The sequence below is a fragment of the Oryctolagus cuniculus genome, chromosome 15, assembly GCF_964237555.1.
Source record: "Oryctolagus cuniculus chromosome 15, mOryCun1.1, whole genome shotgun sequence".
NCBI lineage: Eukaryota > Metazoa > Chordata > Mammalia > Lagomorpha > Leporidae > Oryctolagus > Oryctolagus cuniculus.
Window position 1 is genome coordinate 12876699 of NC_091446.1, and position 121896 is coordinate 12998594.

General features: G+C 54.2%; 2 protein-coding genes across 4 annotated transcripts; one reads left to right on the plus strand and one right to left on the minus strand.

Annotated features, from left to right (window-relative positions):
* Nucleotides 1-57277: 57277 nt before the first annotated feature.
* Nucleotides 57278-64135, minus strand: EMX2 (empty spiracles homeobox 2). Of its 2 annotated transcripts, XM_002718681.5 has the most exons (3): nucleotides 62927-64118; nucleotides 60849-61033; nucleotides 57278-58765 (listed from the first exon to the last, which is right to left on the minus strand). In XM_002718681.5, the coding sequence occupies exons 1-3, from the start codon at nucleotides 63333-63335 to the stop codon at nucleotides 58598-58600; spliced, it is 762 nt and encodes a 253-aa protein (XP_002718727.1). In that variant the 5' UTR covers nucleotides 63336-64118; the 3' UTR covers nucleotides 57278-58597. The 2 variants fall into 2 exon arrangements, with proteins under 2 accessions (XP_002718727.1, XP_008268812.1); XM_008270590.4 differs by lacking the exon at nucleotides 60849-61033 and having other exon boundaries at nucleotides 62927-64135.
* Nucleotides 64136-64219: 84 nt separating this feature from the next.
* Nucleotides 64220-119291, plus strand: LOC138845283 (protein GVQW3-like). Of its 2 annotated transcripts, none has more exons than XM_070057139.1 (3): nucleotides 64220-64506; nucleotides 112072-112143; nucleotides 113271-119291. In XM_070057139.1, exon 3 carries the CDS (start codon nucleotides 113425-113427, stop codon nucleotides 113899-113901), a length of 477 nt encoding a protein of 158 aa, XP_069913240.1. In that variant the 5' UTR covers nucleotides 64220-64506; nucleotides 112072-112143; nucleotides 113271-113424; the 3' UTR covers nucleotides 113902-119291. The 2 variants fall into 2 exon arrangements, with proteins under 2 accessions (XP_069913240.1, XP_069913239.1); XM_070057138.1 differs by having other exon boundaries at nucleotides 64221-64506; nucleotides 112067-112143.
* The last annotated feature ends 2605 nt before the right edge of the window (nucleotides 119292-121896 follow it).

Genomic DNA, 121896 nt, shown 5'->3' on the forward strand with positions numbered 1-121896 from the left:
TGCATTAGCAGGAAGCTGGGGTCAGGAGCCAGAGCTGGGGACCGAACCCAGGACCCCAGTGTGTGACACAGGTTCTTCACCAGCACCTTAACCACTACCACAAACACCTGCCCTGGTAATTTTTTAAAATATTCTCTGAACACTCTCATCTCTCACGCCAACTCGAGGCCCTCTGCCTTCGGCTTTCACGTCTTAGTTGGCCCCTTGTTTCACTGGGAGTGGGGCTGGGTTTCACTGGTTCTGGAAGAAGACTACGCTCAGGTTTGCTGTGTGCTGCCTCCCAGGCCCCTGCCGCCACGCCTGGCTCTTGGGCATTGTGACTCTCCAGCGCCCTGCCCTGAGGTCAAGGGCCATGCTTCGTATGCTAGAGACACACTCTACCTCGGGGAAGCCTGTGCCAGTGAGGGGCAGGGCCTCCCATTCCCCGCCAGGACGAGGTCAAGAAAATGGCTCCAGCCGAGTCTGCAGTGAGCCCAGGAGCCTGGAGTCCCCCACACTCCCAAGGAGGACAGCCCGGTGCAGAGCACGGCCCACGCGGTAGAGGGTGGGGAGCACGGAGCTCCATGAGGAACAGGTCTCAGTACCTCCCAGGCTGGCCACTGATCAGCACTGGTCCATTTCTGGTGATCCCTTGGCTGGGAGGGAGGAGAAGTGTGGGAACCAGCGGATGGAAGACTCTGGCCTCCCAGCACACCCCGGTCAGGCCCAGCATGGAGCTGTCCACACGCGGCGTTCAGCAGCTGCAGTGGGAAGCTCACTGAGCCCACCACGAGAGAGCCTGGCATCTTGGATCAGGACCCACAGCCACAACAAAGAGGAGAGAGCAGCCGCTCTCCCCTGATGGTTATTTCTGGCATTTCAGGTCCACTCCGTCCACTCCACTGTCACCATCTCCCCACAGCCCTCCCTTTACTGTGCTCCACGCCCAAGGCTGCCGTGTTCCCGTGGAGTGGTCACCGCGACACGTCAGCCTCCACCCGTTCTCCACCTGCTCCGCGTCCACCCCGCTGGGATTTCAAGGCCCGCCACCAGCTGTGTTTTTGGAGCACAGGCCTCAGGGACTTCCAAGTCCCTTGGGAGAGACCACTGTTCAACTACCGTAGAATATAGATCATTAAAATTGTGTACGTGGTGACAGGTCACCAGGGAGCCAAAAGATGCTACTATAATTTGAATTTGAACTCTGAAATGGATTGTGCAGGATATAGAAGGTGTAAAGAAGACAAGCACAACTCCAGAATTTAATTGGTTGTTGTGGTTTTTTTTTTTTTTTTTAACTTAGGTACTGTCTTTGCATTATGGGGTTTGTTGGTTAGGATGAGAAGTTTCCTTCCCACCTATGGGACCATCAAGGAAAGGGGAAGGCAGTTAGGTGCCTGAGTGTTCTGGATATACGGGGAGCTGGAAAGAAAATCTAAATGAGCCTCACATTGTTTGCTGCTTCCTAATTTTTTTAAGGTTCTGTGTCTTATTTACAGTCTATGGTGCATTCTCTCATTGACCCATTGAGAGAGAAACTTACAAGTTGTGTCCTGACTTCGGGTTACGCCTCTGTGAAAACATCAGAGCAGGAGCCCAAGCCGCAATCAGAGAGCAACGCAACAGCAGGTGGGGCCTCGCCTCTTCTTCGTTCTAGTACTTTCCACCAGGCCTTTTAGAAACAGTTGAGGCTTATTTCAGAACAGCTGGCCTCTTCTTTCCATAGTTTCCACAGGTAGAAGTTTGGTCACAGGAAGAAAGCACCACTCCCAACACTGAAGTCTTTGCCACCATTTTCTCAAGTGTACCTACCACGGCTGCTCACTTTGAAGCAGGGGCCAAAGATAATCCCAAATAATTTTTAATTAAAGATCATCATTTAAAATGTATAATTTTGTAAGTCTAGCAGCGATTAACTACATTAGGGACTTCGATGACACCCGTCACAATTAAGTGTTTTCAGTGTTGAGCCAATTAAGGGTTAACAGGCTGCAAATACCATCCTTGCACATTTTTGCTTAATGAATTCGTAGTGGGAAACTATTCTCATTAGGTTAATTTGTCAACACAACCAAGTTACATCACCAGGACTTTTCTCTGGGCTCACAAATGCAAGTGCCCATGTACTGCACTGTTCGTTTTAGCGTTGGATTGTGGCTACTGGAACAAGAGCGTTTTCCATGAAAGGAAAGACTTTGAGAGAAGCTGTTGAGGTCTTGGACTAGGCCTGTTTATGTCGCTTTATGGCGCTCTCTGGGGCTTTCTGCCTGTATTTCCCTAGTAGGTTGTCATGCCAGAGAGTAAAACACGGATCTGTGTACCTGTCGAGGGAGGGCGCAGCCCCTAAGACGGGCCTGATGGCCGCAGGGAAAACCTCTCTCCTCCCTGAGCGGGCTCGGCTAGGGAGGGCTGTGTTGTTTCTCTCACGAACCTGAGAAAGCACACGGTCTCCCCCCAGACCGTTTCCACTGCCTTCTGAGAAGGTTGGCTATCATGGCGGAGGAGGGGAAAACACGCTGTCTCACTCCAAGGCTGTCTGTGTGCTAATTAGTGGGCTTAGAATTAGTGCAGGAATAATTAGTCAATCTCAATGTCAAGGCTTCTCCAGGAGGAGCGCCATCATTCTCCAGCCGGGTCTTCCGGTTCCGTGTCTTAGTTGTGGGTCTTAGTTGTGTCCGAGGCAAGCGCTCCTGCTGTTTTTAAGAGCAGAGGAGGTGGAAACCTCTGATGTGGTTTGAGCACGAGGAGCCAGGTGGTGGAGCTGTGTTGTGAGCGCAACACCGAAAGACGATTTCAGATGAGGACATGACTCAGGACAGACTGACGTGGAGCGTGGGAACTGTCCACAGTGTTCAAAGCTGACGAAGCGCACAGCAGAGCACCACGGACGTGAGGATAGCGTGCATTTTAAATGATCCTGTGTCCGCGCTGAGCAGGAAAATTCTGGAAGAATATACTCAATTCTGATGATGGGGTTATCTCTCCAGGGCAGGCTCATGGGTCGTTTCTCCTTTTTTCCTTGTCCCCTCTCCCCATTGTCTAATTCTTTACTGTGAGTATTACTTGGTGATCAGAACAAAGCTATTTTTATTAAGAAGGGAGTGAGTCTGCGAATCCCACTGGCCTGGGCGTCAGTGGGGGGGAAGAACCCACAAACCCTAGCTAAAAAGATGCCAAGGACAAAAGGAAAAAAATGTGAATTCACAGTGGTCTGGTTTACTTTTTTAATCCCTAAAAGTTATTTTTGCTAATTACACAAAAAAGACAAGTTTGGGTGGAAGGGGTTTAATCTGGGTTTGGATTTGGTTTTAATTAAAGCAGCAGCCTTCTCAAAACGTCACCAGCACACAACAAACAGGGAACATGGCCCACAGTGGAAAAATTATTTATTTGAATGTTTATCACTTCATTCATTCCACAAGCATGGATGAAACTCTTCCTAGCCCTATGCCAATGAGCTCCTTGCATGGAGCAGGGGCTGGGAACAGGGATCAGACCAGCCTGCCCCGGAGCAGCCCACAGGCTCATCCCTAAGTGTGTGTGGGGTGAGGTCGGGGGGCTTCCCATGTAGGGTATTAGCCAGGGCTAACAAACACAGGACCAGCCTACGCCAGGGAGCAAAGGGAGGCTTTCTGAAGATGGAGCTGTAAGGTGAGCCCTGAACATCCAGACTGGCCCAGGCAACGCATCAGCAAAGGGTCATCGACTGTCCTCAGCTCAGGGTGCAGCCGCTAACAGCTCCAGCTTCCACTGTGCCGTGCTGAGCAGTGGCTGGCGGCCAAGCCACAGGGAATTCACTGTGCCTGCAGATGCAGGGCTGAAATACAGGGACGCCTCAAAATGTTCATGGGAAAATGAAATTAGAAGATATTTAACTTGGTGCAAAAAATATTTTGAAGCTTGTGCATAGTTTTTCAATTAGGCAAATGATGCATATGTGTGATTTTCTACCAGCTTTTTGAAGACCTTTGTATGCATGGCTTTCAAAAATGTTTGCCACCAAAGCAAATACATTTTTTAATTCCATTTTCCACCAACTTTTAAAATATTTTAAAGTTCTATATTTATTTATAAGTCAGAATTACATAGAGAGAGGGAAAGACAGACGGAGGGGGGGGAGAGACGGGGGAAGGGGGGGAGAGAGATCCTCCATCTGCTGGTTCACTATCCAAATGGCCACAAAGGCCAGACCAAAGCCAGGAGCCAAGAGCTTCTTCTTGCTCACCCACATGGGTACAGGGGCCCGAGCACTTGGGCCATCCTCTGCCACTTCCCCAGGTACATCAGCAGGGATCTGGATCAGAAGTGGAGCAGCCGGGACTCGAACCGGGGCCCAGATGGGATGCTGGCTCTGCAGGTGGTGGCTTCACCTGCTGCACCACAGCGCTGGCCCCTCCGTGAACCTTTTGGAGTGCTGTTGTGCAGGACAGAACCTGTGCTCGCTCCAAGACCTGCCCAGGAAATTGCTCCCTTGCCCAAATCCCTGCTCTCAGCTCCTTCGTCCACGTGTATCTCTCCCTCATAACAGCACAATGCAGAAAAACATTTGGGGTATTCTGACTTTCTGGTCTGGATCCTGGGTAAACAGGAGGTCCCTGTATGCATGTATGTGCGTGTGTATGCATGTACATATGTAGTGGGGCTCCGTCCGTCCATCGAGTGCCCCTTGGCTCATTGAAGATGACGCTTGGCCTATTTAGGTCACAGTTTGCAAACGCAGAGGTTGGCAGCTGGCTCTGTGTCCCTGAGTTACACCTGACCGAGAAGCCCACAGTCTCCCTCTGCTCCCAGCGGCGGGCGCTGTCATGGCTGCACCATTTGTCCAGCCTGTCGGCAGCCACCTGTGCTGCTGACCTCATCTGGCCTGACTTAATGCTATCATAAATCTAAAAGTTCCTGATCCCGTTTCACAGATGAGGACCCTGAAAGATAAAGCGGTTGAAGCACCTATGCCGGAAGCAAGATTTGAATCCAAACTCTCCAATGCCAAAAGCACGGTGATGCGGCACAGGCCCCCGTGCCCATCGGCGCCCTGGTCTCCACCTGAGGAGCCCGGGGCCTGCAGGCAGAGCAGCAGTGAGCTGAAGTGCATCCTGTGCCCTGGGAGCAATGCTGTCCCCGGACGCTGGGCTCCGGAAGCTTCGCATACGGGAGCAGTGATCTTAAACCACGGAAACCAGCCATTGGTCAATGAAGACCAGCGCTTTTTGAATGAAGAATGGATAGGGATGGAATGGAATGGAATGCAATGGAATGGAATGGAATGGAATGGAATGGAATGATGGAATGGAGTGGGGTGGGGTGGGATGGGGTGGGGTAGGGTGGGATGGATTGGGATGGGATGGGATAGGGTGGGGTGGGATGGAAATGAACCAGTCAATGCAAGTAGCAAGGGTAAATATCATTTCCGGAATCGTATCTGAGGTTCATGTGTGTGTGTGCAGGGCCGTGGGGAATGGCTGTCAGGTTAGCCTTCCTTCATGCTCCAGCCAGTCCAGAATCGCAGCCGTCTCAGTCCATTTTCTGTTGCTGTACCAAACTGCCTGAGCTCAGGTAACCCAGGAAGAATGGAAGTGTGTTGGGCCCATGGCTCTGGAGGCTGGGAAGAGCCAGAGCATGGCGCCGGCCTCTGACCCGTCATCTTGCATCAGAGCATCTCGTGGTCACAGAGCAAAGGAGCCAGAGAGAGCCGCTCTGTAACAGAGCCACTCCCATAATCCCCCTCTCATCCATTAGCCTACGGGTGGCTTAGTCTACCACATGGCCATCGAATCACCTCCACAGGAACCCCTCTCAAACACCATCACCATGTGACTGGGATTAACTTTCCAGGGTATGCATCTGGGGGACACATTTTAACCATAGTACCAGTGTACCCCACGCACCCAACCCCCACACACTGACACGGGGCCACCTTCCTCCATGCTTCGTTGTGTGTTACAGGGCTGTTATCACCCAGCATGCCACTTAACAGTATCTGTGTGTGTGTGTGCAGGTGCACGGGTGACTGTCCGTTTGGCCACACCCCACTCGCTGTCCACATTCCACTCTTCCCTGCTGGCGCCCTGGGCTTCTGCAGGCTGAGCCCTTCAAAGGTCACCTCCTTGGTTTTCTGCTGGTTCAGCGTGGCCAGGAGGAGATCACAAGGCTGTTTCTCCCCACTCTGTCCTGGGTCAGCAGGGCACCCCCAATAAAGACTGCGCCCAGGACCACCGCCTGCGCATCGGCAGCTCCAGCTCTCACTGGGCTCCTCCCCTTGTCCCTTCAGCCCTGAGGGTAGCAGCAGCATCCCACCACCTTGGGCACATCCACTTCCACTGTTTCCTTAACCCAGCCCTGTGTCTGTGGAGTCTTCTGTTTGAACCATTGAGGGGGGATTGTGTCTTGCTGGTCCTTGGACAAGGCTGATCCAGTGTGTGTGTGTGTGTGTGTGTGTGTGTGTGTGCTTCTATAGGTATGGGTGTGTGGGAACATGCATGTACAAGTATGCACGTGGGTGTGAGTTGCACACATGTGTGTACATGCATGTGTGAGTTGGTGCGCACATTGGATCCCGCTGTAAGACGTGTTTCTCACAGCAGATTGTAACCAAAAGTTTAATGATCGCTGGCCCTGGGGAATTCTAATGCAAAACAGCTTGGGGAATACAGGTCTGGTGGTGGTGGCTTCAGCAGCGGGGGGGAGGGGAGAGGAAATGTGTGGAAAACACAGGCGAGGAGTCGGGGCTACCAGGGCTCAGCCTGGATCTTCTTGGCTCCGACCCACACCCTGCATGGGCTCCAGCAGAACTCGCAATCTGAGAGTCTGTTCTGGAAGCTGATTTGTTTGGATATTCCAAGGCCCACATCTATGAACTGCATACATATTTTTAATCTAAGAAAATATCAAAATGCCATCAACAGCTTGCTTCAAAGGCTGCACAGTCCCTCCTTGGGGAAGATCCTCCTCTGAGGACCAAGTTGCTTTCACATCAGAGCGGCCCCTTGGACTCTGTGCTAAAACCACATCACATGGCGTGCGTCCCCTCTCATTCCCCAGCAATGAGTCATTGTCTTCCCCTGAATATTTTTATACCTAACTCATGATCGGGCTGCTTTGCCAACACTGTGAGCAGAAGCTGTCCACAGCCACCCCTCCGAGAGACGCAGGCCGGGGCAGCGGATCAGTCCTGCAGATTCTCTGGGGGAGTCCCCGAGCACACGCCACACAGCGGGGGGAGCGTCCCCTCCCACTTCGGGAGCTGGGAGCCAAGCGCAAAACCGCATGCATCTCGAGGTGCGTGATCAGAGAGGCGTGCAGCTGGCCTTCTGCGCAGGACTGCCAGCTCCAAGGACGGGGGGCTGCCCATCAAACGACCACGCACACTGCGTTGCAACCAGCATTTTGCCCTTCTTTTGGAAGTTCAAGCTTGCGCTCCTGACACGGGCATACTTGTAGCGCCCCCACCAGCCTGGGGTGGACAGGATCACAATACTCTGTCGTCGGTGCCCAGCCTGGACCCAGAGCGAAGGCACAGGGCATAGTGGGAAGACATGCGTGGGCCTCTGGTGAGCCTGAGTGGCAATCCTGAACCTGCTATTTCTTAGCTGAAGGACACTGGACCATCCCTTACCACTCTGAGAGCCGTGTTCCCATCCATAAAACCAAGGTGATAACACCTGCTGCAAAGAATCACCGTGAGAATTAAATACAGCATCGGGTGAAAAGTCCTTAGCACCTAACAGACAATACATATTGGTTATGAAGCGTTTCTACACAGAAGCTGCTGGAGAGGACCCGTCTGGAACCATATTTCAGTTCCGTCATTTACTGGTCCTGTGACTTGCGGAACTTGCTGGATCTTCCAAGCCTCCATTTTCTCATCTGTAAAATGGGGGAAATTATATCTACATCCACAGCAGCCGTTAGGAATAACTCTCTTTTTTTGACAGGCAGAGTGGACAGTGAGAGAGAGAGACAGAGAGAAAGGTCTTCCTTTTACCGTTGGTTCACCCTCCAATGGCCGCCGCGGCCGGCGCACTGCGCTGATCTGAAGCCAGGAGCCAGGTGCTTCTCCTGGTCTCCCATGGGGTGCAGGGCCCAAGTACTTGGGCCATCCTCCACTGCACTCCCTGGCCACAGCAGAGAGCTGGCCTGGAAGAGGGGCAACCGGGACAGAATCCGGCGCCCCGACCGGGACTAGAACCCGGTGTGCCGGTGCCGCTAGGCGGAGGATTAGCCTAGTGAGCCGCGGTGCCAGCCAGGAATAACTCTTAAGTGAGACAAAAGTGGTCAAAGAAACTGCACAGGAGAATAATGCTCATAATTTGTGTAACTTCTCCGGGAATAGTTTCAAACTCAGAGAAAGCTGCAGAGGTACAATGATTCCCATCTACCCTTCATATACCAGTGTCCGTGAACAAGGACACCTTTCTGCCTCCTCTCTATTCCTCTCTCCTATATGCAAACATGCGCACATACATTAAACTGTTTCCGAAAATTCCGAGAATAAGATGAAGCCGTATTGTCCTTTTTCCACTGCACGTTTCGGAGTATATTTCCTAAAAGCAAGGGCATGCCTCACCACGACTCTCAAAATCAGGAAATCGATACTAATAAAAGTGCGTTACCTAATCGTGCTTGGATTTCACCAACTGTCCCACCAATGTTCTTTTCCTGGCCCGGACGCCAATCCAGGATGCCACGTTCCATGTACTTGTCATCTGTCCTTTGTCCCTTGAATCCAGAACACTCCTCACAGTCCTGACTAGGTTGAAAGGGGAGGAAGGATTCTGTGGTAGAACGCCCCCGACTAGGTGTGTCTGATGTGTTCTCGAGGTCGGATTCAGGTTAGCCGTCTTCAGCACGGACATCGTGGTAGGGGTGTCATGCTTTCCCAGAGTCCCATGTCGGGAGGTAGCCAGTATTGACTGCCTACCCTTGGCAGTGGTAACCGTGACCTCGGCTCATGTGATGTCAGTCACATTTCTCTATAGATGGTCACCATTTCCCCTTGATATGAATACAATCCTATGGCGAGATACTTTGAATCTGTGTTGATATCCTGCTCCTAACACAATTCCAACCAATAACCTCAGCACCCATGGACAATCTTGCCTGGGACAATTATGCCTGGAATGGATTCCAAATGGTAGTTTTCAATTCCATCTTTCTTTCTTCACCTGTTATTTGAAAGCTACTGAGATGCGAAGCTCCCCCTTTTATCTCTTCATTAATTTATGTATACCAAGAGTTTGAAACGGCTGCTTCTTACTGTAGGCCCCCTGAATTCGTGTATTCAGAAAACATGTGAGAGTCCGGACACGCCAGTGTGTTCCCTTTTGCCACAAATAAGCCCTACTGTTAATTACAATGATGACCAAAGCTTAACTCAGCGTGTGCCACGTTTCAGGCTAACGTTCAGCATTTGCTTCATATTATCTCTTTTAATTCTCAACAGTGACCCCATGAGACAAGTCCCATTATTGTACATGAAGAGGCTTTGGAGAAGTTATGGGGCCAGAACCAACAGTGCATCCAAAGGCACCGTCTGTCTTTTGAGTCCTTGCACTTTCTGCGGTTGTTTCTTTTTTTTTTTTTAATTGTTGTTTTCTTTTGTTTTAAGAGTTATTTATTTGCAAGCCACAGAGAGAGAGAGAGGGAGAGACAGAAAGGGAGAAAGAGAGAGAGAGACAGAGAGAGTTTCCATCCTCTGGTTCACTCTCTAAGTGGCCACAATGGCCAGGGCTGGGCCAGACCTGAGGCCTGGAGCCCGGAACTTCATCCGGGTCCCCCACATGCGTGGCAGGGGCTCCAGCACTTGGGCCATCATCTGCGCTTTCCAGGGTGCATCAGTAGGGAAATGGAAAACAGAAGAGCCGGCACTCAGGACCGGTGCTCTGATAGGGGCTGGCTTAGCCCACTGCCCCGCGACGCCGGCCCCTGAGACTTCGCTCTTCAGCACTTCACAGCACCAGAGGGACGGTCTTGTCCAGGCTCAGCTCCCCGACAGGGCAGCAGCCGAGATGCCGCCAGGGCCTCGGTGCGCATGCGCGCGGGAGCAGGCCCCAGATGTGGTTAATGCAGCCTGCAGAGCGGTGCCTGGCACCCTAGAATACCCCGAGGCGAGGGCCTCTGAGACCCCGCCCATCCGCCCCTGTGCTGCCGGGTGGCCTAGGGCTTCACACCGAGGTAACGGGCCTGGCCACACTGCCTGCAGTAAAGCAGTGAGCAGGGCAGCTCCGGTCCCTGTCATGGCCACAGTGGCCCAAGTGCACAGCTCAGAGCCAAGAAGCCGAGAAGAGGAGGAGCTGGGGCGGCCCTCCCCACTGCCGCTCCGTGAGCCCTGGGTCCCTGCCCACCAAGGAGCCCAACACTGTCCACCCCTCCATCCTGCCTCACTTCCTTCCAGCCCTGAGACCAGGGCACAGCGTGGACCCTGTTCCTAGCCCTGTCTGATCAGCTTGATCCCGATTAGGACCAAGTGGCTTTTTGTTCTGTTATGGTAAAATATACATAACATCAACTCTATCGTTTTGACTAATTCGTGAAATATTTATTTATGTATTTGAAAGGCAGAACATCAGAGAGAAGGAGAAAGATGAGAGAGAGAGAATCTTCTACCACTGGTTCACTCCCCAAGTGGCCACATGAGCCAAGTCTGCCCTGGGAGGAGGCAGGAGTTAAGAACTCCATCCGGGTCTCCCACGTGGGTCACAGGGAGCAGGGGCACAAATACGTGGGCCATCTCCAACTGCCTTTCCAGGCACATTAGCAGAGAGCTGGATCAGAAGCCGAGCAGCTGGGTTTCGAACCAGGGCTCTGATGTGAGAGGCCGGGGTCGCAGGCAGCAGCTTCACCCACGGCCCCGACCGGGACTATTTTAAACGTATAGCTCAGTGGCAGGAAGCACACTCAGTGCTGTGCAACCACCCCCACCATCCGCGGCGGAACCTGGCCTTGTCACCTGGCCTCTCACCTCTGTGCACGCGCAGCGATAGCCCAACCCCGCCCCACAGCCCCTGGTGCTCCCGCTCCACCTTCTGTCGCTGTGAATTTGACTCCTCTGGGACCTCACGTTGTTGGGGGGGGGGGGTCACGAAGTGTTCGCCCTTCTGTGGCTGCATATTTCAGTGAGCACAAAGTCGCCCAGGCTTGTACACCCAGGTCGTAGCCTGGGTCAGAATTTCATTCCTTTTTAACTGAATGACACTCGCGTGTGGGTTCATCTGTTTATTAGTCAGCAAACGCTTGGGTTGTTTCGACTTCGGGGCTGTTGTAAAAAACGCTGCTCTCCACGCGAGCGTACAAATCCCTCTTCAAGTGCCTGCTGGCGGGCAACACCCAGAGTTGAATTGCTGGATCGAGGGTAATTCTATGCTTCATTTGAGGAACTGTCATACTGTTTTCCAAGAACTGAGTCACTTTTAACACTCAAGTGCCCGGGAGTGCCCCTCCCCCCCTCCACTGTATTTCAGAACTACCCAGTGGATAATGATAATGAGCGCTGGCTTGGGCCTCCAGGGATTTCGAGAGCCGCAGAAAACACCACACTTCCCTGAAAATCCTCTAACTAAGGATCCCGGCCATCCCACATGGCAGGGGATGGGACGTGGACGCCTAGGAAAATTCCGTGGCCATTTGCGCTGCGTGGGGAAGAGGTCCTTGCCCACGGTGAACGCAGACAGAAGTGGCAGCTCCCCCTCTGCGGGCCTGGAGGGCAGCAGCCCCACCGAAGCCGAGAGCATGCTCTGCCCTTCATCCTAATTACCATCCAGTGTCTCCACGCCCCCTGGGGACTGGCGACTTGTTTGTTCGAGCTGACATATCTATTATTACTCTTTAGGTAGTTAGGAGAATCATTTGCAGCGTTCATTAACAAGTATCACCTTATGGATTACTAAACAGCAGCTCTGCTTCAGCTAATGAGCCCCAATAGTGTAATACTTTACATATTTTATAGCGAGACAATTAAGCCCTGTCTTGCTTTTATAGCAGACCTTAAAATAAATCACCGGCGATACATGGAGGAGACAGAGGTAATGGCACGTGTAGTATGTTTGTGTGCAGAATCGGGAAGCTGGGTTCTTCTCCAGCCAACCCCTCGCGACACACAGAGGAAGAAAGGACAGGTTTTTCAGAGCTTTCTTGCACGATTTTCCAGCCTCTTGATTGCAAAGTACTTCAATAACATGTATGTGGCTCCCAAGCAGAGAGGCAGACAAGAGAAAGACAGCTGGGAGGAAGAGTGGAGCTGGGCCCTGTCTTTGCAAGGAGGGATGGAAGACGGATGGAAAACACCAGTGTGCAGTCAACAGTTTCCTCTGCCGGGTGTTGATATCCACTCCCCTGCTTCAGATAATAAACCCGACAAAGTAGGGATTGGTACCCCCACTGCACAGACGGAGAGATGGAGGCGTGGAGAGGTGGCTGCTTACTCAAGTCCGTGCGACTGTGATAGCTGAACCAGGTCTCCCTGACCCCAAACACGCGGCGCCTTCCAGGTCAAGGTCTCTTCTCACCCATGAGCTTCTCCGAGGCTCTCACTTTCCCAGGAGCGTGGGGTCAGCTCTGTCCAGAAGATGTGCTCTTCTTCTGCATGGTGCTGACGCAGGCCAAAGAGCAGATGGCCCTGCCTTGCCTCTTTAGCAAGACCCCAACTCTACCCACAGTTCTCCTCGCTTTCCACCCCCTTTAGCCATCATAAAGATGTCGATGAGTGACAGTAAGTTCCAGCTGCCAGATAAATAGGGTCACCTCCGCCCCACAACCCTGCGAGAAAGGAGCAGGACAATTCTAGATTCTGTCCTACAACCAGCAAAGGGTAGACTCTGGTGATCAGTGGTTTTACCGTAAGCTACGCCCCAGCCCCCTGAGCCCGTCCGTCTGCTGCTCCACTTCCCCTCCATGCACACTCCAGGGGACAGGTGTGTGTGAGCAGCTGCTCTGGGGTGGGCTGTGGCCACTGACGGGCTTCCAGGAGTCCTCCCGAGCTCAAGACTCACCCAGACCTGGTCTCCCCACCCGTGAGTGACAGTAGGTCCTTGGTTTTTGCCTTTGAAGCGTGCACCTTTAGCCACCGCTGGAGTCTTGTGGCCTTTTCCTGGAGTAGAGATGTGGCCCCCAGGGCTGGTCTTGGTGCCATTTACCCTAATGGTTCTCTAGGGGCTGTGGGCAGCCTTCCACGGCTGGAGGCCACCTGCCACAAGGGAGGATCCTCCCCTGGATGAAGCCGTCGGGGACAGCCTTCCACGGCTGTGTAAAACCTTCCATTTGAGCCGTCAAATGTGTATCTGCTGGGGACTGGTTAAGTGCACAGATCCACACAGTCACATAGGAGCCAATCTAGGCATCTGCCAAACACTGGCATTTTCTGTAGCTGAGAAAAAACAAATTCGGCCACCACTCCGAACACCAGTAAGATACTTAGACAATCTCTTCTAAAGTGAGGGGGGAAAATCCAGAGTCTAATGGATTCCTTTTGTGAAATAAGAATGCATATTCGCATTTGCTTGTATTAATATGTTAAGTCCTGAAGTATAGATATGAAGACGTTACTTCTTCCTGGCCCCTTCCAGGCAGGCAGAGCTCAAAGGCTGGGGAAGAAGCCGATAAACATCTCATCAGACAGACCTCGCAGGCTGAACCCGTAAAGGCATTAGCTTGTATTTAAAAGTCCCAAACTCCCAGGAAGGGGCAAAACAGAACTCAGACCAAATGGGCAATGACCCAGCCACACCCTGCTACCATCCGTCCCAGTGTGGGGTGGCCCACCAGACCCGGTGTGGTATTGGGCATCTCCATTTCTCCCGCCTGCAGTGTGCACAGGAGGGATTCAAGAAAAGACAAATCGGACAGCGAAGGAGAACGCAGGTGTTGGATGTGACATCAACCGCTGCTGCTTCCTACTGGTCCACCGGGAGCCATGGTGGGCACCAGAGGTAACAGTGGTGAGTGAGATAGGCAAGGCTCTTGCTTTTGTCCAGCTTATTCCACGGGTACCTCCAGGCAACCGACATGTAAGCATGTAAACGAATGAACTCAGGAATGACTATGCTGGAGAACCGCAGGCACTGCTGGGTAACCTGAGTTGACACAAGACTCCCAAGAAGGCAGCAGCCATATTGCAATCAGAGGACAGATTGTCCCAGGGAGCGAAGTGAATGAGAGGACGAGGACTGGAACAAACTTAGGAGTGTGAGGAGTGAGGTGGCCTGGCAGAGGTACATGGAGGGGTGGAAGCTGATGAGGTCAGAGACGTTGCCTGTTGGGCCACCTTGGTCAGCCTTGCTGGCCCTGGTATGAAGCCAGCAAAGTTTATTTCCAGGGAATGAGGAAACCACTGGGAGGCTTTATTCAGGAGAGGGGTGCGACCCATCTCACTGTCAAGGGCAGGAGAAGAACCTAAGCACCTGATAAGACACCATTTCAGGTTTGGACTTGGAAGGATGCAGTGGAGATGAATAGAAGGAATCCAACTGAAAACACAATTTTTTAAAGATTTATTTTATTTGAAAGGCAAAGATACAGAGACAGGAGGAAGGAGAGACGGGGGGAGAGAGAGAGAGATCTTCCATCTGCTGGTTCACTCCCCAAATGGCTGTAATGGTCAGGGCTGGCCCAAGCTGAAGCCAGGAGCCAGGAGCTTCATCCAGGTCTCCCACATAGGAACAGGGGCCCAGGGACTTGGACCATCTTCTGCTGCCTTCCCAGGCCATAGCAGGGAGAAGATTGGGAGTAGGGCAGCCAGGACACAAGTCGGCACCCATACAGGATGCCAGCATTGCAGTCAGTGGCTTAACCCACTGCGTCACAGTGCCAGCCCCCAGAACTTACCATTTTACCCAGTGCTTGCTCTTTCCCTCAAGATCCTGCATTCAAGGGGGGTCTTCCAGGAACTTAGGGGCCAATACTGAGTGCCAGCAGACTGGGAGATGTCCAGTGCCATAGACAGTTATACATAGTGAGCCCCAAAGTACCAGTCTCAGGTTTGCCTTTCAGTGGCCTTGTGGACCAAGGCAGGTCCCAGTCTCGGCTCCACTTTGGGGAAGTGGAACTAAGAACATCTAGTCCACCTACTCCCAAGGCTACAAGAAGAGAAGATAGGCGGGAAGGCGTTCACCAGACATCAGGGATTAGTGTCATTAGTCTGCTACAGCCCGTAAGAAGGAAGAGTGGCTGCATAGAGCAAGCATGTGACAAGTCTGGGGCCTTTGGTCCCAGCCTCCTGCTGCTCTCTCAGTCAGTCTACCTCGTCTCTCAGGACCTCTGCCTCGGCACCACGCAGCCGCTCCTTCGCTTGTCCTGCTCTGCCTTGGAAGCCCTGTTCTCCGTGCTGTCCATCCCCGCTTCTCACAGGCCCCACTGCAATTGCACAGTAGACAAAGCTCCCACGATGCCATCTGCCTCCTTGTTCTGCACCTGAAGAGAAAAACTCGTCCCCTACTTCCAGATCTCAAGCCCAACCCACAGCCTAACGTCTGGAATGCAGCAAGATCTCAGGAAGTGTGCACAGGTGAATGACGCCACATTGAGTTTCCAAACTATCTTTTACCTGATGTATGAGTTAGCTCTTGCTGCATAACCAATCACCCCAAAGAGTAGAGCCCTAACACAATAAACATAAACCACTTCTCATGGCTCAGTGCTTGGCCAGCAGCTCTGGTCTGGGTGACACAGCTGGGGACAGGTAGTCTGGGAGGGCCCCGCGTGCCTGGGACTGCTGATTTGTCTGGAGCCCCTCTTCCCAAGGTCTCTCAAGGAGGCCAGCTTGCTATTTTCACAAACTGGCAAATGAGTTCCCAACAGCAAGAGGACACAAGCCCGGATGCATTGAGACAGCATCCACCTTTGTTGTCTGCCGGCACAGGCAAGTTGCACATCCGAGGTCAATCAGGGTTGGTCCGAGAAGGGCCCACGGAGGAGATCCTTAGGGGCCGTTATTGTGACCGCCTGCCCCTTGGCTGGGCCCACAGTCCATAAACTCCTCTGGGAAGCTGAGCATTAGAGAGCACCAAGGGAGCCAGAGAGATCAAGAAGCGACAGACTGGGAGCCGTTGGGTCAGACTGGAATCTTAAGAAAGGAACTAGAAACTTCTATCAGCATGATCCCACTCATACATCAGCTCTCAACTGTACATCAGCCAGGATGTGCATAACAAAGACAAAAAATACCAGAGTCTTACAACGTATACTGTTTTTCCCCTTGCTTGCAGATCTGTGGGTCCCTTGGGTTCGTTTATGGTTTAGGCTTAGCTGGGATTTCTCTCTCCTCCATGTCTCCTGGGGTTTAGACTGAAAGGGAAATGGCTACTCAGAGTACACGCTTCTCATGACAAGGGCGAAGGCATGAAAGAGAGAGCCCAACTGTGCAATCACACTTCTACCCTCTGCTCACACCACATCTGGGAACATCCCGTTAACCAAAGCAAGATAAAAGACCAAGCCAAAGCCAAAGGGCAGGCAGGTTCCTCCTGTGCACCATGAAATCGTGGCAAGGTGGGGAAGTGGAGAAGCAGCCAGTCAGGGTTAGAGTTAGGGTGAGGGTTAGAGTTAGTTAGTGTTAGGGTTTAGGGGTTAAGGTTAGGGTTAGGATTAAGGTTAGGGTTTAGGGGTTAAGCTTAGGGTTAGGGTTAAGAGCTAGGGGCTAGAGGTTAAGGTTAGGATTAAGGTTAGAGTTAGGGCTTAGGGGGTCAGCATTAGGGTGAGGGTTAGAGTTAGGGTTAGCTGACTTTTCCACTCTCTCCAGCCCAGGTCCATCACTTCAAAGCTGGAAGCAAAAGGCAGCCAGCCAGCCTGGCCCTGCCAGGGGTCCAACATCTCCCCTGAAGCTGTGCTCTGCCCAGACCCCACAGTACAAGGAGCCAAAGTGATGCCATGGGGTGCAGTTCTGTCTTCCCATAGAGAAGCAAGACCTGAGGCCGTGGGGCTACACGTGTCAGATGAGACGTATCCCACTTGGCCTGTTTTGACACTTCTCGTCATTTCTAGCATTCAGTGTCACCAGCATCTCATCGTCAGGGCTGAAAGTAGGGCTGTTGGCTGAGCGCCATATCTGACAGAGACTCTTGTCCAAGACATATTTTTATCATTAAACCTCTTGGAACAGTTAAAACAGCAGAACACTTTTGGAGGTGCCTGGGCAAAACTTCCTCAGGAAACACGTTGATTTCAACCACCTGGGCAGAGCAGATGCTCGGATCTTCTTTTTATCTTGCTGAACACCTTTACTGATTTATTACCTTCTCTAACACGTGTAAAGGGAGAGTCCCTGCAAGAGCTCCCAGAGCTTTCCCAGGCCCCCGGAACTGGGGATGTCAGCAAACAGGCTTTTTAGGGTGCACCTGCTAGGTGCTGGGCACTGCATCGGGAGCTTCAGCGATGCAGACAATGGCGCATGCTTGAGGGACAGGGAAGGATTGGGTTCATGTGATGAATTCTACAGGCATTCGAGGGGGCAGTTTCCAGAGCTGTCTGAGCAGAGATGCTGGACCTGACGAATAAGGGAACTAGGACTGCGAAAGATTGGATGACGGGCACAATAAGAATGGAGCAACCAAACTGGAACCCAGTTCTCCTGAATTTGCATTCCAGCTCCCTCCCTCACTGACAACTTCCCCGAAGTGTCTCTCTTAGCCTTGGCCCGAGATTCCACCGACGGAGGTGGATTAGAACAAACTCCACTGTGGCTTTCGAAAGCGAGGTCCCTGGCCACACTTGACCATTCTCAGTCATGTAATCTCCAGCAAGTTCCTCTGTTTGGACTGGACGCTTTATCTGTAAAGGGGGTAAAAATCAGAGTCTAGCAGAATTGAAGCGATCGGGAAGACCACCCAGTCCAGCCAGCCACAGCTTGCTCGATGCCCTTCAGTGGGGGAGACAGCCCATACTTGAATACTTCCGGTGGTGCAGAACTCCCCACTCTCTAGGGAAGCCTTCGGCAGCTTTGGAAAGCTGTGATGAAAAATGCTTTCGTGCAGTGAGCTGGACTTTGCTCCCCTGCAATCTGCCCCCCTCTCCCCGCCCACCAAGCTGAGCAGAACTCCTTGCTTAGGCGGGATCTCCCCCACCGGAAGATCTGTGGGGCCCCAAATCTTCTCTCCTGCCTCTTGGACCTGGTTTCACGCCTCTTCAGCAACTGGATCTCTCTTCACTGGACAAAGTTTCACTCCTTTTTTTAAATTTTTATTTATTTTTACTTATTTAAAAGATGGAGAATCAGAGACAGAGGCAGACAGAGATCTTCTGTTTGCGGATTCACCCCCCAGACACCCACAACAACCGAGGTTGGACCGAGACAAAGCCAGAAGCCAGGAACTCAGCCCCAAGTCTCCTCTCCGGCAGCAGGGACCCACATACTTGAGCTGTCCCCTGCTCCCTTTCAGGGTGCTCATTTCCAGGAAGCTGGAGTGGGAGAGCGCCAGCACTCCAGCCCGGGCACTGTGCTACGGGACGTGGGAGTCCCAGGCAGCATCTTAGCCACCAGGGCAAACATGGAGCCCTCACTTCTTTTCCGAGCTCTTGAAGCCAAAGATGGAAGTCAGAGACAGGGTCTCAGGAGACGGCTGTAGGGAAAGTCCCCTGCCCAGCGCTGGTGTGCGTAGCTTCTTGGGCTAACATCAGAGCAGCACTTCCTCCCATGCCCGTAGCTTGTCCCGGACTTCCTTTCAGCCAACTGAGTCTGTTTCGCACGTGTTGAGAAGCCACACTTCCCTGGTTTCCATTAGGTGCCTGCATCCGGGTTAATCCAAATATGGAATCTTACGAGTGCCTCGCGTATACTCCATCTTCCTCAGTTCAGCTCTCTGCTCCAGTATGTCAAGCGCATTTATGTCTTTTAGGATTTGTTTATTTGTTTATCGATTTGAGACACATGCAAGCGCTCTTGCTTTGAAACTTTAGAGCACGTGGAGACCTAGAAGAGTCGAACCGTCTCATGTATTTATGTATCTATTTTTATTTTCTTCGTGTGGTTCTTCAAATTACACAATCTCATCACACACACACACACACACACACACAAAAGTTGTCAATGGACATTTCACAGGAAAGGAACTGCTGATGTCTCTTCCAATCCAGCTCCCTGCTGTGGCCTGGGAAAGCAGGGAAAATGGCCCAAGTGCTCCTGCACCCGAGTGGGAGACCCGGAAGAAGCTCCTGGCTCCTGGCTTTAGATTGGTCTAGTTCCAGCCATAGTGGCCATCTGGGGAGCAAACCATCTGATGGAAGACCTCTCTATCCATCTCTCCCTCTCTCTATCTGTAACTCTGCCTCTCGAAGAAAATAAATAAATCTTTAAAAAATAGAAAGATTGATACCCTCTAAGAAAAAATATAGTGTAGGAAACAGTAGAATGACAATTAATAATGCTGAAAGTAAAGCAAGCAGATGATAGATAGAGAGATAGATAGACAGTCATGCTAGAAATCTATGTTCAGCAAAAATAACCTTGGGACTAGTGTTGTGGCACAGAGGGTAAATCCACTGCCTACAACACTGGCATCCCATATGGGCATCCATTTGTGTCCCAACTGCTCCACTTCTGATCCAGCTCCCTGTTAATGGCCTGGAAGAAGCAGAATATGGTCCAAATATCTGGACCCCTGCCACCCACATGGGATACTTGGATTAAGCTCCTGGCTCCTGGCTTTGGCATGGCCAGCCCTGGCTATTGTAGCCATCTGGGGAGTAAACTAGCAGATGAAAGATCTCTTTCTCTCTCTAGCTCTGATTTTCAGATAAATAAATAAATATTTAAAAAGAAAGAATGGGGCTGGTGCTGTGGTGCAGTGGGTTAACGCCCTGGCCTGGAGCGCCAGTATCCCATATGGGCGCCATTTCGAGACCCAGCTGCTCCACTTCTGATCCAGCCCTCTGCCATGGCCTGGGAAAGCAGCAGAAGATGACTCAAGTCCTTGGGCCCCTGCACCCACATGGGAGACCTGGAAGAAGCTCCTGGCTCCTGGCTTTGGATTGGCGCAGCTCCAGCCATTGCAGCCAATTGGAGAGTGAACCATTGGATGGAAGACCTCTCTCTCTCTCTCTCTCTCTCTCTCTCTCTGCCTCTCCTCTCTCCAACTCTTTCAAATAAATAAATATATCTTTAAAAAAAAAGAAAGAAGAAAAAAAGGAAGGGATGGAGGGAGGGGAGGGAGAGAGGAGGGAATAGAAGGAAAGAAAGAGAGAGAGAGAGGGAGGGAAGGAGGGAGGGAGGGAAAGAAATTATGTAGGAATTCCTCCTTTAGGCTGGAGAATATGAAAGCAGACTTAATTTCAAATCTACATGATAGAATGACAAGTGCCACACACATATGCTAAACATATGGATTAAAGATAAAATACCCCAGGGCGGGTATTTAGCGCCTGGATGAACCACTTCCTGGGATGACTGCATATCACATCAGAGTGCCTGAGTTTAAGCCCAGGCCCCACTTCTTGAATTTCCAAGACAGAGGAAAGAGGAGACATTAATATAGACCCTACAGGCACTGAAGAGATCATAAGAAAATAAATAAAATAATTTTATATACAACTTCATAGCTATAAACTCATCAACTTACATGGAATGGAAACATTTCTGAAAAGACAAATTAGTAAAATTGATGTATGATAAAGAGAAAACTTGTTCTTGAAATCAATTCTATAGCATTTAAAAAAATTGAATTAATGATAAGAATAAAACCCCCTAGAAAAAAATTATAGACTTAGACAATTTCATTGGTGAAGTCTAACAAACACTTCAGGAAAAATTAACACTAATCTTATCCAAACTCTTTCAGACTATGGAGAAGGCAGGAAAACCTCCTAACTCATTCTATGATGCCAGGCTCATATGATAACAAAGCCCAAGAAAGACGCGACAAGAAGAAAAAGAGACCCATGTCCCTCGTGAACATGGACGCAAATATTCTCAATAAATATTAGGAAGCAAATCCAGCACTATTTGAAAAGGGTAATCAAGTAGGATTGCAGAGTTTGTTGAAAATCAGTGGAATTCACTAGATGAACAGAATAAAGGCTAGAACCATATATTCATCTCGGGGATACAAGGACGGCATTTGATGAAATTCAACACACATTTGTGATTTTAAAAAGAAGAAACAGCCTCTGAGAGAGTTAGGAACAGAAGGGAGCTCCCTCAACCTGCTCAGTGGTGTCCTGAGAACCTGGCTACTAACGCAGTCCTCGTGGTCAGGTGGTTGACTGTTTTCCCCCTGAGGTTAAGAAAAACGCGTGGGTGATCTCTTTCACCACTTGTAGCTGGTGTCTTAGAGAGCCCAACCAGTTCAAGAGCAATCAGAAGGAATGGCTTAGGAATGGATGAACTGAACTGGCCTCTACTTGCAGATAACGTTGTCACATAGACAAGCTTAACAAATCTACAACACCACCATAAAAACTGATAAAGATACAAGATTAATTCACAAAATTGTATTAAAAAATCAATTGTATTAACAAGAACCACTTAGATAATTCCATTTGACAATCAATTTAATTTGTAATAACATCAAAAACAGACTGCTGAAGAATAAGTTTTAAAATATGTATGACTTCTACATTAAAACCTAAACTACATTACCAAAAAAAAAACTTCTCAAGGAAGCTAAATGAATGAACTTACCATGTTCACAATTTGAAAGACTCAGTATTATTGTGATATTGATTCATCCCAAATAAACCTACAGATTTGACGCAATTCCAACAAATTGAAATGTGGATGATTAAAACTTATATGGAAATGCAAAGAATTTGGAATTGCCCAAAGAATTTTGAACACAATGAGCAAAATGGAAAGAGTTGCACTACAATCTTTCTGATTATAAAACCACAATAATTAAGACAGTGTGGTAGTAGAGTGAGAATAGACATATGGAGTCCAGAAATAAACAAATTCATAAAGGTCAACGGTGTCCAACAAAGGCGCCAAGCCAACTCAACAGGGAAAGGAAGTTTTTCCACAAACGATGCTGGCACAAGTGGCTACCAACATAGAGAAAAAAATGAGTCTTGATCCATAGTTCAAAATTATACCCAAAAATTAGCTCAGGATGACTCTTCATGAGCCCAGACATAAAAGTTAAGATTCTGAAGTTTCTGAAGGAAAGATAAGAGAAAAACTTTTATGACCTTGAAGTAGGCTCAGGCTTCTTAGGTGGAACACATGCAGGAAACACTAATCTTCAAAAAACAAATAAAGTGAATTTCACCCAAAATTCAAACTTCTGCTCTCCAAAGGAAGAAAAAGTCATAAGCAATAAACTATAAGAAAAGATTCCCAAAGAATGTGCACCCAGAATATAGGAAGGACTTATCCACCTCAACGAGCGGGAAAATAACCCAATGAGTGAAACAAGGCCACATGACCAGACACCACGTCACAGAAGCAGACATTGCGAGAGCCGACCAGCATATGAGCAGATGCTCAACTTCACAGTCATCGGGACAGGCACAAAGGATAATGAGATTCCACAGCACAACCACCAGAATTATTTAAAATATATTTTATATATATGCAAATGAGAAGATGCAGAAGACACCTGTTTAGGGGGTTCTGCTCCCCTAAAGTACCTACTCCAGGGACTCGAATCCTGTCACCCTGTCAGGAAGTGCTTCCCGAGTCTAGCTACCTGGCCGTGGTGTTTCTCTTCCGACCTCTCTGCCCAGGGCCGTCATCTTGAGCAGCAGCTTTCCCAGTGCAGGCCTGCCTGCTTCCAGAATGTTCTGGCTCCAGTGCCATTAGCTCTCCCCTTTGTCTCTGCAGCTTCTGTGGTGAGTGGCTTCCTGCCCTTGCTCATAGCTGGGTACTTCACTGCACTGACCCCGTCTGGCGTCCGGGCTCCTCCTGTGCTACGGTCGTTCGGTTCCCCCTCTGTCAGCGCCTGCCAGGGCTCCAGTTCTCCTGGCCAGTCCTTGACCATACAGGTGGCTGAGGTCACACCGTGTGTAGGAGCCTTGAGATTCGCAGAACAGTGACAGTCACTGCTTGTTCAGAGCCTCCTGAATGAGGTCCCAGTTAGCAGTGGGGTATTTTTCTCACCACTGGGCAGAACCCTGGATTCCATGTCCCTTCTTATGGAACACATTCAACACCTCTCTGCCCTGCTAATAACACGCAACAGCTCAGGCCTGTGGCTGTTTGTCTAACAACTCCACTCCCAACGCGGTTCAGGCAGAGTTTGCACGCTGTTGGGTTCTCAGCGGAGAATATGGGGATTTGCCAGGCAAAGGTGCCCTCTTCCCCCCATCCAGAATCGGGTGCACAATCTGCAGGGCCCAGTGCAAAATGAAACACAGGGCACCTTATTCAAAGGTCAAAGCAGCAACAGCAGCGGTTTAAAGGAAGCACGGGACCCTGAGCGGGGGGGTAGGTTGTGCGTTCCTCCACCGCCGTCCCCTCTGCCTGGCACCACGGGCTCACAGCTGCTTGAGGGACAGGGGATGTAAGGACGTAACACAGTGCTGAGTGCCACCAAAAAACGGCCACGTGTGGGTTGTGCGTGGTCCCGGGAGGTGACTGTGCCAGGAATAAAAGCATTCTTTGAGCCGCACAGGCAGTTTGCAGGGAGGACGAGAAGGGGGGATGGAGAGAAAGTGACTTAACAAGCAACTTAGCCAGGGCAAGGGACCCTGTTTTCCCAAACGTTCAAACTGTCAACCCTGTGCCCTGCACGGGGTCGCCGCGACTACCCCGGCTTGGCAAGCTCACTCACCTGCCTCCTGTGGTTCAGCCACTGACTTCATATTAGCTACCTGAGATCTAGCCACGCTGACAGAGGGGAGGAGTCCGTTGGTATGGACCAGCAGAACAGCAGATGATCACCAAGGAATGCCAAGTTGATCTACGCAGAGAGAAAGAGATCTGCAAGGCAGACACAGAAGTGACATGTCTACTGGCCACGCAGGTCGTGAAAGAGGCTGGATGCCGAGCGCAGACCCAGCCCAGCGCTGGCCTTCGGCAGTGGAGCCACAGATGTAGCCTGGATCAGGAAAGAAACGTGAGTCTGAACTGCCGCTCTGCCACCTGCTATGTGATCTTGGGATAAAATAGTTCGTGCTTTGGATCCTCAATTGTATTGTCTGTAAAATGGGCTTTCTCCTGATTTCTCTGCGACTCTCCTGCTGGGAATAGGAGACTAGGACATGGCATCCTGTAGGTATGCAGAGGGCCCCTTGCCCAGGTCTCTTCCGTAGGGGTCACATAGTCCCCCCAGCCAAGGCCAACTGTCTCCTGCAGGTCCACTTGGCTCAAGGGAAGGCCCACACACCCAGGCCGCCGGGTTGAGAAGACATGTGCCAAGCCCTCTGAGTGGACCCCCTTGAGTCTCTCTCCCTTGACTTGAAGTGGGAAGGAAATGCCCTCTTCCTGAGGAGGGCGTTTGGCACAGTGGTTAAGACAGAGTGGAGCTGGACTCCTGTATCGGGTATCTGGGTCCGAGTTCTAGCTCTAATTCTAGCTTCTACTGATGCACAGCCTGGGAGGCAGCAGGTAATGGCTCCAGTGCGTGTGTCTGTGCACCAGGTGAGGGACCCAGACTTGCTCCTGGCTCCTGGCTGCAGTCTGGCCCTGCCCTGGCTGCTGCAGCCATTTGGGGAATGAGCCAGCAAATGAAAGCTCTCTCGCTCGCTCTCTCTCTCTCTCTCTCTCCCTCTCTCTCTCCCTCCCTCCCTCTGACTTTCAAATAGATTTTAAAGATTTTTTTTAAAGAATGAGGTTCCTCTTCCCGGTGTGGGGCAGGACGGGGAGAAGGGAGCCGCGGGGTTGTCAAGTGGGAAATCGCACCACATTCCAATCAGCGCCCAAATCCTCCGTCCTGATGGCTGCATGTCGCTCCCCGTCTTCGTGGAGGAACGACACAGGACCCTGCGCTGTTCTTTCGTCTGCTCGGCCCTCCCCGGGTTTGCTGCTGGTTCTTCCCGGGTTGGCTACCATCCCTTCCACCTCCGTGGAAGGGCAGTTCCCCCTGGCCGCATTCCCCACTTCCGCAGGGGAGCGGCACACCGCCGGCCGGCTCTCTGGGGGGCTGCACGGGTTCCCTTAGATGTTCCCCATAGATGTTCCTGGTGCATGCCGTCTCTCTCCTCCTTTATAGTCCTCCTTCGCCAATCCCAACTCGGCTGCCCACACGCCGAGTACGCTGCTCTCCAATCAGGAGCAAGTCCTACAGTTAATTGGTTGAACTGGAGGCAGCTGTGCGGAAGCTGTTTACTTCTCTCCCAGCGCCATATTGTGGGAGAGCAGATGCATAGAATAAGTCTTAATTCGAGTAACTCAGCCTAGTCTGGATTGCTCCCCACAGATCCCCCTTTCTTTTTATTTTTTAGCGTTGATACGTGCCTGTCTTCGGTGTCCCGCGGCACACACTCTGCTCTACTTGCTAGAGTTGCCACAGGCTCTTACAAGTCCTATCAATCAGGCAAACCGAATCCAAGCCTTCTCATTGCCTTATTGTGGGGGAGACTTATTAGTGTTGGTTCGTGCCTATCTTCGGTGACCTGCAGCTCATACTCTGGTCGAGCTGCTTGCTGGCGCTTACCGCCTTAAATCAGGCAGACCGAATCCAAGCCTCCTAATTGTTGCATTGTGGGGAAGCTTTACTGATGTTAATTCGTGCCTGTCTTCGGCGACCTGCGGCGCATAAGCTGCTAGCCGCCCAGGTGCTCATCGTGCTCATCGCCTCACTTAATCAGGCAGGCCGAATCCAAGCTTTCTCATTGCCATGTTGAGGGGAGGCCTTATTTTTCTCTATTTCTCTATCTCCGGGCATTCCTATTTCTCCCATTTTACTTCTATCTTCCAGCATTCCTATTTTTCTCACTTTACTTCTAAACTTGTTTCTCTTATCCCTGCGGCTTTCCGGCACCTCGCCCCGCCGGCGGGTTCCCAGCTCTGCGCCGCTTCAGCCCGCGCGCCTCTCTCATCTGCGCAGCTTCCCGGCTTTGCGTGGCTCGGCTTCGCGCGCTCCGCGGTCTCCACGCTTAACCCTTTCGCGTCTGAACCACGGCCTACGCCAGCGTTCCCTATCTATTCACGCCCCGTGCTCTCTCTGCACGCGGCGGCTTCCGCGAGTAACACAGCGTAGCTTGCGTCTCCACCACTAGCATTCAATCCAAGTTCCCCGGGCTAGCCTGGCGAATTCAACCCAGCGTACGTCTCCGCCCCACGGTTTGGCTTCCCGTCCTTTGCTCCCCGGGCTAATCAGACGGATCCCAATCTGGCTTACGTCTCAGCTTCTGGTTTCAACTTTTCGCCCCCTATTCCCGGGCTAACTTGAGAATCCCAAAGTGGCTTTCGTATCCGCCTCGGCCTGCCCCCCGCGGCTTCAATTTCCCTAATACTTTTCTCTACCCGGTATGTTTCCCCAAGCTTTCCTCCAACAATACTCCTCCCTCATTTCTCCTGGCCTCTCCCCACAGTCCGCGTCCGAGTCTATTTGTTCTAGCGTTCACTTTCACTTTCGACCTTAGAGATTTCTCCCAGCTTCCCCCCGTAGTCCGTATCTGAATCTATGCCTAGGCTTTCCATAGCTTCTTCCGGCACCCTTTTCGTCTGGCTTTTCCCTAGGCTGTTTGCTAGTTTCTCTCTCCGATATTTTCCCAATTCTTCCCGTTTCTTCCCGTTTCTTCCCTCCTAAGTTTGCTATCCGTCCTAGGTTTCCTATCCGAGCTAGGTTTCCTATCCGAGTCACGGCACCATTATGTCGCTCCCCCTCTTCGTGGAGGAACGACACTAAGCCCTGCCTAGGCTTCATATCCGAGTCACGGCACCATTATGTCGCTCCCCGTCTTCGTGGAGGAACGACACAGGACCCTGCGCTGTTCTTTCGTCTGCTCGGCCCTCCCCGGGTTTGCTGCTGGTTCTTCCCGGGTTGGCTACTATCCCTTCCACCTCCGTGGAAGGGCAGTTCCCCCTGGCCGCATTCCCCACTTCCGCAGGGGAGCGGCACACCGCCGGCCGGCTCTCTGGGGGGCTGCACGGGTTCCCTTAGATGTTCCCCATAGATGTTCCTGGTGCATGCCGTCTCTCTCCTCCTTTATAGTCCTCCTCCGCCAATCCCAACTCGGCTGCCCACACGCCGAGTACGCTGCTCTCCAATCAGGAGCAAGTCCTACAGTTAATTGGTTGAACTGGAGGCAGCTGTGCGGAAGCTGTTTACTTCTCTCCCAGCGCCATATTGTGGGAGAGCAGATGCATAGAATAAGTCTTAATTCGAGTAACTCAGCCTAGTCCGGATTGCTCCCCACAGCTGCACTTTCAGTCTTTCCTAGCCTCCTGGTGCGCATCACCTTTGCATCCTATTACGTGGAAATGAGTGTCTAGATGCAGAAACTATGTGGAGTTTTCAGAAAGACTGTTTGTGCATTAAAATGGAGATAAGAACTAACAGAAGTCATGGCGTTCGGTGGACGCATGTTCCGTGGGGGAAAACGCTAACACAGAGTGCTGTGGACCGGCTGCCAGGCAGGGTGGCGAGCAGCGAGCCCTGGGGTTCGGGACCATCTCTGCAGCTGCAGCAGGGAGGAGCCATTGGAGAGGCCAAGAGAGGGATCGGCAAAGTCCCCCGGGACGCTGCTGCTGGCACACGGAGACAGCCGGTGGGAGCCTGGGCCCTCGGACACAGTCTTTCAGACAGAGGGAGAGGCTCCTGGCTGGGTAGACAGGGACCGGGCCCCCGCCACCATCTGGAGACAGGAGACTCCGAGCAGCCGGCTTCCGGGAGTGGTGGTGGTGGTGACGTCGCTGGCTGGGCCTTGTGGGCAGGAATTCTGTGCTGCTGCTGGAACTGATCTGGTCATGAGAAGGCTACGTGTCCTGGGGGGACGCGCCGTGGGTTTCTGTGGCGTCTCGATTGGAGCTGTCATCCAGTTAACCAGTGAAAACGGTCCCTCTCCCAGACCCATCACGCCTATAAAACCCTACTCAGTCTTCCCAACGGCTCCTCCCTCTTCCGGACTGTGCTCGGTGCTGCTGCGAGATTTTCCTCCCACTTCTGCTTTTCTTTAGGGATGCCTTAGAGCTCTTGAGTTTGGTTTTTTGCTTGTTTTTGGTTTTTTTGTCTTTCATTTTTGTTCTCTTTTTTTTTTTAATAAACCACTTCCGCTTTTCACACCCATCTTTGTCCCTGTTCTTCACGAGACACAAACCCGGAGAGCTATAGGAACCCCAGATTCCTGCACACTTCCTTCCACCCGCCCAGTCAACAGATATTCACTGAGCAGCGGCGGGGCGCCAGGTGCTCCCCTGTGTTGGACTGAGCGTGGAGAGCCGTGGTACAGAGCACGCTGTCCTTGACCATGCACCGTTAACCCACTGCATGGGGGACCACATAGCTAAGGGTCAGGGTGAAGGCCGTGAGGACAGAAGCCCGGGGTGCTAGAACAGGACAGAGCCCTCCTGTTGGTGGTATCACTGCGTATTTACAGGTCGGGACTCACAGCACCTCAGAAATGACATGATGGTCTGAGAAAGCATCCTCTGGGCCCAGGACAGCCGCTGCTCCTTATCAAGCCACGAGAAGAGGCTGCCACGGCACCTGCTCCACTCTGCCGCCCCTCCCCCACGCTCACCATGCTTCCCATGGAGCTAAGTGCTCAGCGAACATTCATGGAGCAGGTGAATGGATGGAAGCCTCCAACCTAAGCTGGCAGCTTATTTAACATATTTGACAAATGCACAGCACTGATGAGACACTGTCCTAGTGTTTGCTAAACATGAACTTAATCCTGGGAGCAACCCTTAGGAAGTAAATATTAAGACCAACATTAAGACCAACCTCCAACCACAGGTGGCTTGGACAGTGAATTCCGGCTCCAGGATCGCCGGTTTTAAGCCCACACCAGTGGCACTAGAAATGTTGTCCCCACAGCACCAGCACTCACACAGAAATGCATGTTCTCAGGCCCCAGTAAGCTCTCGTTAGCAAGCCAGCCACCTGATGCCTGCTCTACTTGGAAAGGTCCTGGCCCACACCTGCTGCCTGTCAAACCCACCCAATCACGAGAACGTCTGTGGCCTTGTTAAGACAATGACTTCTGGTGGATTGTAAAGCAGCTAAGTGTGAAATATGTAAGTTGGCCGGCGCCGCAGCTCACTAGGCTAATCCTCTGCCTGCAGCGCCAGCACCCCAGGTTCTAGTCCCGATTGCTCCTCTTCCAGCCCAGCTCTCTGCTGTGGCCCAGGAAGGCAGTGGAGGATGGCCCAAGTGCTTGGGCCTGCATCCACATGGGAGACCAGGAGGAAGCACCTGGCTCCTGGCTTCGGATCGGCGCAGCGTGCTGGCCATAGAGGCCACTTTGGGGGGGGTGAACCAACGGAAAAAGGAAGACCTTTATCTCTCTCTCTCTCTCTCTCTCTCTCTCACTGTATAACTCTGCCTATCAAAAAAAAAAAGAAAAGAAATATAGAAGTCTGAGCGTTCTAGTAAGAAGCAGAGAGGTGACTTTTACAGTCTCCAAGTGGGGCTACAGTCTTAGCCAAGAGAAAAAACTTGGGAAGTTTTCTGTGATCACGTCAACTGGTCTACTGGTCTGATCACATAAAGATCTCAAATTTCTGTTGTTAGGGAGAATAAAACAAGACTCAAAGACAAGTCACTGATGAAGAGAACTTTCTTACAACATATATTAATGTTTTTTTCTTTTTTTCTTTTTTTTTAAATTTTTTGACAGGCAGAGTGGACAGTGAGAGAGAGAGACAGAGAGAAAGGTCTTCCTTTGCTGTTGGTTCACCCTCCAATGGCCGCCACGGCCAGCATGCAGTGGCCGGCGCACAACGCTGATCCGATGGCAGGAGCCAGGTACTTATCCTGGTCTCCCATGGGGTGCAGGGCCCAAGCACTTGGGCCATCCTCCACTGCACTCCCTGGCCACAGCAGAGAGCTGGCCTGGAAGAGGGGCAACCGGGACAGAATCCGGCGCCCCAACCGGGACTAGAACCTAGGGTGCCGGTGCCGCAAGGTGGAGGATTAGCCTAGTGAGCCGCAGCGCCGGCCTATTAATGACCAAAGAGCTCCAACAAATCAAGAGGAAAAACACACGCCACCCAATGGAAAAATGTGTAAAGAATATGCATTGGCAATTCAGAGAACAAAAGTGATCTAACCACAGGAAGAGATTTGCGACTACACTAATAACTGGTGGAATGGAAAGAAAAAGAGAGGGGTGTTATTACCCCCATCAAAATGAATAAAAATAACCGAGTTTTAAATGGGGAAGATACAGAGAAATAGCCAGTCTCACACATGGTTGACAGAAATGTTAAATTGGCAGTCTTCTGGAAGTATACTTGGGTGGAAACTCCATTTTGAAATAATGTATACTTTGACCCAGAAATTCCATTTTTAAAGAAGCTATCCTATAAATACTCTCCTGCACCCCAAGATATATGCATGGTGATGTTAACTGAAGCATTGTTTGAAATGGTGAAGAAAAAATAAGATTTGGCAATTGTTAAAAATATATCGAGGGAGAAATACAGAGAAGGTGCTTCCAAAAGTTCATGGGCAAATAGAATGAAAACATTGTTATTGTGGTGCAGAAGGACTTTGAAATCCATGCATATTTTTTATAACTCCATTTCCTGAGATTTTTGAAGATCTCTCAGATGCAGGGATTTCAAAATACTTTTGCACCAAAATTAATCTTTTAATTCCATTTTATGAACTCTGCGCAGTATCTTCCCACTGACATAGGAAAATATCCAATGTGTACAATGAAGAGAATAAACACAAAACAAAAGACAATGGTGTCTTCGATGCTCCTCCAACCCCAGACCTACTGAGTCAGATGCAAGGAAGGGCAGGCAGAAACTTGGAATCAGTATTTTTTAAAACTGCCCATCAGCAACTCCTAGAAACGTCCATCTGGACTACTCACATTTTAACCCTGCCTGGAAGAAAACAGGGATGAAAGAGTGTGGGGGTAGGGGTGCGGGCCGGGGGTGTGTCTGGCAGATGGCTGCTTTCCTCTCCTGAAAGTTGAGTCAAACCTAACAGCCATCCATCCCTGAGCTGGGAGGACCGGCACAGGTATAAATCTCCCTCCGTCACCAGAGGCCAGCCCCAGCAGGTGCACCTTGTTCACAACTTCCTAATCAGAAAAGCAGATTCCACCTCCTGCAGGAATGTTAATGCCACCTCGGCCAGGTATTTGCAGCTCAGCCTCAGAAGTCCAAGGCTCCGGGCAAAAGTTGGCCTTTATTGCTCCGTGAGATCATCCTGGCCCGAGGATTTCCTGTCGTAAATACTCTTGACATCTTAGCTAAGAAGTTGTTGAGCTGAACACCTTTGGCTGAAATATGACCTCTGCCTGCCTCTCCGTAGTGGCCCGAGCTGTGGCAGTTTTTGGATCTGGGGAAGATGGAGAAAGTTCAGACAGACCAGGGAAGGACTGAGAAAAGCGCCATTTCTCCCCCCAGAAATCCTGGTTTCCAACTACTATTGGAGACCAACAAGGGCACAATGAAAAAGAATAGGTGTAAGTCAGAGAACTTTATAGTTAATATCTCTAAATTAAAATGATAAATCCAGGAGTGGGCATTCGGTGTAGCAGTTAAGACACTTGCTTGGGACTCCTGTATCCCATGTGAGAGTGCCTGGGTTCAAGTCCCAGCTCTGCTCCCAATTCCGGATTCCTGCTAATGTGCACCCTGGGAGACAGCGGGTGATGGCTCAGGTAATTGGGTCCCTGCCGCTCACATCGGAGGCCTGAGATGGAGTACCAGGTTCCTGCCTTCAGCCTGGCCCAGCTGGGCAGCCAGGCTGTTGCAAGCATTTGAGGGTGAACCAATGAATGTATGAGATCACTCTCCCCCCCCCCAACAAAGAAATATATAATCTTAAAAAAAAGGATAACTCTGGGGATATGGCTTTTAAAACTGATGACTTCTAGAATATTCTTGAAGCTCAATCTGCCCAAAACAGAAGAAAATGCACCCTGCTGAGCCTCCAAGGTCGTGGGGTGGGGCCCGGCTGTACCGCCCTTTACCAAGCAGTATGGACTCAAGCAGGTCTTTAAGCCTCCCCCGCCTTGGAATGCGGGTGTGCAGGGAGACAGACGCCACATCTGCTCAGCTGAGCTCATGGGTTGCTGGCAGGATGCTATCAGAACAGGGCTGTGAGCAGGGCTTTGTCTCGTGCTCTCCAAGGGAAGGGTTAGCCTGGCACCTGGGCAGAAGAGGGTCCTGTGTAGGCTCCACACCAAGTACTAGACACAGAGGAAAGAGGTGAGTCGACAAAGCCTTATCCCAGAACGGAAGGTGACAGATGTCCGCCCTGGGAACAGCTGACTTTCGTAATGAAATACAACTTCTCAACCTGTCGGTGTGGGGACGAGAGACGTCACCTGCTGAGCCAGGCCAAATGGACCCAAGGAACCATTTTTCTTCCTGGGGCCTGCAGAAGTCATGATCTGACCCTTAAAAGTGACCCCTAGGCCAGCGCCGCGGCTCACTAAGCTAATCCTCTGCCTTGCGGAGCCGGCACCCCGGGTTCTAGTCCCGGTCGGGGTGCCAGATTCTGTCCCAGTTGCCCCTCTTCCAGGCCAGCTCTCTGCTGTGGCCCAGGAGTGCAGTGGAGGATGGCCCAAGTGCTTGGGTCCTGCACCCCATGGGAGACCAGGAGAAGCACCTGGCTCCTGGCTTCGGATCAGTGCGGTGCGCCGGCCGCGGCGGCCATTGGAGGGTGAACCAACAGTAAAGGAAGACCTTTCTCTCTGTCTCTCTCTCTCACTGTCCACTCTGCCTGTCAAAAATAAAAAAATATTAAAAAGTGACCCCTGAAGATGAAAGAGGTCCCTTGCTGTGGTCTCCCACGGCCAGCTCACAGGGGCTCCCGTACATGCTCGCATCACGTATTTCATTGCCAGTGATGTCATGTTGGTAGCTCAAGTCAGCCAAAGGGGAATATTGGAATATTTCCACCCTGGAAATCGGTAAATGCTACAACTCAAGGCACTTTTTACTTCCTTTAAAATTTTTTATTTATTTTTCATTTTATTTGAAAGGCAGGGAGAGAGAGAAGGACAGAAATCTTCCAGCCAATGGTTCAGTCCCCAGATGCGCACAACATCCAGAGCTGGGCCAGGCAGAAGCCAGAAGCCTGGAACTCCAGCTGGGTCTCCCACGTGAATGGCAAGGACCCAAGTACTTGAGCCATCACCTGCTGCCTCCCAGGGTGCGCACTGGCAGGGAGCTGCATTGGAATCAGAGACCAGACTCGAGCCAGGAGCTCCCATAGGAGATGATGGCATCCCAAGCAGCATCCTCACTGCTGCACCAAACACCTGTCCCTTTCCCTCCCTCTCCCCTCCCCCTCCTTCCCCTTTCTCCCCTCCCTGCCTTCTTTTTTTTAAGATTTATTTATTTACTTGAAAGTCAGAGTTACACAGAGAGAGAAGGAGAGGTACAGAGAGAGAGAGAGAGAGAGATCAGTCTTCCATCTGCTGGTTCACTCCCCAGATGACTACAACAGCCAGAGCTGAGCAGACCTGAAGCCAGGAGCCAGGAGCTTCCTCCACGTCTCCCATGCGGGTACAGGAGCCCAAGGACTTGCACCATCTTCCACTGCTTTCCCAGGCCACAGCAGAGAGCTGGATCAGAAGTGGAGCAGCTGGGACTAGAACCGGCACCCATATAGGATGCCAGCACTGCAGGCAGTGGCTTTACCCACTATGCCACAGCGCCAGTCCCCCTCCCTCCCTTCTTTCCCTCATTTTTTCTATTTTTTTTTCTTTTGTGTGTGTTGCACAGAGCAATTTGTGAACACACAACAGCACATCACCGAGACAGGCTGTAAGTGTTGGGCTGCAGAGCCTACTACAAACGTTGAGAAGAGCAGACAGGAAAGTTCCTCCCTCACTCACGAAAGGAGATAACCATTAAACAAGCCATTCAACACTGGTGCAACCAGGCAGCCTTCCCAGAGGAGCTGGCCTTCCGGGGGAGGCAGCTATGCAATGAGATGATTGCCTTCTCCCTGCCTGGCGTCGGTGCAAACCCACCTGCCCTAACACGCATGCTCCAATATCAGACCCAGTGCCATCACCTCCGGGCAGTCTTCCCTGATACTCCTCATCTGACTCTGCAGAAAACTCCGGTCCTCTCAGTGTTCCTACACGGATAGTAGAGGGCGCTCAGACTCTGGAGTGGCCATGCTCTGCTACAAATCCTGCCTGACCACTGACTAGCCACTTAAGAGGAAAGCAGTGAAGATGCAGTTGAATACTCTATAGTGCCAAGAACTGCTGGGACCGCAGAATCAAGCAGTTCTTTTGAACCGGCAGCTCCCTTCCCGCAGGCCAGTGCTTTGTGTCTCCGACTGGACCGGCATCTCATCAGAACAGCGACCGTGTCTCCTTCAGCCCTCAGGCCTCCGCAGCGCCTGAAAGTGCCCAAAACCCTGGAAATCCACGTGAGTTACCTGGAGTGGAAGGCAGGCAGCTTTCCTTCCCTTCTGCAGCACCTGAATCAGATGCAAGAACTCCCAGGTGGGAACAGGTGCGCGGTCAGCCCTGTAAGGATGAGCGTTTGGTGCAGAGGTTGGCACACAGCTTAGGATGCGCAGGCCCCACGGCAGGGTACTTGGATTTTGTTCCCAGCTCCAGCCCCGACTCCGGATTCCAGCTTCTTGCTAATGCGGATCCTGGGAGGCAGTGCTGGTGGCTCAAGGGGTTGGGTTCTGCCATCCACATGGGAGACCTGGACTGAGCTCCTGGCTCCCGGCTTCGCCCTCTCCCTCAGGTATTGGGGGCATCTGGGGAGTGAACCAGCAATTGGGATCTCTCTCTCTCGCTCGCTCGCTCGCTCTTGCTCTCGCTCTCTCTCATAACTAAATGTTTAAAAACATTTTCAAAAGAACGACAAGTGTCTATGGAACCCTGTGCCACACAGCTCAGGTGTCACATGCTGAACCCTTCTCCAGGACCCGCCCTCTGCTGGAGGGAGCCGCCTTGTCCAAGGTTACACTCCTTCCTGGGGCAAGCAATGCCCAGGGACCAGCCCATGCAGGAACTCAAAGACCCAGCACCCTGGGCCATCTCTGAAGGGGCCTGGCAGCTCCAGGAACCCCCAAGGGACCCACTGAGTCCTCGGCTGCAGTTGCACCCCCACCAGCTTCTGCCGCCACCCAGTCCTGCTCCTCTCACCCTTGCAGGTTCCATCCTAGGAGCCTCGCCTAATAGTCGTCCCGCATGCTGACCTCTAGCTCAGACCCAAGGTCATGTCCAGCCTGTCTGAGCCCTGTCTGGGGTCACACTGCCCAGCCCCTCATCCCTGTCGTTAAGACCAGGCAGTGAGATTTCAGCCCTCTGAGAGTGTGGTTCATCCATAAATAATTGAGCACCGTCCTGGGCGACCTCCATCCCACCTCTGTGCTGGCCAAGGCCCTAGAGGAAGAATTTAGCAAGGGAGCTGCCCCTCCCTCCTGATCCCGCCCCTTTGCATAATCGACACCTCTCTCTGGTCAAGGTCAGAAGCAGAGCTGGAGATGAGAACATACTTACAAGTGTCCTCCCCCAGGAAAGACCGGCAGGTGCAGGTGAAGCGGGGCAGGAAAGGGGAGACCCCCAGCAAGGGCGCAGCTGTCGGCAAAGCAGCTGGGGACAGCCCCACAGGAGCTCCAGGGGGGCAGCTATCCCCTGAGTCTGTCCTGCCTCCAGGCCAGGGAGCTGGGCCCTCGTGCTCCTGCACCAGCCAGTCGGGACCCACCCGGGGGACCTTAGCTCAGGCCCTTTCAGCCCCCTGTCTGGGCCAAGTGGCTGCAGCGCTCAAGGTGGCTTCCTGGGGAGGATTTTAGGCGAGAGTCACAGAAATCGAGCACAGAGAAGCTCTGGGTGGGGACATAAAGGGGCACCCATGGCATCCGGGCGGAACTCCACCAGCACCCACTGCAGCACAGGACCAGGACAGAGAGGTCTGGGGGACACTGTGGCGGCAGGAACAGTGGGCTTGGCCAGAATCCCAGGCCCCCCTGAGCCTCACCCTCGCCGTCTACAGGATCACGACAACCCAGCCAACAGTGACGTTGTACAATTCAGATAGAACGAGATGTCGGGAGTGTTTTGTGAATCGCAGGACGATTCCTGTCCCAAAAGGCGCAGGCTGCTGTCACCAACGTCATGGAGGCCCCGTCCAAACCCCAGCTGAGGATTGCCACCCCTGGTGCTCTCCCTTGTTGATTTCATTCATTCGCTCTTTTACTCACATCTGTGTCTACACTGCACGCTGTTAAGCCTCTAGTTCAAAATAACTGGATAAAATGCGCCTGGGGAACCTGAGGGCTCCAGATGCAGATTCAAGGGTCAGGTTGGCCCCAAACACAGAACTCAGGAGCCCCAGCGACGGCGGCCCCCAGGCCCTGAGCGCTCTGCAGCCAGCTCATCCCATCCTAACCACCGGGACTCCAAGCCAGGAGGAGAGCAGAGGGCTGCTTGTGCAGGGCTGCGTGAGAGGCACTCCACTCCAGAGCCCTGGCCTGAGAAAGACCCTGCCTGGCCTGCGGTCTTGGCCCCTCTCCCGCATGACCCATCCTGTGCCTGGGGACCCCCGCCCTGAGCGGATCCGTGGGGTGGAAATGCAGTGCACCGTCAACCCACGCGGACCGGCTATGCCCGGAACAGCAAAGTTCAGCTGATCCCCAGGGCCAGTGAGAAGGGCTCGGAAACTGCCGACTCGGTTCATTTCATCCATATTTTTCTGGAGCTACTGAACCAGAAGCTCCACAGATACTGAGCGCTGGCCTGGGAGCCGCGCGGTGTGGCCTGGGGCCTCGGCTTTGCTCATGGCTTCTTGGAGAAAGCCACGTCTCTCCCATTCCCTCACCTGCACAGCGGGGCCAGAACACTTCTCCCCCCGTCCTAAAGCATCGTGGGGACCAGGAGGGGAGGAGAGGAGGCTCCTCCGCGAAGCAGGAGCCCGTCTGTGCAGGTGGACGAGGGCTAGAGTGCAGCAGCATCTTCCACTTCGGGGTCACCTGCTCGGTGCCAAACGCTCTCCACGGTCCCCAGGGATGGACAGCATCCCTTTCGCAGGTGGCAGTGCTGAGGCCAGCAGGAGAGTCTCCCCAAGGAGTCCAGGTCTGGAGGAAGCAGCAACGAGTAAACTGGCCTGCATTCATCCCGGACGGGAGTTGGGAGCCACAAGCTGCTGCCCACAGCGAGCAGCCCCCCTCCTGCTGAAGCTCTGTCGCCTGTGGTCTAGCCTCAACCACTTCGCACCAAAAGGCCATACGTGGTGCGTGTGAGCCCTCAGACTGTGCCAGGAGTGGTACTGGTGCTTTATTTATTTATTTATTTGAAAGAGAGCAATTACAGAGGGAGAGAGAGAGAGAGAGAACACGCTTCCATCTCTTTGTTACCTCCCCCAAATGGTGGAAATGTCCAGGGCTGAACCAAGCTGACGCCAGGAGACCAAAGCTCCATCCAGATCTCCCACGTGGTGGCCGGGCCCAAGCACGCGGGCCGTCCTCCACTGCCTTCCCAGGTTCACTAGCAGGGAGCCCAGTAGGACACAGAGCAGCCGGGGCTCCGGGCACAAATTCCATCGCCAGGCAGTGCGGGCGCCACACCAGGGGAGCGACAATGGCTCGCTGGCCTGCTTCCGGTTTTTTAGTTACATTCATCACTGCCATGCGTGACAGTGAAAACCAGACGGAATCCCCGTGATGAGGAGAGAGTCTTGCCAACCCTGTGCAGTGGGACCATGCCCGCAGTGGGCACCCGGGGCCACTGTGGGCGAGGAGCACCTGTCAGCTGCTCAGCACAGCCAGGGCCACGACACCGCCCACACCTGGGTCTGAGAAGGTCATAGAACCAGTGAAGGGCAGAAGCCACTCAAACTCTTCAAAACTCCAACCAGACCACAGTCACGCACACCCTCCTCTGCCACCCAGGAGCCTCTGTCCAGCTCTCGGGCACTCTGCCAGGGCTGCAGATGGTGTGGCATGCCGCCAGTCCAGCACCAAACAGGACACACTGGACTGGAGCTAAGCAGGGACCAGAACCTGAATCTCACCTCCTCCAGGAAGTCTTCTCTGACCACCCCAGCCCTCCCCATCAAAGTCTTCCTGCATTTTAAAGCCAAGCCACCGCTGGCCCTGCTCACTCAATGCGTCACACGTGGCTTGCTCGGAGCCTCACCCAGCCTCTCGGCAGCTCCATGACTGCTCTGAGGACCCCCTGACCCCCAGCTCAGCACTCGCTTCCTCGCAGCCGCTCCCTCAATGTGCGCGGGAAGAATGTGGTTAGTGCATCCCTTGGATCAGCACAGGGTAGCCAGCGTGATCACCCACAACCCCGATGCGTGTGTTGAACGGGGCATGTTACCTGCCTTGACTTCCCTCCCCAAGCACCAGCCCTGCCACACAGCCCGGTCAGTGCCCTGCACACCGTGGAGACAGCAGCTACAGCTCCCACCCATCTGGGCAGCACTAAGCCCCCTGTGCCAGCAAAGGCCAGTCCAGCTGGGGCTCGACGAGGGGCAGCTCCACACAAAACCTCCTAGAGGCCCAGGCAGAATTCCCTTGAGCCTCAATTTGCCTAGCTGTACAATGGGAGAACAAATGAGAAGGCTGATCCTAGCTTGGGCACTGGGTGGGACCCATGCTGGCTTCTCTGTGTTCCTAGTTCATTTCCATCCTGGATGGCAGCTGCCCTCCAAACTGCCAGCCCCGGGAGTGGTGGGCAGGCTGCAGGGCCCTGCAGGGAGGAGGAGGCGGGATCTGCCTTCGGGAAGCCCCAGCCTGGACCTTTTCCTTGATTTTTCCCTTTTTCCCCACACTCGGTCCGAGAGCCACCCGGGTGAGCAGCTTGTCTTCCAAGCCAGGAAGCTGTGCCCCAAGATCAGCCCCATCCACCGCAGACTGGAGTCCAGGCAGCCTGGACACAACACCACACCTACATTGGCGGCTGTGTCCTGCGTCCTCCATGGGCTGGCGGGTCCATCACGAACGCCGCCCTCTGTGCAGACCTGGTCACTGTGTTACCGGAGCTTGGCTAGCAGAGCTCTTCTTGTGTCCTGTGCCTGTGTTTGCTAAATCTGGCGATGCTACTGAAGGGTCCAGGTGCTCCGGGGATGCTGACCACGCCACACCCTGGGCAGCAGCAGCTCTGAGCGCTTGCCTGTGTGTGGGGACGAGCGTGCACTGTGTGCATTCACGGCGGTACCCTGCTGGGGACGTGAGAATAAATCAGCTCCACCCAACTCTAAACAAAACATACAGGGCGGGGGAAGACACCCCAAGGATGGGCTAAGTTAGGCTAAGAGGAGAGCTTTTTCCTGGCCTCTCCTACTGGGCTCTCTCTTCATTACTTAGGAGCCATCCCGCCTGGCTGCCATGGAGCCCCAGGAAGGGTCACTCTGCAAAGGGTTCAAGGTCGATGGATCCAACTCCCTCCCTGCTCAGGTGAGAGAACTGCAGCCCAGAGAGGGCAAGGGGCTTGCCCATGGTCACACAGCCATCAGAGACCGAGCTGGAACTGGCATTTGGGTCTTCAGTCTCAAACTTCGGGACCGTCCCCTGCCTGAGTTGACCCTCTGATCACAGGGCATAGACTGAGGGAAAGCCCGACTGCTGGAAGCCCATGGCAGCTGCTCAGTCTGCACACCCCAGGAATCCATGCGACGGTGCCCGCTGAGCTCCCACTGCATGTGGGGTCCATTCAGTTTACCCCACAGCCCCACGATGTATTTCATTATTGCCCTCGCTTATGGTGAGGACGCCGAGGCTGAGAAATCTGTCCTGATCACACGGTTGGCGGGGTTAGTGGTGCTTGAATGAGATGCTCACTTGGCGCCCAGACAGGAAGCTGGCACCCTGTCTAACTAAACAGGCTCCTAGGAGCCGATCCTTCAGGTGTGTCCAGGGCCAGTGTGGTGGGGGTGTGTTAGGATGGGACATTTCAGCAGCGGGGTCTGAGCCCCACACCCCACGCCAAGGGCAGCTGTATCTCCTGGCCCCTTCTCTTCTTGCCCAGGGCCTTCATTTAAGCTAAGATTCACAAACGCACCTCCCTGTGATTTTCCCAAGACCGATGCTCACGCTGGCGCACTGTTCACTCCCTGGCCGGCTCAGGGCACTGGAGTGGGCACAAAGCCCTGCACACAGGCCCCTCCCTGGGGAAGTACTCCCTGCATGTTAGTGGGTGCTGCTGAAATCCACCGCCGCCCAAGGGGGCAGCCAGGTGTACAGATGACAAGGTCGCTCTCCTCTCCCGCAGCGGCCTCCGCCGAGGGCCAGGGAACAGGCTCTGCATCCTTCTACAGTGCCCTGGGAGCAGGACGAATCTCACCTCCAAGCTCCCCTGGCCAGGTCTACTGGCTTGCACCTGCTCCTTCCAAGCCCCAGGCCTGACTGGCCATGCCCACGCGGGCTTTGTCCTCTCGCCATCATTCCTCGCCTACCTCCTGGCCCTCCTGGTAGCTGGCCCCTTTCTCCTGCCCGACCAGCCATGCAGCATTCTGCTCCCCAAAAGTTCCCATACTGCTGCTGTCTCCCTCCCCGCTGGCACGTGCTGCAGGGTCCCTTCCTGGGACAGCCTGCAGACGAGCGCGCCCTGAGGCCAGACTGCACCTCCACTCAGATCTCTGCTCCCGGGGGGCAGGCGCGGTACTGCTGCTGCATCCCGGATCAGAGTGCCTGGGATCCAGTCCCACCTCCGCTTCCAGTCCCGCTCCCTGCTGACGCACCTGAGAGGCGGCAGATGAGGTGGCCCACAGGAAGTGTAATTAAACTGCATTAATGATCCAAATGAAGTATAAATATATTATAACCTGGAAATAAAACAGTAACAAAATCAATACTGGGGAAACCGCAAAGTACAAATTCTGACCAGGGGAAGGTTGGAAGGCAGAGCTGCTGTGAGCCCCACTCCGGCCTCTGCATCAGCAGCCATGGAGATTGTGGCCTGCGGCTAGAATGTGCTCTGTGCCCAGCGCTGAATTCCACGCGCATTGTCTCCTGTAATCCTCCAGACAGCATCCCCAGAGCTGGGGCATCTCCTGAGCCCTGTTTTATTTTTTATTTTTTAAAAGATTTTATTTATTTATTTATTTATTTGAGAGGCAGAGTTACACAGTGAGAGGGAGAGACAGAGAGAAAGGTCTTCCCTCCACTGGTTCACCCCCACATGGCCACAACAGCCAGAGCTACACAAAGCCAGGAGCCAGGAGCTTCTTCCGGGTCTCCCAAGTGGGTACAGGGGTCCAAGGACTTGGGCCATCTTCTACTGCTTTCTCAGGCCACAGCAGAGAGCAGGATCAGAAGTGGAGCAGCTGGGACTAGAACCGGCACCCATTGGAGGCAGAGTGATCAAGAGAGAGGGTGAAAGAGAGAGAGAGAGAGAGAGAGAGAGAGAGGGTTGAGGAGAGAGAGAGAGAGGTCTTCTATCCACTGGTTTACTCCTCAAATACTTGCAACAGCCAGTGATATGCCAGGCCAAAGCCAGGAGCCAGGAACTCCAGCCAGGCCCTGCACGTGAGTGAACAAAGTGCTTCAGCCCTCGTCTGCAGGCCCTCAGGTGCGTCAGCAGGTGCTCAGAGACAGAGACAACGGAGACAGGCAGCAGTGCCAGGGAAGGAGACACAGGAAGGCAGGCCTCGAGGGAACGGGGAGAAGAGGGCCCTGGCCAGAGCAGGGCAGCCCTGGCCAGAGCAGGGCCGGCTGTGGTGCAGGGCCTGGGGACTGCTGCCCACCCTGTGCTCTCGCAGCTGCGCGGGGAGGGGGCTACTGCTGGAGAGGGAAGTGCTTGGACAGCAGATGGGGTGGGGGGGCAAAGGGTGGGCTCTGGGTGGGGAGGCCCAGCAGCCCCTCCTGCATGTGGAGCGCCTGAGGCAGGTGTGACCAGGAAGGGATGAGGCAGGATTTGCAAGCCCTGTGAGCCCAGGCACTTACGAAGAAGCCTGGCAGGAAAACGCTCCACCCTCACTTGTCTCTCCAGCACACACACACACACACACACACACACATACACACACATACAGCCATGCATGCATTCACAAATATGCATGTACACATGTGCATATACCCACACGTATGCATGTGTGCATGTGTGTGCGTACACGCTTATACATGCATGAACCTGCATATACACACCTATACACTGGCACACATACACACCTATACATGATGGCATAGCTATGCCATCATGCACATATATACATGTTTCATATACACATATGAACATATACGCATGTATGCACATATGCATGTGTGTACACACCTATACACATGTACATGTATGTAGACATGCACACATACACACGTATACATACACTCCTATGCCCATAATACACAAGTATACATACATATGAACACACACCCCTATGTGCTTGTGTCCCTACATATACATACATAACCCATACCCACTAACATAGATACACATAGACAAACATGCCTACGTACACATGTGCATACCCATGCACATCCTTACATACTCCATACAGATATGCACAAGCATCACATACACATGTGCACATACACATAACACATGAGCACAGCCACACACATGACCACAAACACCCACACGTGGCATCGCAGCGTGGGCACACACACCCCTCACACAGCTCCTCGGCCCCTTCCCTGCCTGCAGCCCGGCCTTCACCTGCCTCTCGGAAGCTCTTGGGAGAAACACGACAGAGGGGGAGAGAGGGGCTGGGTGTTGGGGGCAGTGACAGGAATGCCTGCCAGGGAGCAGCAGGACGGGCCACCCCCAGACCCAGGCCGCACTGCCCCGCTCGCCACCCCAGCGAGGTGAGCACACGTCCTTCCGTGCCAGGCACTATCTGCAGCACACACGGGGGCTGCAGAGCTGGCTCCCCAGGGTCCTCCTGGAAAGCCACCAGCCCTCGTCCCCCCAACCAAGGGGACCTGCAAAGCCCTCATAAGTCCCCAGAGCAGCCCGGCCCCACCATGGCCCCAGGCTGTCCATTGCCCCCTGCACCTGCCAGCCCAGGTGAGGAGGGCGCTGTGGCAGAAACCTTCGCCATCCGTGGTTCCCTTGAAATGGAGAAGGCCGTGGAGAGAGTCACTTCCTAGCTCGCAGAAGGAGCTGCTCGGATGATTAGCAGCACATCGGCAACACCCAGGGAGTGCTTTGTGCCAGCGTGGACTAAGGAAACACTAGCAGGCTTGCTGGGCATTCGGTTCCTAAAGAATGCGTATTCTGTTGAGCGCCCTGACACCTCCGGAGCTTTCCCCCAGTGTCTCCTCGGTGAGGCCAAGAGCAGGGAGGCTACAGGAGCAAGCTGGGCCTCCAGCAGGCCCCGGATGGGCATCTTGGCCTGAGACCAGAGCCCAGTACCAGCACCCAGAGGCCCTCGCCATGGCTAAACCGCACTCACTATTGCTTAATTACACCTGCAGGTCAGCTCCTAATCTGCTGAGGGTGCAATCGAGCTGCCTGGGTGTAATTACTTACCGGGACACCACTTACCCATGAGCCACTGTCGCTCCCCCTCTTCGCGGAGGAACGACACAGGACCCTGCCTAGGCTTCATATCCGAGTCACGGCACCATTATGTCGCTCCCCCTCTTCGTGGAGGAACGACACAGGACTCTGCACTGTTCTTTTGTCTGCTCGGCCCTTCCCGGGTTTGCTGCTGGTTCTTCCCGGGTTGGCTACCGACCCTTCCACCTCCGTGGAAGGGCAGTTCCCCCTGTCACTTTCCCCACTTCCGCGGGGAAGCGGCACACCGCCGGCCAGCTCTCTCGGGGGCTGCACAGGTGTTCCTCTTAGATGTTCCTGGTGCATGTTGTCTCTCTCCTCCTTTATAGTCCTCCTCCACCAATCCCAACTCTGCTACCCACACGCCGAGTACGCTGCTCTCCTCCAATCAGGAGCAGGATCAGCTCCTGCAGGTCATCACTCAAGTTGGCGAGAGGCAGCTGCGTAGAAGTTGTTACTCCCTTCTCAGCGCCATATTGTGGGAGAGCAGATGCATAGAATAAGTCTTAATTCCAGTAACAGTCTAGTCCGAGTTGCTCCCCACAAGCCACCACGGGAGGAGACCCAGAGCCTCACTTGGCTCTGCTCAGAGAGGCTGCGGCCCCATGGCTAGGGTCGCCAGGGCCACACACCCCAGCAGCCCAGAGCCGGGGACGGCAGCCTTCGCCCAGCCACTCCCCAAAAGCCACCTTCATGCCAGGAACCTTGGAAAGGGACTGGGAGGATACCCCAGTACCCCAGGCTAACCCCTCCTGACAGGCCCCTGCTCAGAGGGTCTCCCTGGGGAGGAAGCTCTAGGGTGTGAACTTCTCTGCCCCTGTGGTGCCTCAGCTACCTGCTACCTGGGGCCAGCAAGGGAGGTAGTGGCCAACACCACTTGCGCACAGTGGGACTGAGGGCATGGCCACAGGGCACCCAAGGCCCCAGGTAAAGGAGCCAAGCTGCCTTCTGAGACCCCTGGTGACCAGAGTGGCAGGGTCAACTCTGGTCCCCACAGAAGGAGGAGGCGTCCATGTTTCCCCCTCCCAAATACACACACATGTCCATGCACACACGTCCATGCATACATGCACACGCATGCAGACCTTCTCAGGAAAGGGGTCACTGGCCACTTGCCTGCCATCCCCTGTGCGTGCACACGGCTCTGCCCCGTGTGCCTGCTGCTTCCTCCTTCCTTGGGAAGGTCACGCCCACAGGAGGAACTGTTGCTCTCTCCTGAGGTCACCAGAAAGACCTCAAGTCACAGCGGGTAGGTTATTAAAGGTGTGGAAGGTTGGAGTGGACGACACTGGAAGTGGACGTTTAGCCTAGTGGTTACGAGGCCAGCTGAGATGCCCGTGTCCCAGGTCAGCGTGCCCGAATCGCAGTCCCGGCTCCACTCCCAATTCCAGCTGCCTGCTCACGTGCACCCTGGGAGGCAGCAGGCCACGCCTCAAGTGGCTGGTTCCCTGCCACCCAACTGAGAGATCTGGATTGAGCTCCCAGCCCCTGGCTTCGGCCCGGCTCAGCAGCAGCTGTTGTAGGCATTTGAGGAACTCTCTCTCTCTCCCATCCTTCCTCCCTCCCTCTCTCTGCCTCTCAAATAAATAAATAAATAATATAGACATTGGAGTCAGGCAGACATGGGTTCATATCACAAGCAAAGGTAACACCATACCGTGCAAGCCTCAGTATTCACATCTGTAAAATGAGCTTTTTTCTTTTTTCTTTTTATTTTTTTTTTATTTTTTTGACAGGCAGAGTGGACAGTGAGAGAGAGAGACAGAGAGAAAGGTCTTCCTTTGCCATTGGTTCACCCTCCAATGGCCGCCGCGGCCGGCGCACCGTGCTGATCCGAAGGCAGGAGCCAGGTGCTTCTCCTGGTCTCCCATGGGGTGCAGGGCCCAACCACTTGGGCCATCCTCCACTGCACTCCCGGGCCACAGCAGAGAGCTGGCCTGGAAGAGGGGCAACCGGGACAGAATCTGGCGCCCCGACCGGGATTAGAACCCGGTGTGCCAGCGCCGCAAAGTGGAGGATTAGCCTATTGAGCTGCGGCGCAGGCCAAAATGAGCTTTTTTCAATGAAACTTCCTCACGGAGTTACTGTAAGGATGAGATAAAGCATTCAGTGAGAACTTGGGCAATGGGAAGCATGTGAACCTGCCAGTTTCGGGGTGGGTATTGGGGTGCAGGGACGTAAGCTACCACTTGGGATGCCTGCAACTCATAACAGAGTACCTAGGCTTGACTGCTGCCTCCACTTCCAACCCAGCTTCCTGCTAACGCACACCCTGGAAGCAGCAGACGATGGCCAAGTACTTGAGTCTCTGTCACCCATGTAGGAGACCAGAATGGAGTCCCTGCCTCTTGGTGTCAGCCTAGCTATTGGGTAGTGAACCAGTGGATAAAAGATCTCTCTGCTTTGTCTTTCCATCATTCTGCCTTTCAAATAAATAAAAACAGATAAACGTTTTTAAAAACACACTAGTTTGGGGGTTGGCACCGTGGCTTACTTGGTTAATCCTCCCCCTGCGGTGCCGGCATCCCATATGGGAGCTGGATTCTGTCCCAGTTGCTCCTCTTCCAGTCCAGCTCTCTGCTGTGGTCCAGGAAGGCAGTGGAGGATGGCCCAAGTGCTTGGGCCCTGCACCTGCATGGGAGACCAGGAGGAAGCACCTGGCTCCTGGCTTTGGATCGGCGCAGTGCGCTGGCCATGGCGGCCATTTGGAATGAACCAGTGGAAGGAAGACCTTTCTCTCTCTCTCTCTCTCTCACTGCCTAACTCTGCCTGTCAAAAAAAAAAAAAAAAAAAAAAAAAAAAAAAAAAAAACCACTAGTTTGGAGAATGAGAGTGAGCGAATCCTGAAGTCATTCACACCTCAGATGAAATACTGCCTCAGCCCTGTCCAGCCCTGAGACCATGGGCAAGGAGCCCACCTGGCGTATCTCCCTTTGAGCAAAATGAGGACAATCTCACAACATTCTCTGCATGGCACTGGTGTGAGATTCCTTGCGATGCATGAAGCATACCTAGCACACAGGAGTCACTCAAAGATGAAGGTCTTAGAATGTTTCTATTGAGTCATCGTGATTGAGTTCTTTCTTCTACCTTTGAGGTTTCCAAGCAGATATAACAGCCCCCCCCCAAAGACAGCGTATGGATTTGTAGCCTGACTAATTAAGCATGTGCCGCTTTAAGGAATGTTACTGGAAATTTCTGAGGATGTCTTCATAAATGAGGGCCAGAAACGCTACAGCTGATCTTGCCCTCTGCCTGGACCTCTATGAGCTGGACAGGGTGGTAGGCAGAAATGGGCAGCCCCCACGGGCTTCACCAAAGGGACAGCCTCCCTCCTGGGGTCCGGAACTAGCGTGTCTGGGTTACCCAGCTCCACCAAGGACCTCGTGTTTGGGGAGAAATAGAAGCTGAATTTGGAGCAGAGTCCAGAGCCCAGGTTGCCCAGGCAGGAGTCACCGTGTGGGTGTCCACTCACCACTCAGGGCACCACCTCTTGGGCAGGAGAATTAACAGGAATCGTGGCATTACGGTTGTGTCTTTCAAATAATCCTGATAGCCATACCTGCCCATCCCAAACTCGCGGGTGGAGTTTGCTTCAAAATAGGCTGGGATGGGAAGGGATGGTCCCCCATCCCCATACGGGAAGGCTGACCCGAGTTGATGGTGGTGCTAGCTTGCTAGGGCGGTTATAACTAAGCACCCCCACTAGGGTGGTTGAGCTCACAGATCCAGGCACTGGAAACCCAAGTCACGGTGTCAGCAGGTTTGGTCCTTCTGGCGGAAGGATCTCTTGCAGGCTGGGGGTTGTACTTGGCTGTCTTCACGCCGCCTTCCTCTGTGTCCAAGCCCTCTCTTCTGAGAAGACTGCCAGTCCTAATGCTCTGCAGACCCCACATTTGCTTGACGGCCTCCGTAAAGACCCCACCTCCAAACAAGGTCCCATTCTGCAGTACCGGAGTTAGGACTGGGACGTGAATTTGGGGGAGAGCACAACTGAACCCACACCACAGCTACTGCAGTGGGAACCCCATGTGTTCCTCTCTGTGCTCTGCCTTTGTGTAAATTGGGGATGGAGAGGGCAGGGAGGGCGGTGGCGCTTCCGACAACTGTCACATCCCCAGATTAAACTCCATGGACAGAGGTCTTCCTGCTACCTCCGAAGAGACAGGCACTTTCGGCACACAGAGGGCTTCCTGGCACCACAAACGTCCAGGCCCAGGCCACTCAGCCACCAGGAGCACCTTTTGCACGACTCCTTCTTGGGAGGGAAGCCGGGCTGACAAACTTCCATTACGGAGCCACCTTACCCTGCAGGAACAGCGGTACAGCAGCTAGAACCAGCCATGGGAGAGTGCCAGTTCTAGGTAGAAGAGCAGAGACCGCCCAGATCATGGTCCGCCCTGGTAACCCCATCGCAAAGAACACATGGGCACTTAAGAGGTGCAGGGCCAGGTGCTGAAGGAGCAGGAGGTCGTGTTGCTGCATTTGAAACCACCTGCAGGACCCGCTGCTACCAGCCCCTTCTCTGCCCTCCTAGGAAGTCTACGAGCACGAGTTGTACACACACGCCTTCCACACTAATGATGCTCCATGCACAGCTGTTTGGCTTTTAGCAATTAACACATCTTAGAGATTCCTCCATTTTAAGAACGTGAATTATGCCCCATTCTTTTCGGCTGCTGCATACTACCCCACACTAGGGTAAATCACCAATCCCTACTGATGGACACTTAGATGGCTTCAAAGAGAGCAGTGTTATGGTGCAGGAGGTTAAGCTGCTGCTTGCAATGCCACATCCCAGATCAGAGGGATGGTTTGCATCCCAGCTGCCCCACTTCTGATCCAGTTTCTTGCTAATGCACCTGGGAAGGCAGCAGATGATGGTCCAAGTTCACAGGCCCTTGACATGCACCCAAATGCAGTTCTGGGATCCTGGCTTCAGCCTGGCTCAACTTGGGGTGTTGCAGCCATATGGGGACTGAACCAGCAGATGAAAGACCGATATCTCTCTCTCTCTCTCTCTCTCTCTTTCTCTCTCTCCCTCCCTCCTCATCTCATCACTCTGCCTTTCAAATAAGTTAATTAAATAAATCTTTGAAAAAAGTACTTCAAAGATTTTCCTATAGCAAATAATTTTGGGTAATTAATCTTAGATATATGTCACTTCACGAATGAATAAGTACAGGCATACTTCAAAAAGGTCGTGAAACATGGAATTAAAAGCTAAATTTATTTTTGGTGCAAAAAATAAATGAGGGGTCTTCAGAAAGTTCATAAAAATGTGCATAATGAAATCTATGCAGATTTCAAAATTGCTTGTGCCAAAAGAAATTCATCTTTTAATTCCATTTTTCCATGAGGTTTTTGAAGTACCTTCGTGTATGGATGTAATAAATCCCTGTGCGTGAAAGTCGATAAATAAATATTGTGTGAGGAAGGGAGAGAGGCCCGGAGGAGGGGCAGAGCCCAGGGGAAAGGCTCTGCATCCTTCCTGGGCACGGCTGCCTCCCTGGTCCCAGGCAAGCAGGGCACAGACATAGCGCTGGCGTGGGAACTGCCATCAGACACGCAGTTCTGGGGTCATGCTGGGTCCTACCCTTCTAGTGACCCCACCCACCCACCAGACACGGATCCTGTCCCGTTGCTGGGAGGATAGAGCAAGACAGAGAGCTGGTCAGGAGAGAACAGGAGGCCGCCTCCCTCCCCGGCACCCTACTGGCCCACCCTAGAGACAGCAGTTGGCAGGGAGGGTTCCAGGACAGGACCAGCCTCTGGGGGTGCCGTGGGCACCACAGGGATACAAGGGAGAACAGTGGCGCCGCATGGTAGTGTCTGGAGCAGAAGCACCCCAGTGCACGGGCTGATCGACCGCCTAACCCAGGGGCCAGAGGCCAGGGGATGGGGGGCTTCTGAAGTGAGCACTCGGCCTGATGCTAGACTCTGGGCCTGCCTGACCCCTTCCCGGGGTGCAGAATCGCGTGGCCCCCAGGCTGTTCTGGGGATGACAAGAGCTGCTGGTGGACCTGTGTCATCTGCACACCCCCCCCCCCCCCGCCATCCCACAGGTGCTGTCTTTTCTTCCTTCCTGGGCTGGCGAGCGCGGCTGGCCTGGAGCATATTCCAAAGAAAGCTGCCTGGTTGGCTGGGGAAGCTCGGGCTTTGGGGCAACCACTTGTGGGGTGGCCAGGAGCGTGGGCAGAGAAGAGGATCTCTAAAGTGCTCCGGCTTTTCCTAAACCTCAGCCGTGGACGCCCCTCCCCACCCCCGCCCGGAAGCTGCCCTCAACCAAGCAGGGCAAGTGACATGCAAGTGACATCTGAATCAACATGGCATCATTTGCCTAACAAAGCAGCGCCTGCCACTTGAGGTGATCTACAGTATTAGACGGCACTTGTGCTGTTCACCGAAGGGCATACTTGCGTCATTAAGAACTCGGGACAAGGAAGCAGGGAGGCCGGTGGAGCAAACCATTCAGGAGGCAGACCGGCTTGGCCAAAGGGGTCGCAGTGCCAGGGGACACAGAAAAGCCAGATGCCACACACAAAAAAAACCCCATGCACCTTACTAAGCTCCTATAAATGTTCTCAATCATGTGTCTCCCCCCAGGTGGGGGAGGTCTCAACTGTGCCCCCTGCACACACACACACACACACACACACACACATGCACTGGTAAGCTCTCACACTCACATGTATATGCAAATGCTCACCAGCACTCAGGCTCCCAACACTCACATGCGCAGGTGTGCTCTCAGCCCCACTCACAAGGGAACCGCACCTGCAGTCACAGGACCCCCTGAGGGTCACAGGGACATGGTGCAGAACGAAGATAATTCTCCACAACCAAGGCATCTTTGTAACTCTTCAATAAGGAAGGCCCCCAACACCAAGTCAGATCTTGTGGAGTACAGACTGGGCTCTGCGTGAGCAGGCGGGCTGGGGGAGGGGGCCCGGGCAGGAGCACTCCGCTCAACACGGACTCACATCACACACCAAGCCACAGGGAAACCATCCACCCAAAAAGGATACCTTTTCCTAAACTGTACAAATAACATGTCTTCCAGCACCCCCCCCCCGCCATGTACAAACACACACACACACACACACACACACACGTGATCACAGGCTCAAAGTTACCCCCTGCAGGCACAGGTGCAGCCACTGTGTGCAGGCGAAGCTCCTGGCCACACTCAGGCACAGAGCTTTCCTAGGGACCCAGGCAGAATTCCCTCACCCCTGAGCTGCGCTGATGACCACGCCTTCATCCCCTATCCCAAGCCCCACACCCCTCAGCTAGGGCCCCAGAAAGGCCCGGGTGTCAGGATCCCACCCTTGGGCACAGGCACCCCCAACTCACTGCAGGTGCCCCTCTCACCCGACCCGGAACGAGGCCTCTGCCTGGCACTTCCAGCTGAGGGCAGAGGCTGGGCACTGTGGGAACGGCTGGGTGACCATGAAGACACCCCAGATCCTGGCTCTGTAGTGGTTGTGCAGGTGTTTGGGGGCAGAAAGTGCTGGCTCCTACCTCCCAGGTCCTTGCAGACCCGTGGAGTCCAGAGCAAGAGGGGCTCTGTCCAGATCCACGGTTTCTAAATATGCCAGACCCTCGGCCAAGGCCATATCACCCGCTGAAGTGAACTCGTCCTCGTCCAGAAAGCCAGGGGCAGGGCCCAGCGAGCCGCGGAGGCCTCACCTCTATCTCCTAAGCGACTCCTGAAACTTTTCTACCTGCAGAAGCCTCCCCGCGAGGAAGAGGCAGGCGCCCCAAGGCAGGAAGTGGAGGACGAGGAGGCGACCTGCGCCGGTTTCCCGGGGGGCGCTGCCCGGGGGGCGGGGGGGGGGGGGTGGCCAAGCCGGGCAAGCTCAGCGCCGGCTCCTCCGGTTTGGGGGCGAGAGGGGGAGGGGCGTCCACGTTCTCTGGGGAGCAGAGCCCCGCGAGGTGACCCCGTTTCAGAATGAAATTGAGCTGCCATTTTCATCTTCTTCCCAAATGTCAGCAGCGTTAGATCAGATTAGGAACTAATCTCTTGCCAAAATTCATTTCTGAACAAGAGAGGTGGCTGCGGGCGGGCGGGGTGGTTTGTTGTTGGTTTCCGTCTTCCCCGCCCTTTCTCTCCCGGTGGCTGGGGCGGGAGCGGGGCTACAAATCGACGCGGAGGCCCGGAGGGGAGAGGAGGGCGCGGGGAGGGCGCGGGAGGAAATCCGCCGAGGGGGTGGGCGCGCCGCCGCCGCCCGCGCCCAGCGCCCCGCGCTCCGCCGCCGCAGCCCTGAGCTTTCGCGCTGCTTCTGCCCGCGCCTGGGCGGCTCCGGGACCCGGGGGCACGCGCGGGGCGTCCTCTCTGGACTGCAGAAATAGAGGACCGGGGCCAGGGTGGGCAGGGCCTGCCAGACGGACGCTAGCAAGGTCCCCATGCTTGCGCCGCCCGCAGGACTTCGGTCCCTTCGCAAACCCCACCAGGCACCCCCCACCACGCCCCCAGCCTCCCACGCGGTAGTAAATGAAAAATGAAAAGCAATGGCAACCTAGAGAGAAGGAAAAGGGAGAAAAACACGCCCCGGCGATCTGGTCAGTACCTTGTAGGAGGCCTCATTTGACAAGTGACCAGAACACGGCCGCTGGCCTGAATGCATAATTACCCCCAAGTGAAAATTTCCCCATCTAATTTGATATTTGGTTCTTTGCAGAAGCTATAGCCTTCGTAAATAATATACAAAGTAAGAAACCTAATCCCGCCTGCTAGAATGTTTAATTCATCATTATGCGAGCTAATTGGAAGGTGATTATATGGTAATTGCTCATTAGTGGTGTATATTTATCGCTGTACCTTATGTCAAGGCCATGGGAATTCTGTGGAGTCTGTTCTCTCATTTCAAGGATCAGTTTCAGAAGCAGGAGCGAAGCAGGCAAGATCAAGTTCTTCCTGACGTCAGGGTCCAGTTCGAGCTATGGCCACCCCGGCTATATATAGGCCCTGGAGCTGGCTGCGGCCAGGGGCTGGCCTGGGGCTCTGGGAGGTTCGGGCAGCCAGACCTCTCCTTTTTTGCCAAAAGCAACCCCAGGCTCCTCTGGTGGGGGGGAGGCTTTCAGGTGCTCCTGGCCATGGGGGGCTTCGAGGAGGAGGTTCCTCAGGCAGGTGTGTGGAATGGCAGTGAGCGTGGGTAAGGGGGGTGGGGGATGATGTTTGATTTGGAGATTTGGGTGGGAGGTCAGGCTCGGAAGGTGAGGTTTGACTGGGAGAAAGAGGTGGAGTGATGGAGACCCACCCCTCTCCTCTCCTCTGATCTCTCAAGGGTGAGCAACTCCCAACCTCCCCAGTGCAAAAAAAAAAAAAAAAATCCTCCCACCCAGCTAAGTGCGGCGCTGGCTCTACGTGCAGGGTTGGTGCCTGGGGAGGAGAAGCCACGGTCTCTCCGGGGGAGTGGAGCCAGGGCAAATGAGCTCAAGGCCCAAAGAACCGCAGGAAATGAGCCCAACCAAGCCCCAAGATTAGGGCCTGGAATGGGAATTTGGGAGAGACGGGAGGGCAGGTCTAAAATTCCTAGGGCGCGGAGGGAAGACTGGGGCTCCAGCTTCAGGTGGAGGTGGGAGCAGGAAGGAGGCTCTGCGCCTCCCACTGCCCGAGGACCAGGTCCGACGCTGGAGAGCTCTGGGCGTGCGTCCTCGCACGTGGCTGTGAGCTTTGGCGCGCTCTGGCGCCCCCTTGGAGGAGTGCGACGCGCCTGTGCCCGGTGGCGACCCCAGTCCAGGGCGCCCCGACTTGCAGCCCTGGGGCTTTCCCAAGCACCCCCGCCGGGCAGCAGCCGCAGAGGAACAAAAGGCCAATTAGATGCCGGGGCGAGACTGATGAATGGACCTTTCGCTTTCAAGCGTGGCACCGCCTCGGGTTCCCTGGCGCACAGGGTAGCCGCCGAGAGAAGCTGCCTCCCTGAGCAGGGTCACGACTGGGGTCAGAGGGTTCTCAAAACTCCCACTTCCCCTTCGCTACGGGGCTGGTTGGGGCGGGGTGGGGGGGGGAGTGCGGGTAGTTAATCAGCCGGCCGGGCCGCGGGCTCGGGTCCGGGGCTGGGCGACCCCGCAACTCGGCATCCGGGTCCGTTGGTCCCATGCTGTAGGCCCCTGTCCTCTGCCACCCAGCCCGCGGCTGCCCCAAGGAGGCCCCCAAATAAATCAAGCAATGGGTTCTGGAAAGATGAAGGCCTGCCGAGGAAAACGCGCAGTTTCAAATAAAAAAAAGAAAGAAAAGAAAAGAAAAGAAACAGCACTGCCGCTTGCCCAGCTCCGGAGTTGGTGCTGCGCTTGCGGACACGGCGCCACCGCCAGCGTCCTCGCTGGACACAGGTGCGCCTGGATCCCAAGCCACACCAGTGCCGCCCTTGTGCTGGCCGAGACGCGCAGCTCAGGATCCCCTCCAACGCAAGTGAGTCCCAAGTCACCCCCAGCGGCCGCCCCCACCCTGGGTGACGTGCAGCTCCGGCCCAAGTCCCCGCGGCACGCAGATCGCCTGAGCCGCGTTTGCACACCCTCCTGGGCACTCAGCAGCCTCTCGACTTCGCGTTTTCGCGCTAACTCAAAACAATCCGGGTGCCCCAAAGAGCTGGACCTCCTAACACGCAGTCTGTTGAGGTCTCGCCGGCCTCCGACCAAACACACAGCCCCCGAAACACAAACAAATCCTGGCTGAGCCCCACGATTGCACCTCCACAATCCACACAAGCAACTCTCACGGACTGGCACGCTTACTGCATGCACACCCACAGCACAACTTGCAACGGCCCCAACGTGAGCACCCCAGGCCTTCTGCCCCCGGGCCAGGCCTCCGAACCACCACGGTGCCTCCCCAACCGGCCTGCGGGTCCAAGACTTTGTTTGCTGCGACTCGAGGCGGGGACGGGGAGGAGCTGACGTTGCAAAGCCGCGCGCGCAGGCCCGAGCCCCCTTTCTGCCTGGCCCGCTTGACGCGCCTCTCCGGCTGCCACAATCCGCCCCTTGCACAAAAGTGGCCCGGCAGGTTCCCGGGCGCAGCCAACGCGCCCGCTCCTGCTCGGCCAGGAGCAAAGGCGGAGGGAAGTGGCAGCACCGCACACGTAGAGCGAGGGACAGAAGCGGTAAATGGCCCGAGGTCCAAGGCTTCTCCCACCACCGGAGTTGCCGGCGCCTTCGCCGGGGCACAGACTCCCGATAGATACACGCACGCTGAACCAACGCGTGCCCTGGAGGAGAACGTAGCCCCGGCACACTCGCGTTGCGGTCCCATCGACTGTCTCGGGGCAAAGCAAACTGCGAGCCGCGATTGTCTCCAGGGCATCCACTTGGCCTGGGGCGGCGGGGCGGGGTGGGGTGGGGGCACGCACAGAGGAAGCCTGAGGGTGGATGAAACTCGCAACCCGCCTCCCGACTCGGGGTCACGGGCAGGACACACGGCGATGTGCGTACTGGTCGCCGTGTGCTGAGAATAGCGCAGTCCGACCACGGTGTCCATCCAGCCCCGCCCAGGGGCACAGCAGGCCTGGCCCCCGTGGAACACGAGGGGGCAGCCCGCTCCCACACGCCCCCTGCCCAGAGCGAGCACACCTTGCGGAAGGGGCGAAGGCGCGGGGCACACGCGTCCCGCGCCCCGTGCCCCGCGCGCCCCACACCCAGATAGTCATCGTGGGATGGCATCCCGCAAATATTTATATTCCTCTGCGCCATGGCAGCCCGCGTGCACATTAGACGCTCTAATCCTGCCACTTTAAATAGATGAATTAATAAAGCAAACGAGCGGCTAATAAGCTGACCGTCCGGCCTTTTGGAGGCGGGGGAAGGACTCGAAAGTGCGCCAAATTTGTTTGCAGTGGATCAAGGCGAGCCGCCTCTGCTTCACTTTCTTTATCTTAATTCCGACTTGAAAAGATATAATTATCTAGTTTGAACAGAGCTGGTATCAAATCCTTCTTTGGGCCGGGAAGGGGGGCGTTGGAGTGGATTGCGGCTCTCTGAGCCGCTCGGTGCAGCCGGAGATAGCGCGTAATGAAGATGTGGAGGCCCGAGATACAAAGGGCATTAACCTCATTAGCATGAAACCTTTTCTTCTTACCATTGTGGGACCCTTTCAGCCGCCTAATCCCCCCTATTTTCAAAGCTTGGTTTGTAATAAAGCTTTTAGTTTTTTTTTTTTTCTCAAAGCTAATAGTATTCTCTGATGATTTTATTGCTGTTACACTACATAGGACATTTACCAAAAAAAAAAAAATCCACACCACCCCCCCTTTTCTTATGCTTTAAGGAAAAAAATTTAAATAGATGGCTCCTGCAAAAAGAAGGCTTATCAATGAGAATTTTTTTTTTTCTGGAAAGGCCAGTCTGAATTTTAACAGGACTGGGCTCGGTGTGCCAGGCGTTTCGGGTTTTGGAAGGTGAGTGGAAAGGAAAGGTAACTTGGACTTGGTTGAGCGAGGAGGATGGTTGCAAAGTGCTCCAGACAGCTAACGGCCACTGAGGTTTGCACTGGAAATCTCCCGCAGGTGCCCGGGACTGGGCCACACCTGTCTCTGTGGGAGGCAAGCCTGGGTCTCCCCAAGGCCACCCCCTCTTGCCTCGACATCCCCCACAAACCACACACCTTCCCAAAGGAGTCCGGGTGAACATGCACCCACGATGAGCCGGCAGGTTCTGCAGAGGAACAGAGACAGAGACAGAGACAGAGACAGAGGGGGAGACGGGCAGAGACGGGGGAGGAGAGAGAGGGACAGAGAATGAATTCTACATTAGAGGAGAGGAGGGAAAAAAGAAAGAAAAAATTTCCATAGTGCCCTATAGTCCCCACACGTGCACAGAATGTCTAATCTTAACTTTTCAAGGCAGGATGTTAACAAAGCTTGTATTTTTGCCCTGCATTGTAACTCGGCCTTATCACAGTGTAAAGGGTGGGGAGATTGTCCTAAATTATGTCCAGGCAGCCCCCCTGGATCCGTGGATTAAGAGATTAAAGCAGACCACTGGGCAAGGCCTCCTCTTTCCCCTTCATATTCCTGGTATGATAATTGCTTAAACTGATTTGCACTTTCACAAAAGCTTGCAGGACGCTTTGTAGCTGGAACAGAACAGACGAGGTTTCTCTATCAATGGAAATAAAACTGATTAATGCAGCCTATCAGGATAAGAAGCAAATGAAGCATGCAAAAACAACCTCATACCCCCAAAAAGGGGGAAGGAGGGAGGGAAGAAAGCTAAGTTTCCTCCAAGACTGGTTACAACTTCTTCTTTAACATGAAAATTAAGACTTGAAGGTTTCTCAGAATGCTTGCCTTATAAGGCTGCTGAGGTCCACGGGTTCATCCCATCACCTACAGAAGATTGGGGCCAGTGAGAGAGAGAGGAGAGAGAGAGAGAGAGAAGAAGAAGAAGAAAAGAAAGAAGGGAGAGAGGGAGGAGGAGGGAGAGATATGGGGGGGTGTTAGTTGCATTTGGAGGTTTGAAGTCAGAAACAAAGTTTAGAAGTCCCAGGATTCTGATTCTACTTAGCTTTCTGCAATCGTGGGTGAGTACCCCTCAAGGCATAACCATATGTCCAGATTAAAAGGAAGCAGCAGCAGAGGTTAGGAGAAGAAGCAGCAGCATTTGAAATGTGAAGTTCACACGAAACTCCCTCAGCAGGGCACACACCGGGCCAAGGTCTGGTTACAAAATTTTTTTCTCTGCTCCCTTTTATAAAGGACTTAACTTGTCCTAGCTACCTTCCTCCTCCCTCTTCTCTCTCTTTAAAATGCCCAAGAATCCATTCTGGCCCTTTTGGGGGGGGGGCAGCGTTAGGGGTAGGTTGGGTTTTTGAGCCTAGAATGGGAAGAACCACATTCAAATTACAGAATCCTTCCTTAAACGATGCATTTCAATTTCCCGAGACAGCTACTCTGAGGGCATATTGATAAATCTTTATTGACAAAATATTGACGTTGACATACTTCTTGGAAGTATATAGTGTGTTAGAATTCTAACAAATTAACACAAAACACAAAAATATTTACATTCTGGTATAGAAGACATTAAGGAAGCATTTGTCACTCTCTTTAGTAAGTCTATGATCTTGGAATAGAAACTCAGTGCTTGAAAACTTGCCGCGTGTCCGTGGCCACACTACCATCCCTGCTAACTACAGTCCTTCGGTTTTTCCAATAGGTTTAAAGTTTGGAATGGCCATGACGGTGAATGGTTGAACTCTGCCAATTTCTCCAACCACTAAAAGGAGAAGTTTACCTCGGGGTTTTTTAGCCTCAGGATGTTAGGAAAGGGAATGTCCAAGAAACAGAATGAATTCAGATTATTATTTTTTTTTCCAGCACAAGCCCTGACTCTTCTTCGTGGGCACCCTCTCCTGCCACTCCCAGCCCCCTGACCTGCTCCCGGTTTCTCTGTAAGAGGACCACTATCGCTGAGCTACTTCATTTAGCTTTCACAATCACTTGGACATCAGAAGGTATCAAAAAGTGTTTACAGACTGCACATTTCTCGGAAAAAAAATCAAAATAAAAAGCACACAGAACCTGTCTTTAAAAGGAAACAAAATTACAATTCATTTTGTCTTTAGACACCATTCGCCCGACAACTGCTACATGCAATTCAAGTTTTTGAAACAGGTGTAGGATGGGGCTAAATATGGAATTTTGCTTGTTATTACTAATTACTTTGTAAAGATTGGGGAGAAAACACTGCGAAGTGCAAAACAAAAAGTCCTGTGCCTGCTTGGGTTGTTTGTTTGTTTGTTTGCTTTTATCACCATTATTGTCATTTTTTTAAGTGGACTGCGGTAAACGGAATACCTGCCAATCATCTCGTCCTGCTGGTTTGGCGTCTGACTGACAGCTCCCCTTGTCAGAGCGTTCAGCTTTGCCACATTCGGATCTCTCTCGCTCGCTCTCTCTCCCACCCACCCCCATCTCTCTGTTTCTCTCTCACTCACTCACTCACTCACTCAGCTGCCTCTTTAGACGAGGGTCGCATGTTGATGAAGGAGACTCCATCCTCTGCCATCTCAGCACGGCCTCGGATTAGGGACCCTGCGCCCTCGCGGTCCGAAGTCTGCGAAGCGCCCGGGTGCTCGTCCAGATCCCCTGTCCCTTCCCGATGAATGTGTGTGCGGTTTGTTTTTGTCTTGTAGGGTTTTCCGTCTTCCCCTCCTCTCCCTGCCTGCGGTGCTCGGTGTTGTCCATTTCGGTGGGGTGCGGTCTGTGTTTCAGTCGTCTGAGGTCACGTCTATTTCCTCGGGGCTCGCCTGCTTGGTGGCGATCCTCCACCGGTTAATGTGGTGTGTCCCTTTTTTCTTTTGCTGCGAATCTGAGCCTTCTTCCTCCAGTTTCTGCCTTTTGAACTTCGTCCTCCGATTCTGAAACCATACTTTTACCTGTGAGCAGAGGCAGACGGGGCGGTCAGGTCTGTGCCAGCGCTCTGCCCTCGACCCCCAGCCAGACTTGGAGGAGGCCCAGGCCCGTGCCCACCCTCAGAGTGGGCCTCCCTGGATGGCCTGGAAGCAGGGTGACTCCCCTTCTGAGTCTTCCTGGCGAGTCTCACCCAGGGCCCAGGGTGTGCTGAACTTTTGGAAGGCTCTGAACAGGGCACCCACATCCTGCTGAGAGCAGTGGCCTTGAAACACATGGGGCCCCCCCACACAAAAGTAACAAGTAAAGAAAAGTAGAGATGTGTTCCTGACTCTCCCCAGCAAGGGGTGCCAGGCAGACCTCCATCCCCACCGCAGCTTCGCACACGGCCCAATGTGTTTTCTGTTTTCCGGAGATCTGGTGGGCATTGCCTAAACACAGCGCCTCCTCTCCAACGCTGGCCCTCCGTGGTTGTGCAGGGTTTGCCTGAGCTGTGGTCCCCTAATGGGGGGACTCTCACAGGTGAGCAGAAAGCAGCTGAGACTGGAGGAAGCCCGGGCGGTTGGTGGATCAACCCAGTTGCACCTTTCCCGCTAGGAAAAGCAGCTCAAAACTGAAAGCCGCCGGAAGTCTATGAGTTAGAGAAATAAGGGCACCACTGAGAAAGAGAGGGAAAGTGGAGAGAGGGAGGCCTCCTCTCCCTCCTCCCAGGCAGCCCCAGAAAGGGCCAGGGTCACCCTGGGACCAGGTGCTGGGCTTGTGGCCCGGCCGCCCCAGAGCTGACGTCTGGGGACGGTGGGATGGGAGTCAGCTATGTCCAGTGGTCCTCTGGAGAAGCCGGGCAGTGGGTTCCCGTTCAACAACCACACCAAAGAAGACCACGTCCTCGCGTCCCCGTGCTGGGGGCCGGTGGGGAGCACACTTTCCATCCCGTCAGCTCCTCTGGCGCTAGCCGCGCCCCAGCCCAGCCCCAGCCCCCTGGGGCCCCCGAGGTCCGCTCAGCTCGTTCCTTTGAAAGCGCCGGCCGGTCCCGGCTCGCTCTCCCCGAATGCCCCAGTCCCCTAGAGTGCCCCAGGAAAAAGCCGAGCGGGAACAAGGCTGAGTTTAATTTGCTTTGAGTTTGCTAATTGAAGGGGAGGACGGTTCACTTCTCCCCGGCGCTCGCCCAAGGCGCGCGCCGGTGCGCTCGGGGCTTGACACGCACACAAAGACTCCAGGCGGCGTGCGCAGCGAGCCGGACAAAGACCACCGCCCGCCTCGGCGGTCCCGAAGACATCAGTCCGGCCCGCGCCTCGGGCCGGCCCCGCGCAAACTCGCCCGGCCCTCTTCGGGTTCGTCCGGGGCAGGAGGGGAGGGGAGCATGTCTTAAAACAAAGCCTCGACCTTTCTGCGCTTCCCAGAAAAAAAAAAAAAAAAAAGTTACAACTTAATCTGCCCGAAAGCGTTACTGTTTACCGGGAACTCTGACCCCGCCGGCGGCTCCGCGTACAGTAGCGCCTACTGTAGCCCCAGGCCTCCTCCCCGCGCCCGGACAAGCCGCAGCCGGGCCCGCACGGGACGCTGCTGCGCCGCAGGGCCTGTCCCCTCGGGCAGATCCTCTCTGCAGCCTCCTAGCGTCATCGCTCGGATTTCGGGTGCTCCCAGGTCTCCTGGCCTCCACTTTCTGGTTCTCCCATTCCTTTAAGGTCCCGCAGGCACTCGGAACTCGCCCTGACTCCACTCCCCACTCTATCCTGCTCGGGCTGCAAGTCTTGGGCTACTCTGCCGCGATTTCCCGCGTCCTGGACCCCAGCCCGGGGTCCCCAAGACTCTCACCAAAACGTCCAAACACAAGTGCGGAGGCGTCTCGGTCAGGAGCTACCAGGCAAGCCCAGATGGGCAGGGGGAGTAACTCAGAGCTTCGCGCAGAACTTGGGGCAGGGGTGGCCCTTAGGGTGCCCGCTGGAGCCCATGAAAGCTGAGCACCTCCAAGCTTAACAAAACCGGAGCGCGGGCGCGGACCCAACTCCCGGGCTCCTTCAAGGCGGGTGCACGGGGCCCAGCTGCAGGAACCTGGAGATTTGGGGCAGCGAGCTTCGGAAGGGTCTTTGCGCCCGGGGCCGCACCCACCTGAGTTTCCGTGAGGCTGAGGCTGTGCGCCAGCTGCTTCCTTTCGGCGCCCACCACGTAGTGATTCTTCTCAAAGGCGTGTTCCAGCCTTAGAAGCTGGGACGGGGAGAAGGCGGTCCGGATCCGCTTGGGCTTTCGGGCCAGCGCGTTGTGCAAAAGGAAACTCTCGGGGCTTGTGTCGTTCCCTGCGGGGGTACAGCAGAAGTCCCGTTAGGGGGGGTCGCTCTGGTCGAAGCGCGCGCTTCTCCCGAGCCGGGCTGGCCTGGCTCCGCGCTCAGGGCCTGCGCATCGCCTGCACTGCAAGACCGGCAGGGGCCGGTGGCCCTCCCGGGGCTCGCGTAGGGGACGCCGGCTCAGCTGCCAGACTGGAACCGTCGCCGGGGCTCCAGCTGGGCGGCACCCAACCGGTCCCCAGGCTCCTGACCTCGGCGGGTTCAGTAGTCGCCCTGGCGCCGCAGGCCTGGCCACCTCCGCGCCCGGCGCCGGCGCCGGGGGGAAAAGATGGGAGAGGCAGAGCCGGGCCAGGGGGTCGGCGCCCACCACCCATAGAAACGGCTTTCTGTTCTTGATAGCTTCCCGAGGAACACTGGCCACAGGTGGGGAGGTGGCGGGCCGCTGTCCAGTTTCCTCGCAGACTCGGTGAAATCTTGTCTTGTTAACCCCGCAGGGAAGTACAGAAGCCCGGCGGGTCAGTGCAGCCCGACCCGGACAGAAGCGCCAGCCGCGGGTGTGCCCGGCGCCCGCCGCCGCTGCCTGCCGAGGACCCGGCTCCAGAGAACCGGGGGACCGATGCGAGCGCAAGCACCGGAGCCCCAGCTTTCCGAGCTGCGGGCGCCCGCTCCGACTCCCCGCGGCCAAGGCAGCTCTCGGGCTGCTCAGGACCTGCTGGGGGGATCAGGGCCTTGGCTGGCGGAGGATGAGGAAGAGGCTCCCCAAACTTTCCAAGCAAAGCCAGAGTTTCAGATTCGCTCCTTAGGGTTGGAAATCGCGAAACCAGAAACCCAAACAAAGAAAAAAACAAACTGACAGTCCAGGTGGCAATGGAGGCAGATCCAGTCCAGGAGTAAGGGGGGAGGGTTTTGGGGGGTCGGGGTGAGCTTTAATTACGGGGAAGGGGTGACATCTACCCGATTCTTCTCGGCTCCTGGCCGCAACGCAAGGGTTAATGGATGGACAGGAGGCCGAGTATTGATCGGTGCCGCCGGAGGAAGGACTTTTACCCATTCCGATCCCTAAACTAATTACTGCACTTTTTTTTTTTTTTGGCAAGTTTTAACTTTTCTCCCACCCCTTACCCTAAGAAAACCAATTTTGTTTTTTAAAGCAAGAAATGAAAACACCCAAATAGATCTCCCCCGCCCAGGCCGTCTCCTGACCCTGTCCACTTCTTTTAAAAGGAAGAAGAAAAAAAAAAACCAGCCCGAACCCGCTTCCCCGCCGCGGCCGCTCGGCGCCCCCAAAGCGGATCGCTGCGAGCGGGCCGAGCCCCGGAGGCTTCCACCCGCACGGGTCGCCGCCCCTCCTCCGGCCTCCGAAAAGCAAAGGGGGGAAAACACCGTGCTTCGCTCCAGGGGCGCAGGGGTCTGCTCGCCTCGGTGAGACGGCGCCAAACCGAGAAATCGCGGGTCTGGACCAGTAGTTGGGTAGTGAGGCGGTCGGAACACGGTCGAAGGTGAACCTGGTGGCCGGGCCCTCCCCGCGCCCCTCGGATCCGGGACGAGCGGGCGAAGCGCCGAGGGGAACCCGCGGGCTCTGGGCTCTCGGGCGGCGGACACGCAGAGCCGGCTGCCCCGGCCTGCCCCGACCCGAGCGCACTCCGGCACAACTTCGCCGTCCTCGCCCCTGCCGAGGGGCCCATCGGCTAGCAGCCAGCGCCCCAGACTGGCCGCAGCCTCGGAGACCGGGGATCGGCACCACACCTGGCCCCACGCCGCCCAGTTTCCGAAGCGGGCGCGCCGGCCCATGAGAGCCGGGGGAGCCTCCGCTCAGGCCTTGCCCGGCGCCCACCTCGAGCAGGCCGGGGGCTGGGGAGGATGCAGCGGGCGGAGCGCGCTGCAGTCCCGCGACGTGGCACGTACCTTGGAAGCGATGACCCAGATATCGGTAGCGGTGGATGAGCCAGGGGTAGAAGGTGGACGGGTCCCGCTGCTGCGAGGCGAACAGGGGGTGTGGCGAGTGCGAGGAGGGCAGGGGGTGGGCGGCCAGGGCGTGCGGCGGCGGCACCGGGTGCACTGGCACGGCGGGGTTGGGCGGGTGCGAGACCGCCTCGGCGAACACCAAGTCCGGGTTGGAGTAGACGCCCCTGCCGGCGGCGGCGGCGGCGGCGGCCGAGTGGAAGCCGTTGAGGAACGGATTTATGGGACTGGAGTTGGCGTAGCTGAGCGCCGCGGGACGGATGGGGTCCTCGGAGCGCGAGGCGGGCAGGGGACTGTCCTTGGCCACCAGCGACTCGATGGTGAAGCAGCGCTTGGGCGCCGGCTGGAACATGCTGCGCCGAGGAGCGCGCGCCCCGGGCTCCCTGCTCCCGGCGACCGCGGCGCGCTGCCTCCGCCGCCCGCTGCCCGCGGCGAGGACGGGCGAGAATTGGGGACTCGTTTGTTTGGGGTGGGGGTGGGGGGGAGGAAAGGAAGAAAGAAAGGAAAGGAAGAAGGAGAGGAGGGGGAGGGGGAGGGAAAGGCAACGCCGAGGATCCCGAGAATCTTGCACCAAACGCGCCCAACCTGGAGAGAGGGGGAAAAATCCTTCCAGAAGAATTTGCAGGCGTGGATTGGGGTGATTTTTTTTTTTTTTTGGCGAGATGGCGTGGGGGGATCGGAGTTAGAGGCAGAGAGGAGGGGGGGAAGTTTCTCGGGGGAGGCAGGAAAAAAAAGTTTTCTGTCCTCTGCAAAAGGCGGGCAGGGCGCCCTAAGTCCAAGGACAATCCATGGAAGTGTTCGCTTCTTCACAAGTTGTGCAAACGATTTGTTAGTTCATGAGCCTAATTAGTGCGGGGATCACATAAACAGCTTCCTCCGAAGCCTGGTAAATGGCTTGATGATTGGTCGCTATTACTCGCCCTGAGCTGGAAGGGGGGAGACTCTTTAAAGTGCGTCAGAGGGAGGCGAGCGCCTGGGAACCCGGAGGCCTGGATCCCAGCCGAGAGTGGAACGGAGTCGGCGCCGCCGCCCGGGCCGAGCCTCCTGCCGCCCGCCGGGCCGCCCGACCTCTCCGCGCCCTCGCCCCGCGCGCCCAGCTCACTCGCTCCCGCGGCGCCTGCTGCGGCCTCTCCTCCTCCTCCTTCGCCTCCTCCTCTTCCTCCGATTTCCTCTCCTCCTCTTCCTCCTTCTCCTCTTTCCCCACCTCCTCCCCTTCAGCCTCCTCCTCCTCCTCCTCCTCCTCCTCCTCCTCCTCCTCCTCCTCCTCCACCACCACCACCACCACCAGCACCAGCACCACCACCTCCACCTCCACCTCCTCCGCTCCCTCCGGGGCGCCCCGGTCCCTGCCGAGTCCCCGAGTCCCGGGCGGGCGCCGCCTCAGCTACAGCCCCCTGGATCCCGAGCCTATTGCGCCCGCGCTGGGAGGACAGACGGACAGACGGACACGCAGACTCCTGGCGCCCTACGGCCCTCCGCGGCCCTGTGTCGGGGGATCTGGGATGCCCGGGAGCACCGCGAGGGTAAGCGGGCGGGACTGCTCCCAGCGAGGGCTGAAGGCGCCGTGCCGCGATACCGATCCCCACCCCCCAGCCCAACTCCGCGCGGTTTCCTAGGCGAGGGGGGGAGTCTTCCCACCCGTCCAACCACGCGTAGCCTTGAGGTCCCAGGGTCGGTGCGTCCGCGGGCCCTGACCCAGCTCGTCCGTTTGCAAGCGGAGAGCTGAGCTGCTTTTGGCTGTGCGGGGTTGGTGGGCGTCCGACCGGCGCCCGCTCTCGGGGCAGACCCTCGCCTTCTCCGTCTGGGCGTGGGAGCGCGCACCTCCTAGCCCCAGACAGTTCCTTTTGGAACCCCCGGGTGTTGGGGTGGGGGGTTCGCAGGTCAGGGCGTAGGCTGACCCGGGGCCACTACTCTTGCGCCCTCGTTACTAAGTGCCGTCATTGTTATCCCCGCTGCTGCTATGGTCGGTATTATTGTTATTATTATTTCTATTATTACTCTGCCATCTGTTGTTCCAGGGCTGGGTTGCAGCGCAAACTCAGGGCTCTTAACTAGGGACTGCGGATCGGGTCTCCGGTGTTCGGCCGTGTCCGCATTTTCGAACTCGCCTTCGGTTTTGGGATGATTTTAGGGCCGAGTTCGCTCGTCCCCATTGGCTCGCTGGGCGGCGCAATTATGATCACATCCCCCAGGCTGCTGGCGCTGCTCTCTGTTTATTGGTGGTTAAAGATCCATTATCTATTCATCAGCCGCCTCTTTTTTTTTTTCCTCTTTTTCCCCCCTTTTGCCAATTACATTCTTATAAAGTGAAGTACCAGCAGGTATTTTGCACGTTTACGATTAATGACTTTTTAAGAAATCTGGCGTCCTTTAAATCTATCACTCCCAGGCCCCTGTCATTTATCTTAAGGACCAAGAAACGCCTTGGTTTGGTCACTCGGTTGCGTTTGCTGGAGACCCTGGAGAAGTCCAGCCAGGGGTGGGTGGAGGGGGAGGCAGCTGCGTGACACGGCACACGCCCTCCCGAAGTCTGGGTCTTGGGAGGACTTGCACTTCCCCAGCTGGCCCCTGTCCCGCCCTGGTTTCACCTGCTGTGTCCTCGTGTGTGCCCGCTGCTGACTTTGTCACACGTATAGTGGTGTGTAAGTGGAAGGTGTATCCAAAACCCGCTTTGAGGAGCCCTCCCAGGCAAGAGAGGAATGTGGAGGAGCATTTCTTGGGGTTGTTGGGACCCCAAGAGCATTATTGGGGAGCTGTCAGGGAGCATCTTTGCTTCCTCGCTCAGCCTTCCTGGTGTGGGAGGGTACATGCGTGTACACACACACGCACACACACATACACGGGCGCACACAGAAAGAAGCTGTGAGCCTGTGTTGCCCTCACAGAGGGAGAAAGGGGCCCTCTGCTTCAGGCTTCTGACCTCTTGCAAACCACCTCTGGTCTGGCGTCCTGGCCCTGCTTTCCTCTTTTATTTATTTATTTATTTTACCCCTAGACCCAAAGATGCCGGGTGCTGGGCCAAGCCCCTCTGGTGCCTTAGAAGACTGCAGCTCCCCAAGGCCTGCACCACAGTCTGCAGAGTATTGTCTCCACCTTGAAAATCATTCCTTCCATTAGGCTATGGGGCTGGAGGCTCGGCCTCGCTCAGAGCAGCAGGCAGCCTGAAGCCATGTTGAAGGGTGGAAGTCTGTGCCCTGCCAGCCAGTCCTGGGTGGAGACAGGGGTCAGCCCTCAGGTTTCCGAAGCCGGAATGAACACCCAGTATGGGCAGCAGGTGGATCCGGGCACCCTAAGGCAAGTGGCAATGGGCACTTCTCCCTGTGACTCTGCAGGACGGGAGAGGGGCCATCCTGCCTCTCCCTCGGGCCAGGCGCTCCAAATGTGGTCCTAAGACTCTGGGGTTCCAAATCAAGGCCATTGAAAGCCCACCACAGCCCGTGGAAAGGGTAATGGGCACTTATTGCACCGTGATCTTGGCTGATGGTAGACATCGCTGACCTTAAGGGCAAGGACTGTGCCTGGGACACAGAGCAAGACCCGGCTGTGTGGGATCTGGAGGGGCGTCTCCTCCCCTTTCAAACCTTCAGTCCCTAGCACTAAGGTGGAGTCCACTGGGAGCTGATGATGGGCTGGAGACCTGACCTTTCGGCCGGCCACATTTGCCCAGAGAGGAGGGCCAGACTGCTCCACACCCCCACTCCCATCCTGGGGTATCCTAGGAAAATTGTCCTCCAAGGGCCAGAGTTGTCCTAAGGACTCCGGATGGCACAGGTGGGCGAGGCTGAAGGAACCAGCGGGGTCTGGCGCTCACCCCGCTGAGGAGGGCATGGTAGGGCCGGTTCCTTCGCCCCAAGCTTCCGGCTCCACCACCCCCGCGCCCCAAGCAGCGCTGCAGCCGCCAGCCCCGGTTGGGGGGGAAAGCGGGCTTCCGGTGAATCGGGGGCGGTGCGGAAGTATTGGAAACTGGGTAATATATGCTAATGCATGCGTCCAGACCAGAGCAGACCGAGAAGGTTCTCGTCGCCCAGCCCCGACGTGCGAGGGAATTAACCAGGGAAGTCACTCATTAACCACGCGGGCGGGCGGAGGAGCGCGGGGGGCCGGGCGCTCGCTCGGCTCTGCACTCTGAGCTCCTCGGCCGCTTGGGGCCTCCTAGATGCAGCCTCGCTTTGTTCCTTGGTCGCCCAACGAGTGGGTTTTGGGTTAAAACCCTCTGTGTGCAGTGGGAGGTGGATGATGTCTGAGGCCCCAGCCCAGAGCCAAGAGCTTGCTCCCTCCCGCGGCCCGCAGGCGCCCCGCGCCGCTGCGCCTTTGGTGCCTAGTAGGCACTGTGCGGGCGCTGGATGAGCAGACACCTACGGAGGTTCCAACCCCAGGTCTGGACTTACTGGACGACCTTGGGCCAGGCGGCCACCACTCCTGACCTCTTTGTCCTATGTAAAAGCACAGCCAGTGCTGCCCGGGAGGCAGGGGTGGTAGCAGTGGGGCCCCAGGCTTTTTGGGGGGGAGGGGGGATGGTTCTGCTGGTGATAGAACTGTTCTACGCCCTCCTTGCGGTGGCACTTAAACAACTGTGAGCCGTTCAAAACTCAGAACAGTGCACGCCACGCAGGATGACTTGTATGTGATTATACCGCCACCCCAAAGCAGGCTTCCCTTCACAGGCTGCCCGTGTGACCTTGGGCAAGTTACCTAACCTCGCTGTGCCAGTGTCTTCTCTCCTCTGAAACAGACACAAATGTCCGCACCTTAGCCCTCGGGACTGTTCCATGACATAAGCAAGGTGTGCAGACAGCGTCTGGTGCGTGGTGACCCTCCACAGCGGCTGCTGTGTTATTTCCTGTTCACCCCACGACTTGCTGCTGACCCGGCCTCCATAAAGCTGCGGAAACCCTGAGCTTCTGCTGGTCTCACGGCAGCTTGCCAGCTCGCTCCTGTGTGCCCCCAACCCCGGCCCCCAAAGGCCAGGAACTTCCCTAGGGAGGTGTTGGGGTGAGAGAGGCCTGGATGTCCGGCTCCTCCTCGGAGGTGCCCCCCAGGGAAAGATCGCCAAGGATCTCTGATAAGCGTGTGCGCTCGCCTTTCCAGCAAGGCGGCGCCTCTCCCTGGCTGGTTTCCCGCTAGGCCTGCGCGGGATCTGCGGGATCTGCGGTGGGGGCGCAGCTTCCCGCAGCGCAGGCTAGGAGTGCGCCTTAAGTTGTCTCACCTGTGGAAAGGAACTAGCGTGGTAATGATTGTTGAGAGATCGGGCTTGGCGCGCTGTGAGCGGTGAGCACATTTCAGGTTAGGCCGTTGGCCCTGTGTGGTCCAGCCAGCCCGCAGCCCTCCGCCACGGCCGGGTCGCCGCGGGTTGCGCCTTTCTGGAGAGGGGAACGAGGAACCCTCCCCGCGCTGCGGCCGCGCAGAACCGTGAGCCCTTTCCCTGGCCTGGAGGCGTCCGAAGGTGTCCAGAGATGCGGAAGCCCACAGGCTGGCCAAGAATTCCTACATCCCATTGTAATTCGCAGTCCCTCCGGCCCCTCGGTGAAAAGTAGAATTAATGCCTTAGAGTCATTTCTTTAAAAAAAAAAAAATGTATATATGGCAAATCCCTTTCTGGTGTGCTCCCCAGAGGCCGCTGGCCTGGCCGCGATCGGTGTGCGCACAGCGGCGCCTAGCGGCGAGGGCCGGGCGCGGGCGCCCTACGCTCGGTGTCCCTGAGCGGGTGCGCCCCAGGCGCGCAGAAGCTGAGCCCCAGTGCCAGAGTTCGCCGCCACAGCAATCCCAGGCTGGGGGCGCGGGAGAGGAGTCTGAGGAGGCTCACTGGCGACAGCGGAGAGGGGACCACTCAGGAATGCTTCCCTCTCCCCCACCCCAGCCGTCTGCTCCGGCTTTCCCCGCCACAGTCCACGTCCACGATGGAAGAGCAGCTTCACTGGGAGTCGGGCTGCCTTCCCCCGGAGCAGGGAGGAGGGGACAGCGCCAAGTGCCATGAGGCCGGGAGCAAGTGCAGCCACAACTCAATGCCTGAAGCCCCAGATACCCTGGCTCGACCACAAAGATTCAAGGCATGGGCCGCGGATGGCCGGCACGCGATCCGCCTCGGGTGGAGTCGAGAGGGCCGGGGTCGCCGGGTGCGGCTCTCCAGGATTTGCTCCCCCTCGCGGCCAGCCGAGGCCGCCCGAGACCCCGGTCCTGGTGGGGGTGATGACGGATCACCAGTCACACCCTGGAGCATACCGCTGAGCAGCCGCGATGGGGCTCTGAGGACTAGGTCCTGCCTCCAAGGCGTGTGGACCATTCGTCCCCCGGGGAGACCGTGGGATCTGCTCGGATGTGCCGGAAACCCGTGTCATGTGAATGCTGTCCTAGAGCGGAGTAACTGCCCGGAGCGCAGAGCTGAGCGCTGAGCTTCGCGGGAGGGTCTCCACCCGGCCCTGGCCTCCGCTGCCCTGGGTGGCTGCGGGAGACAGGCGCTGCCCTTCTCCGGATTCGGCGGCCGCTAGGAGCGGCTGGGCTTCCCGAGACCCAGCCTTTGTGAGACCCAAGACTTCAGAGCCAGGAACTCTGCTCCGACGCCGGGCGCCACGGGCGCCACCGCGGACCCAGCTGTCCGTTGCCCCTTTCATAGCGTTCAAAGTCCTCAGTGCCTGGACACACGCTGGCCTGAGTCATCGTGGGAAGAACTGAACACAGTCAAAGGGGTCTCATTTTCCCTCTCCCTTCGCTGCCTTCAAATGAAAGCCCAAGACCAAGCAAGGGCAGGCGAGGAATGGACGCGTGCACCAGCCAGGCTCAGGGAGCACGGGACAGAGGCTCCCATGCCCATAGGACTGCCTGGCCTGTGCCTGGACAGCTTGGTCTCTCCTGCACTGTCCCGCACCTGGGAGGGAGTTGGGCTGTCAAAATTCCTCCAATCGTCCCCCAAAGTTTTGACCCCATCCTGCTGGGGTCCCAGCCAGGGCCAGCCAGGGTGACAGGTGCAGAGGCAGCATTCCCCCCTCTGCTCTCTGCCACTCCTGGTGAGCCTCCTGACCCGGAGCCCTGGACTCCTCTGGGAATGGAATGGATGCCTTCCAAATGTTGGTGGCGATCTCCCCGGTTCCTGGCACGCTGGCCTGTGGCAGGCCCCTCTCGCGGGGAGTCAGTCTTTTCTCTTAGGACCTCCCTATTGTCTAAACTGCATGGCTGGGCTTAGAAAGGGAATCAGGACACTGCAGCTCTCCTTGAAACTTGGGCAACACGCGGGAGGTCTTAGAGGAACGCCCGGGTTCTGGCCCCTGTACCCCACTGTTGCAGTGTTGAGAAGCCTGTAGGCTCACACCGGTGATCTCCCCGGGCCAGGCACCTGGTGTGATGAGTCCCTGAAGGAGCCATATACCTGTTTTCTGGATGAGGAAGCTGAGGCTCCCAGGCAGTGTGCAAAGGCCCGTGGTGCACTCCCACCGCCTGGCCTTGGATGCAGTGGTCACTCCATGAGGAGCCCTGCCCCCCCCCCCGCACCAGGGGTCCCCAGACTCTGCGCTCTGGCCAAGGAGAAGAAGGCAGGGAAGGGACCCAGTCAGCCGACGGATGGGGCACCCAGATCATGGCGCACAGCAAGGCGCGTCCAGGCCGCCCCACAGCGTCTCAACCCTGGAGTTTGCGTCCCACGCACTCGCCCACCGTTGCCCCCCGGACCACCTGCCCCAGACCCTTCTGTCTCCGTCCCCGGTTGCCCCTGCGTACTCAAGCCTCGGTTGAGGAGTGGAAGGGCTGTCTGCGGCCTCTCCACGCCAGGGAGGGCCGCAGACGGGAGCGCTGAACACCGACCACCGAGGCTCGGTGCGCCAAATATCCCTTGCCGCTCTCCGGGCGACTCAAAGCGGCCCAGGGACCCGCCCCCCTCCACAAGGACCCCACCCCTCCGCGAGCAGCCGGGTCTTTAACCTTGAGGGCTGGTCCCCCAAGCCAGGGGAAGGAGCGGGCTGCTCCGGGGCCGAAGCTGCCCGCATTCCGCAGTCACACACAAAGGCCGGCCCCGGGCGCCTGGAGTTACAGCAGGCTCCACAGCGGCTCTATTTTGTATCCCCTCGGCGCCTGGGCGCTGGGACCGCCGTGCTCCTGGATTCCCCCGAGGCCGGCCGACCGGCGCTTCGCAGCCAGCCCGGGGCGGTGGGAAGGGAGGCCGCGAGTGGGACCCGAGGGGGAGTCTGGGGGCCTGCAGCAGCCGCAGCCCGCTTGGGCCTCCGACACCTCTGCCGCTGGGCCCGAAGGGGCCCCCAGCCCCCGCCCCAAGTCCCGCCGAGGACCCGGAGAGGCCCGACCGCGGGCGCGCTCCGCTTAGCCCGGCCGCCAGCGGCTCGCCTGGGGCTGCGCGGCAAAGGGTGGCATCGCGGCGGCGCGGGCAGGGACCGCATTGGTTCAATATTAGCTTTTCATTCCAGTCTATTGTGCCCATCTGAGATAATATTGACTCTGAGGTGAGAGCCCACAGACGACAGGGCTTGTCTAACACTCCACGGCAGGGCGCTCGAAGGGACGAGAACCACAAGTGGAGAGTTAAAGAGACTGCAAACAAACGCGGCGGCCGCGGCGGCGCGCCCCAGAGCCGGGAACGGCCCTCCAGGCAGCGTGGCGCTGGACACGGCGTGCGCCCCGCGCCCCGCGCCCCGCGCCGGGACTGGGCGCTCGCGGGCCGCTCTGGGAGTCGAAGCCGCTCTGAGAAGGGGGTGCGGTGCGTTCCCATCGTAAAGAGCCCTGGTTTAGCCCGCACACCCCTCTCTCCCAGACAACTGCTTTTGAGGTAACTCGTTCGCAGGCAGTTGTGGATTGCCAGCGAGCCAGCGTTCTTTCTCCCTCTTACACGATACAACCCTGGGGTAACTCTGGCGTCGAGGTCCCCCCAAGCCGGGGAAGAGGAGCCACGCGCTGCGATGACGATCGAATTGCACCTCTAGTTCCACGTTCAGCCCTCTTCACGCGGCCCGGCTGCGGGGCTACCCGCAGCTGGAAAGCCCCTGGAACGGGCTGCTCTCGCACAGAAAGATTTCCTTCCATTTCCGAATGGCCTCTCACGGCCGGCGCCGGGAAATGCGCTTTATGTGTCAGGGGTAGAACACCTAGGTTTGCGCCAAACACGCGGGGCTGGCGGGGAACGTGGGGAGCAGGAAGCCCTCGGGGGTCGTCTGTGTCATTTGCGCCCTCCCCGCGGTTGGCGTCTGACCTCTGTAAGAGGTAATTCGTTCACCCCGTTGCCCCACTGAGTAGCTGTTGGTCTGGGATCTTGTCTGAGATACTAGGGCTCGCGTCGGGAGACCGTGGTGCGCCGGTCCGTGTTCGCCCCCGCGCCCTGCCCAGAGCTGGCTCTCGGGATCCGAGCTCCTGCACCGCACCTGGGGTGTTTCAGAGCGGGACAGCCGCGATCTAGAACATATGCGGGCCGTTTGTGTTGAGCGCTTCTTGTCATGTGTAATATTATTACATGTACGTAATGTGTTTGTATTATATGTATATAATTGCACTCGATGATTTCATCACATTACATGCTAGTTAAATGTATTTAGCATTTAGTTCTGTATTGCATTATTGTTACCTTCCTTAAATGACATAGATGTTTTGTTATGTCATGCATGTTGTAGACAGTTCTGGAGACACAGATACGCATTTAGGTGTATGGGGCAGTCTCTGTTTGCCTTCACGTTTATGTAAAGTCCTGATCGGAACTCCTGTGAGGCCAGCAGACAGCCTTGGTGTCCCGCTGTGGCAGGACCAGGGTAACTCCGGAAAGTGGCTCCGCGAGCGTGCACTCTCCGGGTTGCGGCCGCCGCCTCGCTCAGGTTATGCTAGTTGTTTGGGTGCCCTGCTGATCCCTACACGGATGTCATGAATTAACAATGAATTTGGGCGCGGGCAGCATATGCTCAGCTGAGGCGTCCGGGAAAGCGGCGAGGCTTCCCGGCTTCCGACCCCCGACTGCCGGCTCTGCGGCGGTGCCCGACGCGCGCGGGGATGAGCGCGCCTGGCCCAGGTCGCCGCTGCCCTTCGCAGCCGCCTGGCCCGGCCCCAGGCGAGGGAGAGCTGGCCCGGGCTTGGGCTGCTTGCAGCTCCGAGGGTCCTGAGTACAGTCCGCTTTTGATGTCATGAAAAGCCGAAATGAGCAGCAGTCCCGGTGTCCATCGGAGGGCAGAGTTTAGAGGCACTGGGGGCTTCAGATGTCCCTGGGGTATCGCCCCTTCATAAGACAAGAGCCGCGCAAGGGGTTCTGTTTAGGGAGGAAAAGAAAGGGGGGAAAAGGCAGGACAAGAGCAGGTGGTCAGCTAAAGTAGCCAAAACAGAAAATAGAGTTGTCACTGGAGCTGGACCAACAGGAGGAGGCTGCTGATCCCGGGGGCCTGGGCAGCGGGAGGGGGAGGAAGAAGACCCCCGGAAGCGGCAGAAGGGAGTCCAGACTGTGAGGGGCCGGTGGGCTTGTTGTTGAAAGTGATCCTGCAAATGGTCACCTGGTGAACACCTTCTGAAACAAAAGAGGGAAACCTGGCTTCAACCGGACAGGGGGCTTCAGCTCCCCATGTCAGCTCCTCCTGGGGTTCCTGCCTCTGATGGGGTCCAACCCCATCCCCAAGGGCTGCCCTCTGTGGGTCTGGCCGCTGGGGAGTCCCCTGAATGCGCCCAGCTCAGGCTGTCAGGCCGATGCATGAGAGCATCGAGCGCCCCCTGTGTGGGTGTGCCCCCCACCCTGACATGGGCTGGGACACACCTGGGCTACCTGCGGCCTTTTCTCCATCCAGGTGATCCGTCTCATCCCTGCCCAGGGTGCAGGAAAACTTTATCCTAATGGCGTCCAGCTCGCTTGTCCATTCTTTCTGCCCCTTGATCAGTTCCTGGTGATCCTGGCTTAAGGGGCCATGGCTCAGGTGTGTGGGGAGTCACGCCTTGTCGACTGCCAGGGTCTCTGGCAGGAGAAAGAATCCATTTCTGTCACCGAGGGCACCTGTCCCAGGTGCAGGGCTGGATGCCCGTCACAGGGTTTATCTCATCCAGTCTTCCCAGCAGTGCACTGAACTAATTCAGTGAATTCCATTCCCATTTCAACCCAAGAAAATTGAAGCTGTGAGGCAGTGTGGGGTTCACCCAAAGTCACACGCACAACTAACGCGCGCAGGAGTCTGGTTTCCAAGCCACATCCATCCGACTCCGACAGCTTTTACTTTCTCCTCCCACCTCTCATTTCCTACCCAAGTGCCTCCTTGTCTGCACTGTGGAGGTCAAGTCCCACAGTGTGAGGAAAGATAACACTTTGCTCTTCAGTTCCCTCTGAAATGAACAACTGCAGGATACAGAGCCTGGATCCCACAGAGGCCACGGAGCCTGGATCCCATGTCCCCTCCAGAGTACTTTCCCCAGGTGCAGAGGAGACAGTAAATCATTGGTAGGGGGATGCATGTGAGAGTTACAAGGAGCCTGCCCACAACTCCCTCTGTCACCTCTCTGACCAGCCCTGTGGGGCAGATACTGCCATCGTTGCCCAATTCTAGAGGCAGAAATGGGCGCAGTGAGGTTGCACAGCGTGTTCACTGCCCAGCCCAGCCACACAGAGCCCTGGCACCACCCAGGCCGACCCATGCCAAGCCTCCCAGTTTTTGAGATTACCACATATGGGACCATTTAGCCAATGGAGTCAGGCCTTGTGCTCTGCTGGGCAATTGCGAGGTTGTTTTCTCCTTTTCATGTTTTAGGTGTCCCTGCAAATACATTTCAGGATCCAAGTCCGTCTCTGCCCCTCATGTCCTCCACCCTTGTCCCTGTGCACACCCATCTGATGGCAGGGCCATCAAGGAGCCAGAACAAGGAGTTGCCCCTTGTCTGTGGTCGGGTGCTGTTCAGAGACCAGAGTATGGGTCTTAGCTATAACTCTATGTTTTGATTCATTACCATTTGCCTTACATGTATCACTAAAACTCAAATGTGTGATCAAGGGTTTACAATTGTGTGTGTGTGTGTGTGTGTGTCCTGACTTCCATAGTACTTTTAAATTTTGCTTTAAACAATATTTCCTCTGCTGAGATCCAAGGGGAAGAGTTTGTGGGAGGAGGAACCCTTTGATCCAATGGTCCCCTGTCTCAAGAGATAACCAAGAATCCTCCAGGAATGGCTATAGGGATCACTGACCATAAGGGAATGCATGCGGTCCCCCCACCCCCACCTCAAGGGCCTGCCAGGGAAGGGGTCTTCACCTCCAGGGGGCCAGGGCTCCCTCGTCAGGCTCTTTCTGCTCATGTCCCCACCCCATAAAAGCACGTTTTTGTCATGATTAGAAAGGTGTATATTTTTATGTTATACCAGAATGCATACCAAAGTCAGTAACAAGCACCCCAATTCCTGTTCCCCAGGGGCAAACATTGGGGGACACTAACTTGTGACATCTTGGGAAGGAAGAGACAGATGATGTCTGCCCATTTTTGATATTGTTGTTTAGTGAATGGAAGAAGGGAAGGGAGCAGACTATGGGCTTATGTGAAGTAGTGGGCAGCACTCGTATACCGGCATGGGATTCCGAGCGGTGGCTGCCTCTGGGGAGGACTTTGACTGGGGCACAAGGGCATGTCCAGGCTGCTGGAGTTGCTTTGTATCCTGATGTAGGGCTGGTAACATCGGAGGAGCACAGATTGAGAAGTGTTGCATATTTTACTGTAGGTTGTCATGCCTTAATGTAATACTGTTGCAAAAGAGCAAAACTGGAGAGGTGAGGAAGAGGCCAAAGACTGGGCTAAAAAGTAAAAGGTAAGAGAAGCCACACGCGGAGCTTCCCCCCTCCTGGCCAGTTGCAGTTCAGTCCAAGAGGGTTGGCGCCTTCAAAGGGTAACTCCGTCCTAAGATGCTGGTGGGACCCAGGCTGTGCCAGACTCGCTCTTTCTTGGTGCTGCTAGCCTGCAGGGGAAACCTGCAGGGGAGACCTTGCTTTTCCCAGGAGGGCTGGGAGCCCCTTCGACAGCCTTACCAGAATCCATGCTTGATGACGAAGGCAGGTGCACTTTTAAACAGATCCCCAAATGTTCTTTCCAGTCATTATCTGCCACTCAGATTGTGGTCCCTCGCAGGAGCCGTGTTGTAAAGGGCAGTCCCATCTCTACTTATAAAAGGACAGAATTCTCACCTTCACAGGAAGGCAAGTGAGTTGAGTTTTCATGATTATGTGCCACACACACACACACACACACAAATGACAGGGAAGCAACATCCCTTTTTTTACCCTCCAAAAAAAATCCTTGCCTCTCTATGCCAGGCTTCCTGTTGGCATTTGAGATTGAAAGCTGAGAAACCCCATGATGTCCTCCAAAAGTGCACTGTGAGCAGAGGACTACTGGTAACTGTGTGGGTGCAGTGCACTCAAGAGGCGTTGTGATGAGGTCGTCAGAATCAAGCCGTACGGAAACAGAAGTGAGTGTTGCTTGGGAAGGGAGAACGAAATTTTAAGCAAGGAGAGTGGATGAGACACGGAATTGGATAAAAGCCTCTGGAGCGTCTCTAGGGGGCCATGGGCACTTTGGAGGGCAGTGGTCCTGCCTCGAATCTGCCTCCCAAAGGGATGCCTGCCCTCTTCATTGCCATACTTTACGCTGCCGCTGGTGGGGTGGGAGAATTGTTTGTGACTTTTACCTTATTCACAGGGAGTAGAGGTAGGCAAAACTTGCTATTGCAAAGAGGACATTTCAAAGCATGAGAATCTAGAAGAACGGCCAGAGGTGGATTTGCCCTAGTCGTGAGAGAGGCAGAAGCAGAAATTCCAACCCCAGAGAAGAAACGAAGGCCAGTCACCCACGTCGGCAGCTGATGTGTGGGTGCACAGAATGTGTGGGTGCCGTGCTGAGGGCAGAGTGGGTGCTGTGCCCCAGACTAGTTAAGGAGGGCCACTTCAAATCAGATGTTCATAGGATTGGGGGTCCTTTGTTCGTTCCACCAATATTGAGCACTGACCATGTATAAGGAAGTTTGTGACTGACCTGCAATTAAGAGATCCAATTAACAATTGGATCGATCAAGCTCCTCGCCTTTGAGAACTAGCTGGGAACAGGTAACTGTCCAAACCCAGAATGCCCAGGAAGGAGGCTGGTGGTGTTGTATTGGAACTACACAAGGCAAACAATATTTTCAGTTTCTTCCCAAGAAATTTCTGTGATGGACGAGGACTGTCATGCCAGAAGCTTCTGTCGGAGAAACAGTGACACATTTCAGTCGCTGGCGGACCTGACACAGGGCAAGCAGGGGTGCGGGTGACAGACACTGGAAGAAAATACTGAACGAAGGCCAAAGAGGGAATAAGTATTTATTGAGCGCTCACTGTATGTCAGGTACCATATGTTTACCATCATATTTAATTGTCATCTAAGACTTGAAAAGAAAGAACCACACCCCTGTTTTATGTGAGTTTTAAAATCAGGGCTCACAGCGGCTGGTGCTGTGACATAATAGGTAAAGCCACAGCCTGCAAAGCTGGAATCCCATGTGGGCACTGGTTCGAGTCCTGACTTCTCCACTTCCCATACCTCTGTGCTATGGCCTGGGAAAGCAGTAGAAGATGGCTCAGGTCCTTGGGCCCCTGCACCAGCGTGGGAGACCGGGAAGGAGTCCCTGGCTCCTGGCTTCTGATCAGCCCAGCTCTGTCCATTGCAGCCATTTGAGGAGTGAACCAGCAGAGAGAAGACTGTACCCCCCACCCCACCTCTGCCTCTATGTAACTCTGCCTTTCAAATAAATAAATAAATCTAAAAAAAAGAAAAGAAAAGAAAAGAAATCGGGGCTCACAGAGGTGAAGTAAAATTTCCAAAGATGCACACAAGAAATGACAGAGAAAAGATTCACATCTGTGTCTGCCTCCTGTCCCTGTCTTCGGGCCACATTCATCCAGAAGTCTCGGGTAATTGCCAGCGAGAGCTACTGATCTCACGCAGTTGTTCTGAGGATAACATTGGACCAGGGAGTCAAAATGCCTTTGTGGTGTGCCAGCGTCGACAAGCGTTAATTGTGAAGATGACTGGCAGCTACGTCCTACCCTCACTCATCAAACGAGTCACTCAACAAAGATTCCGGGCATGTTCTGGGTTCTCTAGCAGGGGGAGGGGTGAAATCCCTGCCTCCATGGAGCTGACACTCTGGTGGGCAGTGAGCTGATGGGAAGGAAAACATTGACCAGCCACGTGCAAGAGGCAGCGCACTCAATTGTTTGAACCCTGAAAAATTAGAGATCACCCAAGTGTCCCTTGATGGGACCTGGTAAAGACAATATTATGGTGTTTCCACACTACTGGGAACTGGGTAGCTATTTACAAGGGTGGAAGTAGCTATCTCAAATTTGTAGTAGCACAGAAAGATTTCTGAGACGCATTAAGGGGCAAAAAAAAAAAAAGTTCCAGCACCATACATAATATGATCCCATGAATGTTTAAATAAACCCTCCGTGTGTGTGTGCATGTGTGTGTGTGCGTGCATGCATGCATGCATGCGTGTTGACAAAAATACAGTCACCCAGAGAAAAGTTCTGGGAAAGCACATCCTAAGCTGACAGCCGTGTTGCCTCCAGGTTGAGAAGGCGTGGACCAGGCGGTTTGAGGGACTGCAGTGTAGACTTCTGTGTTGTTCTTGCTGACAATGGAAGAGCACTCAGCTACGCTTGTATCATCAAACAAGGAGGTCCGGGCGTGCGGGTGCAGTTCAGTTAGAGTGATAAGGTTGTGGGACGGCCATTGCTGCTCTGCTCGTCAATGTGTCTGCTGGGAGCTGCGCGCACACACAGGGCCTGGTGCCAGCACCTGCAAGTGGAATTGCAGCCCAGTGGCCCAGCCTGGACCTCCTGCTTCTCCCCAGCCCATCTGCACTTTGTACTGAGGGCTTTTTTAAGAGCATCATGGGATGTTGGACAGAAACCCTTGATCGCCCGGTTCTGAGGCACATGCAATTATTTCACAGTTAAGTAGCCTCGAGGATCCCTACAATAGATATGACTTCACCATGAGAGCTTCAGGCCTCTCCCAGCAGAAAGTGAGCTCAGGCTGGGTGGGGCCTGTGTGGGTGGAGCCCATGTGGGTGGGGCCTATGTGGGTGGGGCCAATGTGTGAGGGGTGGCTTCCAACAGGGTCCCCTGGTCCCTGAATCAAGGCAAGCAAGCTGGCCATAGCTGTAGCCTATCTCTGAAAACCAGCTCATGTCTCCTGCCCAGACCTCTCACACCGTCTCTGTCTGTGGCCTTGGGCAAATCTCGGCTGTTCCTGGGTCTTGAATGGTGTCGTTTCCATCTTCAACTTCTGATCGCTCTTGGGCCGGCCGTGGCTGGAGAGCACTGGCCCTTCACTGACGGGCATGTGCTGTGTGTGAGGGACAGGAAGCGAGAAGCAAGACCCCCGGCCTGGAAGGGCTCTTCACCATGGAGTCAAGTGCCTGGGTCTGGGGGTGCTGGCGAAGCCACCAGAGAGCAAGAGTGCCCCCCCACTCCTTTTCCGTTGCCACCTCTGCATCTCATGGGCAAGGCTGGCCTCCGGTTCTGCAGACACAACAGGTGGAGCCCCTGGCCAGGCCAGGTGGCCTCACGTCTTTGGAGAATAACAGCCAACCCAGGAGACAGGAGGGAAAATGAAGTTCTCAGGGTAGGGGCTGGCGTGACCTAAAGCCAGGGTGACCTGTAAGAGGACTGCAGATGGAACTCAGGGTGCTTTTGGTCAGCCCACTGATTCCACCAACTTTCATTGAGCACCTGCTGTATGCCATGCGCCTGGCTAGACTGTGTGGGCCCAAGTGCAAGTGACCCGATAAACATAGGGTTTCCAGACTTGGGTGCTAGTGCCTGGACGCTTCACTGGGCAGGCCAATGCCCTCAACCAGAGAAGCCTCAGGTGCGTGTCCTCCTCTGGGGCTGCAACCTGTCTTAGTGCCCAAGGAGCAGACGGCTGCTGGGGGAGGCCAAGCATGCTGGACACAGGGGCAGGGGCTGGGGTCAGATGTGATCTTAGCCTGTGCCTGGAAACTCCACAGGACCCCTGGTCAAGGCCAAGGTCAAACAAGTGGAGCACCCACCATGGGTGCATGGTGTTTACTCAGAAGAGAAGGAACAGGGTGGCGGGAGAATCAGCACCAAGCTGACCCAACCTCTCATTCCCCCTCCACACTCACTAGCCGTGTGACCAGGTAACTGAGGCAACCTCCTGCACAGCCTCGGTTTCTCTATCTATAAAATGGGAACAATGAATTCTGCTTGTTCTTCCCTGCGAGGATGATTCTGAAGGTCAAGCCAGGTTCTCGGCAGAAAAGCGAATTGCAGAGCACTTCCAATACAAGCGATGCGGTCGGTGTACGCTTCGACGCAGTGGGTCTTTCTGCTTTCTCCCCTTCACCCCTGCCCGTGTGCCTGCACCACCACCCAGACCCCTGCTCCGTCAGCTGGCTGAGGTTCCCCAGAGTAGTGAGTGCCGACATCCCTGGCCCATTCATCCTCTGTGGCCCGGAGGGGTCCGTCCAGAGCCCACAGATCCCTTAAGAGTGCCTGTCCCAGGGGAGTGGGCAAGCTGGCCCCAGCATGGGCAGGGCAGCCCAGCAGGCCCGCCCTGAAACTCATTAAACCAATGCTTCCTAGGTGGCTCCTCCCAGCCAAGTGCTGGGGTTGGGGGGTGATCTGCCCAGCAGGTGGCCGCAAGTGACGGTTTTGGGGCATTTGTGGGCTCCTTTGCAAGGAGAGGCTATACCAGGGTCTTGTGAGTGCCTCGTAGGAAGAGGGATTCTGGGGACACTAGGAGCCTGGAAAGTAGAGGCCCCAGCAACCCTGGCCCCTCACAGCCTCAGCCTTGGCCAAGTCACTTCAGTTCTCTGGGCAGCTTTGTCAGGTGTGCATTGTTTTTTCATATCATAAAAGCGATCAATGATTATAAAAAATGTGAACATGGCAAAAGAAGAAAAAGTCAAAAATGAAGGTAGCGCCCATCCCGCGCTGGGCAGCTGGCAAGAAATGCTCTTCTAAAAACTTTGAGAGCAGCGCGTGCCCCTTAGACACACGTGGGGATCGCGAAGGTGTCCTGCTCTCCGGCTTGCTGTCTGCTCTGCTGATCAGACTGGGAGCTGCCGTCTGCAGGTGCGCAGGTGCCTCCCTCGCCCCACCGGTGCGGCATCCCAGCCTCAACCACACTTGCCGTGGGTCTTTACCGGAGGCGGACACCCTGAGATAAAAGTATTTCTCCGCCCCCGCAACACATTGTCTATTAATCCTTCCTTCTTAAGACATCGACAGTGGTGAGTGAACAGCGTACTTTATGGCTCCAATTCTAACTTGCCTAATTGCTAGTGAGGCTGGGCATCTGTTTGTGCCTGTCATGCTTGGCTGTACTTCTTCTGCGGGAAGCAGCTGGCTTGTACCTTTCTACGGCTGATTTTTTTTTTCTAATTTTAAAACAATGCTTTACATAGTCAAGTTCTTAACCTATGGCTCTTGACATAAATCATATTTTCTCAGTGTGTATTTCCCACACCGAAGATTTAATTATTTATGCAAGCAAAATTGTGGCTTTTTCCCCTTTACAGATTCTGAGTTTTTTTCCTGTTTCATTGTCAACATGATGGAATTATTCTTTAGACTCTTCTTTCATTTTTATAATTTTTATGAATATATGTATCTTTAATAAATCTGCATTTTTTTCTGTGAGTGTGGCATGAAGTAACCACCTCTTTCACTTTTTTTCTCCAAATGGATGACCAATTATTTTTACACTTATGTATGGAATAAGACAGCCTTTCTCCACTTAATAGAATAAGAATCTTTATCACATACTGAATTCCCATATTTTATTCCATTAGCCAATTTGATTATATTTGTTCTATTTTACGTTCTGTTTTATTCATTAATGTATTTCAGATTCCTACAACAACTATGGTTCATTATTCGGACTTTACGCAATCTTTTAAAATCCAATAGAGCAAACTTTTCATTTTTCTTCTTTTTGAAAAAATGTCCATTCTCATGAATCTGTTCTCCTAGATCATGCTTAAATCAACGTGCCAATTACTCTAATCACAAATTTTATTGCTATTATGTAAATATTATAAACTAACTTGGGAGAGAATTGAAAATTGTTGTAATATTTAGTCATCCCAGTCAGAAGCACAGTAATTAATTTAGATTTTCTTTGCTATAATTCACTATTTGATTCTAAACATGTCTTAGATATTTCTTGCATGAATTAGTCATTGCGTTTTTAGTTTTGTGGATGATTTATGCTTTGTTTTTGCTATTGTGAATAGAATAATTTTTCATTTTATATTTTCAGTTGCTATTACTACTATATGAAAAAGCTGTTTGGTTTGTGTCTGGAAATCCTTGTGAACTCTCTTATTGTTTCTATTAAGTAATCAGTTGAGTCTCTTGGATTTTCCATTAAATAACTGCTTTACTTATTACCACATTTAAGTATGTCTGGTGTAGGAAATGAAAACGCAAAAGGAAAAATCAAAAAGTGTAAAACCTCTTTCAGAAACAGTCACTCTTAACACTTTGATGAATGTCCTCACACTATGCATAGCTAAAGTGCTAACATAATATATATTCAGCATTATACACATAGCTACTGAAGTAGATGCATGTATATGTCTAAGAATTAAGTAGACAACGTATATAGTTTTTCAAATGGCATCACAATGTGCATAGTATATTATAACAACTTTTCCTATTTAATTCAATATTACAAACCTTTTTCAACATTATTCTTCTGTACTATCATTTCAAAAACTGCACTAAGTATGTGAATTTATTTAAGCATTTCCTCTGGCTTCAGCCATGTAGCTTGAGTCCACCCCTTACTATTACAAATTATTCTGTAGCAAACTTTTTATTAGCTATATCTTTGTGTATATTTGCAATGGTTTTTTTTCTCTCTCTCTTTTTAAAGATTTATTTATTTATTTGATAAGCAGAGTTACAGACAGAGAAGGAGAGACAGAAAGAGGGAGAGATCTTCCACCTGCTGATTCACTCCCCAGATGGCTGCAACAGCCAGGGCTGGGCTGATCCAAGCCAGGAGCTTTTTCCAGGTCTCCCACGTGGGTGCAGGGGCCTAAGGACTTGGACCACCTTCCACTGATTTCCCAGGCACATTAGCAGGGAGCTGGATCAGAAGTAGAGCAGCCGGGACTCAAAAAATCACTGCCCACATGGAATGCTGGCATCACAGCAGAGGCTTGACCTACTATGTCACAGAGCCAGCCCCTTACAATGATTTCTTTAGGAGCGATTTCTAGGAGTAGAATTTCTGGGTCCAAAGGTGTGTGGCGATCTAAGGCTTTTGTGACAAATTGGCAAACGGTCCTCCTGAAAGCTTGTGCCTGTTTCTTCTCCCACTTTTACTTTCTCACGCAGAAGTTTTTCTTTCTGTTGTGCCCTAGGAGTTCTTAACCTCCCTGGCCACATCCTTTTTGCAGTTACAGAGGGTTTTGCCAGACACCAACCTCCCCGGGCTGCCCGGGGTTAGCCCAGGGGTTCCTGCCTCCCAGACTGAGACGCTGCACTTGGGCACGGGCGTCCTGGGCATGCATCCTCCAAGGCTGAGTTCCAATGGCTAACTCAGCCTCAGTCCCCCACTGCCTGCAGCAGGAAGGTAGCCAGCAGCCTCCATGAAATGTCCCCCATCTGCAGAGAGCACTCCCTGCAAGTGACAGGAGACCCCCCCCAACACACACACATACCCCGCTTTAGATAAAAATGTCCCTTCCCTGTCATTTTTAATCGGGGGACGAGGTGTCATATTTCTCCCCCTCAGGTGCTGGCTTGGCAAGAAACTCACCTAATCCAGAAACCCTTCCAGCAAGGGGAGTGTGTCTGGAAGCGGCGAATGACTACGCACACGTCTACATTGACAAGTCGTAACATATCCTTCTATGGTGTTTTTGCTCTTTTGAAAATGTTAATAAAAACTTAATGTGGAAAAAAACAACTTTTTCCAAATATGTGTACCAATGGGCCTGAGGCAACTCATACTTTCTTATAAAATAAAGTAGGTCACTCACATCAATCACGTTGTCTGAGCACATTTTTTCCAAATTAGGAATTCTCAATCCATCATGCCACGTTGTGGCATCCTTCTACAAACATTTCCTTTTAATACGCTCTTTAACATGATAAGCAAATCTAATAGAATACATTAGTGTCACTCAGTGATGGAGTGCTTCCTCCTGTTGCAATCCACATCGAGTTCGGAGAAACGTTTTTTCCAACAAAACATGACAATGGTCCCAGCTCTGCCAAGGCCACACTGGTTAGCCCGAGAGAGAGCCCTGGGGTTTCCTTCTCACCTCTCCAGCTGTCACATACGAGGGGACCTTAAAAAGATGGTGGAAAAATGAAAGGAAAAGATAAGTTTCTTTGGGGTGCAATAGCATTTTGAAATCCATGCCTGTGAGGAATCTTCAGTAAGTTCATGAGAAAAACTGTATTATGAAAAAAAAAACCTATGCCTGGATTTCAAAAATATTTACACCCCAATAGACCAATCTTTTTATTTCATTTTCTGTGAAGTGTCTTCCTGTGTGGAGACTTGAGAGACGTGTGTGCCCCCAAACCAAGACATCAGTCCGGATTCTGCGTGCAGGGAGTGTGTTTCAATGCAGCCTGCAGATCTGGTGGCGCTGCACACGAGCGCATCCTGGCCTGTGCACATCCAGGGCTTGCCCTGGGCTTCCTGTGAAACCCATGTTGCTCCCAGAAGCCTTCCAAATCGCTTGGCTCTTGCAAAAAAACGTGAGCTTGGCTGTGTCCGTGTGGATTCTCCAACACTGGTTGCCGTCTCTTGCAAGTGGCTTTGGACCCGGTGTGAGAAGCATGCTCTGTTTATAACCCTCTTGAGATAAATATATTTGTATGTTCATCTATTTGACAACATTTACCTGGCAGAAACAGTGTTTGTTTCCACTTGGATCACCGGTTCTTAGATTCATGTGTTCAGTGTTAGCACTTGAGTTTCTTGAGGCATTTTTTTTCGGTCATTTGGATGGAGTTTTGGAATAAAACGTTAGGGAAGGTTGGGAATGGGAGAGGTTTGTCGAGCACCCAGGAATTCCACGGTTTCGGGCTTTGGCCGCCTATCAGGAAAACACCGAATGGAAATGGGAAAGTTCAGGCTGTTTTCTGAATGTCTGGTCTCTTGCATCTTTCACCTGGACACGGGGTGGTGGGGACACTGATTAGATTGCCTGCTCCGCGAGTTCCCGTGATGGGCAGGAGGAAGGTCAAGTTAGGGACTCTGATCCGCTGCGGCTTCCTGCCAGTGCACTGCCATTGCCCAGGGCGCATGCTCAGGCCAAGGATCCCAAGAAGCAACCTCAACTCATTCATGCACCTGTGCATGGCGCTGGGGAGGACAAGAAATGAGAAGCCACTTGCTAGCAAGCTGACGGTGACACGGAGAAGGACAAAATGCTTGGGGGGGGGGCAGTGCTGCTGCAAGTGGGGGCAGGTGAGAGAGAAGACAAAGACAATGTCTCAGACCAGTCCCAGGTGGTAAGTGAGCTTCAGGTGCACACAAACGGGAGGGGCGTCTACACAGCAGGACGAAGGGGCAGGCATAGGAAAGCTTGCAAGGGCTGGGGCACCTGGCGGATAACTCGGTGCCAGTGAAAGGCAGGCTGCATAAAGAAAGTCGTGGGAAGAAATCAGGGAGGCAGACAAGAGGCATGTGTGAGAGCCACGGGGGCTGCCCCCCCCCACACACACACACACAACATGGCTCTGGTCACATCGCACATTTTCTTGAAGCAAGAGGCATATTAAGGTGACAATATTTATGCCGATGCCTTGGACACCCAGGCTCTTCCATTTCACGTGTCTCTTCGCCTGGGATATGCTGGAGCGATGATGGCTTCGCTGTGGCTGCTGTTTGGGATGCCATCCTGGAAATGCCACTGGACCCAAAACCAGCATTCACAGAACTTGAGGACTCTCCTAAGTGCCGTTGTTTCCCACGCGCTGGTTAAAGACGCTGCCACTTCCCTTCCGGACCACAGCCCCAGAGGGGAGCGGGCAAGGCAAACCTTCGCTGGTTTGCTCAGCGAGCATTTATTGAGCAACTACTATGCTTCGAACGTGGCTCTCGGTGTGAGGCAAACAGACAGGGTCCCTCGCTCCATGGGTTTCCTCGCTGATGGGAAAGGCGCAAGATGAACAAGCTAAGTTTGGAGAGTTGTAGGGGAAAGAAAGGGAACAGGCACGGCACTGAGCTAGGGAGCGACTGGAGGTGGGGGGAGGCGTCCCCATCCGAGACGCCCATCGGAGAAGCCCTGCAGAGCAAGAATGGGAGGGGCACTAAACAGAGAGCGGGGAGAGCAGAGGACACAGCAGGTGCACACTCCAGGTGAGGCGAAAGAAGCCAGCGCGTGAGGGGGCTGAGAGTAGCTGGGGCTCGAGGCTGGCAGGAGGCAGTCTGGGACTTGGGGGCCCATGGGACGCTCCCGTGGGGAGCCTGAGCGGCGAATGTGGGGGTCCCCCCCGCGGAGCCACCATTAGCCGTCATCCGCTCTGGCCTCACCGTTGCCGACTTCCCCGCCGAGTCAAACCTATTGCTCACAGAGCATCAGCTTTTATTTTTACAGCAATCTTTGTACCCAAACCACCGTAGCATTTTTAATAACCAGCTGGCAGGGAGTCAGACATCTGTACTTGAAAAAAAGCCCAAGCCAAGTATTTCTAAATGTTTTATATTTACTTGTAACGTTAGAATAACCATGAGGTTGCTCTTTGCATAATCGGAACCATTCTCATTAGAGTTCCACAGATCTCGGGCTGCGTGGGCTTGGGTGGTGGTTTTCATTATGGCGCTGACACTGATCTCCAGGCAGTGAATCTCTCCTTGAACATTTGTGGAAAAAGGGGAAGACTGAGCGAAGCCCGGGCGAGTTAGGAAAATAACTCCAGGAGGATAAGCGTCAGCTTGGCCCTGGGGTACCATGGAAAGAGCTCAGCCTTCCAAGTCCAGCAGCGCTGGGCAACTTTGCACCAGTCACTTAACTTCTCTGTGCTTAGGCAAAAAGGGCATGATAATAGAATCTATGTGTGGAGTCCCGGTGAGGTCTCAGTGACATCACTTGGATAGAAGAGTCTGGAACAAGGCTGCTTTCTGGTTTTGCCTTCCTCCTGAGCTAGGATTTAACACCTGAGATTGAAACACCACCCCCACTGATTTAGTTCTTTTTCCTAAAGTCAAGATGCAAGATTTAACAAAGAAAAATAAGGTGTTGCACTGACTTGTTTGACTTTGAACTTCAGATAAATGACAAATGAGTGTTTGTACAAGTGTGCCTCATACAATATTTGGGACATGCTTACAGTACTTGTTGTTTACCTGAGATTTATTTTTTAAAGATTTATTTATTTGTTTGAAAGGCAAAGTTAGAGAGAGAGAAAGAGATCGAGAGAGAGAGAGAGAGATCTTCCATCCGCTGGTTCACTCCCCAGATGGCCTCAATGGCTGGAGCTGGACCCATCCGGAGCCAGGAGCCAGGAGCTCCTTCCGGGTCTCTCACATGGGTGCAGGGGCCCAAGGACTTGGGTCGTCTTCTACTGCAGAGCTTTACCCGCTGCGCCCCTATCCGAAATTTCAATCTGCCTAAGCAGCCTGCAGTTTATCTGGAAACCCTATTCTGGAGGTTAAATGGTGCTGAGAACATTAGGAAAGGGTGCTGGTAAGACCCGGCCCGGACTTCGTCCACTAACCGGGCACTTGAGTGAGAGGCAGTTCAACGCCCTTTAAGGACCCTGCCTTGAATGGGCCCTGCACATAGTACTGCCAACTGAAGATGAGCAGCTAAAAGACCACAAGACCCTGGCACAAGACGGTTGGGTTTGGGAAGCACGCGCACTTGGCTTTCACTTGGGACAGGTGAGAAGCCAGATGCCCTCCCCTGCTCCCCACAGCCAGAGTCAACCTGGAATCCAAAGGAGGTGGCGGCGGGGCTCCTGTCTTTTCTCCCAGCCACCTGAGGCCAACACGGAGTGAGGCCTGCGCCATGCCCATCCCAGCCCCTGACCCGGCTCCCCCTAGAACAGCGTGGGCTGCGGGAATGGTTACCACCGGCGCATTTCATATTGGATTAAAAAAGCAGAGGAAACTTCCAAGTATGCAGCCCCTTCTGGCACGCGGGCGGCGTCTGGGCTGCGGGGTGGGAACGGTGGGCTTGGGGCTGGCGAAGCTGCTGGGGCAAGGTGAAGTCAGGTGTGGCCCCCTCTGAGCCTCCTGGGTGCAGCAAAAGCCGGCATTTCCCCAGATCGCAGGGCTGGGCCCGACATCAAGAAAAGAAGCCGGCCCGTAAATTCCTAGTTAGTTCATTTTCGAAGACTTCTGAATGTGTTTCGAATTTTCTCTAAATGAAGATAATCATAAAAGGTTAAGATATTTAAACAGAGCGCCACCTGATCCCCGCCTTGGTCTCTATGCTTAATTAGTTCCCCAACATATGGTTCGGAGCTTCTTATAAAAACAGGGTAATGACTCGAGATATATTTGGGTATTAGGTCGAATGATGTTGAAGGGACATTCAGAGTCATCTCAAAGGCCTCAACCTGCCCTTGATCTGTGCTGGGAGCTTTGGCTGACATCTGTTTCAAAGAGATATCAGAAAACTTTCCAGCGGCCGCACGATAAAGCGAAAATCCACACGGAGATAGGCATCAGGCACTCAAATGCTTAGGGTTCAGCATTGCCCGAGCAACGTGTGGCCCTGGAACCCAAGTCAGGGTGGGGGCGGCTGGTGGGGGAGGGCTGCCCGAGACGCAGACACTCTGAGCCCTGCAGAGGACTCGAGGCCTTGGCTCGTCTGGAGGGAGCAGAGGGCTCCCCGATGTCCCCAGGGCCCTTGAATCCCAGGGCCTGGTACTAGATCCGGTGCTCCTGAGGAGGGCACCCCATTCAGGTCACCTGGAGTCATTCCCGCACGCCGCCACCCCGGGAAGGCGCTTCCAGCGCAGGATCGAGGATCTGCACGGATTCGTCCCCACTCCCCCACCACGCATCCCTCAGGAAGGCGTGCGCACCTCTTTCCATATCCTTCTTTTTTTTTTTTTTTTAAGATGGGTTTTATTTATTTGAAAGGCAGTATGAGAAGAGAGATCAATCTTTCATTCACAAGTTCACTCCCCAAATGGCTACAGCAACCAGAACTGTGCTGATCCGAGCCAGGAGCCAGGAGCTTCTTCGGGGTCTCTCATGTGGGTGCAGGGGCCCAAGGACTTGGGCCATCATCTTCCACTGCTTTCCCAGGCTCATTAGCAGGGAGCTGGATCGGAAGTGGAGCAGCAGGGAGTCGAACCGGTATCCAGATGGGATGCCCGAGCTTTAACCTGCTGTGCCATAGCACCGGCCCCTCCGTATCCTCTTAAATATGGGCTTGGTCCACAGAACACGGCTCCCAGGCAGCCCCTCCCCAGCTGTCAGATTCCTGCCGCTAAGCCCTTCCTATACAGGCACTGGGGATCCAACCTGTTTGTGAAAATCCAGGCCACACATGGGAAATGGCCGTTCCACTCAACACGGTCACCCAGGGCCTTAAAACCTGCCGCAGAGGGCTCAGCTCATTCCGCTGACTCCAGTGCCCTGCACCTGCCCCAAATGTGTTCATTTGTCCACACACTCCCCCACCCCTTGAATAAGCACTCACCCAGCACCTGCTGGGTGGGAGGGCCGAGGTCCTGTCCTGCTCTCCGGGAGCTCCCAGTGGAAGGAGGCAGATCTGACAGCTACAGGAAACACGGGCGAGAGAGGTGTGGGCAACACGACACAGGAAGCGACCACAGCAGGCAGCTTCGTGGGCAACATGGTTGCACTCTGGGGGATTGGCCTGTTGGGATGGCGGTGTCTGAGGGCGGCACAGCACTGCTGGTAGAGGGAAAGGCACGAACAGAAGCCCAGAGAAAGGAAACCATTGTGTGGCCCCAAACCAGTGAGACAGTGAGATACTATCCAGGTTGCAAACAGCGTGCACATCCCTGCTCCTCTGCTCCTCAAACACCCTTGGGACGTTAGCAAGGCCAGGATCATTACTGCCGTTTTCTAAGTAGGAAATCAGGGTGTGCGGAGTTCATGCGTTTCCCAAGGCCTCACAAGTCAGATGCAGTGCAATCCAGATTCAAGTTCAGGTGTGGACTTCCCAGGTCCACAGAAGGCTGAGCAGCTCAGCCGGAGGTCGGTGGCAGGGGGTCTCCCACGAGGACTTAGGAGGCGACCGTTTCCTTTGCAGTCACTAGGATCCATGCGGCCTGTGAGCGGGCAGCTGGGAGCAGCGGCCATGGCGCTCAGCCCCCCTGTCAGCAGCACCCAGCTGGGCCGGGGGCCAGAGGAAGAAGAGGATGCGGATGCGGGACGGGGGAGGAGGGCTCCGGTCATGCAGAAGGCGGCACAGAGGCTCCAACAAGCACCACAGCTCTGTGTGTAGTAGGGGCTGGCTCTGAGTCTCCCCACGACAGCGGCGACTTCAGCCTCCAAGACAGCTACAGCTCAGAGCCGCTCCGTGAGCCAGGCCCTTTCTCCTCGGTTATCTCCTCTAGGCCCGACAGCCCAATGGAGTGACTTTTCTGATTATCTCGGGTGTGGACAGCAGCCCCCTGAGGTCTCACATGCCACTCAGATGGCCACCAATGGGAGGCTCCCCGCTGTGCCAGGCCCACAAGCCCCGCCCCACCTACAGTCTGCCCCAAAGTTACCTTTTCCCTCTGTTACCTCCCCTGGGTCCCAGAGGGATCTTGCTGCCCCAGCCCAGCTCAGCTCTGGGTGTGACAGAGAGCACCCCACCCTGGGAGCTGGAGACCCGCCCTGGGGCGTCGCAGCAGGAGACCTGCGGGAGTGACATCAAAGCCAGCAGGGGTGGCAGAGCAGTGAGGTACAGAAGAGAACAGGGCCCGGCTGGTCCCTCCCGTGTCATTCCTGTGGCCCTGCTGACAGGCTAGGCCCTCTTTGAAGATCTAGGACACCCCAACCCCAGGTGCAAGGTAGAAGTCACACCAGCCACAGCCAAGCCAGGGGCTGGGAAGTGGGGGTTGCGCAGTGTCCATGAAAAAATGAGGATTCATGCCCATCTGGCCTGGCTTCTCCTCCAGGGGTCCCCCCAACTCCACTGCCTCTCTGCAGCAGCTTGGGACACAGTCTACACCCACGCTGTGTGGATGCAGACCCCTGGTGGCTGGATCAGCCATTCACTTGCTCTGTCTCCAGAGCCCAGGATACAGCCCGTAACATAGTAGATGCTCGGCTAACGTGTGTTCATCAAATGAATAATTATGAGCACTTTTCTGTCTCGTTACACAGTCTTCAATAACCATGGCTATAATGACTATGAAACAGTCCAAACCAGTCTCCTAGAGTGAGATTTTACATGGTTTCTGATTAATAACTACCATTCTTATTTATTTACTTATGAAAGAGAGGGAGAGAGATGAGGGGGAGAGGAAATGGCAGAAAGAGATCTTTCATCAGCTGGCAATAGACAAGGCCGTGCCAGGCCCAATCTCGGTTTCCTACATGTGTGGCAGGGACCCAGCTGCCGGGCTATCACCTGCTACCTCCTAGGGGGCACCTTAGCAGGAAGCTGGAGTTGGGAGCAGAGCTGGCATTTGAGCTGATATGGGGATACGGGCATCCCAAGGGGGCAATCTTAACTGCTGTGCCAAATGCCCAGTCTAATAGCTGTAATTTATTTACTTATTTTTGAAAAATTTATCTATTTCATTTGAAAGGCAGGGTTAAAGAGAGGCAGAGAGAAATAGAGAGAGAGAGGTCTTCCATTTGCTGGTTCACTCCCTAAATGGCCACAATTGCCGGAGCTGGGCTGATCTGAAGCCAGGAGCCAGGAGCCAGGAGCATCTTCTGGGTTTCCCACATGGGTGCATGGGTCCAAGGGCTTGGGCCATCTTCTACTGCTTTCCCAGGCCACAGCAGAGAGCTGGATCGGAAGTGGAGTAGTTGCAACTCGAATCGGTGCCCATATGGGATGTCGGCACTGCAGGCGGTGGCTTCACCCTCTATGCCGCAGCGCTGGCCTCTGCAATTTATTTTTTAAAGGTTTATTTGGGGCTGGTGCTATGACACAACGGGTAAAGCCACCACCTTCAGTGCCAGTATCCCATATGAGCGCCAGTTCAAGTCCCCACTGCTCCACTTCTGGTCCAGCTCTCTGCTACGGCCTGGGAAAGCAGTAAAAGACGGCCCAAGTGCTTGGGCCCCTGCACCCACGTGGGAAACTCAGAAGAAGCTCCTAGCTTCTAGCTTCAGATCAGCACAGCTCTGGCCATTGCGGCCAATTGGGGAGTGAACCAGCAGATGGAAGACCTCTCTCTCTGTCTCTCTCTCTCCCTGCCTCTCCTCTCTCTGTGTAACTCTGACTTTCAAATAAATACATAAACCTTCATTTTTTGTATTTATTTGAAAGGTAGAGTGGGACAGAGATAGAGAGACATATCTTCATCCATTCATTCACTGCCCAAACGCCCACAATAGCCAGGGCTGGGCCATGCTGAAGTCAGGAGCCAGGAACTCCATCGGAGTCTCCCATAGGGGGGCAGTGGTTCAAACACCTGGACCATCTTCTGCTGCCTTCCCAGGAGCACTAGCAGAGAGCTGCGTTGGAAACAGTGCAGCCAGGACTCAAAACAGCACTCCAATATGGAATACGGGTTACAATATTGCAAGTGGCAGCTTAGCCCTCTCTCACAATGCCAGCCCCAAATAACTACTGTTTAGTAAGTTGCTTATTAAATGCCCAAGAAGATCTTTTTAAAAATTATTTATTTTGGGGCTGGCGCTGTGGCGCAGTGGGTTAATGCCCTGGCCTGGAGCACCGGTATCCCATATGGGCACTGGTTCTAGTCCCGGCTGCTCCACTTCCGATTCAGCTCTCTGCTATGGCCTGGGAAAGCAGTAGAGGATGGCCCAAGTCCTTGGGCCCCTGCACCCATGTGTGAGACCCGGAGGAAGCTCCTGGCTCCTGACTTTGGATCGGCACAGTTCCAGCCATTGTGGCCAATTGGGGAGTGAACCAGCAGATGGAAGACCTCTCTCTCTCTCTCTCTCTCTCTCTCTGCCTCTCCTCTCTCTGTGTAACACTGACTCTCAAGTAAAAAAAAATAAATCTTAAAAAAAAATTTATGTTACTTCTTTGAAAGGCAGAAAGAGAGAGAGAGAGAGAGAGAGAGAGACAAAGCGATATCTTCCCTCTGCTGGTTCATTCCCCAAATGGCCACAACAGCCGAGACTGGCCAGCAAAGCTGGGGACCAGGAACTCAGGAAGCAGGTGGCTTTTGCCTCCCGGTGCCCACTGTCTCCCACAGTGAGCCCACCAGCTCCACGGCGGAAGGATCTTTCCGTCTCGTATGTCTCTGAGCCAGCACAGGGCCCGGCCCAAGACCGAGTTCAAAGGCATTCACTAAATAAAGGCGAAAGCTCTTCCCAAGGGTGCAATTATTTTACTCCTCCCTACAGGCCTACATTATGTTTTTAAGTTTCTGACACTTAATAATTGTGCATATTAATGGGTGCAACGTGGCATCTCATTACATGTTTATAGCGTGTGATGACCAGGTCGGCCACATCAAGCACCTGTCATTGTTTGCTCATTCAGACCATCGCTATTAGCTATTTTGAAATATATCAGGCCACTTTGAAAAGTCCCTGGAAAAAGCGGAATCAAAAGATAAGTTTATTTTAATGCAAAAGTCTTGAAATGTGTGCATAATTTTTTTCATAATGTGCATTTCCATGAATTTTGAAGACCCTGCATGCAATGCATTCCTGTCAACCATAGCTATCCAACTGTGCTGTGATCATTAGAAGTTCCTCCTCCTGGGCTGGCATGGTGGAGCCGTAGGTTAAGCTGCCTATGACAGTGGCAGCATAGGCTGCTCCACTTCTGATCCAGCTCCCTGCTAATGCACTTGAGAAGGCACCAGAAGATGGCGCAAGTGCTGGGGTCCCTGCCATCCATGTGGGAGACCTGGATGAAGTTCCAGCTTCCTGGCTTTGGCCTGGCCCAGCCGTACCTGTCACAGACATTTGGGGAGTGAACCAACGGATGGAAGATTGTTTCTCTCTCTCCCTCCCCTTCCCTCTATCTATCCTCTGTCTGTCACTCTGCCTTTCAAATAAATAAAAATATTTTTAAAAATGGTCCTGTTTGACTGCACCCCTGTACCTGCGAGCCTTCCTCTCCCCATCCCCCTCTCCCCCGTTCCCAGCCTCTGGTGACCTCTCTGTCCACTTCCGTGTCTCCGTTCTGGAAGTCATTTGTGTACCCGGCAAAGGCGCTTCTTGTGGACCCGTTGCATCTTTGTCTCCACAAGTTCATCCCAAGTTCATCCCAGCTGCAGTGATGCCATTCAGGTGGCTTCCAGCCTTCGTGAGAACGCGCGTCCCCATGTCTGGCTGATATCATTCCAGATCACCACAAGGGAATGGGACGTGTCACTCAGCCCCAGTGATCTCGTAGGGAGTGACCACATCATGTCCACGAGAGTCTTAGAAATTGCAGAGATACTCAGGAATCCACAGAACAGTCGCAGCCATGCCTGCAGCCCTGAGGTCCAGGACTGCTACAGCCTCATCCCCCCACCCCCACCGGGGGATTAGTGCCCCAGGGACTGCCAAGCCTTGTCCTGTCTCACTGCTGTGGGCCACTGCAGAGACCCACATGGCAGGCTCTGTGTTGAGGCCAAGGAGGGAGGGAGACGAGGACAGCTTGTGGAGGTCGTCCAGTTGACATCTGGCCCCCAAAACACGTGGAGCACCCAGAAGCCTGGTTGGGTCCAGAGGCTGCCCTGGGATTGTGTGAGGCCAGTTCAGGTGCATCAGGACAGCCACAGCCTGGTCGCAGTGCCTTTCTGGACAGCGGGCTGAATGAGCACAGGGCCACCAGGCTGTACAGGGAGTTGGTGAGCGCTGCCCGGTCATATTGACTTGCACTTATGTGGCACCACTAACACCTCTGGGAGGCCCCGAGGGGCGGGATGCAGGAGGAAAGGTGAGAGGTGATTGACCTCAGTGGATGATGGTTTGGAAGGCTGACATCCAAGACCAGCGTGCATCCAGGCTGCTTCCCTCCGAAGGCTCCGAGGGAGAATCTGCGCTGTGCCCGTCTCCAAGCTCCTGGCAGTTGCCGACAGTCCTTGGCTTGCAGACTCCTCACCGCCATCTCAGCCTGCAAGCTCGCGTGGCCTGTTCCTCTCTGTGTCTCTCTGTGTGTCTGTTTCCAAATGTCCCTCTTCTTAGAAGGACTCATCATCAGATGGGGGCCGCTCTCATCCAGTACTCTTCTGCTTAAACTTGACTACATGTCCAAAGACCCTGGTTCCTATCGGTCGCATCCACGGGGTCTGGTGGACATGAATTTGGGATATCTGCAGTCCCAGAGGAAGGAAGGAGCCAAACTGAAGCCTCTGTCTTGGGGGAACAGAGAGGTTCTTCTGTAGCCCATGTGCTGTGAGTTTCCACCTGGGCTTCTAGGGTTAAGACCCCTGGAGCAAAGGACCAAGTTCATCTATGGCGGCATCTTTCAGGAGGGTCTCGTCCGGCTCCCTTGGGGCATTATCCTAGAGCCGACTCTGAAAATTTTGCTTGAAGGACCTTGAGAGATCACACCCACCATCTTATGGTTGGAAATGCTGGAGTCCAGAGAAATCAAATTCCTTTTCTCAAGTGGCCCTGCCCCTTGACTCTGCCCAGTTCCTTTTGTACGTGGTCCTTGTCTTAAATACTTCATTCTGACGACAGGGTGGCATTAATGGGTGACTTGCAGAGATCGGGGAGACTTTAAGCTCTTTGTAATCTACGTCAGCCTCAAGTTCAAGGGACACCTCAAATGTTAACTAATGATACTGCTATTACTCGCTGTTATGAAAAGTGTGAAGAAGCAGCAAGTCTCTTCTTGTAACACACGGCCTCCACTGATGCTTACGTGACCCTCGGCTCCTCCTCCTTCCCAACTACATGGTCCCTGGACCCCTCCAGCGTGGAACTCTAGAGCCTTCCAACAACCATCAGTGCCCGCTACCACCTCCTGCGTGCTGAGGGTTCGCCATGCGCCGTCCGCAGGGCTGCACAGGCGTCTGCTCGGCTTTCTCTCCAGCAGCCCTTTGCAACAGGCACTGCTGTTCTAGCACACAGGGAAACAGTAGCCAAGTCTGGTCCGCAGGCATGTTTGATTGTTCTCTGCTCTGAATGACTCTGGTGGGACAAGCACTCTCCACTTGTCCAAAGTTCCATCATCCCCTGTCATTGTAACCCCAGTTCCTTAAAAGATAAGATAATGTCTTCTTACTAGACAGGTAGAGAGCGCTCCTTGAGGCCAGCACCATGGCTCACTTGGTTAATCCTCCACCTGCAGCACTGGCATCCCACATGGGTGCCAGGTTCTAGTCCCAGTTGCCCCTCTTCCAGTCCAGCTCTCTGCTGTGGCCCGGGAGTGCAGTGGAGGATGGCCCAGGTGCTTGGGCCCCTGCACCCGCATGGGAGACCAGGAGGAAGCACCTGGCTCTTGGCTTCAGGTCAGCGTGGCGCGAGCCATTTGGAGGGTGAAGCAACCTGTCAAATAAAAAAAAGAGAGAGAGAGGGCTCCTCCTGTCTGCTGGGCCACTCCCCGGGCACCCAGTTGCATCAGGCCAAAGCTGGGAGGCACAAACTCAACCCGGGTGTCCCACGTGAGGTGGTGGGAACCCAATTACTCGAGCCATCCCTGCTGCCTCCGAGGGTCGGCAGGAGCTGGAGGAAGGCGCCAGGCATCAAACCTAGGTGCTGTGACATGGGACACAGGCGTCATAAGCAGCATCTTAACCACAAGGTTACATGCCTGCTCCTCTGTATCGAGATATCCACACACCATGGGAGTCATCCACGTCAAGTATATTAATTAGTATATTAATCGGTGCGGGCAACCACCTCCACACTCTCCATCACCTCTAGAGTCACCCCTGGCCTTTAGCTACTGCCTCCCTATGCTCCCCGCCCTGCTGCAGTCCTACGCAAGCACTAATGCATCCACTCTATAGATCTGCCCGTTCTAAGCATTTCATACTAGTGGCTCCATAGGACTTGCAGCCTTGTGTGTCTAGCTTCTTCCATGTGGTATAATGTCTCTGCAGTTCATCCACGGGATAGTTTGCTTCATTACTTCCTTGGGTGATGACACTCCACTGTATGGAATGTTTATACTTTTTATAACTGTATCACTTTTTTATAACTGTTTATACTGTATGTTTATACTTTTTTCTGTTGATGGACACTTACGAGACAATGTTTTCTCGGCAGTTGGTGGAAGTTCCTGCTCTAAGTGCTTTACCTCACTTAATCCGCACAACGACCTTGTGAAGTAGGGGTTATTAGCCTTGTTTTACAGAGACTGAAATTGAGGCACAGAGAGATTGTCTATCAAATGGTCCAAGGTCATACAGCAAGCGGCGATCTGCTTGGCTGCTGAGTTTGTTTGTGGCTCCTGGTGGCACATGAGCCCTCTTTTAATAGGATCCTTAGGGGCAACTGGCATCAGCCCCCACTTACCCCTAAATGAAATAAAAGATGGCACACGAGGAGCCTTCTCTTTCCATCACCCCCCCAACCTTGACTCCCTCTCTGGACTGTCCAGTCCCCCTCGGTCAGCAGTCCGGAGAGCCACTCTGCAGCACAGAGGGACCCCTTCTGTCAACAAACGGTGTTTGGGACACAAGCCCCTTCCAGGAGCCCTGCAAAGTTCTCATTATTTGGGACCTCACTAATTCAATATTTGTGATCGTTTCCTGAGGCTGGATTGGGTGAGCAAACATAGCTTCAGAGAGGGTGAAAGTCACTGTGTGCAGAGGGCTGTGGAGGGTACCGGAGCATCCTGGGCAGTGCAGCAGCTCAGATGTGAGCCGGACCCCACTTCGGTCTATCCTTAAGCAGCCCCTGAGGACCCAGCCGGCGATTCGCTAACTGGCAGGGGACAGCGCTCGAAACAGGTGCTGCTTCACACCCATTCTGTTGTTCTTGAAACCCAAATCCTGCTGGTCAGTTTCACTTCTTCAGCGGAAAAGCTGCCTCCCACCAATCGGACATCAGCCAGCAGAGGCAGTGAGCCCCCAGATGCCCCTGGGACCGCCTCTCGGTGAGAAGCATCTGTGATGACGTCTTAGGAAGGGTCCAGCAGCAGAGGGCTCTGGAGGGAGCTCCTGAACTTGGAGACCCCGTCTCCCTTTCACAGCCCCTGTTGTTCTTTCCACGGAGAAATTGCACCCAGCCGAGAAGTCTAAGGCCAGGGAGACGAGCCCTGACCACCTTAAGCCTGTGGAGTCCAGGCTGCCTTTGATCTGGGCATTGCCTGGGGTCCTGCGAGGGAGAGTGGGGAGGGAGAGTGGGGAGTGTCTGCCGCTCCCAGGATTCCACAGAGAAATCTCCAGCTCTTTCTAGAACCTTCCACCTGGGTTGTAACAGGTGATGGGCTCAGGTTGCCTCACCCCATCTGAGTTGGGGGTTAATCATCTTAGAGTAGCAAAGAGATTCCAATCTCCTGCTGTCTCCCAGGGGATGTCCTTGGCCCTTCCTGCTGGGGTAGGGAGAGGCGAGAGCAGAGACCCAGTAAAATACAGGGGTCTATGACTCACTGTGCCCTGGCTCCCGCCAGCCCCACTGCTATGGCTGCAGAAGATACTGAGTAGGGAAAGCCAGAGAGCTGGGGCTTTGCAGCTGGCCTCCTCTCCGGATCCCTGTTCTCCCTCCAGGAAAGGAAACCTGCAATTGGAAGGGACTGAAAACAGCCTCTAACTCGTATCCTAGATCTGACCCATTGGTAGAAGCTGCCTAGAGGACTGTGTTAAGGATTTTGAGGACTAGCAGGAGAGAGCTGGAATCGACTGGCCATGCCTGCATGAGCAAGGAAGAGAGAAAGCAGGGGCACGTTGACTTGCCGGAAGAAAGTGGAATTTAAAGATACAGCTTGGGGTCAGCGCCATGTCTCACTTGGTTAATCCTCCACCTGTGGCGCTGGGATCCCATGTGGGTGCCGGGTTCTAGTCCCGGTTGCTCTTCTTCCAGTCCAGCTCTCTGCTGTGGCCCTGGAGTGCAGTGGAGGATGGCCCAAGTGCTTGGGCCCTGCACCTGCATGGGCCCTGCACCTGCATGGGCTCCTGGCTTCGGATCGGCACAGCTCTGGCCGTGGTGGCCATTTGGGGAGTGAACCAGGGGAGGGAGGACCTCTCTCTCTCTCTCTCTCACTGTCTATAACTCTACCTGTCAAATAGATATATTTTAAAAAAAAGATACAGCTTATTTTGCTGCAAACATTTTTGAGATCCGTGTCCAGGTTTTTCATAATACCCATTTTCCATGAGCTTTTGGAAGTGCCCATGTGTGTCTGCATCTCGCGATGTTGCTTCGCAAAGTCCTCTGGCTTAGATCTTGTACGGTTTGATGATTCCTTTTGCCTACACTGTTCTCATTGCCTTCTCCCAAGACCTCTTTCAAGGGTCCTCCCACCCAGCAGGAATTGACAGTGGTCTGGGGGTAATTGCTTGCAGAGTTGGGCCGTATCACTTAAAGAGACCGAAGGCCAGGGGAGACCGATGTCCTTTGAGACCTGAAACAGGCCCACATGAGAGTCCCTGGTCACCACTACGTTGACCAGCCCATGTGGACAACCCCATTCCGAGGCTGCTCACCACGAGACAAACGCAAAATGTGACCTCCATGGGCCAGGCTGCGGCGTGGAAGACCCAGAAGCAAACCACCATCACCAGGAAATGAAAGGAAGTTTGAGCAGAGGCCTGCTGGAAGGAGGCGGTCTCTCTGTCTGTACTCTGAAGTTATAACTACAGGGAACTTCAAAAGTTCCTGGAAAATGGAATTAAAAGTTGATTTTCGGGGCTGGTGCTGTGGCATAGTGGCTAAAGCCGCTGCCTGAAGTGCCGGCTCCCATGTGGGCTCGAGTCCTGGCTGCTCCACTTCCGATTCAGCTCTCTGCTATGGCCTAGGAGAGCAGCGGAAGTCCTTGGGCCCCTGCACCCACGTGGGAGACCTGGAAGAAACTCCTGGTTCCCAGCTTCAGATAGACCCAGCTCCAGCCATTGCGGCCATTTGGGGAGTGAACCAGCGGATGGAAGACCTCTCTCTCTCTCTCTCTCTCTCTGCCTCTGCCTCTCTGTAATTCTGCCTTTCAAATAAACAAATAAATCTTTTTTTTTAAAGTTGATTTTCATGCAAAAGGTTTTGCAACCATGCCAAAAGTTCATGGAAGAAACTGTTCATGGATTTCAACAAGTTTTGCACCCAAATCAACTTATCTTGTAATTCTGTTTTTCCGTGAACTTTTTGAAGCGCCTACATAGCACCTCCCCTGAAGGGGCCCTCATGACGGTGATGCAACCAGATGCACACGCAGGGCTCCAACCCACCCGATCAAGGCGGTCCAGCACTCGTGGTATTGCTCCCCAGGCTCCCTCGTTGGTGGCACGGGGCCTGCGGCTATGAAATGTGTTCTGAAACCGGCCCTCCCTTGGGCAGGGTGGGGGCGAGCTCACCACTGAGGCCCCACCTTTACCAGTTGCAATAATACGATTAGTCATTTCTCATTCCTGAGATGTCTGGATGGGTGGGTGCCTGTGTGCATGCGTGAGTGTGTGTGTGTGCGCTTTGCCGAGAAGAAGGGGAAAATCCATATTCTCTCTCTTCTGACCGAATTAATCAAATAAATCTTCTGTAAGGAGCTGCTAAATGAATCACAGATGTCTCTGCGCTTTTACAGGTTGCAGAAGGCACCCGTTACAGTTCTTTTAATTTATCAGAGGAAAAAAGATGCCCTTCTGTGCCCCTTTTGCTCTCGCAATAATAATCAGAGCCGGTCTATTTTCCAAGGGTCCGAGACTCATTTTCAAAAAATGTGTATCAATAGATGTAACAGCAGGAAGACTCTCTTGCCAAGTTCCAGCCTCCAGGACGGTGAAGGTGCCGGCTGGGGAGAGCGTTTATAAAACCACATTTAATAAAAGAGAGTGTTATATTAAGTATGTTTGCTAGTGTATTTAAGCATATGGTTTCCATATCAGGCATCAAGATGGCAAACACATGCTCTACCTTCCTCCTAACCTTTGCTGGAGATATCCTTCCTAGGGGGTGTTGGGATGGGAGGGTTTCTTGGTGGACGTGAGCGTGGGGTTTTGTTTTGCCTTTCACAACCGTGGCTCACGCAGAAAAACATCGCGGACGGCTCAGAGCGCGTGGGAAGCCGCGGCCTTTTCTGCTTACGGCATCAGCCCCCAGAAACTTGCCTTGCTCGCTGTCTGCACTGTCCCAACGCTCAGCCCTGGCCTTCTCCGAGGCGCTTGCTTAGAGGCTGGTCAGCGTCACAGTGTGAATCGGTTTCAGCTGCAAAGAACTGGAGCTCCTGGCTTTGCGATGGGAACCCCTGGGGGAAGCGCGCTTGGGCGTCCCTGTTTACCTGCAGGCCGTCTGACTGTCTGCAGAGCCCCATGTGGTCCCCGGGGGGCTGAGTGAATGCTGGGGATTTTGTCTTATTCCTGGAGATCAGGGGCGATCCGCTGTGGCCGTCGGTGGTGGTGGTGGGGGGGGCGGTGGGGGTTCATAAACAGCCCACTACTCTCAAAAGGGCGAAACAATCCACCCCCACCCAGTTCCCAGACAATCGCAGAAGCCCAAATGCCCAAGGAGCAAGAGAATTGGGTGGGGGCCCCTGCAGGGAGGCTGCCCGGCCCACCCCTACCCCCACCCCAGCCCGAGCAGATTTGCCCGAGCGAGTTATAAATCTACCGGTACCATTTCTTTTTCGTCACTTGCCTAATCCCGTGCCCTTCGTTTCATGTGCTGTAATTACTAACATCTGCTTTCGGAGCCCGGCCCGCATGGAGCTCGCAAAGGCAGTTTTCAGCGCAGAACAATGGCGACAGCTGTTTCATTTAGCCTAGGGCCAGCACTTCCTGTTCAGTCTACATCTGCCCTCCTGTGTCCAATTTCTGCTCCAGGGTTTTGTGTTTTGTTTTCTGTTTTTTTTCCCCCCTTCCTCTGACCTTGCTATATGTTTAAGAAGAATTTCTAACTTAGCACCCCAGCTAGTATTTCTAGCACATTTGCTTATTAGATTGGCGACAGCCAGAGGGAGATAGGAGAAAGCCCAGATTGTCTCCAGTAGCAAATGCGGTAGAAGGCAGGGGCAGAAGAGGAGGGCTGGCCGGGGACCCAGGAGCCAGGTTCTCGCAAGATTCCTGGGGCAGCAGGTTGGCGCTTATGTGACCTCTCTGGAGCTTAGACACAAGGAAGATGGACTCAGCTCACCTGTCCCCCAGCCAGGGGTCATCTGCGTAGCTTATTTGGTAAGGGATCACCCGAGCTTCCCACTGGGGGAGCCCTGTGTCCATGGGTGGCCACCGACGTGCAAGGGCCCTGCCTTGGGAACAGAACAAGCTCGCCTGAGGACTCTCTGGACGCTCGTCCACTTATTCCCATGGAGTCACCAGCGATGTCATCGAAAGCCCCTCCAGTCTGCACAGGAAAATCCAGAGGGGGACAGGAAACACTGTGGAAAGGAGAATAAGGAGCCAAGCTTTTGCTAAGTCTGGACCCCCTTAGCGTGCGTGACTGCCCGGCTCCTGCCCTGCCATCCGCCCCACCTCGCCTGCGTCCATCCGATCCACACCTAGGGTCCCTGTGCGCTGCAGTCCAGGAGTCCAGTGAGTCCTGAGGCTCCACCACGGGGCTGGGTTAGAGTGTGGGCACTGCCTCCAGGGCTTGCTGGAGCAGAGGCCATCGCGGCCGGGCGGGAACTTGTAGGATGGTATAAGCGTCCTGCGGATGCAGCACACTCACTGTGGGAGCCAGCGGTTGGACGCAGCGGGATGACCCAATAGCACTTACAGAGCCCAAGGCATCAGGACTGGCAGAGGCCCTGGGGAGTCACTGCTCCTTCCTGCAGAGGCAGCCACTGGGCACAGAGAAGCACTGACCATTCTGCTCGCGTGGCTTGCTCCAGCTCGGGACTGTCGAGAAGCACGTGGAAGAAAATCTCCATTGGTTCCTGGGAGCTTGAGACATCTTCTTCATCTCAGTGTGAGATGTCTCCTTCAATCCTCCACCTTCTCGGCCCTTCTCAGTGGCTCACATGAAGTTAGCTGGGGTCTTCCCCTCCCAGTAGGTGGGGGACTCCAGCAGCAGCGGTCAGGGCCCGAGACCCACTCCGGGGCCACACTTCCTGGCCTCCAGTGGACAACTCAAACTCAGTGGCTCCTAAGCCAAGGCTGGCACAGCCGTGATGCCGGGGTCGGGGCCTGGCAAGGACAGGCAGGCACGGGGAGCGGCACAGCTCCCACACCCAGGGAGCCCCACACTTCCCACCATTGGCAGAGGCATCGCAGGGAAGTCCCTAGATTCGGAATGCGAGGACCAGGCAGCATAGCCTCAGAGGGGCCGCTGGCCTCTGGGCAGGTGGCCGCCTGTGCCCCGTGCACCTGCAGGAGAGCTTCCTCCCCCAGGCGCCCGCCCCAGCCTCTCTCCCTGTCCCCCTCACAGGCTCTGCCTCCCCCTCCACCTTCCTTCTCTTTCTCACTCTCTCCTTTTCTTCTTAAAGTTAATTGCAACTTTTTTCTCAGCGCCCTGATCTGGATAAGCCACATCTCATTAGAAGAAGATTTAGCTTCAGCCAAAGCAGACTGGAGAAGGAATCCCTAATCAACAGAGAAAAGATTTGGGTGTAATTGCTCTCTCCTGCCATCCTGCCCCCACCCCCCGCCTCCGCACTCTCTCTGCTCATTAATCCGAACAGAAAGGCGCCATCGAACATCTTGCTGTTCGCAGCGAACAAATCCAGTGCTTTGGGGTTCTTGGGGGGCCTCGAGGAGGGCTTTGCTGGAAGGAGTAAACCTCTCTGAGGGTGTGTGTTTGGGAAGCGCTTTGGTTGCTGGGGTAAATATTGAGATGCTTTGATTAGGAGGTGGGTTGCAAAGCCCTGTTGGTTATTGGGGTGAGTGTGACATGCATCAATAGAACATTGATGGTTGGGGTGGTTTATGGGAGTGAATTGCTTTTGGGGTTGGGAGATGGGTGGGTGACGTGGTTTTGTGGCTCAGGGGTGCATGGGTGGCCCTTGGGTTGCACGGCACGTGTGTGTGTGTGCGCATGGAATGCTCTGTGTGCCGGACGTGTGTGTCACATGCACAAGGACCCCTCTGGTGTTTCCCTCTCCCCCAAGTCAGAGCCCTGCTGATGCGTCAACAGTGCCACACAGGAAAACGAACTTAGGAGCAAAGTTGGTGCTTGTAGCGACCCTGGGTCCTTGAACACCCACTGGTGGAAGCGTGCCGCATGCTCATGCTCTTCCTGCCAAATTTGGGAATGTTTCCTTCTGACCATGTATCATGGGGGAGGGGGATCTTGCAACGGAAAAAGCAATGCATGCTCAGAAAGGAAGAAAGCAGCCACACTGCACGCTCCTCCTGGAGAGGAGCGAATGTCACAAGGAGCTACATCATGAAAGGAGGCTCTCACAGCACCCGGACCTGTCCTCCTCCTGCCATTCCAGAAACGGGCCGTGCATCTGTGCTCCGCAGTGGCTTGTGTTCTACACGATTCTGCACTTGGCTCTTTTTATTAACTGTTTTAATTTTCAAAGAAGATTTTTTTTTTATCTATCTGAAAGGCAGAACGGCAGAGAGCAAGAGAGACGGAGATCTTCCACCTGCTGGTTCACTCTCCAAAGGCTCACGAAAGACCAGGCTGGGCCAGGGCAAAGCCAGCAGCCCTGAATTCCATCCAGATCCCCCACGTGGGAGGCAGGAACCCGAGTACTTGAGCCATCTGCCGCTGCCTTCCCAGGCACATGGGCAGGAAGCCGGATGGGGAGCAGAGTAACTGGGACTCCAACAAGTGCTCCAATATGGGATGCAGGTTTTGCAAGAGGCAGCTTAGCCCGTTGCACCATAACACCCAACTTTGCATTTTTCATTTAGCACTAGATTTCGGACATTCTTCTCTGTCAGCATGCACTTTCACTAATGTTGTGTTTTCACTCGTAAAGCTCGTTAATTGAGAAAAATGATAGGGTACCTCTGCTGCACAAGCCACCGTACTGGAGAGCCAGCCCTTCCCCCAGGGAGCGTGGTGACGGCCCCGCCTGATGCTGAGCCTCGCTTAATCCCCAGGACACCCCAGAAGGAGCTCCTACCCACTCATTGATGAGGACACCGATGCTGAGAGGGGCTGGGGAACTTGCCAAAGTCACACCGAAGGTGGCAGAGCCGGCGTTTGAACCCAGGCAGCCTGGATGCAGGGCTCTGGCCCCAGTCACTGCCTTCCAGAGAAAGGGAAGGAAGCAAGCGGGGACGGGGGTGAACGGAGAGGAGATCTGTCCCTGCTGCTCCCACACTCGCTGGAGAACTCAAGACCCCTGCTAGCCCCCCTCCCACATCGCCTACTGTGTTCCAGCCCAGGCTCGCAGGGTCCCTCTCTGTCCTCATCAGGGTCCTCCACGGTTCCCCAGTCCTGGCCTGGGTGCTCTCTGCAAGCCCTGGGGCTGCTGCTGTCAGGAGAACCGAGGAAGCTCCGGCTCGCATTGCCTGTCCCAGTCCCCAGAGGTCGAAGCCTGGCTGCAGCCTTTTTATGTTGCCCTGGGCACAGCCTGTGCCCCCACTGTACTCCTTCCACCTAATCATTGTCCACTGGCAGTGATGCCCACAGGAGTGGGGCTCCCCGAGAATGAGGGTGTGCAGGTCAGGCCACGGTTGAGCTGCAGCCACAAGGGGAGGCACTCAGCTGGAAAGAGCAGACGAGTGTGGAAAGTCCAGGTGCCCCGTGACCGGAGCCCTGGGCTCCAGGCTGGCCTGGAGCTGAGCCCCCCTTCAGCCAGGCCACAGTTCCGCCAGCTCCCACGAGCACAGCACCTTCTGTGCTCTCTTGCCTCTTCTTCACCGCATGGCCAGAACAAGATGAGCCTCTGCAGAGAGAGTAAGTCCTGTTTGCGGTGCTGAAGGAAACTGATCTGCGGAGAGAAGATTTGCGAAGGCAGCTCAGTGAGCTGCTGAGTGCAGGGATGCGTGGGCGCCTGTGACACCGCTGCAAGCCCAAGGTGGACCCCGCACAGCCCGCCAGGGTCCCTGGCCACAGTGATACATTTACCAGATAGTGAAACGGTGACACATTGAAGATATTGGGTTATGTGAACCAAAGTATGGAAATTAATAACGGTGTGTGTATGCCAAGGGTTTTGCTCCATCTGCGCCCTTTACCTTTCTTACTGTGGCTATTAGAAAGTTTAAAATTACATACGTGGGGGCCAGCATTGTGGCACACTGGGATAAGCCACTGTCTGCAATGCCAACATCCCATATGAGCGCCAGTTCAAGTCCCAGCAGCTCTGCTTCTGATCCAGTTCCCTGCTAATGTTCCTGGGAAAGCAGCAGAAAACAGCCTGAGTTCTTGGGCCCCTGCAGCCACGTAGGAGACCCAAACAGAGTTCCAGGCTCCTGGCTTTGGCCTGGCCCAACCCCAGACCACTGTGGCCATGGGGGAGGGGGTGAACCAGTGGATGGAACATCTCTTTCTTTCCCTGTAACTCTTCCTTTCATATAAACAAGTGCATACATCTTTTAAAAAATCAATAAAGTAAAATTTGTGACTCCCTTCATTTTTGTCCTGGACAGCACTGACCTAGAAGGCAACGTAGCCTTTTGAGAATAGTATTATTCCCATTTTACCAGTAAACACATGGGCTGGGATGCTGAGCGGCTTGGCCAAGGATGCCAGCTAATGGCTTCAGGAGTCAGAATTCACAGGACAAGAGGCCAGAGATTTCCACCTGGAGGAGTCTACTGGTTCCACCAGATCGTATGTGCAAGTGTTTAGTGCCAGTGAGCACTGAGGCACACTGGGAGTCTGGGGAGAACATCGGAGAAGCCTGGGATTCGACCTCCCCGGCGCTTGCTGGGAATGTTAAGTCCCAGGGTAATTGCGCATGGTGCTCAGGCAGGCTTTGGGGGTCTCCGTGTGAACGTGGGGTCCCTTCCTCACTCTGGGCTTCAGCTCCTGTATCAGTCAATGAGGGGCTGGACTGGATGTTCTTGAAGGCCCACCAGGACCCCTGGGCGTCTCAGCAGATTCTTCCCTTCCAGGGCTGGGGGTGAGCTGGAGAACACCCCGCTTTGCCCACAGCTGAATGACAACCTCTTCTGTGCCATCTGGAAGATGGGGGCGAGAAGAGCGTGGACTTTGGAGAACTGCTCCAAGTATCAGTGAGACAATGCCAGCGATGCACCCAGGAGGTGCACGATAAATGCAGTAACTAGGTTAACCAGCTGGCTTGGATAGTGCAGGGTCAGTAGCCTCAGATTCTGGGGCAGTATCTGTCTTGGCGCCTCCCCCTAACCTGACACACTCAACGGCTGAATTTGATCTAAGACAGTTTCACCTTGAACTTGGCTTTTGAAGGGTTTGTTACCACTGCAACTCGATTCCCTGATTGAATGGGTAACAGAAGCAACTGGGACAGATGAGGGCAGCTGGGCAGGGGCCCGCAGGGAGACCGGCGGTTCTTGTCAGAAGCATCTTCTAGAGTGTTTGGAGTAAGTCCAGAAAATTCCTCTCCCGGCCAGAAGTCAAGGGCTTACTTCTTTCCCCCAGCAGCAGGGGTCAAATGTCCTCTTCTGTTCTTTGGAGGAGCAATGCAGATCCATGGCCACAGCCCTTCCTCCTGGCCCTTTCACTGTGGGAGGACCCTGCCCCGAATGCTGGGTAAACAGCCTCCTCTGTTAGATAAAGGCTTTATCATCTCGCCTCCTGCATTCAACCTCTTTGTCATGACTCTGCAAATCTTCAAATCTGAAATCTGCATTGGGAGTAAGGGGAACTTGATTTTGTATCCCAAGTGGTTATCTTGCACTCAGTGGGGAGAACCCTGAGTTCAAAGTGTAGGCTCGCAACCGTCTCTGGTGTTCGTCGGCTGCCATCTGCTGGGCAGTCCTGGAATAGCCTGGTTCCCTCGCTCTCTTGCTCACTTGCTGAGAAGGATATGTAAGTCAGCCATGGTCTTAGGCACCTGGATTATCAGGCAACAAAATAGACGAATTCCCTTATTCTTTGCATTACAGTCTTGCTAAGTGCATGGGGAAAATTCAAGGAGAATTGTAGGGGAGATTGGAAATCCTGGATGGGAGAAGGTGAGTTAGAGGTTTCATCTGCTAGAGAGACAGACAGACAGATAGCCAGAGCTCACACCCACCAGTTTACTCCCCCAGATGCCTCCAATGGCTGGGGTGGGCTGGACAGAGGCCAGGAGCCAGGAACTCAATCTGGGTCTCCCACTTGGGAGACCTGATCCATCACTATCGCCTCCCAGGGTCTGTGTTAGCAGGAAGCTGGAGTCAGGAGCTGGGACTCAGACCCAGGCATTCCGACATGGGATGCGGGCATCCCGGCCAGGGTCTTACCCACCGGGCCCAACACCCACACCCCTCACCCCCGGAACTGAAGTTTTAAATAGTTTTTAGGGTTAGGCTCACCGAGAAGGTGACTTTCAAACATAACTTGAAGGAACCAAGGGGAGTGTCGTGGACTCCAATATGCGACATGGGGGTCTTGAGTGGTGTCTTAAGCTCTCAACTAAATGTTCACCCCATGATCCATAATAGTTAAAGCCTCGACCAGATAGACACTGCACCCTCAGGAAAAGTTCTGCTCTGGAAAGAGAGGAAGAGAACGAGGTCTGCAAAAAAGATATCAGCCTAACCCATAACATTTTATTTCTCAGTAAGAGACAGTGGACACACCTATGGCAAAATAATACCTGGTATTGACTTTCCAGTCATTTCATTTACTAAATGAATTCATTAATTCAACACTGTGTGTGTGACCCCTGTGTTGCCGGGGAGTGAGCTGTGAGTTCCTGCATCACAAGGAAGCTGGCAGTGAGACCAAGCCCACATAACCTGAGGTCTTAGTTCACTTTGCTAAATCACCCTCGCTGGCCTGGATTTGCTGATACCTCACTGCGGAGCTGAGCACTGAGCCCCTGGGAGATCCTGGACTGCAGCTTTCTCTCCTTGTGCTAGCTCTATCTGCTTTTGGAATCAGGATAATACTTGTTTTAAAAAAATGAATTGGGCAGTGTTCCTTCTTCTATGTTCTGGAACATGATGCAAAATTTGTGTTGATTGTCCCTTGAATGTCCAAGAGAATTCTCCAATAAAAGCACCCTGGAAGCTTTTTAAGTGACAAACTCATTTTTTTAAAAATAATTAGAAGACTATTCAGTTGTTTTGGTCGGACTTTGGTAATGTGTGTATTTGAGAAACAAATAGACTGGGTCCATGTCTTTTAAGATGTTGAACTTATAAGCATAAAGTTGCTCAAAGTATCTGCTTATTGTCTTTTTAATGGCTACGACATCTGTAACAATACCCATCTCACTTCTGATAATGTTACTGTTGATTTTTGTCAGTCTCTAGTGATTAACCAGTTTTATTGACTTTTTGAAGAACAGCCCTTTTGTTTCATTGATTTTCCCCATTTTTCTGCTGTCTTCAGTTTCATAGATTTCTGCTCCTGTTTGTGTTTCCTTCCTCCCTCTTTCTTTGAGTACAGTTTTGTCTCCTTCTCGTTGTTGAAGTCAGAACTTTGGTTATTGACTCAAGATGTCTCCTCCTTTCAACATTGGCATTCAGTGCTATGAATTTCCCTCTCAACACTGCTTTAGCTGTACCTTAGAGTTCTGTGAATTTCTAATTTCCTTTGATAGTCTCTCTTTGGCCTTGACCTATTTAGAAATAGGCTATTTAACTTCCAAACGTCTGGAGACGTTTCTGTTGTCTTACGCTCACTGCGTTTTAATAACTTTCTCTGGTATTACTTCATTCTTACGAGACCAGGACTTCGTCCACTTGGTGTGCTGCTCCATCACTAATGCTGAGAACAGGACAACAGTATGTGCTCACTAAATAAGGACGAATGATTGAACTATTTCACTTATAATCATTAAGAAGAAGCCTGAAGTTTAGAAGGGGGAGAGAAATAGCAGAAAGTTGATGGTGATTCTTCCTGGGTGGAGAAATATGATCATCTTTTCTTTGTCTTAATCTTTTATATCTTTGATGTTCTCTGCAATAAGCATTGCTACATTTACAATCAGGTAAAGACGTGATAAAAGTGGGGGCCGCCATTTCTGACTATTTTTACTCCCTCTCTGGAAGGTCCTTTCCGAATTTGAGTTGCTGAAAAGCTGAAGATGAGCTGCAGGACAAAAGGACCCCCAAGGAGGTCCTGGAGTTGACCAAACCCAGACCCTCAGATGGGCATGGCCCCTTCAGCCCCTCAACTTTGTAGGTTTCTGAGACTGCGGTTACAATAACCTTATCATTGAGTTCATGTGCATCTGGAGTCACAGGGTCCATTTCAAACTTCTCATATAAAGGCCTTTTGAGATCTCATAAATTAGTGTTCACCCCAGACGAACTGGTGTAATGTTGTAAATAGAGCATCCACCTGCTTAAGTTCAGCCATCAGAATTACTTTGAAATTTTACTTTGAGGAAACAGTGTTGATCAGTGTTTGTTTTCAGAATTCACAGTGCACAACAGATTGCTAAAAAATAATAGGACAAAACAGAGAGGTGATATTGTATGTTTTCTTTATTTTAATGCCACCATCGTATTAATAATACCTTATATTAATAATTAATAATGTATAATAAAATAATTAATAATACCTTATATTAATAATTTTAGCCACACCTCTTCATATTTTTAAAAAATTTGAATTTCTTTATTGAGAGAGAGACAGAGAGAGCTTCCATCTGCTGGTTCACTCCCCCGAATGCCTTCAATGGCTGGGGCTGGGCTGGGGTTGAAGCCAGGATCTGGGAACTCAGTCTAAGTCTCTCACGTTGGTGACAGGAACCCAGTGACTTGGATCAACACTGCTGCCTCCCAGGGTCTGCATTAGCAGGAAGCTGGAGTCAGGAACCAGAGCCAGGGACCAAACCCAGGAACCCCAACACGAGACGCTGGCGTTTTAGCTGCTAAGCTAAATGACCACTCCTCACTGTATGCTTTCAAGACAACTTACTTGGAGAGCCAAGTGGACAAGACAATTTGATGAAACCCAGGCACCCAAGTTCACTGCTGAAAGAGTTCTTGGGCGAGGACAGTTTCTGAAGACGGTGAACAGACTTCTCTACTATTGAAAATAATCCAGAGAACTTGGTTTCACTTTTTTTGCACTTTTCTTCCATGAAGTGATTCCTAGAGCCAGAAATCCTTTTCACCCTTTTCCACTTTGGAGATGATATTCTGTAAGGTCCAGGGGCTTCTTGGGGCCCGGGGTTGGATGGCTTTGTAACCTGATGCCTGTGGCTGTTTCAGGGTCATTCCTAGGGGATCTGCGTGAAAGGCAGGGAAGGTAGTGTGGCAGCAGCTACGTCATCCTTGGGCCTGGGCCATGAGAGCATCAAGGTCAAGGAGCAAATCCGTATCAGCGTGTGCAGGTTAGAGACCAGGCAACTCACGAGAAGCTCGGAGGAGCTTCCCCATGCCCCCCTTTTCCTGGCAAACTTGACCCCGGAATTCCAACCACTGTTTTCAACCTGAACATGAGGGCCCATACCATGTTTTCAGGTGATCCAGGAAAATTCTTTCTTTTGAGTTCCCATACACAGCACAGAGCTGCTTGGGACGGAAAGAACTTGTCTTTGCCACAACCCTGCAGAGCGGGAATTGGCTTTCATCCTGCCCTGGGATCCGGTGGCGAAGTGGCTGGGTCTCTTTTGTTAGTTGGTTTCCCACGTGGAACAAACTCTTTCTCTTGAAAGAGTGGCCTCCAGGGCGGGTTCTAGGCCCCATCCTCTACTTCCCACCGCACAGCAGCCCCTCTCCTTAGCTGGGCCTTACTCGGGGTAGGACAGCCAAGAAGAGGCTGGAACCTGGAGCCCCAGTGCGTCCCAGAGCAGCTAGGAGCTCAGGCACGGGATGCAGCCACTGGGACCAGATCCGGGGCGGGGCCAGCGCAGGCGGGCCGGGACGTCAAGTCGGAGGAAGTACAGGCAGCAATTTGCAAGATCTGGGCTGTCATCACATTTTCCTGTGTTGTCATTGACAAGTGTTTGCTTTCTCTCCAGAGCAGGTACGAGACGGGGCGAATGAAGGCAGGCCACATCCACATGCCGGGTCTGCCCAGCCGCACGGATGAGGCAAGGTGCGGAGGCGGGGGGTGGGGAGGGGATGCCCTGGAAGTCTAGAGGTGCCGTTTGCTCCTTGGGCGCCCGAAGGTGCATGCCAGGGCCCGGGGTGGTGGCCACCAGGAAGCAACACACCTCAGTATAACTTGCCTTAACACAGCTCGCCTCGATGGGAATGAGTTTTCCAGAAAGCAAATCTGAGTTCGGTTAGCAAACAGCAGGGTCCTTTCTCGTCGTGATCATGAGGAAAGCCCAGCTTGCTGGCCCCCAGGAAGAGTTTCAGCAAAGGAGGGGAGAGAGAAGAGGTAGCAGGAAGGAACACGAGCCCAGCCCGTGCCCGAGACCTCCTGTCCTGATTGGGAAGATCCTGGCGTGCCCGCTTGGGGGCGGGAGACAAGCAGCAGCTCCTACCTGCTGCCTCTCTCCCAGAGAAACTCAAACGGGGGCGTCTCCCAGCGTTGCCTGGGCAGCTGTTGCACATGCGTACACACACACGCATCGCTGGGAGTTTGTTAAAGTGTAGATTCTGGTGCCCGAGGTCTGGCCTGAGAATCTGCATTTCTCAGAGATCCTAGACAAGGTCAATGTTGCTGGCCCACGGAACTCTCTTAGAATCAGCAGCAAAGCATCCGAGGATACTGGCTTTGCTCCCACACTTCTGCATCCCTCCGACCTAAGCTCAAACCAGAGAAGATATAAATGACCCAGTTGCGTGGCCTGGGAAGCTTGGTGATAATGGCCAAAGCCTGGGCCTGGTGACCAAGTGAGTGCTCCAGGAACTCCAGCTCCCGCTCCTCCCTGCATCCGTCCCTCCGAGGGTGGGCCATATGCCCAACTGGGGTCAGCTGCCTCCAGGGAAAGGCAGGCTGGTCACCGGGTGCAAGCGTATAGAGCTTCTCACCTTTGTGAAGCCACTGCGGTCCAGACCTAGGGGCCAGAGCCATGACCTGCCCCTCCCTCTCTGTCTCCCTCCCTCATTTCTTCACTGCATATTGAACAACTGTCACAGCAGACCCCGAGTCAGCCCTGGGGATCCATGAGCAAACGGTTCTCTCATGAAGCTTAGCGCCTGGTCAGAAACGAGACAGGTGCACTTCTCAAGAGTGTGGACAAAAGCCAATTCAGATGTTTTTATTTATTACAGGGGCAACACACGAGGTCTTCAACCAGTTCATGGAGAGCGTTGTGAATAAACTATGTATAGGTTTCAATAATTTCTGCATCAAAATAAATTTGTTATAACAGGTCTGACCAGGAGGTAGGTGGAGGCACCAAGAAACGGAAGGCATCCGTGTGCAATGAGCCCTTACTACGGCATCATGAATTCGGCTAAAATCGAAGCAAGAACAAACATCAAATTTATGGTAAAGCTCGGGTGGAAGAATGGCAAAATCATCGAAGCTTTGCAAGTGGTCTATGGGGACAGCGCCCCGAAGAAGTCAGCGGTGTACAAGTGGGTAACGCGCTTTAAGAAGGGGAGAGACGACGTGGAAGACGAAGCCCGCAGCGGCAGACCATCCACGTCAATTTGCGAGGAGAAAATCAGCCTCGTCCGGGCCCTCATCGAAGAGGACCGACGGCTGACCGCAGAAGCCATAGCCAACACCATCGACATCTCCATCGGCTCCGCCTACACGATTCTCACGGAGAAGCTCAAGCTGAGCAAGCTTTCTGCGCAGTGGGTGCCCAGGCTGCTGCACCCGGACCAGCTGAAGACAAAGGCAGAGCTTCCCGTGGGAATCCTAAACAAGTGGGAGCAAGACCCTGGGCTGTAACAGGAGCTGAGACGCGGCCTTCCAGGATGATCCTGTACACGGAGCATCATCAAAACAGTGGCTCCCTGGAGGCGGAAGTGGCCCAGCCAAAGCCAGAGCAGACTGGTCAAGGTCAAGGAGAGAAGTTATGGCGGCAGACTCCGGGGACGCTGGACGCATTTTGCTGGTGGACATCTGTTTCTTGAGAGAGTGTGTGAGGAGAGCCAAGCTGCAGCAGGAACACACCCAGCAAGTGCAGCGGGGCGTCCTTCCCCGCGTGACAATGCTCCTGCTCTCCTCTCTCAAACAAGGGCAAACGGAGCCGGGGGGGGGGGGGGGGGGGCAGCAGGGATTCAAAGGGAAATCATTGGGCATCCACCCGACAGCCCTGATGCAGCTCCTTTGGTTTTTTCTGTTTCCTGACCTTGACAACTCTTTTTTTTTTTTTTTTTTTTTTGGACAGGCAGAGTGGACAGTGAGAGAGAGAGACAGAGAGAAAGGTCTTCCTTTGCCATTGGTTCACCCTCCAATGGCCGCCACGGCTGGCACACTGCAGCCGGCGCATCGCGCTGATCCGAAGGCAGCAGCCAGGTGCTTCTCCTGGTCTTCCATGCGGGTGAAGGGCCCAAGCACTTGGGCCATCCTCCACTGCCTTCCCGGACCATAGCAGAGAGCTGGACTGGAAGAGGGGCAACCGGGACAGAATCCGGCACCCCAACCGGGACTAGAACCCGGTGTGCCAGTGCCACAGGTGGAGGATTAGCCTAGTGAGCCACGGTGCTGGCCAACAACTCTTTAAATGGCTCTGTGTTTCTTCAGTCAATTATGCCAAAAGGACTTATCGACCTCAGGTCTTTGGGGGTGGACTCAATGGCTGCTTACCAGTGTGTCTTGCACTTAAGGGGCCTATGTAGGGAAGTTTGAATCTTTTAGTTTTATCTCAATTCCATTTCCCCACAGCCTTTTTGAGGTCCCCTCCTATTTCTGACACCTTAGATTTGCATTTCAAAGACCTGCTGTATAGCAGCCATTGTGTTAAACATGACATTGGGACATCCTCCTCAGCCTCATAACAGCCTACATAGCAGGTACTCTGGTTTTCTCTGTTTTTGCAGATTTATTTATTGAAAGGCAGAGTTACAGAGACAAAAGGAGAGAGAGAGAGAGGAAGAGAGAGAGAGATAGAGAGAGAATTGAGCTTCCATACACTGGTTCACTGCCCAAATGTCTGCAACGGCCAGGGCTGGGTCAGATTGAAGCCAGGAGCCTGGAACTCCATCCAGGTCTCCCACATGAGTGGCAGGAGCCCAAGGACTTGGGCCATCTTCCGCTACTTTCCCAGGTGCATTAGCAGGGAGCTGGATTGGAAGCGGAGGGGCCAGGACTTGAACCAGTGCTCATGTGGGATGCTGGCACCACAGGTGGCTGCTTAACCTGCTGTGCCACTCCGCCAGCCTCTGGCAGGTAATATTCTAAACCCACTTCAAAGACGAGGGCACCGAGGCATAGAGAGGGTAAGGACCCTTGCCAAGGATACCAGCCATGCAGAAGAAGAACTAGGGTGAAGACCCAGGCGGGCTGCTTCCAGTGCAGGCTCCGTGCCTTCTCCTGGGCACCTCCCTTCCCTAGGCGGGGGAGCTCCTGGGAAGCCAAGGACAGCTGGTGCTGAGTTGGAAATGTGGCAGGGCATTGGATGATATGGGTGACATTAACCCCAGAACCACAGGGGGCAATAACTTGATGCACACGTGCCTGTCTCTCTTGGACAGACAGCCCTTCAGCATGGTCCAAAGGGCTTGAATTCTTGCCCAGCATCCTTCTCCTTCCCTTGGGACCAGCCAGGGACACACTGCTTGCTTGGCTTGGCTGTGTCTTGCTAAGAAAAAACAGCATCTTCTGTGTTTCCTAGGCCTTCTGGGATGTCCACATGCACACATATGTGATCATGTATGATTACACAACCTCACACCCCACAGACATGCTCACCCTTGAACAAATGCACACCACCATGCATAGCGCGTGCACACACACACACGCTCACACACACACCACACACACACATCTGCCCGCATTCCTGTGGGCGTCTGCTAAGACTGTGAAGCAGGCGAGACAAAGTCTTTGCCACTCTCCGCTTTGCACCTGTGGTATTTGCTTCTGCGTTTACCTCTGGCAAGGCGAGTTTGTTTCGCTCAAGTCACTAAAGTAGAAATTCTTTCTACTTTTAAAGCCCAGCACGCAGCACTGTCTGACCCCATCCCCTGACACCCGAAACAGACAGGAAGAGGCCTCAAAAGGCCAGAGGGTCGATGGTCTCGGTTTTCAAAATGCTCCCTCCATGGTTGGATCCTTCTGCACCCAGTTTTCATTCATCTCGGGGGTCGGGGCCTGCCGTCTGCTTTTGTGTGGGAAAATCCTCTCCTGGCCAGTCACTGTTTACCTGGTTCGGGGCCTAGCCTTTGCTGTCTGCTCTGCATGAATCTGATGCCTACCGCATGCTGGTCCCGTGCCACTGGCTGGCGTCCCCTCGGACAATGTCCACTAAGAGGCTTCTGCTGTCCTGGTCTTCAAAAACTGCAAGTGCTGTCAACCCAGCGTCAAGTCCAGTCTTGGGGACACAGACTATCAACACCCTAGTAAGCCAAGGAGACGTAGAGGCCCAGGTACTGTGTGCTGGAGGAGTCTGAGAGAGGGCAGAGTGTGGGAGCTGGACTGGGTGTGGAAGGCTTCCTGGAGGAGGTGAGGTTCCTCATGGGCTTTTGTTGTGGGTGGAATTGTATCCTCCTCCAAGTTTAGATATTCAAGTCCTAACGTCCAGTACCTGAGAATGCAACCTTATTTGGAAATAGGGTCACAGCTGGTGTAACTAGCTAAGTGGAGGTAGGTTGGAATAGGGTAGGCTCCTGGTCCAAGATGACTGACATCTCTATAAACAGGGGAAATTCTAAGACAGACGTGTGCACAGGGAGAGCGCCACGTGGAGAGAAGGCAGAGATGCGGTGCTGCTTCTGCAAGCCCATGCCAGGGAAGGCCAGCACCACCGGGAACCGGGAGAGCCTGGGGCCGAGTCCCCTGCAGGAGGAGTTGGATGGGACGAAACTTAGAAGGAAGCAACCCCGGACATTGACCTTTGACCTTCAGCCTCCTGAACGGGAGACGATTAACATCTGTGGTTTGAGCCCCGGGCCCCGGCCCTTGGTTCCAGCAGCCCTAGCTAGCTGATGGAGGCTGGACAGACAGGAAGTGGTGTGTGCTACAGAGAAAGCAACGTGGCCACCAGCTGCCCCACCACAGGCCCTGACGACCCACTCCCCCTCCCACCTCCCTCACTTCCGTGCTGCCGGGGGAGAAAAGGCCTGGGGGCCAGGGTGGAGAGGTGGGGGCCAGGTGGGCCTGGGCTGCCTGGTTGCAGATGGCCCCTGTGGCCAGGAGCAGCTGAAGAAGAACACTTGGCCGCATCCCTGCTGCCTCTCCGGCAGGGGGTGGGACTCTGCGCCGATGGGCAGGGCTGCCCTAGCTAGCACACACCTGGTTGGGAGTTGCAGGAAAACAGTGCGTGTTTGTGCGGCTCTGCACTGAAGGGCACTGGATCCGTGCAAAGCTGATCAGTGAGACACAAGGGGCTTGGCTTGAGCCACAGGATCTCGTACCTGCTGTGGGTCCTTTCGCTGGGCTGCAGCCTGGGCTGAAATGGGAGAACGGCTGTCCCCTTAACGTCTGTGAATGTGACCCTCTCAGAAGCAGGGTCTCTGCAGAAGTGACCACCTGGTGACAGCGGCTCGAATCCACTGACTACTGTCCTCACAAGACAAGGGGCATTTGACACAGACACACGAAGAGCAAGCAGGCGGCCGCACAAAGACAGAGGCACCCCCAGGGAGAAGGCAGCAGGAGCGTGGAAGCCGAGAAGGCCCCGGGTGCAGCGGGCAGCCCAGGAAGGCCAAGGCTTTGGCCACCACCAGAAACTAAGAGAGGTGAGCCAGGTCCCTCTGCAGGCAGCACGGCCCTGCGGGCACCTGGTTTTCAGACCTAGGACCTGCACCGCCGCGAGAGAACAGGGGCCTGGTGTTTGCAGCCCGCATTTGGTGGCACCTTCTTGGGCAGCCACAAGAGATGGAGACGGGCAGCTCCTCCCCCACCCACCACGGCAGAGCGCAGCCCCATCTCTCCCCACCACCCATTGCCGCAAGGTGTTCTTGCAGAAATCTTGATCCAGGACATACATCCATGAAGAGTGAAGCTGCTGGCCAGGGCAGACACAACTCCCAAGGTCTCACCCCCTACCCTTGGAGTGTGGACGTGGCTGCTCCCAGCTGGTTGGAAGCCAGCGGGGCCAGGAAAAGGCTGATGCCGGCACTGAGAAGGTGGATGACCCACAGTCCTGACTGCCACACCTGGGCCCCAGCCGCCCCTGGCTCTGCATCCTTCCCCTAGCCACCCCCTCTCTCCTCTCTGGCCACACTTGCTGACTTCTGGTCCTTCTAAACTGTTCTCCATGTACCCAACACATGTCCCTCCGTCTGGAATTATGCCCCACCCCTGCCTGCCACCTACCGCCACCTGCTAACTCCTTCTTATCTCTCCGATGGCAGCCTGGACAGCACCTCCAGGAGGCCTCGCTGCCCATCGGTGCAGGGCGTTCCTGGGACCCTGCTGAGCTGCCTTGGCAGCATTCTGGAATACAATGCTGACCGCACTGCGGGCCTGCTCACTTGTCTGTGGCCCTGATCCCCGGTGGCCAATGACTCCATGAGACCGCAGCCCTTGGGTCTCAAGGACATTTGAGAACTATGTGGCTGAACGAACAGGTGTCTTTACTGCAGAGCACCTCACAGCCTGTAGTGCACAGCACCTAGAACACAGCTGATGCTCGGTGAAGATTTGTTGAGAAACCATCGGTGGGTGAATCCCAAAGGCCGCCAGGCCCCAGCTGGCTGACTCTGGACATCAAGCCAGAATGCCACTGGGTCTTGTAAAAGTGAGTGCAAGGGACGATTCTCAGGGTGCAAAGCAGAGGCCCGGACTGCTGGGCCTGAAGTGGGCAGGCCAAAGGCCATCCTCAGCCTCACCTTTACCCAAGGGGCATCCCCAGGTCCCTGCATGACAGACCTCGCTAGTGGAGGCCGCCACTCCTGCCTGCGCTGGCTTGCCACTGTGTGGGGGAGGGACATGGAGGAAGGACCCACTGTGTTGTACACTGAACATGGTAGAAGGAATTGAAGCAAACAAAAGGATATGCCGTGCAGTGTGTCTTCCTCACCACTGGTACCCCGGGCTCCCTGTTATCTGCCTTCAGCAACTGTGTCCCACTGTCACATGTGTCCTGGAAATGCTTGTATGGACATAAAGCATGTACGTTAAGAGAACTCTTTGTTCAACGTGAGCATGTTATACATACCGTTCTGCACCCCGTTCTTGCTCTTGTTTGCTTGTTTTGCCTTTGAACCTACCTGTGTGGTGGGAGGTCCATCTGTGTCCACCCATCCCACTCCTTTTTTTTAAGATTTATTTTATTTCTTTGAAATACAGAGTTACAGAGAGAGGTAGAGACAGAGAGAGAGAGAGATCTTCCATTCTGCTGGTTCACTCCCCAAATGGCCACAACAGCCAGAGCTGTGCCTATCCAAAGGCAGGAGCCCAGAGCTTCTTCTGGGTCTCCCACATGGGTGCAGGGGCCCAAGCACTTGCGCCATCTTCAACTGCTTTCCCAGGCCATAGCAGAGAGCTGGATCAGAAGAGGAGCAGCCAGGACTAGAACCGGTGCCCATATGAAATGTTGGCGCTTCAGGTCAGGGCTTTAACCTGCTGCGTCACAGCACTGGCCCCCACCTCACTCCTATCTGGACCATCTGCTGGTGTTCTGTTCTACAGTCAATGCCATCATCCCCTCATGAAGTAGGCTCCTAGGACACCCCCTGGCTCTCAAAGCAAAGAGTGCCATGCACACATGGAGGAGTGTGCAGAGAAACACTTGTAAGTGGAGGTGCCGGGCTAAGGGCCATGTGCCTTGTAGTGTCCGTGACATGGTGCCTGTGTGCCTCTCGGGGAGGCGTGCCACTTTGCTCTCCCACCCAGGATGGACTCCACGGAGAACCCGGGTCCCTGCCTGCCGGCCCATGGTGCACCTCCAACCCTGAGCCAGCCCGGTTTGGGCTGGTGTCTGCTCCCCCCACAGACTGCCCCGGTCCCTCTCTGGAGTCCAGCTCCCAGTGGCTCCGTGACCCTTGAAATCCTGAAATCCCCGATTTCACCTGCAGCTTTGTCTTCCCTTACCCCAGGGCTGGCCCAGAGCGAGGCCCCAGAGGGAGCAAGCAACCTCCCAGAAATCTCTCCCTGTGAAATGCACTGGTCCCAGGACAGAGCGTCTGTGAAAGTTTGCAGAGGGGCCCTGCGCCCAGGAAATGGGCCCTGGTGAGGTGTGTCGGGAAGAGCAGGCAGACCGAAGGGGAGGAGTTTTACACGGTCCTCCACAAGGAGCTGTCCCCCCCATGCTCTGCCCCCTAGTCCCTGAGCTTAAACTAGGGGTGGTGTCCAGGTTATAATTTGACCCTTGACCTTCATCTTAGTAGAAAGAGTGTTCTTCATCAACCATCTTCCTTTTCCGCTTTCACCCATGACTCGAGGTGGGACTGCTGGGTCTGAGCCCAATTCTGGCTTCAACTGCCCCGAGTAACCCAGAAAGTCCCCTCTCTAAACCTGTGCCCCGGAATGTGAGATGTTGGCAGTGGGACAGCCCTGGGGTTCTGACCCTAATGGGAGCCTTCTTATTATCCTAGGTTACTGGACATTCTGGAGAATGAGGACCGTGGCTCTGCTGGATGGGGCCGTGGGAGCCGGACACCTGCCCCAGCCGGTTCTCAAGCCACCTGCCCGTCACCATGAGACCCGGGTGGGGCCGCCTGCTCAGAGCAGCTAACTGGCTCCCTGCTCTCCCTGTAAGCATTGAGCCTTGCAAACACACTCAGGAGGCCTCCCGTGACCTCCTTTTACCCCAGGGACCCCCACCCTCAGTCTCAAACACAAATTTTTAAAAAATTTGTAATGAAAGTGATCTTGGCCCATCTCTCATATCTCGACGCTGGTCCGGGACAAAGCTCCCACTCAGCCACCAGCTGAGGCCCAGGGGAGCCTCCTTCCATGTTAAGAACATACTTGGGGGCAGCCACACTAATCATGGAGTAGCAGGCCTCAAGGACGCACCTGCTCGGCCAGGCTCAGCTCAGTCCCGTGGGCGGACACCAGAGACCGGGCACCACGACCCGCGCTTAAGAATCCAGTCAGGAGGCCTGCGCCGCGGCTCACTAGGCTAATCCTCCACCTGCGGCGCCGGCACACCGGGTTCTAGTCCCAGTCGGGGTGCCGGATTCTGTCCCGGTTGCCCCTCTTCCAGGCCAGCTCTCTGCTGTGGCCAGGGAGTGCAGTGGAGGATGGCCCAAGTGCTTGGGCCCTGCACCCCATGGGAGACCAGGAGAAGCACCTGGCTCCTGCCATCGGATCAACACGGTGTGCCGGCCACAGCGCGCCAGCTGTGGCGGCCATTGGAGGGTGAACCAACGGCAAAGGAAGACCTTTCTCTCTGTCTCTCTGTCTCTCTCTCTCACTGTCCACTCTGCCTGTCAAAAAAAAAAAAAAAAAAAAAAAAAAAAAAAGAATGCTTCAGAATCCTGTCAGGGTAAAAGCCCCTTGCAGGCAGCTGAGCCTCTCTACCCAGGAGGGAGGGAGCAGGTGTCAGGGCCTGAGGTGGGGCCTGCAGCTCAGCCAGAGCCCCTCAGGGGTCCCAACTGCCTTAGGGCTGCAGATGAGACTCCGGCTTGGAGGCGGGGGTGGGCAAGCATTCTCTGGGGGTGAGTAGGACTGTGGGGGTGGGGCCATAGACTCCTAAAGAGCAGTTGCCCAGGAGCTGGGAGGCGGAGCCAGGCCAGCCAGGGCAGTCACTGCAGTCAGAGGTGACTGGGATGTCGCGGGTCCACTGGGTACAAACCTCTGTTCCTTCATCCATTAACTGGGAAGTCCCTTCCT

Excerpts from the sequence above, each read along its gene's own strand:
- EMX2 (XM_002718681.5), bottom strand. The coding sequence starts at position 63,335 with ATGTTCCAGCCGGCGCCCAAGCGCTGCTTCACCATCGAGTCGCTGGTG. Across the intron at positions 61,034-62,926 it reads TCTGGGTCATCGCTTCCAAG|GGAACGACACAAGCCCCGAG; the intron begins GTACGTGCCACG and ends GTACCCCCGCAG. Across the intron at positions 58,766-60,848 it reads TCAGCCTCACGGAAACTCAG|GTAAAAGTATGGTTTCAGAA; the intron begins GTGGGTGCGGCC and ends CTCTGCTCACAG.
- LOC138845283 (XM_070057139.1), top strand. The coding sequence starts at position 113,425 with ATGAGCCCTTACTACGGCATCATGAATTCGGCTAAAATCGAAGCAAGA.